Here is a 131,186-nt window from a genome sequence, read left to right as displayed (position 1 = left end):
TGCCAAGGCGGGTGGATCACTCAAGGTCAGGAGTTTGAAACCGGCCTGGCCAACATGGTGAAACTCTGTCTCTACTAAAAAATATAAAAGTTAGCCTGGTATGGTGGCATCGCAGCTACTCGGAAGGCTGAGGCAGGAGAATCACTTGAACCCAGAGACAGAGGTTGCAGTGAACCAAGATCATGCCATTGCACTCTGGCCTGGACAACAGAGTGAGACTCTGTCTCAAAAAAGAAAAGATCAAGCATAAAAAGTTCCTGGCCCAGTGCCTGACATACAGTAAGTGTACAATACGTAGTAGTAATTGTTTTTTCTGGGACCATGAAGCATAATCTTACAGTTAGTCAAATATTTTCAGCAAAGTCCTCTCTTTTGCCCAGTAAGCCAAGTTCTAAAGTGATATACGGGCGTTATGCATGGCATTGGTTTCCCTCAAGTATTTTTCTCAGCCTAGTTTTCCATATATTTTTAGGTGGTTGCAAATATATGCCTTCATGGGCCAAGCTGGTGTGTGTTTTTGACAGCAGAAATCCCAGGATATACAATATGTAGAGTGTGATGGGAACTTTGGTAGACTTAATTTCTTACTCACTGGAAAGCACTGAAATTCTAAAATTCTGGTCGGGCACTGTGGCTCATGCCTACAATCCCATCACTTGGGAGGCCGAGGTGGGCGGTTCACGAGGTGAGGAGATGGAGACCAGCCTGACCAACATGGTGACACCCCGTCTCTACTAAAAATACAACGACCTGGCCATGGTGGTGGGTGCCTGTAGTCCCAGCTACTCAGGAGGCTGAGGCAGGAGAATCGCTTGAAGCTGGGAGGCAGAGGTTTCAGTGAACCGAGAGCGTGCCACGGCACTCCAGCCTGGGTGACAGAGCAAGACTTTGTCTCAAGAAAAAAATTTTAAAAATTAATTCTGTGATTCTGCCACCCAGAAACAGCTGTCTATTGCAGTATTTCACCTGTATTTCAGGCCCTTTTTTACTATGATTTATACCTAGTCAGGTCTGTTTTGAAGCTACACATATGCACACACACAAATAACCCTCTTGTATATGTGGTATTGCAGTAGTTAATTTTTGAAGAGTTCCTGTTCATCCAGTGAAAGTGAGCTATGAATGCTCTCAACCAAATGAAGTCTTGTTATTACATGCTGCCAGTTTTCTCTGAGCTTACCTTTCTCCAATAATCTTGATAAAATCACTGCCTTAGCAGATTTCAGATAGTTGGTTGAATCCCTTTAGCCGTATGTGTTTGGTTGGCATGGCAAAGGTTATCGCGTTTATGAAATATATAAATACATTTCTGATTATTTCTTCCTGCTGCTTGACATTATATCTTCAATCTTCGATTTCCTTAAAATGTGAATTCTCTGGAATTGAATAAGGGCTGAACTTGGCTAAAATTCTTTGCTACATTCAAAAAGTTTCTCTCCGTTGCTCCCATGAGTTTGTTAAAGAAGAGCGGTCCCACCTGGGCTCGGTGGTTCACACCTATATCCCAACACTTTGGGAAGCCAAGGCGGGCGGATCACTAGGTCAGGAGTTCGACATCAGCCTGACCCAACATGGTGAAACCCCATCTCCAGTAAAAATACAAAAAAAATGAGTTGGGCATGGTGACATACACCTGTAATCCCAGCTACTCAGGAGGCTGAGGCAGGAGAATTGCTTGAACTTGGGAGGTGGAGGTTGCGGTGAGCCAAGATCGCAGCTGACAGAGTGAGACTCCATCTCAAAAAAAAAAAAAAGTCCTCACAGACCTTTTCATATTTCTCACATCTATAAGGTTTCTCTCTGGTATGAATTCTGCAATGTTGGCTAAATGTTGGGCTTCAGCTAAATCCCTGTCCACATTTGACTACATTCGGAAAGTTTCTTTCCAATATGAATCCAGTGGTGTTGAATAAGTTAATAAGTTGCTTAGCGGCCTTTTCCAACTTATTTACATTCATAGGGTTTTTCTCTAGATTCTTCCAGATTGAGCAAGATTTGAGCATTTGCTAAAGGACTTTCCACCGTGATTGCATGTGAGCCATTACAGCAATTGACTACAGGGACTGCATAATGCTTCATTGCTTATTTGGGTGCCCTTGGAGAGTCTGGATTTAATGTTTAATCTCATTGTATCAGTCTGGAAACAAACTACACACTTGTTTGGATGAGGAAAGTTTAATATAAAGACTTACTGAACTGCCGGGGAGTTCTCTTTACAGTAGTAGAGAGGACAAGGTAGACTATAAAGACATGAAGAGAACTCTACAAGGTACCCAGGACTGAAGAGCGTACTCAGGGAAGTGTGGCGGGAAATTAGAGATTTTATTTAACGTGATTACGGGCTTAGCAGAAATGCTTTTTAATTTTGAGCAAAGGACAAAGAAAATGGGGTGCCTTTTATACACCTCGGTGGTACAGAATGATGAAGCAGAAAACAAGCTTACAGAAACCAGAACAAAGATGAATTAATTTGTGACATATGATGTGATGTACTTTACATTTGAAAAGTAACATTTTGAGAAACATTTCACTGTTTTGAGTTTATTTGCTTTGTGACCTTGCAGCTGGTTAGCAAGAAAATCAGGACTTTTTAGATGCCTGGGAACTGTGCTAAGAATGTGGAGAGCATAGATAAGGTTTACTGGTTTGCAGGAAGGGAGTTATTCTGCCTTAAACAGAGCTGGGGAGGCATTGTATTAAACAGCACACAACACAGCAAAATTTGCTTTATTATATAGCAACTCCAAATTATAAGGTTTTGTTTTCCTATTATTGCTATTATTTAATTTCCTTCTTCAGAAGGGAGGCTCCTCCCTAGGTTCAGACCTGGTCGAAGTAGGTGTGGTTGCAGCCACTGGCTATTGGGGAGGGTCTCCGAGTTGGCCAGGCCAGGCCAAGGGTAGTCCATGTCCCCAGGCAGCAGTAAACAACTCTCCTGGGCACAGGCAATCCGAGGCTGGTGGGTAAAATTGCACAGGAAGGCAGGGCCCCCGTTTGTCAGGGTGGTGTGCAGCCTAGCCATTTCCAGAGGGCCCCAGGAAACCACCCTCAGCACAGGCAAACAGGCCGGCAGGCAGGTGCTCAAGAGTGCATCAGGGTGGTACTGCTGGCATGAGACCTGGAATAAGCCAGTGTCCATATTGGGAAGACTATAGTGACATGGTTATTGGGCTAGGACTGTGAAGTCATAAAGCAGTTGTGCATACTGGGCAGAGCACATGTTTGGGCAGAGCAGGACTAGATGTCCCCATGCCGCTGGTGGCCCATGAAGCAAGAGCAAGAATAAGCAAAGCAGCACATTGGAGCAAGGAAGAGGCCTCTTTCACCTGCAGTGTCCTTCCAGCACCCCCTATTGACAGCTCTGCATCCTGCTTGTAAGGAGAAATGAATGCCTGGAGAGCCCAGCCCATTGCCGCAGAGCTGACAGATGATGGATAACGGCCACACTGAAAGTGGCTCTACAGTTTACTTGGTTGGTTGACAGGATGGGGGCTCATGCTGGCCTCTATTTAATGAGACAGATGCCAGAATTTCCCTGGCATAATGTGTATGCAGATATCCAAAGGCTCAGGGAGATAGGAATGTGTGGGTGGATTGATCACATCCGGCCTCCTCACTCACCTCCCAATGCCATGCTCTGGGCCCAAAAGCCACTTCTTCCCTTATGAAGGCTCTAAGCAAGGGAGCATCTGCAAATCTGAAAAGCTCCGTGGTGGCTCATGTAACAAGACGTGATGGTGAGAGATCCCACCACCACAGACGTGGTCCCTGGTTTCAGTGGGAATAATGGAATTCTGGGGCAGCAGAGGGCAGGTAGCAGCATTTAATTACCAGACAGCTATTTACAATAAAAGGCAGTAGGGCAGTAGTAGTATTAAGGGATTTTTGACTACACTGTCCCTAAGAATGAAATAGATAGGCAGCCTACTAAAATGTTCCTTGAAGTATGTAACCGGAAAAACTCCAGACCTGGTAGCCAAAAAATGGACTCGACTCATCACCATGGAGAGTCATGCCTGTCACCCAGCTTCCAGTACGAAGATGACTCCCAGATCCAAAGACTCTTGGATTGAAGGAGAGGCCAGGTCCCCCTGAGGAAGGACCCTGAAGCAGTACCGCATATGCATGCTTATGAGTATTCTTTGAGCCTTCCCCAAAGGAACCTCTTGCCATATACTTGAAGGATTGTGTACTAGGAAAAAGAAAACACCCATTTCTCACAGGGATTACTAAACATGGGTTCTGAATTGACACTAATTACTATGACCTACCAGTGAAAGTCAGGGCTAATGGTGGTCAGTTGATCAAAGCTGTCTTGAGCAAAGTTTAAATTACAGTGGGTGAACAGGGCCATGAAACCAACCTGCGATTATTTTCTGAGTACCTGATATATCATTGAAATAAACATACATGAAAAATGGCAGAATCTCTCAACTGGCACTATGACCCGTTGAGTAAGAGCTGTGATCCTAGAAGGATTCAAGTGAAAGCCCCTGGAATCTCCTTACCAGGATAGTAAACCTGGCTAGTAAAAAGTTAACACACTTATCCCCAGGGGCTGGGCGTGGTAGCTCACACCTATAAGCTAAACAGTTTGGGAGGCCGAGGTGGGCAGATCACCTGAGGTCCGGAGTTTGAGAACAGCCTGGCCAATATACTGAAACTCAATCTCTACTAAAAATACAAAATTTAGCAGAGTCTGTAGTCCCAGCTGCTTAGGAGGCTGAGGCGGGAGAATTGCTTGAACCTGGGAGGTGGAGGTTGCAGTGAGCCAAGACAGTGCCACTGCAGTCCAGCCTGGGCAATAGAGCAAGATTCTGCCTTAAAAAAAAAAAAAAGTTACCCCAGGGAAACTGAAGAGATTCGTGCCACCAGCAAAGAGTTGAAAGATGAAGGGCTGGTTATAGCTATTCCGTTGCAATTTAATTCGCTACTTGACCTGGGAAGAAGGGAGATGGATCTTTGAGAATGGCTGGGTTATCAGGAACTTAGTAGGTGAGGACTGCAGTTGCAGCATCTGTTTCAGATGCAGTCTTGACACAGCTCCCGGCGTAAGGTATACCCCAGCTGCCTGTATGACCTCCCTGAGACGCCTCTCCCCAGATCCTATCATGACCTGCCATTTCCAGATGGGTTCAGTGCCCACCGCTGGCCTCTCATCAACGCTGCCTACCCATCCCGCAGACCCCTCGCTGCCCCCACCGTATTCCCAGCCACTCCTCTATTGCCTCCATTATACCGCCTTGAACTCGGCCGCGCTCATAGCCCCGTCCTGGACTGTGATCACCCGGACTCCTGGTCCAACCTAGAGCCAGTGCCCAAGCGCAATGGCGAGGGCAGGTTGTGGAGTAAGGAGCTGCTCCAGACCCTTACACTTGCCCTTTCCTGGACACTCAGGCCGCGGCGCCAGGGTGGTCCTGGTGGGAGTTCTTAAGAGGTTCACGTGCTCCCAGGACACTTGTCGCAGGTAAGTCCTTTCCCCTTATCTTCAGCTCCGGACTTTGACATGCAACCACAACCTCTCTTTCCGGAGGAATCTTAAAGCGAACAAAAGTATTGTGCCCCGTGTGAGGATCGAACTCACGACCTTCAGATTATGAGACTGACGCGCTACCTACTGCGCTAACGAGGCACCTAGTAAACGCTTCCGGACGGGACCTAATGAGGCTATGCGACAGGCCTGCTGCGCATGATCAGTTTTACTGCTATTGCTGCTGTAAATCCTGCCCAGAACCTTCGGAATTCTAGTTCCGCTACGCCTTCCGCCTGTCGCGTTTGTCAGTTAACAAACACCGTTCACTGGATAGCGGCGACACGAAGAGGGGGATTATTTTTCCTGCTATTGTTGTGAACCCTTATTTTTATATAGTTCATACAAACCGTTTGCACACTCGTGATCTCATGAAACATTTATTAGGCACCTAATATGGTCTCGGCCCTGTGCGGGATGCTGCGTTCACAGGAACAAACCCAGGTTCGAGGAGTTGGGCGAAAATACATAAAGATTGAAAAACACACACACACACACACGCTGTTCCGGCCCCCACCGCACACCCCAGATCCCGCCAGTCCCCGCCTCCTCCCGGCGCCCGGGGTTCCACCGCCGCCCTCCAGCTCCTCGGCTGAGGCTGCGCTTCGCAGAAACCGCCGGGCTCCGGGACGCAGTCCGCAGTCTTTTTCTTGCTTATACCTCCGACAGACCACCAGTGCCCTGTTGCACACTTGAGCTGGTTCTGATGTTTTTTTTCTTTTTTCCTTTTTGCTGTTCAAATCCGGCTTCAGGGAATAACGGTGGAAGCGATAACATGTTAACTGGAAAGCCCCCTCCTCCTTTCCATTTGGCTCCCCTGCCTTTCCTCCCAGCTCTTTATATAAGCTCGTTTACCTACATTATTGCTGAAGGAAACTTCGTGCCCCTATCATAAATGGAAAACGGGTAGGGGTTTTTTTAAACTTTATTTTTTAAACAGTTTTAGAGTCACATGTTCCCTAACACATGTTCAGGTAAATACGTAACTGCTATAATTAAAAAGACTCCTCCACTTACTGTCTCAAATCAGCCAGACTGTGGCACACTGAGGATTTGTATGTTTCTCCGAATGTAAATTTCACCTTATAAAAAGGAAATTAGGACAGAACTCTGGGCGAGGCGGGGCGCGGGGACGCCTGGGGGCGCTGTGCGGACGCCCGCGGATCTGGGTAGGTCCCGGGGAAGGGACGAGTGATGGACAGGCGGACGGAAGGACCGAGAGCGGGGAGAGGTTCGTGTGGACCTAGGTGGGTGTGCGGATATTCGCCGCACAACTCTCAACTTTTCCGTTTGTCTGAAGTTTTTCCTTAGAAAATATTGCGGGAGGAATTTTTTTAATCACCTAGAATTTGAGAGATACTGTGGGATATTACGGGGGCAAAGGGCAGTGTGAGTACAAGCAGGTGAGGAAATATCATCTTGACAGCAGGCACCACGATTGCTGGGGTGCTGGGGGTTGGGAAAGGGAATCTTGGAGTGGATGGGGGTGGGGCCTGCTCGACCTCCCAGCAGGAGAAGGACTGGGAGCTGCGGAGCCGGTGGCCGAGGGGCGAGGAAGGAGGATTTGGAGGTGGGCAGACTCCCGGGACCCCAGACCCGGACACTGACACCTGTCCTCAGGAAGCTCCTGCATCCCATGGTCTAGGGCGGGAAGCCCAGGACCTCCGCCGGCCTCGGGGAAGAGCGCCTCCACACGCCCCGGCGGGAATGCGACCCCGAGAGCTGGCTCCCGGGTAAGGTTGCTGGGCCATCCCCTGTGGACTGCGGACTGGGAGTATCACCTAGATCCAGCTGTTTCTTCCAGATCTGCAGGCCCGAGGAGGTGCTGATTGACGTGCGGATTACATCCCAATGCTCTTGTCTACCACAATTACAAACAGCCCTAGTTGCGGGCGTAGCAGTCCCACGACTGGCAAGCTACCCAACATATTAACTCACCACTCCCACGGTTATTCCCTGAAGTCCTATTTGAACAGCAAAAAAAAGAAAAAGGAAACAGCCCAAGTGTGCCAGAGGGAACTAACTGGCCACAGTCATGACGGTCTGTCCAGACTGTAAACAAGAAAAAGGGACGCTTGATGTGATATGAAATGAGCGAAGAACACAAGTGCAGAACAGAGTATGCGACTATTTCTGAAGAACGGGGTAGATGTTTAGATTTGCCAGTATTTGCACACAAAAAGCAGATGAGTGATTAATACGCCGAGGGGTGGAAACTGTATGGTTGAAGGTGTGAGATGACTCTTTTTAAAAAATAAACTTTATTTTTTAAAGTTTAGAATCACAGAATAATTGCAAAGATAATAAGAGTCTCCATAAAGCCTGCACCCAGGTTCCCATATTGTGAACTGCGGTCGTTGGTATGGGTCGTTCATTTCGAACCAGTGTTGATGCATTAGCTAAAGTCCATCTTGACTCGGATTTCCTTAGTTTTCACCAGATGTCCGTTTTTCTGCTCCAGGACCTCATCCAAGACACTATATTACGTTTAATAGTCCTGTCTCTTTAGGTTCTTACTGGCTGCGACAATTTCTCAGACTTTTCCTGGGGTTTGATGACCTTGACGGTTCTGAGGAGTACTAGTCGGACATGTCGTAGAATGTTCCTCCATTTTGACACATTTGGCCGACAGTTTTTCTGGGATGAAGACTTTTCACTGTACATCTTTGAACAGTTTTCTAAAAACATACCTGGACTATGTTAATCTATAACCTATTTAAATGTTGACGTTCTAGAACTAGAACTAGAAAGAAGAAAAAGGAGGAGAGGGGGAGAGGGAGGGGGGAGAGGAAGAAAGGAAGGAGGGGAGGAGGAGGAGGAGAAGGAGGGACAGGAGCGGGGCTGGGGAGGAGGAGGAGGAGGAGGAGGAGGAGGAGGAGGAGGAGGAGGAGGAGGAGGAGGAGGAGGAGGAGGAGGAGGAGGAGGAGGAGGAGGAGGAGGAGGAGGAGGAGGAGGAGGAGGAGGAGGAGGAGGAGGAGGAGGAGGAGGAGGAGGAGGAGGAGGAGGAGGAGGAGGAGGAGGAGGAGGAGGAGGAGGAGGAGGAGGAGGAGGAGGAGGAGGAGGAGGAGGAGGAGGAGGAGGAGGAGGAGGAGGAGGAGGAGGAGGAGGAGGAGGAGGAGGAGGAGGAGGAGGAGGAGGAGGAGGAGGAGGAGGAGGAGGAGGAGGAGGAGGAGGAGGAGGAGGAGGAGGAGGAGGAGGAGGAGGAGGAGGGAGGGGCTAGGCTGATCCTGCCCTGGGCCTGACTCGCGCAGAGACCTCCGGGCTCCCAGAATTGGCTGAGCCCGGCGGCCGCCAGGGGACGCTGTGCCGAGGAGCCGCCGCCGCAGTAGCGGCCCCGCAGGTTTCGGCTTTTTCCAAATTCGCCTCCGGACACACCGCGCCAGTACCCGAAACAGGGTTTCAGGCCGGATCCCTACGCCGAGGTGGCCCCATCACCCAGACCTGCTCAGGGAAGGAAGAACAGGAGTTGCGGGCGGGGGCGATGCAGATATTCCTCCCCATAAGGTGCCTTCAGCCTTTAAAGACGCATGCCCCCAATTTTCCAAGACCTTCTGAGCCTTTGAGTGGAATGAAGCTCGCACGGCTTCCCAGCCGCGGCGATGAAGCCCAGCCCCGCAGAATCCTGGCAGGAGCGGAGGCTCGGGAGGGGACCGCTGGCTGCTGCGAGGGTCCTGCTGGAGTCCGGAACGAGGGCGGTCAGGGTCGCCTCCCCACGGGGTCGCTGGCGAGGGAGCGGGGCAGCGCGCGGAGGCCCCTGCAGGCGGTGACTCCCAGCCTGGCCAGTAGAGGATGACTGATGCCGAGAACCGGCAGGGGACATGAGGGCCTCAGCCTGCGCCTGCGCCGGGGCTCACCGACCAAGACCCTCCGGCTGCCAGCCTCTTGCACTGGCTGTTCTCGGCCCGATGTGTCCTTTGCACCCTCACGCATCTCTGTAGAGATGGGGATCTCTGCCTTGCCCTTCATCAGCCAGGTCGGAGGTCACCACCCCAGCGAAAACCTGATCCCCATTGCCTTCATCTGCCTCCTTCTCTCACCCTCCTCCCCAGGCTGAACGTGCTCCTTCCTCCCAGCTAAGCGCCTTTCTTGCGGTGGCTCATTTATTTCCACTTCCAACATGAAGGGCTCAGTGCTTCAATAGCCCTTCACTTACAAGAACGAAACACAAACTCAAGGGCAGGCCACCTGACCAAGTTCAAAGGATCACCGCCCTCCTTCCCAGCAGTTTCCAAATCCTTTTCTTCAAGGGCACTCCCTCAAATAATGTTGAAAAACTTATGTGCATCTCTTCTCATAATGTTAAGTGGATATCAGTACGGTTTCATTATAAACAATTGCAAAAGACCTAATTACCAGTGTATGTAAAAGGTGATTTTTAAAAAACATAAAACTGAGTATATGACATTTAAAAATATACCCCATGGGCTGGCTGCAGTGGCTCATGCCTGTACTCCCAGCACTTAGGGAGGCCTGGGTGGACAGATCACTTGAGGTCAGAAGTTCGAGACCAGCTTGGCCAACATGGTGAAACCCCCGTCTCTACTACAGATACAAACAATTAGCCGGGCGTGGTGGCAGGTGCCTGTAATCTCAGCTACTCGGGAGGCTAAGGCAGGAGAATGGCTTGAACTGGGGAGGCAGAGGTTGTGGTGTGCCAAGATGGTGTCACTGCACTCCAACCTGTATGACAGAGCAAGACTCCGACTCGAAAAAAAAAAAAAGTACCCAATAATATCCATGTATCCTATGGATTCCACACAAACCATAATCTATTTTGAATATATACAAATACATCCTCCAACATTTAACTGCCTCCTTGGAGTGGGCACAGTGGCTCACGCCTGTAATCCCAGCACTTTGGGAGGTCGAGGCAGGCAGATCACAAAGTCAGGAGTTTGAGACATGGTGAAACCCTGTCTCTACTAAAAATACAAAAATCAGCCAGGCGTGGCCGTGCCTGCCTGTAATCCCAGCTACTTGGGAGGCTGAGGCAGGAGAATTGCTTGAACCTTGGAGGCAGAGGAGGCAATGAGCCGAGATCTCACCACTGCACTCCAGCCTGAGCGACAGAGCGAGACTCTGGATCAAAAAAAAAAAAATTGCCTCCTTGAACTCATTTCCATTCTATGTGGAAATGAGAATACTTTCCCCGCACGGATGCTAACCCCGCATGGAATGCTATTCCCCCAAAGTACATATTTTATGTTTGAATGCTTGTGGTGATCACCTAGCATGCCTCTAAGCAACAAAAACTTTTATATAAATTGAAATTCTTTTGTTTTCTTGACCATAAGGCTCTGAGTGTCAAAATTTCTTCTAAGCTGAGATATTATTAATTACTTTCATTAGCACACATTCAAAAATAATAAATATATTTATAAATTTGAATAATTATCAAATAGAAAAATGGAAAGTTATCCAAAGTGAGTATCTGTGAAAGGGATATGACTATTTTATCCCTCTTCATTCTTGTCTGGTTGGCCGACTGTTACTTTTTGCTAGAATGAGATGGGGTTCAGCATTAATTCTATTCCTATTATTCATATTTATAAATGTTAATGCTGAGAACCCTTGTTCACATGAAGAAGTAAAAAAAAAAAAAAAAAAAAATGGGCCGGGCGCGGTGGCTCAAGCCTATAATCCCAGCACTTTGGGAGGCCAAGACTGGCAGATCACTTGAGGTCGGGAGTTCAAGACCAGCCTGACCAACATGGAAAAACCCTGTTACTACTAAAAATACAAAATTTTCCAGGCATATTGGTGCATGTCTGTAATCCCAGCTGCTCAGGAGACTGAGGCAGGAGAATCACTTGAACCCGGGAGGTGGAGGAGGTGGCTGTGAGCCAAGATCGCGCTATTGCACTCCATCCTGGGCAACAAGAGCTAAACTCTGTCTCAAAAAAAAGAAGATGGAAAGAGTTTTGTTATGGCACTGAAACTCAATCCCTTAAACACATTTCAAGGTATATACTAAGAATCACTTATCAAAACTTATGTTCGCCAATCTGTATTAGCTTAGTTAGGTTGTCTTTCAGTTTTGAATTGGAAGTCACAATCATTAATCATTAGAGTGTTCCACTTTCTCAACTTCTGAGTCAATGTTTTGAATGGAACATTCCTTTTATTTGTAGTGAGGAGGTTTTCACAGCCAAATAGCAAGATCCTGCTGGTGGAAGATGAGTGGTGGGTGGGGAGAGGGGGAAAGAGCCAGGGTCCGGCCCCCAACAGCAGCTCTAACTGATTAATTTTCGGAAAGTTCTTTCCGGGACATCTTCATATACATCTAGGGTACACATCCAGGTGGCATTGGATGGGGTTTAGATTTGCTCTGACAGGCAACAGAGCTTATTGGAAGCCGGTTTTACAGAGTGGAAAGTGTGTCTCTGTGTGTGTATGTGTGTGTGTTCTGGGAGGCGGGCTCCGGGCTGGCTAAGTAGGGTAACTTAATGGAAACCTGTTGAGAGTGATTCCTCTTTTCTGGTGCCAGATGGACCCAGGTAGGGAGACCCCCTGGGACACCCAAGCAACCATCCAGGCCCGGGTGATGAAAACACATCCTGGCACATGATTGCAGAGACCTAAAGGAGGGAGCCACGTGGAGGCACATTTCACAGGGGCAGCCAGGACATGGACCTGGCTGCCAAGAGAAGCCAAGTCACTCCAAATTAGGATAAGCAATGTCCAGAAATATTCCAGTGCCACCTCTGGGGAGGAAAGCAGGCAAAAGGGGCCTGTTTGGGGGAATGCAATAAATTCTGGCTTTGCTTATTTTCAATTGCACAAATAATATATACTAATTATAAAATATATTGTTACAGACACACTGTATTAGTCAGCTATCGTGCCAGTGCCGCTTAACAAACCACCCAAAACGTAATGGTTTAAACAGCAAGCATGTGTTTTCCTTTCTCTTTTTCCTTTCTTTTTTTTTTTGAGGTGGAGTCTTGCTCTGTTACCCAGATATCAGGTCACTGCAACCTCCACCTCCCAGGTTCAGGCAGTTCTCAGCCTCTTGAGTAGCTGGGATTACAGGCATGCACCACCACACCCAGCTAATTTTTGTACTTTTAGTAGAAAAGGGGTTTCACCATGTTGGTCAGGCTGGTCTCTAACTCCTGACCTTGTGATCTGCCACCCATCTCGGCCTCCCAAAGTGCTGTGATTACAGGCATAAGCCACCACATCCAGCCTTTTTTTTAATACAGCTTAACTGACATACAATTCACATACCATATCATATAATTCATCCATTATAAGTGTACAAGTAAATGAGTTTGGTATATTATACATCTTTTAAATTGTGGTAAATACATGTAACATAAAATTTATCATTTTAACCTTTTTTTTTTTTTTTTTTTTTTTTTTGAGACAGGCTCTTGCTCTGTCACCCAGGCTGGAATGCAGTGGTGTGATCATAGCTCACTGCAACTTCCACCTCCCCAGCTCTGGTGATCTTCTCACCTCAACCTCCCAAGTAGCTAGAACCACGTGAGGGATAAAAGACTACACAGTGGGTACACTCCTTGGGTGACGGGTGCACCAAAATCTCAGAAATCAGCACTAAAGAACTTATCCATGTAACCAAATACCACCTGTACCCCCCCAAAGGTATTGAAATAAATTTTTTTTTTAATGGTTAAAATGGGCTGGGCACAGTAGCTCACATCTGTAATCCCAGCACTTTGGGAGGCTGAGGCGGGCAAAATGGCTTGAGCTTAGGAATTCAAAAATCTGTCTCTGCAAAAAATACAAAAATTAACCAGATGTGGTGGCAGGCACCACATCTCAGGTTACTGCAACCTCCAGCTCCCAGGTTCAAGCGATTCTCCTGCCTCAGCTACCCGGTAGCTGGGATTACAGGCACGATGGCATGTGGCTAGGTGGAGGTTGCAGTGACCTGAGATTTTGCCATTGCACTCCACCCTGAGCAACAAGAGCGAAACTCCGTCTAAAAAAAAAAAAAAAAAAAAAAACCCAGTAAGCTGGACCTCTTTTGTTGCCGATACATAGAAATCTTCCCTGTTCTTAGTAACTTCAGTAGTGTCTCTGAGGAGACTCCTCTCTGGACACAGATACACACAGAGAGAAGATAAGGAGACCCGGGAGGAAGATGGCCATCTACAAGCCACGGAGAGAGAACGCAGAAGAAACCAACCTGTCAACACCTTTACCCTGGTCCAGCATCCCGCGGGAATACATTTCTGTTGTTGAAGCCACCTGGGCTGTAGCATTTCTGTTATGTTCGCCCTAGCAGCCCTAGGTCTTCTCATTCTAGAACATCTCATTCTTCCCAATGAGTAGCAGACACTACAGTGAACATCTTACCCCTGTATTTGATAACAAATGTCTGAGGAGCTTGTGGACAGCCAAAATACCTGTGCTGTCCTGGAGTCAGCAGGTTTGCTGTTTCACCCCAGGGAGCCCAGAGGAATTTTCCATCTCCCCGAAGGTGAGGACCAGAAGCCCCAAGAATGAGCCAGGGCAATCGCCGCAGTCAGCAGACAGGGCTTTTCTTTTCTTTTTTTCCTTTTTCTAGATGAGCCTTATTATGTTGCCAGGCTGGAGTGCAGTGGCATGATCTCAGCTCACTGCAACCTCTGCCTCCTGAGTCCCAGTGATTCTCCTCTCTCAGCTTCCTGAGTAGCTGGGATTACAGGCACCCACCATCATACTCAGCTAATTTTTTGTATTTTTAATAGAGATGGGTTTCACCATATTGGCCAGGCTAGTCTCGAACTCCTGACCTCGTGTTCCACCCGCCTCAGCCTCCCAAAGTGCTGGGAGTACAGGCGAGAGCCACTGCGACTGGCCGGCTTTTCTTTTCATTCCTGGCCTCTTCCTGCACGTCCATCCCACCCACCCATAGATCACTGCCTCCATTTGCTTGTTAGGGGTCACAGCCAGACAGTGGAATGCCTCTGGCCTGGCCACAGCCGCAGCCCAGCTTTCCTGAAACAGTTCTCTGCAGGAGCTGCTCCAGCTGGAGGGACGTCAGGGTGAGTTGGCTCCAGAATCCATGCACACCATGACTCCCTAGTACTTTCCAGTTCTCTCTGCTTAATATAAAAATAATAAAGATAGGGTGGGAGTCGAGGGGGCTGGGTGAGGGGAAGGTTGTCTGGGCAGGAGGAAGGGCTGATGGTGGGCTTCAGGTCTCCGGTGGTGCTTTGGGAAGCAGGGAAGATTTATTGGCTCTGGCCTTTTCCCCCACAGGCCTTGGTGACGTGGCAGGACTTGGTGGTAAGCCCAAGTGTCTCAGCTCATCGTTCTGGCTTTGACAAGCCAGCTGGGTGAGCCAAGGGAGGCCCAGGGAGCCTGGATGTAGGAGTGGCGAGCAGGGTTTTCTCCAGATGTGCCCTGGGGGAAGCAACCAGCAGTTATTTGTCATCTGTGCAGGGGAGCGGAAGGCCATGGTCCTCCCAGCTCAATTTCCTACTCAACAAGTGGCCATTGAGGTGTGAGTCAGCCTGTTGCTGTTGGACGCCCATTGCTCTGCGCCGTGCTGACAGAGCACCCAGAAGGAAGGCCTCACCCCTACAGGCCCAGATGCTCCCAGAGAGGCTCCATTGTCCCCACACTGTGGCCAGAGGGAGCCGTCACAGATGTTAACAGGTCCTGCTGAACAGCTCGAAAGCTCCCACTGCCCATGACATAGAAGCCAGGGTGCCCTGTGCCCCTGCGGGCTGACCTCCCAGCCCATCTCTTCCCACTCCTCCCCACCCCAGCTCCACGGACATCCCATTCCTCTACCCTGCCCACTGGGCTGATGACCATCCTGCAGCTCTTCCCTGTGGCCACAGAGAGGCCTCCTGAGCTGGCTCCCTGCTGCTCACCCTCCCAGCCCTGGACTCCCTGGACCTTTGGTTTGTCACCCTGCGGTGCCGTGATTTCTCAGTTGCTGTCGCTCCCACTGGATCGCAGGCACTGGGCACGTAGCAGGGGCTGTACATGACCCTCTGTGCGGAGCCCACGGGGCCCTCGAGCATTCACATGTTTGGTGACTGCCAACGACATTTCCCACCCTGCACTGTCATTGCTTGCCTTTTCTTGAGGGCAGGGACTGTTGTCGATTCATTTCTGCATCTCCACGTTTTAGTCTGATCAAAGACTTATTTTCTAGTTTCAAAGGCATGCAGGCTCTGATTTCTGTAACTGAGTAAACCTTTCCATGGACTGGCCCAGAACCGGCTCTAAGTCCTTCACCCTCTCCCCATATACTTCGTGGGGAGACAGTGAGGCCCCTAGGCAGAGGAGAGGAAAGGGTTACAGGACTCACCTCTCAGGGCCCTCCCACTCTGCTCCTACTGACCAATGAGACAAGTGGTGGGTGTGGTCCCAGCAGCCCAGGGACCCCAAGGAACCTTGAGCCTGCTCCTTCCAAGTTCAGGCCTGGAATAACAGTGTTTCTGCTCACAGTTCCAACAGGTGTAACAGCAACGGGGTCACAGTGTGTGTCCCCGTCACCTCAGGCTGTGTTAGGACACAGAGCCATGAAGCCCCTTCCTTCACAGGGCTACTGGGTCTCATGGTTCTCATCTGCAGGAGCCAGGTACCCAGGGACTGGGCCGTGTGAGCACCAAGCCTTTCAAATCATATCACAAAAATCCACCCCCAGCTTGTATCTCAAACATAGTGTTTGTGCCTGAAATTGCACAATTGTATTGTGGCAGTTGCATCATCTGGCTCATAGCTTAAGGCTGAGAGCCTTCACTACTTTAGATGACAGTTCCATGGCCCAACAGAGAAAGTCTGATTACAAAGTGGCATTTACCGGGAGGGCCAGGCCCCCAAAAGGGATTGATCTCGGGGTCCCAGAACTGAGACTCCAGCAATCCCCATATACATGCACAGTAGGCACTCACCGAGTGTGAAATAAATGCGTGATATAAGGTTGTAAGTGAATGCATGATGTAAGTCTTGGCGTGGTAGCTCGCACCTGTAATCCCAGCACTTTGGGAGGCTGAGGCGGGCAAATGGCTTGAGCTTAGGAGTTCAAGATCAGCCTAGGCAACATGGCAAAAAACTGCCTCTGCAAAAAACACAAAAATTAACTGAGTGTGGTGGCAAGTATATGTGGTCCCAGCTTCTTGGGAGGCTGAGGTGGGAGGATCACTAGATCTGGGGAGGTGGAAGTTGCAGTGAGCTGTGATCACACCACTGCACTCCAGCCTGGGTGACAGAACAAGACCCTGTCTCAAAAAAAAAAAAAAAAAAAAAAAAGTTAAAGTGATAAATTTTATGTTACATAGATTTACCACAATTTAAAAAATATATAATATACCCAGACTCATTTAATTGTACACTTGAAATTATATGGTATGTGAATTATATGTCAGTAAAGCTGTTTAAAAAAAGAAGGCTGGGTGTGGTGGCTCACGCCTATAATCCCAGCACTTTGGGAGGTAGAGGTGGGCGGATCATGAGGTCAATGTCTTGAAATTCTCAATGATTTGATCATTGAACTTGGATTTCATAAGCGAGGTGTGATGCTGGTGTGAGAAGGATAAGTGAACTCGGGCATCTAGAGCCCCTTGCTGACCCATCCCCGTATAGCATTCACATTGTCCTGTGAGCACTTAATTTCAGAGGACCCACGAGGCGTGGAAGGTCAGGGAGACTTGAAGTGAGTGCAAGGTAAGTGTCCTACCTCTTGGTGATGGAGCTGAGAAGCCACACTCTATTCAAACCACAATTGCCTAAATGCAGCAAAAAGGCAATGGTGTTCTAAGAAACGTGAATGACCAAGGAATTCGGCCATATGCTTGCTTACTAGTGTTGTTTCCACACACTGACCAACTGTAATCCCAGAACTTTGGGAGGCCACGTGTAACCAGATTACACTCAAAATGATGACACAGAAGGACCAAGAAAGATAAGGCAGCCAAGCGCAGTGGCTCACACCTGTAATCCCAGCATGAGGTGGATGGATCACCTGAGGTTAGGAGTTCGAGACCAGCCTGGCCAACACAGTGAAACCCCATCTCTACTAAAAATACAAAAATTAGCCAGACATAGTGGTCTGTGCCTGTAATCCCAACTACTTGGGAGGCTGAGGAAGGAGAATCACTTGAATCCAGGAGGTGGATGTTGCAGTGAGCTGGGGTCACGACACTGCACTCCAGCCTGGGCGACAGAACAAGACTCTATCTCAAAAAAAAAAAAAAAAAGGAAGATGAGGCAACTCACAGTTTCTTTTCTGTTCTGCCTTTCTTACTCATCAGTAAGCCAAAGGTAGAGCGCGTTGGTAGAATGTGTTCGTAACAAGAAATAAAATAAAAACAGTTTAGTTCGTTTTGTGCAGCATTTCTACTTTCTGGTGAGAATGAAATACATATGCATGTACAAACAAAATATGGGTTGTGTAATCTCAATAATTTCACGTACAAGTTAAATACTCTCATATTTGCATTTAAAATGGTATTGCACAATGTAAGCACGAATGCTAACAATCTCTCTTTTTTTTTTTTCATTTTCTGAGACAGAATCTTGCTCTGTTGCCAGGCTGGAGTGCAATGGCATGATCTCGGCTCACTGCAACCTCCAGCTCCTGGGTTCAAGCAATTCTCCTGCCTCAGCCCCCTGAGTAGCTGGGATTACAGGCATGCGCCACCATGCTCAGCTAATTTTTTGTATTTTTAGTAGAGACAGAGTTTCACCAGGTCAGGCTGGTCCCGAACTTTTGACCTCAAGTGATATGCCAGCCTCAGCCTCCCAAAGTGTTGGGATAACATAAGCCACTGAACCTGGCCTGCTAATAATCTGAAATTTTAAGTTTTCTTTACTTAAAACATCAAAAGCAAATAAGAAAAACACTGTAAGAAGTCAAGAGAAAGATTGCAGAAGGGAAAACCTAGAGAAAGATTGCAGAAGAAAGGGAAAACCTATCTGTTTTAGTACCTTTCATAGCATTTTTTTTCTGTTGTTTTGAGCAAAGGACCCCACATTTTCATTTTGCATTGGGTCTTGAAAATTATGCAGCCAGCCCTGCTATGACCAGCAATGCATGTTATTAATTTTTTTTATTAATTTTTTTTCAAGACAGAGTCTTGCTCTGTCACCTAGGCTAGAGTGCAGTAGTGCACTGTTTACTGCAACCTCCACCTCCCAGTTCAAGCAATTCTTCTGCCTCAGCCTCCCAAGTAGCTGAGATTACAGGTGCCCGCCACCACACCCAGTTAAATTTTTTGTATTTTTAGTAGAGATGGGGTTTCACCATGTTGGTCAGGCTCGTCTCAAACGCCTGACCTTGTGATCCACGCACCTCGGCCTTTCAAAGTGCTGAGATTACAGGCATGAACCACTACGCCCAGCCTCTATCATTTCTTTTCTTTTCTTTTCTTTTCTTTTCTTTTTTTTTTTTGAGACAGAGTTTGCTCTTGTTACCCAGGCTGGAGTGCAATGGCCTGATCTCGGCTCACCGCAACCTCCGCCTCCTGGGTTCAGGCAATTCTCCTGCCTCAGCCTCCTGAGTATCTGGGATTACAGGCACGTGCCACCATGCCCAGCTAATTTTTTGTATTTTTAGTAGAGACGGGGTTTCACCATGTTGACCAGGATGGTCTTGATCTCTTGACCTCCTGATCCACCCGCCTTGGCCTCCCAAAGTGCTGGGATTACAGGCTTCAGCCACCGTGCCTGGCCTATCATTTCTTAAAGTTATGTGTGAGCAAAGACGTGGAGCGACTGAAATTGCTGCTGGGGATACGCAATGGTCCAGGCACCTCAGCAAGTACTTTGGCAGTTTCTCACCAGGTTATACAGACATCTGTCGTAAGACCCGGCAATCTCATGTCCAGATATTGACCTAAGTGAAATAAAACGTATTTGTACAAAAACCTGTATATAAATATTTATAGTGGCTTTAGTCATAAACTCCCCAAATTAGAAACAGCACAACATCCTTCATCTGGGAAGTAGATAAACAAAGTGTGGTAAATCCATGCAATAAAATGCTACGTAGCAATAAAAAGCAGCTAGCTACCAACACATGCCACGGTGTGAATGAATCCCAAGTGACTTATGCTAAAAGGAAGAAGTGGAACTCAAAAGGCTTATACTATATGATTCCATTTATAGGTCTTTCTGGGACTGGCAGAATTTTAGGGATGGAAACACATCAGTTCTTGCCAGGGGTTGGGGCAGGGGAAATAGTGACTACAAAAGAGCAGGGGAAATTTTTTGCAGTGATGGGAAATATTCTTTATCTTTTTTTTTTTTTAAATGAGATGAGTCTTGCTGTGTTGCCCAGGCTGGAGTTAAGTGGCATGATCTTGGCTTACTGCAAGCTCCGCCTCCCAGGTTCAAGAGATTCTCCTGCCTCAGCCTCCCCAATAGCTGGAATTACAGGCACTCACCACCATGCCCAGCTAATTTCTGTATTTTTAGTAGAGACAGGGTTTGCCATCTCGGCCAGACTAGTCTCGAACACCTGACCTCAGGTGATCCCGCCTGCCTCAGCCTCCCAAAGTGCTGGGATTACAGGCATGAGCTACCATGCCCTGCCATATTCTATATCTTGATCTTGATGGTGGTTACATGACTGTGTTTCTCAAAACTTAGAGAGCTGTACACTAATGAGGGGACATTTTATTGCATGTAAGTTATACTTTGACTTTTTAAGTTTCTGTGATGTCCTAACCAAACCATCAGAGGCCCCATGGTTTTTATGCATGTTGGAAATCCTGAGCAATGGAATGGGGGCTCTGAAGTAGGAAACCTGAGAGGGCAAAGGCGTTGGCAGCTGTGGCTCCCTGGGAATGAAGCCGTGTTTCTGCCAGATGCTGAAGCTGGAATCACTGAGGATGACCCTGTAGAGATGCTGCCCATGAAAAGCAACTGTAAGGCCGGGCTCAGTGGCTCATGCCTGTAATACCAGCACTTTGGGAGGCGAAGGAGGGAGGATCACTTGAGGTCACAGCAGTTCGAGACCAGCCTGGCCAACATGGTGAAACCCTGTCTCTACTGAAAATACAAAAATTAGCTGGGTGTGGTGGCAGGTGCCTGTAATCCCAGTTACTCAAGAGGCTGAGGCAGGAGAATCGCTTGAACTTGGGAGGCGGAGGCTTCAGTGAGCTGAGATCGTGGGTACTCCAGCCTGGGCAACAGTGCAAGACTCTGTCTCAAAAATAAATAAATAAAAAGCAACTGTAAAGAACCTGTGGATGGGGGAGTGGGGTCTAGGGTGCCTGCTGGACACCCTGGCCTGTTTCAGCTGCCACCCACTGCCCTTGCCCGCCAGCAGAGGCCAGTGCTGCAGGGGATCCTTGGCCTAGCTTTGCTGAGCTGATTTTAGGCAGAAAGGATTGATTGGTGTTGACAGGGAGCTATTTACCCGTCTAATTAATTATGCCAACTAATTTTCAACTTGATTGCACTTCTCGGGTCATTGGGTAAAGAGACTGTATGATTTTCATGCGGCTGTAAGCCTTGATGGGGAAGTGGCAGGGAGAGGGTGGTAGCTGCCCCTGGAGGTCAAACAGCCACCCTGTTCCTCCAGGTCCCTGTGTCCCTGACCTGACTCCTGCCCCGTGGACAAGCTCTGAAATCCTATTTGTGTGCATTCTATCCGAGTGAGCTGGCCTGTGACTCAGGAGCTGTTTGCCGTCTATTCACCAAACGAGCACTGATTCGGTGCCTTCGACATGCCAGCCCCAAACTGGGATAGGCACTCGGAGTTCCAAGAAGTGAAGTCATACCTGACCCCATCCCCACCCCAAATTGCTCACAGCGTAAAGGAGATTCCCGCTTCAACCAGCAATCACAGACAAACAGAATCCAGGCTCTGCCATGGGGCTCTTAAGAACTTTACTTAACCGCCCTGTGCCTCAGTTTCCTTATCTAGGGAAACATTCCCGGGCTGCGCCAGGATGACGACTGTATGTGACAGGACTATCCGTACCTGCTGCTGCCCTCTCCCCACCCAAGCTGTTGTCTTGTAGATCGTCCCATGTTCCGGATTTTTCTGATTGTTTCCTTCTCATGGGATGACCTAAAAAACATTTTTTAAATCAAAAGCTTATTGAAACAGTGCAAAACCACTGCAAAGTATTTCCTTTCTCCTCCTCCTCTTACTTCTGTTTCTTCTTCTTCTTGAAACAGGGTCTTCTCTTTTTTTTTTTGAGACAGGATCTCATTCTGCCATCCAGGCTGGAAGGCGGTGGTGCCATCATGGCTCTCAACAGCCTCACCCTCCATGACTCAAGCAATCCTGCCACTTCAGCCTCCCAAGTTGCTAAGACTACAGGCCCATGCACCACTACACCTGGTTAATTTTTTTAAAAAAATTTGTAGAGTCAGGAGTCTCACTATATTACCAGGCTGGTCTTGAACTCCTGGCTCAAGCAGTCCTTTCACCTCAGCCTCTCAAAGTGTTGGGATTACACATATGAGCCACTGCGTCCAGCCATTTCCTTTCTTTTGAACCATTGAGAGAAAGCTGCTGACAGAATGTGCCATCATCCCTATTGTTTTTTGTGTGTTTCCCATAAGCTAGGATCCTCTCCTAGCTTAAATTGCTGCCATTTAATCCTCAGGTCCCACGCAAGTTCTGCCAACTGTTCCAATATGTCTTTCATAGCAAAAGAATCCAGTGCAGAATCGCGTGTTGCCTTTAGTTATCAGAGTGCTTTAGTCTCCTTCAGTATGGAGTTCCCCAGACCTCCCTAAGACAATGGCTTTGAGAGTTCCGAGATGAGAGGGCAGTTACTTTGTAGGATGTCCTCCCATGCGACTCTGTCTGATATTTCCTTGTAATTCGATTCTGGTCATGTATCTTTCTCAGGAACATCACAGAAGTGCTGCTGTCATCCTGTTGCATCCTCTCGGGTGGCTCAAGATTTCAATTTGTCCCTTTTTTGATGAGGGTCACTTTGATCACTAGATTAGGGTGGTGTCTGATAAGTGTCTGTGTTGTAAAGTTTCTTGTTCCCCTTTGTAATTATTATTTTACGGAGAGTTTGTTTTTGTTTTATTTTATTTTTATTATTATTATTATTTTGAGATGGAGTCTAGCTTGTCGCCAGGCTGGAGAGCAGTGGCTTGATCTCGGCTCACTGCAATCTCCACCTCTCGGGTTCAGGAGATTCTCCTGCCTCAGCCTCCTGAGTAGGTGGGACTACAGGTGCATGCCCAGTTAATTTTTTGTATTTTTAGTAGACATGGGGTTTCACCATGTTGGCCAGGATGGTCTCAATCTCCTGACCTCATGATCTGCCCACACCAGCCTCCCGAAGTGCTAGGAATACTGACATGAGCCACCACACCCAGCCTATTTTATTTTTTTTAGACAGGGTCTCATTCTGTCACCCAGGCCAGAGTGTCTTGTATGAACATGGCTCACTGCAACCTGGACCTCCTGGGCTCGAGCAATCCTCCCACCCCAGCCTCCCAAGTAGCTGAGGATACAGGCATGCACTACACACTGATTTTTTTTTTTTTTAAGAGTCGGGGTCTTGCCATATTGCTCAGGCTGGTCTGGAACTCCTGAGCTCAAGCAATCCACCCACCTTGGCCTCCCAAAATTCAGAGATTACAGCCAGCAGGCCCTGTTGGGAATTTATCTGAAACTATTTAACTATCCCATTCCTTCTGAAACTTTCAAAATATGTATTTATTATAATAGTCTGGTTTGGTGGTTTCCTACTTTATTTCATGCATTATAATCCTTTATGACCATGATTTTCATGCTCAGATTGTCCCAGGTAAGCGAGTGGGAGCCCATTCAAGTTGGCTTCTGTGTCTTTTGACATGTCCTCATCACTCGTTGGGTTCTTTCCTGCTTTCTGGCATGAGTGCTCTGTGATCGCTTTGTACTTTGTCTGCCCTAGACTTGAAAGTGGCTATTTCTCCAAGAAGCCCTGGCACTAGGCACACACATTGCAGTCTGAGCATCATTCATATGTATTTTTGTAAATATATATGAACATACCAATTCTCCTGTTTATATATATATATTTTTTTAATAAATATATATATTTACAGAATTTGTTTTCTATATTTATAAATATCCTATTCATTTATAATATATATTATATATTAAGATTTTTTAAATCTAAGTTTATCTATCTCTATCGAAAGCTGTGAGTTTAAATCAGTACCTCCAATTCATATCTAATAAGTTCATTTCAGTTCTCCCTTTCTCTGACAGTAAGAAACCTGGTTTCCCTTACCATTAACCTGTTTATTTGATCGAGGCTCCTGCATGTAACCAATCTCCCATCTTCCCCCACCTCCTCCAACTAGAGCTCTGACACCCCTTACTGGCAGCCCCCTGCCCACATGGACGCCCTCCCTGCCCTGTCGGGGCTTCCACTGGCCCTTGTGAGGACACACCCTCATGCCCGGTGCAGACATTCCTCACCCCTCAGCCCTCTGCACCTCGTCACCTGCTCTGGGCTCCCACACATGCTCTGAGCCACCAAGCCCATCCCCACCTCTGACACCCACCTTGCTCTGATCCACCCAACGGCTTTAGGACTGAATTGTTCAGGAAGACAAGAGAGGGGAGGAGATTGTCGCCGTAGCAGACATAGAAAAAGGGGAGGAAAAGGGGACATCAAGAGCAAAACCACAAGCAGGGAAAGACCGCAACTCGGACAGCCCAGCGACTTCCAAGTCCTCTCACAGAAGAACCACATGACTGGGTATCACTCACAGTTTGCCTTTTTTTCTGGGTAATGTCTTTTGGATTTTAGCCAAAATTCTTTGCTTGTATAACACTCTGCTGTGTGGCACGGCAGGAGCAGGCCAGCACGCAGCCCCTCCTGCTCCATGTGGAAAGAGAAGGATCCCAGCACATCTGTGGTAACTATGGACGTCATCCTCGTGGTCACATCCACACCCAGCTTGGGTGTGGATGGAGGGCAGCCCCCCGAGCAGCTGGCTCCCGTCGATGAGTGTGTGGATTCGCTGCTTCCTCTATCTAGAACAGATGGGTGACAAGTACGGGTGGGAGGTGTGGGGCAGGGTGGCCCACCGCTGTGGGCAGTAGCCTGGCCTTTCTCTGATCTGTGCTGCACCACGAGGGGGCGGAGGGACCGGCTGCCTCCTCCCTGAGACACGGATGCAGGCCCTTCCCTCTTCTCGGCACTGACCCCGGCCTTCCATGAGAAGCCGACTCCCCACACCGAGTTTTAAAGCAAAGCCCTTTTCTTCTGCTGCCCATTCGCTGTGGGCCCCATTCGGCCATTCCCCCACCAGACCCCAGGGAAGCCAGGCCCACTGCAATACCGGAAGCCAAGGGGCTGTGCCCTGGAGTCGGCCTCATGCCAGGGCTCTGGCTGTGTGCACTTGGCGTGCAGGGTGGACGCATGGGCTTCCGTGTCCCCAGCAGTGAGGGCCCTCCAGGACGCCTTCTCCCTCGGTTACTGACCTCCACGGGTTTTCACATCTTTGTACTGTGCCTGCCTCAACTTCCCCAACAGATATGCATATTCCTTCCAGATGCCTCAGTGCTACACCAGAGCGGGCCTGGTCCCAGGACAGGAATGTGGTTCCACCCAGTGGCTTGAGACTTCCTGAGAAACTGTAGCATATCCAACACCTCCCCAAAAATGTACAATATAACTTGTTTCGGTCCAAAGCAGGTTCCTTATGTTTCTGCCTTCCCCGCCAGGGTCACTCCATCACCCACACAAAGGAACAAGGTTTGCCAGGATGTCCGAGTGCCCCATGGCCTTGGCGCTCATGTGCATGGATGTGCCTGAGGGGTCCGGGCACGGCCACACATGGGGCCCTATGCCTGGGGAGGCGCTGCAGGGGCACCCCGTCCGGCCGTCTTGGGGCCACAGCCCGCCTTCTGGACTCTGCCTTGCTTTGCTTCTGTTGAGTTGTTTCTCTGCCGCCTTTCGAGCAGACCTCTTTACTACACTGCACTGGATTGCTATATTTTTAACCAGAAATAAACTAAAGATGAGAGCATGAAAAAAAAAAAAAGAGCGAGGAAACATGTACACTTTTAATGACGTGGAAAATACACTCCTGAGTAATGCTAAGCAAAAAAGAAGGCGAGATATATAAAATTGCATGGAGAGTATAATATGAATGATGTAGAAAGCTTAGAAAAAAACCCCGGCACTCTCTAGGCTGCAGAGCCAAGCAGAAACTGGACAAGTTTTGTCCACTGATCGCCCAGCGCAGCGCCCTTAGATCTCACACCCTTTGAGATTAGCGTTGTGCCTTATTTCCTTCACCCATGAAAAGGAATGGTAATAGCACTTACTCAGGGTTGTCCTGAGGGTGAAGTGAAAAGCACATGAAAAGCACGTAGGATAGCACCGCGCACTCAAAGGGCATGCTCCATAAATGTTAGCTGTTACTACCCGGGTAAAGTTCAGTGTAGTCCTCTATGTTACCCTCCTGAGGTCACCTATCATAGCCACAGTCTGGGCACAGTTGTGCCCAACTCCAAAGTTCATGTAAGCCTTTTTTCATTGCACTGATCAAAGAATTCGAAGCAGTGGGAGTTGGGGCAATACACCCGTGATCAGGACAAGACTGCCTGAGACATGTTCTACAAGCGCCTTGCAGACCAGAGGAGGAGCAGTTATGGCCGCTTGGTAATTCACTTGGGGAGCTCCCTCACATAGGTCGGATTCAGGACAGACCTTGAACACCGGGAAAGATTTGAATAAGCTGACCGGGGGTGGTGGCTCATGCCTGTAATCCCAGCACTTTGGGAGGCCAAGGTGGGTGGATCACAAGGTGGAGACCATCCTGGCCAACATGGTGAAACTTTCTCTACTAAAATGCAAACAATTAGCCGGGTGTGGTGGCAGGCGCCTATAGTCCCAACTGCTGTTGCGGAGGAAGCTGAGGCAGGGGAATTACTTGAACCCGGGAGCCAGAGGTTGCAGTGAACCAAGATCGAGCCACTGCACTCCAGCCTGGTGACAGAGCAAGACTCCGTCTCAAAAAAAAAAAAAAAAATACGATTTGAATAAATTATGATGGTAGAGGGAAGGACGGGGGAACAGACTGAACGATGGCAGGGGACTGGGAGCCCCACATCGTCACCTGAGAGGGTGTTCCTCAGCCTCAGTGCTGCGGGTGTTCTGGGCCAGGCAGCTCTGTTCTGTGGGGGGCTTTCCAGTGCACTGTCAGAGGCAGCAGCACCCCTGGCTTATCCTCACTAATGCCAGTTAGCAACCCACCCCCTGCCCCAGAATGACAACCAAAAACTGCTACAGACATTGCCCGCTGTCCCCTGAATGGGGGTCCAAAATCACCTCCAGCTGAGTGCCACTGTCCTAGGTAAATGGAATGTTCAGGAAGCCCTGGAGCCACTCATTTATCAACAAGAGCCTGGCTTCTCGTCCTTTCTCTTATTGTTGGATGACCTCGTGCAGAGAAGACAACCCCACTTGAGATTGCCACAGGAAGGAAGAAGGGAAGCGAAGTCCTCCATAATCCACAGTGCCTGTGGATTCTTACCAAGGGCTCCTTGATAAGAATTTCTCAAGGTAGAAATGTGCAGCTCAACAGCTGGCCAGACTTCCTAGTTCAGAAGTGCAATCTCAGGTGGGGAAGTTTATTATTACAGCCAGCAAGAATGAGGACATTTCACAGGGCTGGGCTGCAGAGGAGAGATGAGAGACTAAGATGATGACAATCACCAACCAGTTTGATGACTCTGCAAACAGTCACTTCCTCTCTCTGGGCTACGGTCTTCCCATTGGTAACTGAAGGGCCTGCAATACCTTCAGCATTCCTTCAGGTGAGGACTCCTCTTCGATCCCTGCTATGGTTTCAATGTGTCTTCCAAAGTTCATGTGTTGGAAACTTAAAACCAGTGCAAAAGCGTTGGGAAGGGATTCCTAATGAGAAGGGATTAGGCCATGAGTATTCTGACCTCATGGTCAGATTGATGTCATTATCATGGGAGTGGTTTGTCAAAATGAGTTCAGCCCCTTCTTTCTCTTTTTTCTGCCCTGGACTATGGGATGCACAGTCCAGGTCTCACCAGATGCTGGCACCACGCTTTTGGACTTCCCAGACTCCAGAACCATAAGTCAAATAAATTTCTGTTTATTATAAATTACCCAGTCTGTGGCATCCTGTTAGAGCAGCATAAAATGGACTAAGATAATCCCTATAAAGAGTGGGCACGGTGGCTCACTCCTGTAATCCCAGCACTTTGGGAGGCTGAGGTGGGTGGATCACAAGGTCCAGAGTTTGAGACCAGCCTGGCCAATATGGTGAAACTCCGTCTCTACAGAAAAAAAAAAAAAAAAAATAGCCAGGAGTGGTGGCACGTGCCTGTAGTCCCAGCTACTCAGGAGGCTGAGGCAGGAGAATCGCTTGAACCCGGGAGGCAGAGGTTGCAGTGAGCCGAGATTGCGCCACTACACTCCAGCCTGGGTGAAAAAGCAAAACTCCATCTAAAAAAAAAAAGGGTGGCAAAAGAATAGTTGCCAGCTCACTGGCAGAATCCTATGATAAACTAGTAATGTCTGCCAGAGATGGAGGATGAGTGGCACCAATATGTATGGTGTGTTTGCTGACTGTCTACAGGAGTCAACCAGAATCTCCGGATCTGTGTAAGGACCAAGAGCTGGGGACAGAAGCAGCACTCTAGAGGGGAAAGCTCCAATCAGATTCCTTGTTTTGTTTTGTTTTAAAGAGTGGCTCTGTGAGAGGACAGGGAGAAAATGGACCCTACAGGTCAGGGATACTCAGCTCACCTCAGTCTCAGAGAGGCACTCCAGCATTTATTCATCCAAAAAAGAGAATTACATCCAGGTGAAAGGAGAACCCCAGAATATCTGCCTACTTTTAAAATTCTCCCCTATGCATATTCGGCAACCAATAAGAGGACTTGTAATGCTCTGAGAGTAGAAAGGGAAGGGGAATAGGAAAGAAAACAGTGCACCTTAGAATGGTGGAAAGTACATGGGCTCTGCCATTCGCCAGCTGTGTGATCTTGGGCAAGTGACTCAACCTCTCCGAGCCTTGGTTTCCTCTTTGGTGAAATGAGGACTAAGAATCCATTTCTTCCTCAGTATAGACAGCTAGAATGCAGTGAGCACTCAGCGATGGCCAAGGATGGGAGAAGCCAGGTAGAAGGAACACACAGGACCATTTTGTGCAGGGTCACAGGTAGGCTCAAGACTTGGTACTTAGTTTAACAGGCAATGAGCAGCCACTGACAACTTTTCAAAAAATTAACATAAATGGGAACCACTCAGACTGTGTCCTCTTCTTCTTCCCCTTCCAGAGGAAGAGAAGAACCATCTTCAATGGCATATGGCATTTGCGGAATTGCCATGAAGCAATACCTAAAGCCACCTCACGCTCAGGAGAGAACACTCACCTCCTCCTCATGGTTCCCAGTGCTCTACACATTCAGAGAAACTTCTCTAGTAATGAACTCGGGAACCGGTCACTGAGAGTATAGTCTCTATGGACAGCTTTGGAGCCATGGAGTGAAGCCCAGCAAATCCATGGACCACTGCCCCACCCCAGGTCTATCTCGATAGACTGGGGACAGGACTTGGTGATGCAGAATCAGAGAATGGCCTGAGGAGGACACAGACCAGATGGGAGAGGAGGGAAGATGGGAGGAGGATGTGGGAAAAGGGCTACATCAATCTCCAGAAGCAGGAGTTGGCGAAAGGCAGAAGGGAGAGGCCATAGAGCCAAAGAGGCAGTGGGAGAGAGGGTTCATTGGATTTGCCCTCTTCGACCCTTCAGGGATTGTAGGGAGGAGAAAAAATGGAATAACAAGAGGATTTCCCAGGATTGTGAATTGGATTCCTTCGATATTCCTCAAAAAAAAAAAAAAAAAGAGAGAGAGCGAGAAAGAAGAGATTCCTTTCATTTTATTTCATTTTTGAGACAGAGTTCACTCTGTTGCCCAGGCTGGAGTACAGTGGTACCACCTTGGCTCACTGTAGCCTCTGCCTCCCAGATTCAGCCGCTGTCTCCCCAGTTCAAGCAATTCTCCTGCCTGAGCCTCTCAAGTAGCTGGGACTACAGGCACGTACCACCAAGCTCAGCTACTTTTTGTATTTTTAGTAGAGACAGTTTTTCACCATGTTGGCCAGGCTGGTCTCGAACTCCTGACCTCAAGTGATCCACCTGCCTCAGCCTCCCAAATGCTGGGATTACAGGCGTGAACCACAGCACTCGGCCATGCCACACTTTAAAAAATACTGTGGTACTGCTGAGCTGAGCCACAAGTGCCACAGCTTCAGTAGGGTTACAGGTGCTCATAGCTGTTTTTCTCCAAAGAATGGCTATGCGAAACAACGGGTTCTTATCATATCCTGGCTCTTTGAAGACCACACAATCCTGATTTCTTGGTGTCATCCCTGAGCAGATAGCATCAGGGCCTTGCTTTCATTTCTTCACTCCTCACCACTCCTCACCACTCCCCAGCACTCTCTGCCATAGCACCTGACACTGCCTGAAGGCTTTCTCTGGCTTCAGGGCTGTGCTAGGTGAACTGGCCCTGGGAGCAGCCCTCAGCCAACAATAACTAGGGCTCTTTAGATAAACTCGGCAGTTTTCTCGCCCTTTGGGCAGAAAAACCTTGAGATGCATTTGGCACCGTCACCCAGAGGATCCCACAGTCTGGAACCCCCTGATGTCCCCACAGATGTCCATGAACCCAGATGTCCACAACAGTGACCTGCTCATCAACTTCGCCTGGCCTGGCTTTTTTGCCTTCCCGTCTCTCTTCCCCACTCCTCTCTCTGTGCTTCTAGGAATGACCTTGTACTCCTAGTACAAGGGGATGTTGGGATTAACCACTTGTACTGAAATCCCAATCTCAGAGCCTGTTTCCAGCAGAGCCCAACAAAAGAGAGTCAGGGTTCTAGGCATTCCATCCGTTGTCAGGCCACAATCTAATCTGGAAAGAACACGTGGCCACGCCCCTTGGAGGTCATAGATTTCAAACCCATGTGCTGCTCCTCCCGCTCCAGCGCCAAGACCCACTGGTGCCCTGGGCTTGTGGGCCGAACACAGACTCGGCTCCTTCTCCAGACAGTGTTCCAAGCAGCCACTTCCAGGGAAGCAGCATTGGCCTGAGAACTAGAACCTCTTTGTGGTCTCCGCAAACAAAACAATGACAAATATATGAGAGGAGATGAGAAAGAGGAGCTCCTTTATAGGGCAGGGAGGGGTGGGCACTTGGGTGTGACCAAGGAAAGGAGGCGTGCCTGGTTCACAGCTCTCCCGGGCCCCTGTCCAGCTCCCCTCCTCTCACAGGGGGAGTGGGGCATCTCAGGGATGGCCTCTTTCCCCCACAGGGGAAACAGCGTTTGTTGTCTTTGAAGCAGCGTGGGAACTGAGGCGCACAGTAGGGGAGCGAGGCAGGCAGGCTTCCTTTGCGCCCATCCTACAGCTGGCAGGGAGGCTCCCTGACTGGTAACAAAGGCCCGAGGGTGAGTTGTGAAACCCAGCAGGAAAGCCGGCTCACCTTCGCCTCCCCTTGCGGCTGGGAGGAGAGGAAATATCCCATGGCTGACTGTGCCAAGGCCGTGTCTGAGCCAGCCCTCCCGGCCTGAGGGCAGGGCAGGTAGCCCTGAGAGATAAGCCAATCCCAAGGCTGCAGATGAGGAGCTCTGAGAGGCGCTGCTCAGGACAGCGGGAAGTCACTTCTCAGAGGTGCCCGGCACGCTGGGCCTGGGAGCAGGCAGCCTTCTGGGGGTGCAGGAGCCTCTGTCCTTCAGGGTGCGGTCCACTGGCTTTCCATATCTGCAGGAGCTGACGTGCCAGCTTCCCCCAGTACCACCCAGGGACGGGCAGCATGAGCCGGTTGAGGCATCTGGGCAAAATCCGGAAGCGTCTGGAAGATGTCAAGAGCCAGTGGGTCCGGCCAGCCAGGGCTGACTTCAGTGACAATGAGAGCGCCCGGCTGGCCACAGACGCCCTCTTGGATGGGGGTCCTGAAGCCTACTGTCGAGCACTCAGCCAGGAAGGTGAGGTGGACTTCCTGTCCTCAGTGGAGGCCCAGTACATCCAGGCCCAGGCCAGGGAGCCCCCCTGCCCACCAGAACTCCTGGGAGGGGCCGAGCCAGACCCTAAGGCACTGGACTCCAACTCCCTGCAGTCAGGCACCTACTTCCCTGTGGCCTCGGAGGGCAGCGAGCCGGCCCTACTGCACAGCTGGGCCTCGGCCGAGAAGCCCTACCTGAAGGAAAGATCCAGCGCCACTGTGTACTTCCAGACCGACAAGCACAACAACATCAGAGACCTCGTCCGCCGCTGCATCACCCGGACCAGCCAGGTACCGATGCCAGAGCCCCTGTCTCCCTGGCCAAGTAGCGGGAAGATGGGTGACGGATAGAGCAGGGAGGGGTGCATGTTGCTCCCAGGGACAGAGTCCAGATGACTGGGGCTTCGGATATAGGGGCATTGCTGCGGGCCCTGATGTCAATCTTGCCCTGGACCACTGACCTCCTGATCCCACCTGTCACAACCAGGGTCCAGGCAACCACCACCTATCACCACTTATCACCACCTATCACCACCTGACACCACCTATCACCACCTGTCACCACCTATCACGACTTATCACCACCTATCATTGCCTATCATCCCCACCTATCACCACCTATACCACCTATCACCACCTATACCACCTATCACCACCTATACCACCTATCACCACCTGTCACCACCTATCATCACCTATACCACCTATCATCACCACCTATCATCCCTTATTACCCCCTATCACCACCTATCATCACCACCTATCACCACCTATCACCACCTATCATCACCACCTATCACCACCTATCATCACCACCTATCATCCCTTATTACCCCCTATCACCACCACCTATCACCACCTATCACCACCTATCATCACCACCTATCATCACCACCTATCACCACCTATACCACCTATCATCACCACCTATCACCACCTATCATCGCCACCTATCACCACCTATACCACCTATACCACCTATCATCACCACCTATCACCACCTATACCACCTATCATCACCACCTATCACCACTTATACCACCTATCACCACCTATCATCACCACCTATCACCACTTATACCACCTATCACCACCTATCATCGCCACCTATCACCACCTATACCACCTATCACCACCTATCATCACCACCTATCACCACCTATACCACCTATCATCACCACCTATCACTACTTATACCACCTATCACCACCTATCATCACCACCTATCATCGCCTATCATCACCACCTATCACCACTTATACCACCTATCACCACCTATACCACCTATCATCACCACCTATCACCCTTTATTACCCCCTATCACCACCTATCATCACCACCTATCACCAGAACTTCCACAATTGCTTCATGCCTGGCCCCCCGCTTCCATTTTAATCCCCAGCTTCACAGGCTCTATACTGCAGTAGAGCAGCTTTTTCTTTCTTGTGTGTGTGTGTGTGTGTGTGTGTGTGTGTGTGTGTGTGTGTGAGAGAGAGAGAGAGAGAGAGAGTCTTACTCTCTGGCCCCAGTTGTAGTGCAGTGGCGTAATCTCGGCTCATCACAACATCTGCCTCCCGGGTTCAAGCGATTCTCCTGTCTCAGCCTCCCGAGTAACTGGGACTACAGGTGTGCGCCACCACACCCGGGTGATTTTTGTATTTTTAGTAGAGATGAGGTTTCACCATGTTGGCCAGGCTGGTCTTGAACTCCTGACCTCAGGTGATCTGCCCATCTCAGCTTCCCAAAGTGCTGGGATTACAGGCGTGAGCCACAGTGCCCTGCTAGAGCGACTTTTTCTATACTACAAATCTAATTTGCTCCCTTCCCTGCTTAGAGCCTTCAGTAGTTCCCAGTTGCCCATAATGGGAAGTGCAAACTCCTTAGCGTGGCTTTCACCTCCTCCCGCTCTACTCCACATGCCCTGCAGAGCTTGTCTTTGGGTCTTTGGATGTCCTGTTCTCTCTGCCTGGCCCTGCTTGCCTTTCCTGCTTTTCATTTGCCACACCTGCTCCTGCTCCAGGACCAGCATGAAAGCCTCTTCCCCAGGAAACCTTTCCTGAATTCCCCAGGCTGTGTTTGCACTTCCAAATGTAAGAGCGCCCCTCCGCTGGGCTCACCCTTGCCCCTTTTCCTCTCAGATTCTGCTAAGACCTGTCTGCCCATAAATGACCTTGTGGCTCTTGAATCTAGCCAGTGACCAGGCAGAAGATAGGGTAGGCAGTAGAGGGGGTGTCTCTCTCCCCAGAACATTCGCACTTTGATAAGTGTCTTCAGAAGAGAAAAAGCTTTCTCAATATGCTTAAAAAGAAAGAAAGGAAAATAGAAGAGAAAAAACCCTGCAAGCCCAGAGCTTGGCTGGTAGGATTTCAGGCACCATAAGAGCTGGATCACTTCTCCCCATGCCCCGGGACCTCCAGCCTCAAGTGATGTCCTGAGCCGTGGGTGCCCACCCCTCGCTCCTGATGCTGCAGACGAGCAGGGGAAAAGGGACCACAAAGAAGGTTTTCATCATCTGTAAAACCCTCTCTGTCTCACTCTCTCCCTCTCTCGTATTCAAATTATTTATTTTGTTACATTTAGAACTCATAAAAGACCATGCTGATATTTGGATTGGTTTTTTGCTAAGGGCGAAATCTCATAAATGAATTCCCTCCCAAATTCAATGCTGTGTGAAATCTTAAAGTTCCAGGAAAAGCCATCAAGGGTGAAGAGGACATGCATGGAGCGGGAGGGAGGGAGAGAGTTCTGGAAAATTAAGTGAAAGGTAGTGATAGGTGGAGCATCGGCTTTGAGAATGACTGGGCTGCTTCGGAGCAGTGTTTTGTGTTTCTGTGGCAGGGCGGAATTGGAGGGTGCGTCCAGGCAGGCGGCCAGGAGTGCCTACGCTGCCTCGGGCCGGTGCTGGGTGCAGCCCCTCAGGCAAGTCCCTGGACTTCTTACGGCTCAGCTCCTATGGCAGACTAAGGTCCCTCCAGGTTCCAAGGCCTGTTCCTGAGTGTGCCAGTTCTGGTCTTTCCACATGAAGTTCAGTGTTCTCCCGAGGGGTGGGGACCAAAGCTGTTGAGGAAATTGTCAATCGCAGCTGCTCGAAGGATGACAGGGGTTCCCTGAAGAAAGTCAGGTTAGGGCTTGTAAAACACAGTCCCCTGGCTGAGGCCCTCTCCTCCCCACTCCACACCCGCTGAGGCTCCCGCATCCACCTCTACGACCCTGAGGCCCACTGATGTCCTTTTGATCAACACAGCACATTATGAACTTAGAACAACACTTAAAAAATCTGAGGCCGGGCGCGGTGGCTCAAGGCTGTAATCCCAGCACTTTGGGAGGCTGAGGCGGGTGGATCACAAGGTCAACAGATCGAGACCATCCTGGTCAACATGGTGAAAGCCCATCTCTACTAAAAATACAAAAAATTAGCTGGGCATGGTGGCGGTGCCTGTAATCCCAGCTACTCAGGAGGCTGAGGCAGGAGAATTGCCTGAACCCAGGAGGCAGAGGTTGCCGTGAGCCGAGATCGCACCATTGCATTCCAGCCTGGGTAACAAGAGTGAAACTCCGTCTCAAAAAAAAAAAAATCTGAAGAGTTGGCTGGGTGCAGTGGCTCATGCCTGTAATCCCAGCACTTTGGGAGGTTGAGGTGGTTAGATCACCTGAGGTCAAGAGTTCGAGACCAGCCTGGCCAACATGGTAAAAACCCATCTCTACTACAAATACAAAAAAATTAGCCAGGCATGGTGGTGGGTGCCTGTAATCCCAGCTACTCAGAAGGCTGGGGTAGGAGAATTGCTAGAACCCTGGGGGCAGAGGTTGCAGTGAGCCCAGATCGCACCACTGCACTCCAACCTGGGCAACAGCATGACTCCATCTAAAAAAAAAAGAAATCTGAAGATTTCACCTGAAAGTAAGAACTTCCAGCTCCTCTTAGCAGGTGGGGTCTGCTAGCGGGGAGCTGTAGCTACTTCGCTGGGTGGATCCCCTCTGCTACAGTCCCCACCATTCCTTGTTGTCCTGGGACCCTCAGGGCTTCACCCATTTGGGTGTCTGCCAGGCACCCAACAGTAATGAATTGGTTATTAATTATTGGTTATACAGGCATTCTATTATTAGTAAAGAACGATTTCAAAAAATTCTGTTTTAGTTTCTAATATGGCAAACATCAATAGCTATAATCCACATGAATAAAAGCTCTTTGAGATCACCAATAATTTTCAAGAGTGGAAGGCAGGGTTTGTGATGTCCTTGCCACACACACACATGCACATAAACAAATGCACATACACACATCCCCATATGTGAGGGCCCAGGGACAGCCAGCTCCCACAGACAGCCAGGGAGCTGGAGCCTCAGCCCAGGTTGTCTGTGGACATAGGTGGCGAGAAGAGGAGGAGAGAGTGAGGAAATAGATTTGAATTCTCCCTGTCCTAAGCCTCAGCATCCTGAGATGAGCCAGAAGGGAACAAACTGAGAGCCCCAGCTGAGAGGTGCTTCCTGGAGCAGTTTCCACTCTAGAAGAAGCAGGAATTCTCCTTCCTTCCCTTCAGGCTCAAATTCCTTTATTCCAGGCCGGGCGCGGTGGCTCTCATCTATAATCTCAGCACTTTGGGAGGCCGAGGCAGGTGGATCACCTGAGGTCAATAGTTCGAGACCAGCCTGGCCAACATGGTGAAACTCTGACTCTACTAAAAATACAAAAAGTAGCCAGGTGTGCTGGCAGGTGTCTGTAATCCCGGCTACTTGGGGGACTGAGTCAGGAGAATTGCTTGAACCTGGGAGGTGGAGGTTGCAGTGAGCTGAGATGGCTCCACTGCACTCCAGCCTGGGCAACAGAGCAAGACTACTCTGTCTCAAAAAAAAAAAAAAAAAAAAACAAACCCTTTTCTTATTCCACAAAGCCTAATGTTCCAGCCAGACCCACACCCAGGACAGCAGAGTGGACCTCTCGGGAGCTTCCTGCCAACTGCCTGCTCCTTAAGGGAGAGGAGAAAGAATCAGACAGTGCAGTCCCAGGCTTGGGCAACCCTTGGTGCCTGGAAGTGAAGGGAGGGCCTAGGCTTCACAGGAGAGGTGTTCTCAGAGTTGAGTCTCAAAGGCTGCGTAAGCGTTTGCAGAGAAGGAAGGGACCGGAATTCATATTTTCGGTAGAGATGGGGGTTTCACCATGTTGCCCAGGCTGGTTTTGAACTCCTTAAGCAATACCTCAGCCCTGGCCTCCCAATGTACTAGGATTACAGGTGTGAACCACCATGCCCAGCCTTCAACCCACTATACCTTCTAAGGAAGAATAGTGCTCCAAACCAGTAACTGTCTTCGGATTAATCCAGCTGGAGGACAATCGCAACAGGAGGCAAACAAGATAACCCTAGACAGGTGAGCCTGTATTTCCAAGCATCCTTTAATTCAGGATGCTGGGTTATTTCCAAACCTGCCCCTGTCTCTGTTCAATCACCAGCTCACCGGCGTATCTCAGGAAAATGATGATACATTGGCACAGAACTGAAGTACTTACTGACCAACTGGGAAGGGAGGGAGGGAATTGTTTCTTTTGTCAATACCTTGGAAGAGGAGGCATATATCTTTCAGCAGACAGAAAGCCTAAGCTGCTTTCAGTGCTGTAAGGTTAAATGTGTGCAAGACAATTAACTGTGTGATTACAGGGCCATGGTTCTAATGATCACAGCCTCATTATTAGAACATCTTTTCCGGTTTCCTGCTCAAGGTGAGCAATTTCTGAGAATTCCTCCCCCTGTCCAGCTATCCATCCACATCACAGAAAGTTGGTTCCAAGTGGATACCAGTCATCAGTTTGGCCTGTCGGCGAGACATCTGTCTTTCCTTGCTACTTCCCAGATGGTGGTGGTTTAAAAAAATGTATTGTATTGTGCCGGGTGTGGTGGCTCACACCTGTAATCCCAGCACTTTGGGAGGCCAAGGAGGGCGTTACCTAAGGTCAGGAGTTCGAGACCAGCCTGACCAACATGGGGAAACCCTGTTCCTACTAAAAATACAAAATTAGCCGGGCATGGTGGCACATGCCTGTAATCCCACCTACTTAGGAGGCTGAGGCAGGAGAATCGCCTGAATCCAGGAGGCAGAGGTTACAGTGAGCCAAGATCGCACCATTGCACTCCAGCCTGGGAAACAAGAGCAAAACTCCGTCTCCATATATATACATGTATCATATATATCGTATATATATCATATATATACATCATATATATCTTACATATATGTATCATATATATATAACTTATATATGTATCATATATATATCTTATATATATGTATCATATATATATATCTTATATATATGTATCATATATATATCTTATATATGTATCATATATATATCATATATATGTATCATATATATGATATATATGATGTATATATATGATATATGATATATATACATCAGATATATATGATATATATAGCAATTATTAGAAAGATAGTGGGACATTATTATTACAGGTAATCTTGAAGAAAGAGAATGGCCATATTCCCTGTGAAAGAAAAATATCTTGGGCTCCCAAAATCACTAAGGAAACTGAAGCTGGAAACTCTCATTCTATTCAGTCACGCCTCTGCTCACCGATATAGATGTATATCAGAAGGAGGGAAGGAGGGAAGGAAGGAAGGAGGGAAGAAGGAAAGAAGGAAGGAAGGAAGGAAGGAAGGAAGGAAGGAAGGAAGGAAGGAAGAAGGAAGGAGGGAGGGAAGGAAGGAAGGAAGGAGGGAGGGAGGGAGGGAGGGAGGGAGGGAAGGAAGGAAGGAAGGAAGGAAGGAAGGAAAGGAAGGAAGGAGGGAAGGAAGGAAGGAGGGAGGGAGGGAGGGAGGGAGGGAAGGAAGGAAGGAAGGAAAGAAGGAAGGAAGGAAGGAAGGAAGGAAGGAAGGAAAGAAAGGAGGGAGGGAGGGAGGGAGGAGGAGGGAGGGAGGGAAGGAAGGAAGGAAGGGAGGAAGGAAGGGAGGGATAATTATGGAGGTTATACAGAAACCTGATATGCACTTGACATTGACATTGCAGATGAAATAGAATAAATGATTAGTATTCAGTAATGGTGCTGGGACATTTGGTTTTCCATGTGAAAAAAATATATAAATAAAAATATATATATTATCTAGGTTTGTGTGAATATACTCTACAATGTTCACAAACTGAAGAAGTCACCTAATGACGGATTTCTCTGCATCCCCACCATTGCCACTGATGGTATCTGCATTCACTCACTGGCGATCATAGTGGACACATTATCACTTGGTGGTGTTTTCTTTCTTCACTTAATTCATTGTTACACATTTGTTGAGATTATACAGCAGGTTTAACTTCAGGCTATAACCATTTCACCTTATCTTACAGCTTCTGCATAATCATTGTAATCAACATTTTTTATTTTTATTTATTTACTTATTTGTTTATTTTGAGATAGAGTCTCAGTCTGTTGCCGAGGCTGGAGTGCAGTGGCACAATCTCGGCTCACTGCAACCTCCACCTCCTGGGTTCAAGCGATTCTTCTACCTCAGCCTCCTCAGTAGCTGCACTACAGGTGTGTGCTACCAGCCTGGCTCATTTATTTTTTATTTTTTATTTTTAATAGAGACAGGGTTTCACCAGGTTGGTCAGGCTGATCTCGAACTCCAGACCTCAAATGATCTGCCTGCCTCGGCCTCCCAAAGTGCTGGGACTACAGGTGTGAGCCACCGAGCCCAACAGTAATTAATGTTTTTAATGACTTAATAAGCCTAATGAGCTGCTTGTCAACATATCACAATTAAGGTATTAGAAAGGACTCATGATTAGGTGACAGAGAGTAAACCCAAACAAGGTGAAAAAGAAGAGAAACATTAATTGACATCCACAGTGGAAAAGGCAAGGGTAGCACTGGCCTCAGGCAGGAATCAGATGTCCAAATGACACTGCTGGGACTCTGTCTCTACCTCCTGGCTGCTTTCTCCAGGGCTGGCTTCATTGTCAGGTAGGCTCTCCCCAGGAGGTAGCAAAATGGCTGCCAGCAGCCATGGCTTATAAACTACCAGCTAAGCAACCGTGTAGAAAGAGTACCTCCTTTTCCCTTGAGTCCCAGCTAAAGCCCTGGGCTAACTCTCATTAGAATAACTTAGATCACGTGACCACCTCTGGACCAACCTCTGTGGCCAGCAGGGGATGCAATGCTCCCATTGGTCTAGCCCTGGTCATGTGCTCTCCCCATGTCCAATCAGGAGATGGCAGTAGACCCACCCAAACCACATTAATTGTGGAGGACAGGCAATTCCTTAAAGTTAGTTGGGATGCTCTTGGCAGAGGAAGGGGGAAAGAATGCTTGGCAGGAGGAACACAGATGTCTCTCCTGCTTGCTGGATGTCTAAGACTCCCCTCCCTAGTTTCTACTACGACAGATGATGCAGTAGCTGTGGGTAGAGCATGACTCCCTTCTCCATCCCACAGGGGGAAGCTTGTTCTAATCGTTTATATATGGGGCCTCCACATGGGATTTTGTGTGAGGCGAGGATTCCACAGTTTAATGACGTTTGAAAATTAGTGGCCATAGTGTGCCCTCTAGCTCCAAGTGGCAGAGAATCCATAACCTTAACTTTATGCCCCTCTGGAACTTGCTGAGGTGCTTCCTGTTCTCTGCTCTCCACTTTCTAGCCTTTTCCCTTCCTCCCCTGCCCTCCCCGGTCCCACAATGGGCATAGGGGCCAACTGATACATGGTGGGGCTGGAGGGGTGGGATCGGGACGGGGGCAGGGGCCTCCACTTTGGCCCTTCGTTTTCCTTCCTTTAATCCTGCCCAGTCAGACCCACTCTCCCCCATCCTCCCCCATCTGGTCCAATGGGAACAGGTCTCCCAGGCCCACTGGGACTCAGGCAGTTTGGCTAAAACTAGTTAGCACCCGGCCCTGACTTTTCTGGTAACTGAGCCCTCTGCCCTGGCCCAGGTACTGGTCATCCTGATGGATGTGTTCACGGATGTGGAGATCTTCTGTGACATTCTAGAGGCAGCCAACAAGCGTGGGGTGTTCGTTTGTGTGCTCCTGGACCAGGGAGGTGTGAAGCTCTTCCAGGAAATGTGTGACAAAGTCCAGATCTCTGACAGTCACCTCAAGGTAGGGACCCTGATGGTATATTAGTCCAAATAGGACAGTCTATGCAATAGTCACAAATGTCCCCCATCTTGTGTTAATAGCTTAACACAATAAAGGTTCATTTCTTGCTCAAACTCCTATGTAGGTCGGATGGGCCTCCTCCATCTTGTAGCTATATCATGAGAAATACATGGCCTCCAAGATAGCCATGACAGGGAAAGAGAAGGCTGGAGGACTCTGCAGGATGTTTCCAGGATCTGACCTGGAAGAGATTTTCATCGCTTTCTCTTTTACCTCATTACCTCACCCAGATGCATGGGTGTCGGGAGATGAAAAGGGTCATGGGTATCTGGTGAGCAGCATCTCTGCCATGTACTCCTGTTCTCTCAGCTGGGGAAGCCCAAGGGATGCATCTCACAGGGCAGGCAACCTCCAGGGCCTGTGGGTACATGTTCACAACTCGCTGGCCCCAACAAGACATTGATCCTCTTGAACTTAACTGAACCCCCTACTTCCCTCTCCTGGCAAAGAGAAGAGAAACCCAGAGATAAAGGTTTGATTCATCACGCAAATTTGAGGACAACTAATTCAATGTCAAATGTGAAAACCACCTGTAGCTTTCATGAGTAGGTCCGGCTGAAGAGCTGAGGGGTGGCTCTCAGAGTTCTTTTGATCAGTTTCCTCTAGTTCAGGCAAGAGAGGTTCTTTCCTCTGGAAGAACCTCCCAGATAAGAATGAAGCCTCCTCCCTCCCTCTTTTCTCTGCACGGATGCAGCTGAGTTCAGGGCTGCCTCCTGCTGCCTCAGGCCTTGGGACCTCTGACTGCTGGGTCTGCTTGGCATGACATGGATCACACCTCCTTGGCCACTGAAACCAGATCAGGAGTGTCAGAGCTAGCCTTGCTTTCATGGCCTGTGCTGGCCACACCTGACAGTCCTCTGCTCATCATAGGGTGATGGGATATGTCCCTCCTCTCAAGATCTCACAGAGGTATGGAGAAGCCTCGGGGAAGCGGCTGGAGCCAGTACTGCCCTTCCCAGAGACTGCCGAGCTACCAGCAGTCCCTCGTGGGATCCAGACAGTACTCCACCTCCCTCAGCCTTAACCTTGAGACTCCCACACTTTACCTCCCCTTCCATTTCTCCACCCTTCCAGCCCTAGAGCAGGGGCAGCAGGTGCTACAGGGAAGTCAAGGGGCAAATACAGCCATGGTAGGGATGTGGACCTACCTTTGCTTAAGACAATACAGGGTCTATTTCCACCTCCACAAAGCCACCTCCTCTGGCTGCACCAGGCCTTCCCTCTGATCAGCTTGGGGTCAGGGACTCAGATCACTAAAGCCACTTACAAGGCAGGACTGGGCTTGCCTCCAACTGACTGCCAGGCCTCTTGTGGCTCACGGAGGCCCAGCCTAAGGGCTCCATGGGCATCAGGCCCTTGCCTTGCTTTTATTTGCTGCCTTATTTGAATCCTACCCCCTTCCCTTTTTCTTTTTGTTGCCAGCTAATGCGAAGACAATGAAGACAATTTAAACAATTCAGCCCAAGGAAAAAATTAATATGGCCCAGAATCCCACCAACCAGAGATAATACATCTCCATCTTAGTGAGCCTTCTGCCAGCCATTTTCCTACACAAATTGTCTTAGTCCATCACAGCTTCTATAACAGAATTCCATAGACCGGTGGCTTTAACAACAGAAATGTATTCCCCATGATTCTAGAGGCTGGGAACTCCAAGATCAAGGTGCTGGCAGATTAGGCGTCTGGTGAAGGTCACTTCCTGGCTTATAAATGGCTGTCTTCTTGCTGTGTCCTCACGTGGCAGAAGGGGTGAGGCAGCTCTCTAGGCCTCCTTTATAAGGCCCTCATCTGCTGAGTGCAGTGGCTCACACCTGTAATCCCAGCACTTTGGGAGGCTGAGGCAGGCAGATCACAAGGTCAGGAGATCGAGACCATACTGGCTAACATGGTGAAATCCCGCCTCTACTAAAAATACAAAAAATTAGCTGGACGTGGTGGCATGCACCTGTAGTCCCAGCTACTCAGGAGGCTAAGGCAGAAGACTCACTTAAACCTGGGAGGCAGAGGATGCAGTAAGCCGAAATTGGGCCACTGCACTCCAGCTTAGGTGACAGAACGAGACTCTGTCTCAAAAATAAATAAATAAATAATAAAGCACTCATCCCATTCAGGAGAACTCCACTTTCATGACCTAATCTCCCAAAGGCCCCACCTTCTAATACCATCACCCTGGGGATTACGTTTCAACACAGAATGGGGGTAAGGGGAACACACACATCCAGCCTCACGCCCAAATGTATCTCTATAAACAGAATTAGGGAATGACACCTCGACTTTCCCTCCAACAGAACATTTCCATCCGAAGTGTGGAAGGAGAGGTGTACTGTGCCAAGTCAGGCAGGAAATTCGCTGGCCAAATCCGGGAGAAGTTCATCATCTCAGACTGGAGGTTCGCCCTGTCTGGATCTTACAGGTGAGCCCTGGATTCATCTTGGGTCAAGGATTCATGGAGGACAAGGGCAGAGTGAGGTGCAGACCAGCTTCTGCTGCTCACACACACACCACTAGCAGCTCCCAGGACGTCTCCCTCTGCCGGGAGCTGGAGCTGCTTCACATAAATGGGGTGAGAGGCAGGAAATCTGGGCCTGGTGAGAATTCCAGGTAGAGAGGCATTTCCTCAGTTTCCCTTAATATTGCAATAGGACATAGAATCCTTTTTTCCCTCCTCAGTTATCTTAGATGTGATTATAAAGTGATAAAAAATTTGTTTACTTGTGTGTGTGCACACCCCCTTACACTTTTTTCCTTTTTTTTTTTTTTTTGAAATGAAGTCTCACCCTGTCACCCAGACTGGAGTGCAATGGTGCAATCACAGCCCACTGCAACCTCTACCTCCAGGGTTCAAGCTATTCTCCTCCCTCAGGCCCACAAGCAGCTGGGATTACAGGTACCACCATCACACCTGGCTAATTTTTGTTTTTTCAGTAGAGACTAAGGATTTAGTAGAGACTTTAGGATTTCACCATGTTGGCCAGGCTGGTCTCAAGCTCCTGACCTCAGGTGATCCAAGGTCAGGATCCTGCCGTGGCCTCCCGAAGTGCTGGGATTTCAGGTGTGAGCCACTGTGCCCAGACCCATTTCATTTATTTAATTTTTCTTATTTTAAAATAAATGTATTGAGATGTATTAATTCACATGCCATATGAGTCATTGAAGTGTGCAATTCATTGATTTTTGGTATAATTCCAGAGTTGTGCAACAATGACCACAGTCAGTTCTAGAACATTATTATCATCCCGATTAAAAAAATCCCATAACCATTAGCAGTCACCCCCCACCTCCTTCAGATCTCCCCAGTCCTACACCACCACTAATCAACCTTCTGCCACTGTAGATTTGGCAATTCTAGATCTTTCATATGAATAGAATCATATATGGGGTCTTCTGCAACTGGCTTCTTTCACTTAGCAAAGTGTGTTCAAGATTCCCACCGTTGTATGGACGTACCACATGTTATTTATTCATCAGTTGATGGGCTTTTGGAGTGTTTCCACTTTTTGGTCCTAATGAATAATGCTGCTGTGAACACTCACGTACAACTTCTTGTGTGGACACAGATTTTCAGTTCTCTTGAGCATCTGCTAGCAGTGACATTGTGGGTGACAGAGCAATGCTATGTTTAACCCTTTAAGGAACTGCCAGATTTTTATTCCACATAATGGAATGTAAAATGGCCATACCATTTTACATTGCTGCCAGCAATGTATGAGGGTTCTAATGTCTGCATCCTAGGCAGCACCTATCATTGTTCCCCTCTTTGATGATCCTGGGGGTGTGAAGTGATGTCTTGTGTTTTGTTGGTTTGCATTTTTCCCTGATGGCCAACCATGTCAAGGTCTTGTGCTTCTTGGTCCTCTGCATGTCTATCTGGAGAAAATGTCTCTTCAATTCTTTTTATTGATTGAGACAAAGTCTAGATGTGTCACCCAGGCTGGAGTGCAGTGGCGTGATCACAACTCACTGCAGCCTCGATCTCCTGAGCTCTTCCCACCTCTGCTTCCCAAGTAGCTAGGACTTTAGGTGTGCACCACCATACCTAGCTAACTTCTAATTTTTTATAGCACTAGGGTCTCTCTATGTTGCCCAGGCCAGTCTCAAACTCCTAGGCTCAGGCAATCCACCAGGCTCAGCCTCCCAAAGTGTTGGGATTATAGGCAGGAGCCCAGCGCCTGGCCTCGATTTGTGTTTAGACCCTCACACATAGACTCCTACATCCAAATGACTGACCATTCACTTATTCTAGCAATGCTGCCTTGCCTGGGTCTGTCTTTGAAACTCGACTACAGAGCTTAAAAGATATTCTTTGAAATGTTCTCAGTGGCGGCACTAGGGAAGTGGATTTGATGGCGGGTTTTGTGAGAGGGATGAAATGAGAGAGCAATTGAGGAAGAGAGGAACAGCCGAAGGTCATTTGGGAACATTTTATTTAGGAAGGTGATGAATGTGACAGAGTGCAGAAGGGGCAACTGGTTGTGTCTTATCTTACTTCCTCTGCTGCAAACACAGCAGTGACCAATGAAATACGAGCACAAACACTGGAATACGCTGGGAGTGAAAGGCAGGCCTCCAGCGGGTGGTTTGGGTGCGCTGTTTCCCAGGGAGCAGGAGCTGGAGAGGCTGTTCCAAAGGCAGGTGAAGCCAACTGCAGAATCTCTAGCCAGAGACAAATGAGCATAAAGGGAAAGAGAGAAAGAAAGAAAAAAAAACCCTTACATTTAAACTGTGCTATCTTTCTTTAGCCTTATTAGTGCCATTTAGCTGAAATTCCACTTTCGGCGATATTAATATTATGACCTCCAGTCTTCCTTGGGCTTATCTTTGTACAATGTCTTAGTCCACTGGGGCTGCTATAACAAAATACCATAGACTGGGTAGCTTATAAACTATGGAAACTCATTATTCACAGTCCTGAAGTCTGGGAAGTCCAAGGTCAAGGTGTTGGCAGATTCAGTGTCTGGGGAAGGCCCGCTTTCTGTCTCGTAGACTGCTGTCTTTTCACTGTCTTCACACAGTAAAAGTGTATCATTATCCGTCATGGTAAAAAAAGGGTGAGAGAGCTCACGGGGGCCTCTTTTGCAAGGACACTAACCCCATTCACGAAGGTTCTACCCTCATGACCCAGTCATGCCCCAAAGGTCCTACACACTAATACCATCACATTGGGGATTAGGATTTCAAATACGAATCTGGGAGAGACACAGACATTTAGTCTACAGCACAGAGTATAACTTTCTCTCCATCCCATTATTTTCAACTTGTGGTTAGATTTTAAGTGTGTCTTTTATGAACAACATAGCATTAATTTTTTTTTTTTTTTTTTTTTTTGAGACGGAGTCTTGCTCTGTCGCCATGCTGGAGTGCAGTGGCGCCATCTCGGCTTGCTGTAACCTCTGCCTCCCGAGTTCAAGCGATTCTTCTGCCTCAGCCTCCCGAGTAGCTGGGACTACAGGTGCATGCCACCATGTCTAGCTAGTTTTTTTTTTAGTAGAGATGAGGTTTCACCATGTTGGCCAGGATGGTCTCAATCTCTGGACCTCGTGATCCACCTGCTTCAGCCTCCCAAAGTGCTGGGATTATAGGTGTGCGCCATCTGCCCGGCCTAATTTTTCTTTTTTTTTTTTGAGACAGAGTCTCACTCTGTTGCCTGGGCTGGAGTACAGTGGCTCAATCACCACTCACCACAGCCTCCGCCTCCTGGGTTCAAGTAATTCTCGTGCCTCAGCCTCCCAAGTAGCTGGGATTGCAGGCTTGCACCACCATGCCCAGTTAGTTTTTGTACTTTTAGTACAGATGGGGTTTCGCAATGATAGTCAGGCTGGTCTCAAACTCCTGATTTTGGATGACCCACCCACCTCAGCCTCCCAAAGTACTGGGATTACAGGCATGAACCCCATCGCTCCCAGCCTTATTCAAGTATTTAAAAGTATAATTTTATCATCTCTGTCTTTTAATAGGTATAATCTCCTTAGTCACTGTGATTGCTGATCTATTTAAGTTTATTTCTAATATTTATATTTTAACTTTGCTTTGCTTTTCCCCTTTTGTGTTTGGAGTTGAATGGACAGGTTTTCTTTCTTTCTTTTTTTTTTTTTTTTTTTTTGAGATGGAATGTTGCTCTGTTTCCCCAAGGCTGGAGTGCAAGGATGCCATCTCAGCTCACTGCAACCTCTGCCTCCCGTATTCAAGTGATTTTCCTGCCTTCTCCTGCCTCAGCCTCCTCAGTAACTGGTACTACAGGCATGCCCACCACCACACCCAGCTAACTGGTTTTTAAATTTTTAGTAGAGACGGTGTTTCACTGTGTTAGCCAGTATGGTCTCGATCTCCTGACCTCGTGATCCACCCGCCTCAGCCTCCCAAAGTGCTGGGATTACAGGCGTGAGCCAGCATGCCCGGCCCAGGTTTTCATATTACTCTCCCTTTTTTTTTTCTGCTTGCTACGAAGCTCAATAAACTATATTTTTACTATTTTCCTTTAATGGGACTCCTTCAGTTTTTAAAATACTTTACACATTTTCCAAACAAAGTCTAAAATTGTGTCATAATTCTCTCTTCCCAACACAAGGACCTTCGTGTACTGTTTTTTGACATTTTGGTTCCTATTAAGTTCGTCAAGGCTGTTTCACTGTAAGGCACAGAAAATCTACTTAAACTGCCTAAGTCAAGGCAGAATGGAGGGGATGCTGTGAGGCTGGCAGTTAATCTCAGGCACAGCCAGAGGCAGGAGCAGGGGCTGCCAGGCCTCCCCAAGTCTGGGAAGAGCTAGGGTCAAAGCCGCTCACTCTGGCTTTCGTGGGCCCACAGGCCTGTTGTTTAGCTTATTTTTCTGGTTCTCTCTCCTGCCTCATGGATCGTATGAGTTAAATCTGACCTCCTCATCCCTGAGCGTTGGGGCCTCCCAGCCCAGCCCCCACCACTGTCACCCCAGGTCCAGCCATTCTGTCAGCCCAGATCACCAACCAATGGATGAGCTGCCTCTGAGTCTGGTGTCCACCCCGAGCCAGTAACCTGTGGCTGGGGCAGGGCTGGCAGAAGGGAACTTGGCATGTGGCAAAAACACAGCTGCCCTTCCAGGCCTAAGGTGGGGCCAGTTTTCAGCGAAGAATCTCCAGAATATGTCTTGTACAGACAATTTCTCCTCAAATGTTTTAGAATTTGAAGGTAGGAGAACAAGGCTATGGGAAAAAAAGAATGAGGTTTAGGAGGCATCTCAAGTGCAGTTCACACCTTCCTGCCCAGCTTGCCCTGGGGTCTGCAATGCCCTTCGTAGCATGGAGGGTCCAACATAAGAGCCTGTCCTAGGTGCTTCATGTAAATGGTATCCTAATTCAATATGCGGCATTTTGTGGCTGACTTCTTTCACTTAACGATTTCGAGGCTCCCCCAAGCTGTAGAGTGTCAGCACTTCATCCCTTTTTGTGGCTGAGCAATATTCCATGGACGGGATGGACCATGATTGGTTTATCTGTTCACCAGTCAATAGACATTGGGGTGTTTCCCCCTTCTGTCCATTGTGAATATTAGCTGAGGAATTTTTGCAGCGTTCTTGACACTCCCTTTCTAGACAGACATTCTGCCCTGGGGAACATCAGTAAAGGGAAGAAGGAGGCTGAGCCACGGGCTGGAAGAGCTGAGGATTCCCTGAATATAAGGAAGAAATCGAAGAACAGGCACAGTTTGAACTCTCCTCATGATCCACTTTAAAGTGACCTGGCTGGGCGTGGTGGCTCATGCCTGTAATCCCAGCACTTTCAGAGGTCAAGGCCGGTGGATCGCCTGAGGTCAGGAGTTTGAGACCAGGCTGGCAAACATGGCAAAACCCCATCTCTACTAAAAATATAAAAATAGCTAGGTGTGATGGCGCACGCCTGTAATCCCAGCTACATGGGAGGCTGAGGCAGGAGAATTGCTTGAATCCAAGAGGTGGAGGTTGCAGTGAGCCAAGATCATGCCATTGCACTCCAGTCTGGCAACAAAGCAAGACTCCATTTCAAAAAAAAAAAAAAAAAACTTCTTACCCAGATGCTCTTATCTATAAAGTCCTGCCCCTGGCCGGGCGCAGTGGCTCAAGCCTGTAATCCCAGCACTTTGGGAGGCTGAGGCGGGTGGATCACAAGGTCAAGAGATCAAGACCATCCTGGTCAACATGGTGAAACCCCATCTCTACTAAAAATACAAAAAATTAGCTGGGCATGGTGGCGCGTGCCTGTAATCCCAGCTACTCAGGAGGCTGAGGCAGGAGAATTGCCTGAACCCAGGAGGTGGAGGTTGTGGTGAGCCGAGATCGCGCCATTGCACTCCAGCCTGGGTAACAAGAGTGAAACTCCGTCTCAAAAAAAAAAAAAAAAAAAAAGTCCTGCCCCAAAGTTAAAGATCAGGCAATTATTTTTGGGAAATGTTGCACCCTCCCAGGACGCACTAGCTGCTTTGCACACGACCATGGGGCGGGTATATCTGTAGAAAAAGGAGAAGGCCTGGGAACACAATCATTTGGAAACAGAGATGTAAAGATAAAAGGCTGAGAAACAAGTTCTTATTATCTGTGCATATGATGAGAACTCATGAAGAAGCTTAAGCAACTGGGAGGGATTTTGAACACGTCAGGGAGGTCAGAACTGCACTAGGAGTGGGGGCTTTTTCCTCTCCCAGATGGGTCTCAAATGCTGGGCAGATTAAGCTGAAACACATTCCCAAGATAAACTTCCCTTTAACACTGTCAGGAAAACAGATTATCTATCTTCAGCTTCTCAAAATATGAATTGTTCCACCCTCAAATCCTCAAACCCACATCATTTCACTTTTAAACCAAACATAATATCTCATACATTATGCCTTCTCCAGAAGAACAAGAATTTAAACATGTTAGGTCATACCTGACTTTTTTTTTTTTTTTTTTTTTGAGATGCTCTATTGCCTAGTGAGATGGTGGCATGATCTCAGCTCACAGCAACGTCAGCCTCCTGGCTCAAGCGATCCTCCCACCTCAGCCTCCTGTGTAGCTGGAATTAGAGGCTCTCGCCACCAAATATATAAATAAACAAAACCCGGCTAATTGTTTTGTATATTTAGTAGAGACGGGGGTTTTACCATGTTGGCCAGGCTGGTCTTGAACTCCTGACCTCAAGTAATCTGCCAGTCTCAGCCTCCCAAAGTGCTGGGATTACAGGGGTGAGCCACCACTCCCAGCCTCTATACCCAACTCTTTTGGTTTTTTTCTGAGACGGAGACTCACTCTGTCGCCAGGCTGGAGTGCAGTGATGAGATCTCAGCTCACTGCAACCTCTGCCTTCCAGGTTCAAGTGATTCTCCTGCCTCAGCCTCCCGAGTAGCTGGGATTACAGGCTTGCACCACCACACCCAGCCAATATTTGTATTTTTAGTAGAGACGGGGTTTCACCATGTTGGTCCAGATGGTCTCCATCCCTTGACCTCATGATCTGCCCATCTCAGCCTCCCAAAGTGCTGGGATTACAGGCTTGAGCCACCGAGCCAGCCTCGATACCCAACTCTTAATAGCTGTGTACCTGTAATCTCCCTGGGCCTGTTTCCTCATCAGAACAAAGTGGAAAATAATAAGACATCTATTTGTATTAGAACTGTTGTTGTAGAATTAAGTAAAACAGCAAGTGTAGCCGGGCGTGGTGGCTCACGCCTGTAATCCCAGCACTTTGGGAGGCTGAGGTGGGCAGATCACGAGGTCAAGAGATCCAGAGCATCCTGGTCAACATGGTGAAACCCTGTCTCTACTAAAAATACAAAAAATTAGCTGGGCACAGAGGCACGTGCCTGTAATCCCAGCTACTCAGGAGGCTGAGGCAGGAGAATTGCCTGAACCCAGGAGGCGGAGGTTGTGGTGAGCTGAGATCTCGCCATTGCACTCTAGCCTGGGTAACAAGAGCGAAACTCCGTCTCAAAAAAAAAAAAAAAAGAAAAGAAAAGAAAACAGCAAGTGTAAATACTTAGCTGCTGGGCACCTGAGATGCACTAAAAAACAGTCACTTAAGAGTGTATTGCTAAGACATCAGTATTACTTATACTTTCAAATTTATTTTGATTTTAATAATTACAATTCCAAGCAGGGTCTGTCTGAAGAGGAGTAGTGAGTTTGACCAGGCAGGCCATGATTACTACTGTTACCAGCATTTTTATGCTTAACTGATATTGTATATTTTTTTGGTCTGTTGTGTAAAATGATTTGACCTCACTTTCCAATAGGTTTCTGTGAATTAGAAAAGAGCTATTATTATTAAAGAACACTAATGTATGTTATTTGTGAAGCATTATTCTAGGAGGGAAGGGCATGGGTGTCGTCCTTCTGCAGGGTTTGTTAGAGGGAAAGTGCTGGAGAAACATGCCTTCTCCCACCCCCTCAACCCCTAAGCCCTCTCAACCCCACTGCCCAACCCACTCCCCAAGTAAAGAAGCCAGCAGCCGGCTCACACCTGCAATCCCAGCACTTTGGGAGGCCGAGGCAGGCAGATCACGAGGTCAAGAGATTGGGACCATTCTGGCCAACATGGTGAAACCCCGTCTCTACTAAAAGTACAAAAAATTAGCCGGGCACGGTGGTGTGTGCCTGTAGTCCCAGCTACTTGGGAGGTTGAGGCAGGAGAATCGCTTGAACCCCGGAGGTGGAGGTTGTAGTGAGCCAAGATTGCACCATTGCACTCCAGCCTGGGGACAGAGCGAGCCTCCATCTCAAAAAATAAAAAAGGACTATAATAAGGATTTAATCCTTATGACGATGCTTTGAAGAAGGTGTTATCCTCCTAATTGACAGGGTGGGGGATTAAGGTATAGAAAGGGGAGGCAACTGGTCCACAGTCACCAGTTCCTTGACAAGAGTCACTGGCTCTCCAGTGCCTGTGAAGCTGGCGGCTGGGCTGCCACACATTGTTAGCCTGATGTGTGGCTCAGGATGAGGGTGGTCGTGGCCTGGATCCATGCGGGGCCATTTGTGTTTACTGTCATTCCTCCTGTGGAGGAGCCAGCTCCTGGAGGGAGCACAGGAAACCCACAATGATTTTGTACTTGACATTCAAAGGTGATCTGTTTACCAGCCTTTCAGGGATCATCTTCCCTGGGACCAGTCTCTCCTTAGAGTTGTTTCCAGCAAAAACAAGAAAACAAACCAGAAGAGGTCCTTCATCTCTTTCTTTTAGCCCAGGTACCTGGGGGCTTCAGATATTTTGGCCCCTCCTTCTGGTTGTATACGGTTCTCCCAATCTGACGAGCCCTGCTTCCTCCTCCGAGGCTAGAGGGCTGAGGTGGTGCATTTCAACCCTGAAGGGCTGGTCGAGGGTCTGACCCAGCACAGGTGCCCAGCCAGTGCCATCAAGAAACACTGCTGAGTGGGCAGGTGGAGTGGTGTGTGTGCTCTAAGATCAGCAGGAGCTACGGAAGTGCTCTGGGGTCAGCCGAGAGGGAGCCCCCACTTCTGCCTCGTGGGTCCAGGAGGTCGGTGCCATTGGCTGGAGTCGGGAGTTGAAGGCTGAGAAGGATTTCAGGGGGTGGGGAGTAGGCAGGCAAAATCAGCACCCAGAACAGCAGGGGAACAACAGCAAGACACCTCCTCGCTTCTGACTGGCTTCCTGCCCTGCCCTCACTGACACCCATGGGTTTTCTCTCCCAGGAACAGAAACACAAAGGAGATCAAACCACTTTCATCTTTAAAATCCTTCAATATTCGCCACTGCTCCTAAAAAAAAAAAAAAAACTCCATCCTTACCAGGATCTCTGTCTCAGTGGGATCCCCCCTCCTCCACTGTGTTGGAGCCGCACGCGACTCCTCCTGGGTGTCTCATGCTCTTTCCAGCCTCAGGGCCTTTGCACTTGCTATCCGTGCCCTCCGTGGGAGAGCTCATTCCTGCTGTCTCTATCTTGCTAACACCGCATGTTGCAGGTGGCAGCTTCCAGATCATTGCCTCAGAGACCTCTGATTCACCCCGTCCCAACTCCTCTTAACCTCCATGGCTTCACACCCATCATGATTTGGAACTACTTGTGAACTTGATTAACCAAGATTGCAAACAGCATGAGGTCAGGGACTGGACTGGGTATGTTTTCTTCTCCGTTGCCTTCCTGGCATGAAGTACAGTAAATACAGCACCTGATGTGTTATACATGACCACAAATATTTGTTGAATGAATGAACGAGTAAAAGCACTTTGGGTTCTGGCCATCCAGTGTGCTGAAAGAATACAGTTTTTCAAACTGTGCCTCACCAACTGTTAGTGGGGTGTGAAATCAATTTAGTAGATGATGTCTAGCATTTTTTTAATGACACAGAATAGAATAAAAATAATCAGAGCAGACTGAGGTCAGGGATGTTCTGGAAATTATTGTGTAGTTATGTACTTGTAGGTCATGAAGTAAAATGTGCTTTTCCAAGAATAGCCAAGATAAATCTGAAGAAGAAAAACAAGCAGGGAGGACTCGCCCTAGCAGAGTTCAGAACTTGTCACGAAACTGCAGTAATCAAGACAATGTGGCATTGGAGGAGGGACATGTTGACACACACAAGAGAAAGCTCAGGCTCAGACTCACACACGACAGGGCATGCCAGAGCAGTGGGGAAAGGAGGAACCGGAAAAAATAACTCCCCGTCTGTTAAATGGGATTACTACCCACCTCGCATGCATTTGCTTACAAATAGACTTGGAATAGATGAAAATAATTTAAATGTTGAAAATAAACTTTAAAACTCTTAGTAGATTTCTTTGGAAAACAAATAAACAAACACATAGTAAAAAAAAAAAAAAAAGCATTGACCATAAACGTTTGCTTAATCTGACTATGATACAATTAAGAATGTTGGTTCAGGGTCCGGCGCGGTGGCTCACGCCTGTAATCCCAGCATTTTGGGAGGCCGAGGTGGGTGGATCACCTGAGGTCAAGAGTTCAAGACGAGCCTGGGCAACATGGTGAAACCCCATCTCTACTATAAATACAAAAATTATCCGGGTGTGGTGGTTCGTACCTGTGGTCCCAGCTACTTGGGAGGCCAAGGCAGGTGAATCGCTTGAACCCAGGAGGTGGAGGTTGCAGTGAGCCAATATCGTGCCACTGCACTCCAGCCTGGGTGACAGAGTGACACTCCATCTCAAAAAAAAAGAAAAGAAAGAAAGACATCTTAAAGCAGGTGAAAAGTCAGTTACGAACTGGAAGCAGCTATTCAGGATGCACGCCCATGACAGAGATTAATGCTGAGATTCACAAGGGCACAAGAACACAACAGAGAAGCAGGTGGGGGACATAAGCAAGTGTTTCACCAAAGAGAAAACACGTGGTTAAAAAACAAATACGTGGCAAGATGTGCAGCATCATGGGATCCGGAAAATGTGAGCTGAGGCTAGAATGAGTCTCCATTTCACACCTCTCCAATCAGCACGGAAATAAAGACTGACCACAGCAAACGGTGGATTTCAGGGATCTCTTACACACTGTTGATGGGATTGCAAATTGGGACAATGACTGTGGAAAGATTTTGGAGTTTTCTCCAAAAGCTAAATACCCACCTAGTTTGTAACCCAGCAACTGTCCTCCTAGGTATATTTCCACAAGAAGCTGGTCCACATGTACGGTAGAAGACATATATGAGAACGTTCATAGCAGCACGGTTCCCAACAGAACCCAAATGCCTACCAGAGGGAGCTGATGAACGCACCACGACACAGCCATCAGTGCCATATTACACAGCAGTCAAAAATGAAGTACTGCAGGCCAGGCCAGAAAGCTCACACCTGTAATCCCAGCACTTTGGGCGGTCAAGGCAGGTGGATCACGCAGTCAGGAGTTCGAGACCAGCCTGACCAACATGGTGAAACCCTGTCTCTCCTAAAAAAAAAAAAAAAAAAAAAAAAAAAATTACCCAGGTGTGGTAGCATGGGCCTGGAATCCCAGCTACTCAGGAGGCTGAGGCAAGAGAATCGTTTCAACCTGGGAGGCAGAGGTTGCAGTGAGCTGAGATAGCACCACTACACTCCAGCCTGGGCAATAGAGCCAGATGCTATCTCAAAACAAAAAATATATATATATATATGTATAATGAAGTATTGCAACAAATGAAATCATGATAAATCTTAGCAACGTAATATTAAGTGAAAAAAACTCACAAGATTACACATAAACACAATGAAAACAAAGATATTTACTTCCAATAATATATAAAATATTTATTCAATTATGGAAAAAGGAAAGTGAGGGTGTTATGATCACAGGATTCATGATGTGCCAAGTTCTAGTTCAGGAGTCCCGGGAAAAAGATACAAGGAGAGACCCTGTGGCTAGATGTGGACCATCCTCAAGATGCTACTTTGGCCAAGTGCAGTGGCTCATGCCTGTAATTTCAGCACTTTGGGAGGCCAAGCAGGGAGTTCAAGACCAGTCTGGGCAACATAGCAAGACCCCCATCTCTGCCAAGAGAAAAGAAGTTTAAAAAAAAAGTTACCTTTTCTTTTAGGTGGTGGGATCATAAGGGCTTACTGTGTTATTTAAAATCACCCATTAAATAGCTAAATAAATGAAAATGGGCGATGACTAGACCAATGAGTAAGTAGAGTTTGGTCTTGAGCTAAAGACGATGACGAAGTGATGCCTCAGACTTATGGGCCAACAACAATAGAAATAAAATGTATTTCTGCTCATGGGCTGTGATCAGAAGTATAAAGGCTAAAGCCTGCGCTGTGTGGGTGGGTGGCAGGTGTGTGGTGGCTCTAGGGGCCGGGGCACAGTGCATTCGGGGACATAGGTGCTGGGGGCCTGAGGAGCTGCCAGGACATCTTTGGACTTGTTCTGCTGAGCAAAGCAGCAGCTATGTTGCCTGATACAGCCTGGTTCAGACAACAAAGGGTGTCTGGCTTCTGAGCGCAGCGTGGCCGTTGGTCCCTGGGCTTACCTCCTATACAGTGGCAGGGCTGGCTCACCTTTACTGGAGAGTGGGTGGTTCCTGGCGGGAGGTGAAATTTAAACAAAGCCTCATTGCTGTTCCCAGGATTATTGGAGCCCTGTACAGCCCCATCCTGCCTCGCAGAGCAGGGAACCCCCAACCCCGGGCTGAGGCCAAGCCTTTGGGTGGCAAGACAGGTGGGCTGGGGGCGGGGACCTGCGACCCCATCCTTAGTGGGCTCGTTTCTACTTAGCTCTGGCCCTGTCCTGGCTTGGCAACCATTCCCCCGACCATCCTCCTCTCCTTGCTTCAAGTTCACCTGAGCAGGAGCCCAGGAACCTCTAGCCTGGTGCTCTTGGGAGGTCTATGCTGTCACCAGAGTCTCAAGCATTGCGGGTGGGGGATGAAAGGAGTTTCCATCCGAAATAGAAAAGAGTTTGGTTAAATCTGAGAATCACACAAAGTAGTAAGTGCCTTAGGCATTTGGTTTTTCCCGCTAACCTGTAAGTGGTGAGCCCAGGCCTGTCCTTGAGGGTTTCTTTCCCCCACGGACCCCCCCCCCCCACCCCCGTGTCTGGGTGCTTCCTCCATAAACCCGGCCAGTCAGCGTCTCCGGGTGGCGCACGGTGCTCCTCCCCCGCTCATCCCTGCGGGGTCCCTGTACCTAAAAATGGAGCCGAATCCTCTTTCAGGAACGCTTTAGATGTTCATGAAAACGCAGCCTTTTGCAGCGACTTTCCTGACCCCTGACCGCGGTGTGGTTAGGGGAGCTGGCGCCGCGTTCCATAGATGGAGACCAGAAAGCCCGGCTGCTGGGTGACTCCCCTGAGCGCGGAGTCCGGACGCCGGGGACTCAGCCCCCTTCTGCCTCCTCAGGGAGCCGCTAAGGAGCTGCAATCTGAGCACCAGGAGGGAGACCTGAGGCCCAAGATTCGCTCTGGCGTCTTAATTATTCTCCTGCAAACACGCTCTGGCCGCTGAGCCTCAGTTTTGTGGTCTGTAAGAGAGGCGCTGCGCCGTCTCCCTCTCAGGGCTTCTGCCAGGGTGAAATTAGCCCGCGAGGAGGGGCAGTGGGCATGGGTTGGTTCCCTGTCGTCCCTTCCCTGAGGGGACCCACAACTCCCAGGGTACCCCAGAAGGGTCTTGGGGTGGGGGCCGGCCAAGCCTCCTATTCGTCCTTCTCGTCTCCCCTCCTCCTCTTCCCCCTTCTCTCCCTACCTTTTCCCTTCCCCCTCCCCTCCTCTTCCCCTCCTCTCCCTCTTCCCCCTCCCCCACCTCTTCCCTCCTTCCCCTCTCCCCTCCCTTCCCTCTCCCTCCCCCTCCTCCTCTTCTTCTCCCTCCTCCCCTCCTCCTCTTCTTCTCCCTCCTCCCCACTCCTCTTCTTCTCCCTCCTCCCCCCTCCTCTTCTTCTCCCTCCTCCTCCTCCTCTTCTTCTCCCTCCTCCCCCCTCCTCTTCTTCTCCCTCCTCCTCCTCCTCTTCTTCTCCCTCCTCCCCACTCCTCTTCTTCTCCCTCCTCCTACTCCTCTTCTTCTCTCTCCTCCCCCTCACCTCCTCCTCCTCCCTCCCTTCCCCTCCTCCTCCTTTCACTTACCCTCCCCTCCTTCCCCCTCCTGCTCTCCCCCTCCTCCCCCCTCACTGTCTATCCTCTTCCCCTCCAGCTTCACCTGGCTCTGCGGACACGTGCACCGGAACATCCTCTCCAAGTTCACGGGCCAGGCGGTGGAGCTGTTTGACGAGGAGTTCCGCCACCTCTACGCCTCCTCCAAGCCCGTGATGGGCCTGAGGTCCCCGCGGCTGGTCGCCCCCGCCCCTCCCCGAGCAGTCCCCGCCAATGGCCGCCTCAGCAGCAGCAGCAGCAGCGGCTCCGCTAGTGACCGCACGTCCTCCAACCCCTTCAGCGGCCGCTCGGCGTCCAGCCACCCCCGCGCCCGAAGTGTGTCCGCGTCTCTAGGGCCCGGCAGCCCCGCGGTCCTGCACCAGCCTCCACCGCCCCGGTTCAAGCCCCACCACAGCCCCTGGGGGGCCCCGAGTCCCCAGGCCCACTTGTCCCCGCGGCCCCACGACGGCCTGCCCGCCGCCGTCTACAGCAACCTGGGCGCCTACAGGCCCACGCGGCTGCAGCTGGAGCAGCTGGGCCTGGTGCCGAGGCTGACCCCCGCCTGGAGGCCCTTCCTGCAGGCCTCCCCTCACTTCTGAAGGTCCCTTCCCCCGCTGCCCTCCACAGGCCCAGGCTGGGCACTCCCGGAGGCCCGAGGACCCACCTCCACAGCAACCGGTGTTGAGCGCGCTTCCCTTTGAAAAGGCACTCAAGGCCGGGCGCTTTGGGAGGCCGAGGTGGGCGGATCACGAGGTCAGGAGTTGGAGACCAGCCTGGCCAACATAGTGAAACCCAGTCTCTACTAAAAATACAAAAATTTTGACTGAACTTCTGATTAAAGAAAATGAAACAAACAAAATACAAAAATTAGCCAAGCATGGTGGAGTGTGCCTGTAATCTCAGCTACTCGGGAGGCTGAGGCAGGAGAATCGCCTGAACCCGGGAGGTGGAGGTTGCAGTGAGTCGACATCGTGCCATTGCACTCCAGCCTGGGCAATAGGGAGACTCCCTCTCAAAAAAAAAAAAAAAAAGAAGAAGAAGAAAAGGTAAAGGAAAAGGCACTCAAAATCATTGCCATGGTCAGTGTTCCCAGGCCCAGGCCATCCACTCGCTGACCCCCACCAGTCCTTGGGTTCCCCTCTCTAGTTTGACCTGTGCAGCACATTCCAGAAGGTTCCAGGGAGGTTGTGGGGCAGCTAGAGAACAAAATCATGAAAACTGAGTCCCTGTCTTCCATCTAGGGCTTTCATAGTAATGGTCCCCAAAAGTCTGTAATAGGAAGCGGCAAACGAGCCCGTTTTACAATGGGTAAACTGAGGGACCAAGTGGTAGATGGTAAGTTGGTACTTCTGGTTCCCAGTGCCCAGGAATGGTTCACTCCCAAGAGATTCAGCAAAGAAAGCCTGAAGAGAAGGTGTGGGAATGTTCTGGATGTTTCAGGAGAGTAGTGGAAACCTCTCCTCCTTGGAAAGGCTAATACGAGGGTATCCCTGAGCCGGATGAGTTAGGGATAAGGCCCCAGAACCCATATCTGTGAGTTGTACGGGGCTGTCTGAAGCTGTAGCCTCCAGGGATAGAGCCAGCTGAGGAGTCTGGGGGTTGGGTTGTACAAGGCAGTTTAATAGACTCAGATTCTTGCTTCAGAGAGCCTTGGCCTGGCCTGGAGGTCCCTGGAGTCTAGGCTGGACCTGGGAGCTTGAGTTGTCAGTGGCCAGGACCCCACCACAGTGCCCATGCCAGTCTTGAGCAGCAGGGAGGACTCAGCTGTCCCCAGATCTAGGTGCCTCTGTCCATCCTGGTCATCTAAAGAAAAATGCTGAGCCTCACAAGCCCCATCATTCAGTCTTTCTCAATTCACAGTGCCCCTCTTTGTTCCTGGGATAGTGCTAGGTCCTGAGGGCACAGCCTAGATGAGTGCAAAGAAATCCAGTATGCTTAGAAAGCCTACAGGAGGGGCCACTCGCAGTGGCTCATGCCTGTAACCCCAACACTTTGGGAGGCCGAGGTGGATGGATTACCTGAGGTCAGGAGTTTGAGACCAGCCTGACCAATATGGTGAAACCTCGTCTCTAATAAAAATACAAAAATTAGCTGAATGTGGTGGCATGCATCTGTAGTCCCAGCTACTAAAGAGGTTGAGACAGGAGAATAGCTTGAACCCAGGAAGCAGAGGTTGCAATGAGCTGAGATTGCGCCAGTGCACTCCAGCACTGGACGACCAAGCGAGACTCCATCACACACACACAAAAAAAGAGTGAGAGAGAACATAGAGCAGGGGTGGCTGGCGCTGTGGTGGGTGGGACATAGAGGAAACTTCCCAGAGAAAGTGACAGTTAACCCTGCACCTCAGGTGTGACAGCGGGGTCAGTGGGAAGTGAGGGAGTCAGAGGGGAGCAGGTGGCGACTCCCATTTCCAGGCCCTCTCCTGCCACCCACAGCTCACCTCAGCAATGTCTTCTCCTTCCTTGATTTTCAGCTGGGAAGCTCAGCCTGCTCTATGGAGGGCCGAGAGCACCGTGCTCTTCCTCCTGGTGGCCTCTGACGACAGCCTGTGGCATCCTCCCCGGTCCCCTCTGCCCATCCATCCTCCTTGCGGATTCTCCCCTGCTCCCAGCATGGCCAGGGGCATCTTGGCTTCTGATTTCTTTTATTATTATTATTATTAATTATTGTATTTCTGTCCTTCACTTTTTTCCTCCTTCGTTCCTGAAAGTAAACAAAATAAACAACGCCTTGGTCCTGGTAGCTTTCTCAACCCCAGCTCTGACCCTGCTGTTTCGCAGCTGACGGCTGAGATGAGGTTAGAACAACCCGCCCAGGCTGAGCATTCCAAATTGGATTTCACCATCTGCTGAGAAAATTTAAGGAAGGCAAAGCTTGCCAGGTGACAGAAGTTCTCAGGCTCAGCTTTCCAAAGGCCTCAGCCTGTGCCTGTGTCCAGCTCAGTCCTGGCGGACAGGGGAGAACTGGCAGGTGGGAACAAGCCCCCACTCCTGACCACTCTCCATCAGCGGTCTCTCCTCCATGGCGGCCTTTGTTGACAAGGGTGCAATTTCTCCTCTCCTGGGCACCTGTGATGTGTGACGTGCTACCTGCTGGGAGGTTAGGTGGGGGTTGCCCTGGTGAGTGGAGCGTGAGCTGAGGGTTGCTTCTGGCAGAAGCTTTGAGAGCCTGGGTACAGGTTGCCACATAGAAGCGGCTCTCCAGTGGAAGCCCTCTTCTGCCAGCCCAGGGTCCTAAGCAATAAGCAGAATCCACCCCACCCCGCACCCCATGGATATGTAGTATGCAAGAATTAAACCTTTGTTGTTTAAGTAGCTGCGATTTGGGGGTTGTTTCTTCCTACACCATGATCTAGCTTTACCCAAGCGATACAGCCTCTGAGACTCCCCAACTCCAGGCTGGGCCACTGCTCTGGAGTCTCAAGGCCCCCCGACAACCATTTCCACCAGAGGATTAGGGGTGGTTTTACACACCTGGCAATTGTGAGTCTGAAAGCCAGAACAAGTCCTTAGCCCACTTTCAACTCCTATAAAACCTGGTAACGTTCTGTCTTTAATTCGGCTCCGGATTATAATCACAGCTGTACCTCCCTCGCCAGGGCCTACTTACTAGAGTGTCACTCCATGTCTTTAAACATATGGAGTCTCAGCTGGGCGCAGTGGCTCAGGCCTGTAATTCCAGCACTTTGGGAGACCATATATATATATATGGAGTCTCTACTACAGTGTGAATTTCAACGGCCACAGCTTAGCATCAATGGCCAGGCATGGTGTCACCTCCGGGACTTGCATCTGTCAGCCACAAATAACTCCCAGGACGAGATCAGGCTGGGAGGGACCTGCATGTGAACAACCACCATGAAGAACATGAGAGAATGAAAGAAATACTGTGATCATCACATCCTGGGTCAAGCGCATCTGTGAGCCAGGGACTTGGGATCACAGGACCTATCTACAGGACTGTCAGCCAACATGGGCGGAGGTGTGGGTCGCTGATGATCGACCCTGCTCCTCAGAGCTCCTCTCTTCTAGGAATGACCTGCAACTACCCTTGGTCCTCATCAGATCCTGCTCTCCTGTCTCTCCATCTACGTCATAAGAGCCTAGAGGCTACAGGTATCTCTGTGGATCCACAGGATGCTACAGCGGTGCCACAGACAGTCCCAGCGCACAGTCAATGCTCCCTGATTGAACACTGGTGAGGAGCTTTGCTCCCACAGGGGAGGCGAACACTCAGATACCCCAAGACCACCTTCACTCTCTGTCCCTCCAGAATGCAGGGGAGGAAGGGCTGCCCCGCCTTCACTTAGTCTCCTTGCTGGCCTGTCATGAAAATGCCAAACCAGCTTCTTCAAATATTTCAGGTTTATTGTTGTTGTTTTGCCCAGGCTGGAGTGCAGTGGTACAATCTTGGCTCACTGCAACCACTGCCTCCTTGGTTCAAGTGATTCTTCTGCCTCGGCTTCCCGAATAGCTGAGATTACAGGTGCTCACCGCCACATGTACTGATTTTTGTATTTTTTGTAGAGACAGGGTTTTGCCATGTTGGCCAGGCTGGTCTCAAACTTCTGACCTCAGGTGATCCACCAGTCTCAGTCTCTCAAAGTGCTGGGGTTACATGCGTGAGCCACCATGCCCGGCCAGAAGTAGAACTTAAGAGTGGGCAGGAGGAAGGGAGGCCTGTATAGTGCAGCGTGGTAACAAGGGCTGAGGCTCTTGAAGAAGATTCAGGAAGGAGGTAACGTCTGAGTTGGACTTTAGGAGAGGTGAGGGTTTGCAGCAGGCTGGGTGGAGAATGAAAGGTGCCATGTCAGGGTCCTCAGCGGAAGGATAAGGAGAGCAATGGCAGAGAGGACGTGGAGGCTGTGGGCCAGGTGAGTGGCAGGAAGAGAGGTGGCAGGGAATGGAGCTGGCAGGTGAGCTGGGAAAGTGGGTGACGTCATGAGGTGACATTATGAGGCCCCATCTATGCCCTGGGGAGGGTAGCAGCTTGGCTGTAGTCAGAGGGAAAGCTTGTGAACAGGGAAGTGGCTGGTGTTGGGCTGTACTTTAAATGGCAAATCTGATTTACTTTCTACACGTTAAACTATCTTTGAGCTTCAAGCAATATGTGTTTTCTGAGCCTAGGAGAGCCCCAGGTACCAGTGCTTACCTGGAGGGTGGAGGAGAACTCAAGACACCCAAGAAGAAGTGCCTTGGGGATCCACACCGGTGGAGAGGGCATCACCCTTAGCAGCTCCCTTCCATGCTGAACACAGCCAAGCTCTTCCCCAAGGCTCTGCCCTCTGGCTGGCCTGCCCTGCCCACCTTTTGTGTGGCTGGCTCCTTCTCCTTTCTAGGGCTCAGCACTGATGTCTCCCTTCACAAAGACCTTCCCTGGCCCCTGTCACTGCTCCATGTCATTCTCTCTCAGTCCGACAAACCACAGATCAGGGCAGTGCCAACCCCAGACGCGGCGAGGCTCTGGACACCTTCGTGTGAGCTGAGTGCCACCACCTTTTTCTTTCCCCTGGCAGGCCACATTTGTGATGAAATATATGAATGCAAGCCCCTTTGAAGCTGAACCCGAGGTTGACCTCCCCACACCCAGACCTCCAGGGCTCCACACCCCTTTTTAATTGCAAATCCAGGATTTGGAATAGGATATTCAGCGGAGAAACCACTGCCTGAGGCCCATCCCAATTAAGAAGGATAATCTGCTTTACTCAATCTACAAAGTCAGGTGTTGGTATCATCCAGATACACCCTCGCAGAAACATCTAGAAGAATGTTTGTCCAAGTATCTGGGCGCTCCATAGCCCAGTCAAGTTGAAACATGAAATTAACCATCACAAGTCTACCTGGCGTGTGTGCAGCTCCTTAAACTTTTAATGCAATTGACTGGTGTCCTTTCAAGAAGAGGAAATTGGACATGCAGGGAGATCCCCGGGGCACAGGCACACAGAGGGATGACCACGTGAAGGGGCAGCAAGAGAAAGGAGAACAGCCGTCAGTGAGCCAAGGGGAGCGGCCAAGGAAGAACCTCGCCCTGCAGACACCTTGGTCTTGGACTTCCAGCCTCCAGAACTGTGAGAGAATAGATTTCTGTTGTGGAAGGTGCCCATTCTGTGGGGCTTATGTTCCAGCAGCCCTAGGAACACACTGCCCTTCCAAACACAAACAGGCAGAGCCCCCACTGAGGATTTCCTCACTCGTCCCTTTCCTCTGGGCTGCTTTGTGTATGTAGTCGGTGGCCTCTCCCTCACCTCCAGAGTTCGCATTCCTTATTCCTCCACATTCCTGAAAATCAGTAGATCGGCCTGCTTATATTTTTCCTGGGAGACTGGGAAGATAGGGCTCCACGAGCCTGGGGAGTCTTCACTAACCACCATGTCAGTGGGAGAATCTAGAAATCTCTGTTCTCAAGTCAAGGCCACCAGCCTAGAAAGTGTCTGTGTGAATTTGTGAATGGTGCCCTCGCCTGACTCAGGGAGTGGACCGCAGGGGAAGGCGGCCTTGGCAAGCATAGCCATGGTGGGCTTCAGCCTTCCTGGCCCGCGGCCCTGTGCACACGTGCCATCACCATCACGCTGCACATCTGCGCCCGGCCCCTTCATCTGCCCTGTGTGGCCCATCATGGTTTCATGTTCTCCTTCACCACGTGCTACAGAGGAAAGAAGGATGGAGTGTCCTGAGAAGCAATGCCTGGCTCAGGCGAAATACTGTGAGAAGGCAAGAGCAGCTGTGTTTATGTGTGCACGTGTGTCTGTAAATTAGATATTTACATCATCTAATCACAATTGTTCCATCACACAGACATTCTTCAGGAGGAAGCTGGGAAAGCTAGTGACTGTTTCTGTGTGTCCACTGGCTTCTTGGATCAAGTTCAGAAAGTGAACAGCCACACAAAAGACGGGCAGGGCATGCCAGCCAGAGGGCAGAGGCTTGGGGAAGAGCCTGGTTCTATTCAACATGGAAGGGGAGCCCTCTCCAGCAGTGTGGGAGAGCTTTGGGAAAGGCACTGTGAAGCTGCCATGTATTCCTTTGTCCGTTTTTTGTGTTTTTTTTTTCTATTTTTCTCTAGACTGCTCAGCAGGATGAAGCTGCCATTTAAAACCACCTTTTAATCAATGGTGGCCTTGGATTTGTTTTGTAGAGATTTTTTACCCAAGGTTTTCCTAAAAGGAGGCACGTTCTTTTGAAACACGGTACTGTGCAGGGGCAGGACCACCTCTGGTGCCGGTCGTGGGGCTCGGTGGGGACGGGCCATGCTCTTGTGGCTTGCCATGCCTCAGGCTGCCTCTGCGAGGGCCTGACCTCCAGGAAGGCACAATGGCAGAAGCCACTGCATGTCCACAGAGCTGAGCTCTACCACAGAAAGCAAACCAGAGACACCACCCTAGAGCTTATGATCTGGCCAGGAGGAATCAGACAATTAATTAATTACAATTACAATAAGCACTTTGTTAAAAAAAAAAAAAAAAAAAGGCAGGCAGATCACAAGGTCAGGAGTTCAAGACCAGCCTGGCTAATATGGTGAAATCGCATCTCTACTAAAAACACAAAAATTAGCTGGGCATGGTGGCGGGTGCCTGTAGTCCCAGCTACTGAGGAGGCTGAGGGAGAAGAAACGCTTGAACCTGGGAGGCAGAGGTTGCAGTGAGCCAAGATCGCATCACTGCACTCCAGCCTGGGTGACAGAGTGAGACTCTATCTCAAAAAAAAAAAAAGAAAAGGCTGGGTGCAGTGGCTTAGGCCTATAATCCCAACACACTGGGAGGTTTAGGCGGGCAGATCACCTGAGGTGAGGAGTTGGAGACCAGCCTGGCTAACATGGTGAAACCCTGTTTCTACTGAAAATACAAAAAATTAGCTGGGTATGGTGTGCCTGTAATCCCAGCTACTCAGGAGGCTGAGGCAGGAGAATTGCTTTAACCCAGGAAGTGGGGGTTGCAGTGAGTGGAGATCATGCCTTTGCCCTCCAGCTTGGGCAACAAGAGCAAAACTCCATCTAAAAAAGAAAAACAAACCAGGGCATATGACGACATTTGAAGGGGAACCTGTCTGGGGATCGGGAACATCCTGTCTGAGAGTGACCTTTGAGCGGAGAGCCATAGGAAGAGGATGTTTAAGGCTGGGGAGAATGGGAGCACGGGAGACTCTTCCAAGTGGAGGTGACTGGATGGTCAAAGACTTGAGCAAGGGCAAGCTTGAGGAGTCCAAGAACAAGAGAGGAAGCTAGGGTGGGTACAGTCCCAAGGGATGAGAGCGAGTTGCGCTGGAGCGGGTCAGGGCCAGGCCACACGGGGCCTCGCAAACTTCATGAAGGACTGTGAGAATGATCTTTCCTTTTTCTTCTTTTTTTCTTTTTTGAGACGGAGTCTCACTCTGTTGCCCAGGCTGGAGTGCCATGGCATGATCTTGGCTCACTGCAACCTCCACCTCCAGGGTTCAAGCAATTCTCTGCCTCAGCTTCCTCAGTAGCTGGCATTACAGGCACCTGAGACTATGCCCAGCTAATTTTTGTATTTTTAGTAGAGACAGGGTTTCACTATCTTGACCAGGCTGGTCTTGAACTCCCGACTTTGTGATCTACCTGCCTCAGCCTCCCAAAGTTCTGGGATTACAGGTGTAAGCCACCGTGCCCAGCCGGGACTGTGAGAATGATCTTTCTAAGATCCCTCTGGCTCCAGTGTGAAGATGATAGGGGCGTGAGAATATAAAGGACAAAAGATGGCTAGGTATGGTGACTGATACCTGTAATCCCACCGCATTGGGAGACCGAGGCCAGTGGATCACCTGAGTTCAGGAGTTCGAGACCATCCTGGCCAACATGGTGAAACTCCATCTCTACTACAAATATAAAAATTAGCAGGGCGTGGTGGTGCATGCCTGTAATCCTAGCTACTTGGGAGGCTGAGGCACGAGAATCACTTGAACCCAGGAGGTGGAGGTTGTAGTAAGCCAAGATTGCACCACACCACTGCACTCTAGCCTAGATGACAATTTTTAGGAATGAAAAATTGTGAAAATCCTTCACAATTTTGAGGTAGAGCTATACTCTACCTCAAAAAGAAAAGAAAAAGAAAGACTCTTTCCAGCTCACACACCCAGCATAGATTCCCCTTTAGGAGCAAATGTTGAAGACAGGCCTTTTGAGAGTGGAAAAGGCAAGAAATTGCCCTTAGCTCCCACCCACCCCATGCACCTGGAGTGCAGTCACATCTGTGGCACACATTTGCTCACCTTCTGAGTGACTCACTCACTGCCAAGGGTAGTGATGTCTGAATTGGCAGGCCTCAAGATTTTTCTTAAGCATAATCATTGCTCAATTACCTTCACCATCTGTGCTGGATATGATCGTGATGACTTTTTCGTGATGAAACCCAGAGGTGCCCAGTGTTCATGGGTGTCCTTTCCCACCCTTTATTACAGCAGAGGCCTCGGAGTTCAGGAGGCCAGGTTCTTACTCGCATCAGCACAGTGCTGCCAGGAAGGCAAGGTGGGGCGGAAGTGAGGTGTGAGCAGGATCTGAGCATTCGGGATGGTGCAGACAGCAGGTCTGGGAGGAAAACCAGAAGATGAAATGCTCAGAGCACGGGCTAAGTTGGCAAGTGGGCTAGGATAGAGACCGGAAGCCAAAGGGGGTTAGGGGAAAAAATGAGGCATTTCTAGGGAGATCAGATGGACGGAAGGAAGAGGCTTAGCTACAGACAGAAACAGGCAGGGTGCTAGGACTGCCTCAGCACAGTATCAGAGCTGCAGGCTGTGAACTTTTTGCACAAATTAAGATGGTGGCCAATTCATTCAGCAATTCTTCCAACAAATATTTAGTGAGACGCCAGGTAATTCTGCCTTGGGGATACAAATATACACAAAACAGTCATAGTCCCTGACTTTCCAAAATTTAGTCTATTGTGGCAAACCATCAGGCAGACATGGAATATCAAACACAAGAATAAGGGGCAGTATAGGAGTGAACGGGCAGTAAGGGGGCACAAAAAGTGGGAAACCTCCCACCACTTACAGGGCAGGAAGACTTCTGGGATGCTACATCAAAACCAGACCTGAAAAATGCATGTGAATTAGCTATTGGATGAGGGTGCAGGGGGGATTCAGGTGAAGGTCATGGTCCATTTAAAGGCGAGGACTAGTGAAGGATGGGGCTCTAGGTAGCCAGAGCTGTACCATGAAGGGCTTGGCAAGCCATGCTAGAGTCTTTGCCCCATCCCAAGGGCAATCCACAACTAGACCACAAACTCCACGATAACCAGTGTCTCCTCACCAACCGCACAATGCTTGACACGTCATAGCTCAATTCGTGATATGTAATGGCTGAATTAATGGCAGGACAGCAATTCAGAGCTGAAGCGTTTCACAATTTTTCATTCCTGAAATTGAAATGTCTACTAATTATACAAGGTCTTTGGTTTTACATTAAAGACTAAATGTGTAATTGCTGGTCATGCTATTGAAGTCACTAAAAGAGTTGTTTGGCCTGGCTCAGTGGCTCACGCCTGTAATCCCAGCACTTTGGGAGGTCAAGGTAAGCAGATCGCAGGGTCAGGAGTTCAAGACCAGCCTGACTAACATGGTGAAACCCCATCTCTGCTAAGAATACAAAAATTGGCCTCCATCGCTACTAAAAATATTAAAATTGGCCGGGCACGGTGGCTCAAGCCTGTAATCCCAGCACTTTGGGAGGCCGAGGCGGGTGGATCACGAGGTCAACAGATCAAGACCATCCTGGTCAACATGGTGAAACCCCGTCTCTACTAAAAATACAAAAAATTAGCTGGGCATGGTGGCACATGCCTGTAATCCCAGCTACTCAGGAGGCTGAGGCAGGAGAATTGCCTGAACCCAGGAGGCGGAGGTTGCGGTGAGCCGAGATCACACAGTTGCACTCCAACCTAGGCAACAGAGCAAGACTCCATCTAAACAAAAAAAAAAAGATTGTTCAAAATATAAGAATAGTTCCTTGCCTGTTTTGGGGAGGGTACTAGAAAGAGTGAATGAGACAGAAGAGAGTGGAGGGAAACCCTGGTGACTGCACCTTTTAGCCCAGGGCTGGAATTCTCTTCCTCTGCTAAGAAAGATCAAATAAAAGCTGTGCAGTATAAAAATACAAAAATGAGCTGGGCACATGTAGTGATGTACACCTAATTCCAGCTTCTTGGGAGGCTGAGGCAGGAGGATTGCTTAAACCCTGGAGGTGGAGGTTGCAGTGAGCTGAGATCATGCCACGGCGCTCCAGCCTGGACAAGAGTGAGACTTTGTCTCAAAAAGAAAAGAAAAGTTGTGTAGGACATTTGCTGAAATTTGTGGCTTATTGTTAAATTCCTCATCAGGGAGCTCTTCCATCCCAGGTAATACACTGAGTAAGGTGGTGGCCCTTTGTATTTGAAGATGATGTTACAGGTTACAGGCTGTGATTAAAATTCATGTGGCTGAAAGGACAGGATGATCGCCCTTGCAGACAAAGCTCCATGACGCTCTCGTGTTTCTGTGCATCTTGTGAGAGAGGCACTCAGTGCTCTTCGTTCCCGTCTTTCTTCCCTGGGATGTTTGCACAGCAAACACCCTTAAAAAGGAGATAGTGGCCAGGCGCAGTGGCTCACGCCTGTAATCTCAGCATTTTGGGAGGCGGAGGCGAGTAGATCACCTGAGGTCATGAGTTCCAGACTAGCGTAAGCAACATGGAGAAACCCCGGCTCTACTAAAAATATAAAATTAGCCAAGCATGGTGGCATGTGCCTGTAATCCCAGCTATTCAGATGGCTGATGCAGAAGAATAGCTTGAACCTGGGAGGCAGAGGCTGCAGTGAGCTGAGATCACACCACTGTACTCCAGCCTGGGCAACAGGAGCAAAACTCTGTCTTAAAAAAAAAAAAAGTAGACAGCGTCTACCTCTGGAGCAAAGGGCAAGCATGCTGCCTGCCTATTATAAAAGATTTGAGTTTCCTAAACTCAGCACTCCTCTCCGGCAAGGCAACTAGTCTTGTGTGTATCACAAGATATGGTAATGCACAATCACTGTATGCGAATGTAGGCATTCCTTATGTGCCCATTATGTGCCCTTGGCACTTGGAGGCAAGAGAAAGATGCAAATACACTGAAGTTTATACTGCTTGCTGGGCCATGGGTCATAACATCCTTTGTCTCTGAGCCAGCTGTCTTCTGCCAGCATCCATTGAGTGGCTGACCTGTTAGCTTACAAGCAGGGTAAGAGCTCAGACCCTTCACAGGGCTTGGCACACCCTTCTTAGAAATAGCTTAGTCTCACATCTCAACTTTCTTGCTCATTCCCAATGCATTTACCTAAACAATGTGGATTCTTAGGCTGCTGGCTATAATACAGTAACTGTTTTTAAAAGACCACAAATCTAAATGCCTCCTTGATACACTTCCCCAGCAGGTATCTTCTGAAGGGGCAGCAGGCCTAAGCTACAGTACTTATAATGGGACAGAAAACCTCCAAAAAGAAACAAAACATAAACTGAATGCAGTAGAAATCATTTGAGACAGAAGCCACTTTTATAAAACATAAATAATCATTTTTAATTCGTTATACTCCATGATTTGCAATGGACCCTGTGTGAGGTAAACAAGGACAATTAACACAGTACAAGATGTTCGCGGCTTTTTCATCACCCATTAAGCCAAGATGTGTATCTCTGTATGGAACTGATTTTCAAATGGACAGAAATGGTCTTTGATCTTTCTGAACCATTTGTCCTCAAATTCCTCCGAGGATGCGGTCACCAGGGCACTCAGGGCTACGGAGCCAACGCACCTCACCTCTGGGTGAACGTCCTCTTTTATTTTTTCTGGGATATCTTCTCCCATAACCTGTAGCAGGACAAAAAAACAACTGTCCAATAAAAGAGGCAGCAGACATGGAATGCTAGTCATCAGCTGTAAAGGCTTTTATACTAAGGCCGAAAATACTTTAGCAGCCAGGGGAGATTTCCAACAAATTGAAAAGGTATTTGTTCAGAAGTAGTTATCCAAGGACAAGTAAAATATTCCCTATTTCCACTGTCATTCTCCCGGAATGAGTCGCGTAGGTGCTGTTGTGGCAGCAGTACTATTTGGTTTACCAGGAGTACTGAGTCACCCTTTTTGTATTAAAGAACATATTCTGTTGGTGAGAATGCAACTGTAGCAAGTAGCTGGGCCCACCCTCTCCTGACCCCAAAGGACTCTAATCCCTGTATAACCAAAGCAATCTTGGGGATTTAAGGAGCTGGTTACCGATGAAGGTCCAATACTGCCCCCTCCTGGTAAGAATTAGGCCCAGATGAACACCGGGTCTCGTCGCCAGACTGTGGGTTAGTTTCTTTGAGAAGACATCACAAAGCCAGGTTGTAGAAAGCTTGTACCTGAACCCATTAAATAAGCAGACTGACCTTGGGTAATGACAATGAACTAAAATTAAGTTCCAAAACATTTCCTACCATCTGGCATGAAAGGTTATGTAGGCATGGAGCAGGGATGTCACAGAAGGAATTTAATCTACACAGACTTGCATTAGATAATCTCTAAAGTTCCTGAAACCCGGATATGGAATGTGTTCATGAAAACTCAACCTATAATGAATTAGAGGCAAGCTCAAAGAATGGTTCTGAGGACTGGGTTTAAGTCTTCAAAGATTATACGTTGTTTGAGGAAATTGCCAATGAGAACCAAGCTTCACTAGGCAACAGTCAGCATTTCCTAAAGCCTGGTATTTTGTCAGTTCTAAGATATTTTTTGTTTTTGTATTTTAATATCTCTGAAATCATAATGTATCTGAGCCAGGTGTGGTGGCTCACACCTGTAATCTCAACACTTTGGAAGGTCGAGGCAGGATGATTGCTTAAGGCCAGGAGTTAGACAGGAGCCAGGGCAACAGAGCAAGATCTGTGTCCCTATAAACAATTGGGTTTTTTTTGAGTCAGAGTCTCGCTCTGTCACCCAGGCTTGAGTACAGTGGCACATTCTTGGCTCACTGTGACCTCTGTCTCCTGGGTTCAAGCAATTATCCTACCTCAGCCTCCAGAGTAGCTGGGGCTATAGGCAAGTGCTACCACGCCTGGCTAATTTTTATATTTTTAGTAGAGACGGGGTTTCACCATGTTGGCTGGGCTGGTCTCAAACTCCTGACCTCCAGTGATCCGCCCACCTTGGTCTCCCAAAGTGCTGGGATTATAGGTGTGAAGCACTGCTCCTGGCCAAAAAGTTTTTTAAAATGGGCATGGCAGCACTCAACTACAGTCCCAGCTACTTGGGAGGCTGAGGTGGGAAGATGCCTTGAGCTCAGGAGTTGGAGGCTGCAGTGAGCTATGATTGTGCCACTGTACTTCAGCCTGGGAAGACAGAGTGAGACCCTGTCTTAAAAAAAAAAAAAAAAGATGTATCTGGTAATCTTTTGAGTGACGTTCTATGTGACAGTGTAAATGCTATCTTATTTTTCTTTTGGTGATATATCAAATAATATGCTTACAATTGATGATTTCCTGAATTCAATGAAATGTAGTATTTTAAAATCTGGAATAAAATACCAAAAACACCTTTCTTAAAAATAAGATAAGTAAATAATAGTAATATCCAAACACACTATTCCCAAAAGAGGAAGAAGCAGGCACAATATAAAAAGTGTCAAAAAATCTGCCAAATATTCAGCCACATAAACATTTTAAACTTCCACATGCCAAAAAAAAAAAACCCATAAACTTCAGAAAGTATGGTAACATAGAAGGATACTTAAGTGGGAACGGTCCAAGATGGCCGATCGCTAACATCTCGGGATTGCAGCTCTCAGTGAAAGTGCAGAGAACTAAAGGACGCCACACTTTCAGACAGTCTGGTCGCTCACGGAGCAGAAGATCCCCAGTGGAGGAGTCACACGGGTCGCCAGCGCGACTCTTGTGGCGGGCACAGCGGTTTCGCCGGCACCTCGGCGCGGCAGCTCTTGGAGCAGAGTAAACAGGGCCGGCTCCCCTTTTGACCGAGGTTTGGAGGACGAACACGGGTCCCCAGCACGACTCCTGAGGCCTGTGCAGCAGCTGTGATGGCACCTCCGCGCGGCAGCTTTCAGCGCAGAGTAAACGAGACTGGTTTCCCTTCTGACTGAGGTTTGGAGCCCCGGGAAGGCAGAGTTGCCTATTACGGACACAAGAAGGAAGCCAGACAGGAGAATCCTGGGCAGAAAAGCACCATCAGTCTTAACGCTGCTGTTCTGGCCCTGGGAACTAACAACTTGGACGTCCACTCAAGAGACCTAATCTGAAAGTTGGTATTCAAAGACGACAGGAGGATAAATTTACAATGATGGGAAGAAACCAGCGTAAAAAGGCTGAGAATACTCAAAATCAGAACGCCTCTCCCTCTAAAGATGATCACAGTTCCACATCAACAATGGAATAAGGCTTGATGGAGAACGAGCGCATCCCAATAACAGAATCACGCTTCAGGGAATGGGTAATAAGAAACTTCTGTGAGTTAAAAGAACATGTTGTAGCGCGATGTAAAGAAACTAAGAACTTTGAAAAAAGGTTTGACAAAATCCTATTGAGAATATACAACTTAGAGAGGAATATAAGTGAATTAATGGAACTGAAGAATACAATACAGGAACCCCGAGAAGTATGCACAGGTTTAAACACTCGAATTGTTCAAGCAGAAGAAAGGATATCAGAGGTCAAAGTCCAACTTAATGAAAGAAAACAAGAAGACAAGATTAGAGAAAAAAGAATAAAAAGGAATGAGCAAAGTCTCCAAGAAATGTGGGACTATGTGAAAAGACCAAATTTACGTTTGATAGGTGTACCTGAATGTGACGGAGAGAATGAATCCAAGCTGGAAAATACCCTTCAGGATATTATTCAGGAAAATTTTCCTAAACTAGCAAAGCAGGTCAACATTCAACCCCAGGTAATACAGAGAACACCACAAAGATATTCCTCAAGAAGAGCAACCCCAAGGCACATAATCGTTAGATTCACCAGGGTTGAAATGAAGGAGAAAATACTAAGGGCAGCCAGAGAGAAAGGTCAGGTTACCCACAAAGGCAAGCCTATCAGACTTACAGCAGATCTCTCAGCAGAAACTCTACAAGCCAGAAGAGAATGGGGGCCAATATTCAACATCCTCAAAGAACAGAACCTTCAGCCCAAAATTTCATATCCAGCCAAACTAAGCTTCACAACTGAAGGAAAAATAAAATCTTTTATGAACAAGCAAGTACTCAGAGATTTTATTACCACCAGGCCTGCTTTACAAGAGCTTCTGAAAGAAGCATTACACACAGAAAGAAACAACCAGTATTAGCCTTTCTAAAAATATGCCAAAAAGTAAAGAGCACCAACATAAAGAAGAATTTACATCAACAAATGGATCAAACAGCCAGTTAACATCAAATGGCAGTAACCCTAAATTTAAATCGACTAAATCCCCCAATCAAAAGACACAGCCAAAACCCAACGGCATGTTACATCCAGACCTGTTTCACATGCAAGGATACACAAAGACTCAAAACAAAGGGATGGAGAAAGATTTACCAACCAAATGGAGAGCAAAAATAAATAAATAAATAAATAAATAAATAAAAAGCAGGAGTTGCAATTCTCGTATTGGATAAAATAGATTTTAAAGCAACAAAGATATAGTGGTAAAAGGATCAATGCAACAACAAGAGCTAACAATCCTAACACCCAGATACATAGAGACTTAGACTCAATGAGACAGAAAATTAATAAGGATATCAAGGACTCGAACTCAGATCCGGAACAAGTAAACTTAATAAATATTTATAGAGCTCTCCACTTCAAATACACAAAATATACATTCTTGTCAATACCATATCACACTTACTCATAGGTTTAAATGAAACATTGATTGGCCATTATTAATACCCATTTTTTTTTTCAGAAGAAAGCGATATTTCCGTTCACCCTCCCTCTTTCTCTTCCTCTTTCTTCCTCTCCTTTACTCATTTTTTTTTTCTTTCCTTCTCTCAAAAAAAAAAAAAAAAAAAAAAAAAGAAATCAACTTGTAAACCTCTAGATCCAGGTTGGCAATGTCTCTCTCATTGCTTGATTTCCTTCCTTCCCTTCCCTCCCTCCCTCCCTCCCTCCCCACTTCCTGCCTTCCTTCCTTCCTTCATCCCTTCCTTTCTCCCTCCTGCCTTCCTCCCTTCCTCCAAAAAAAAAAAAAAAAGAAGGATACTTAAGTGTTGGCCGGGTGCAGTGGCTCATGCCTGTAATCCCAGCACTTTGGGAGGCCAAGGTGGGCAGATCATGAATGAGGCCAAGAGATAGAGACCATTCTGCTCAACATAGTGAAACCCCATTTCTAGGAAAAATACAAAAATTAGCTGGGCATGGTAGTGCATGCCTGTGGTCCCAGCTACTCGGGAGGCTGAGCGAGGAGTATCACTTGAACTCGGGAGGCGAAGGTTGCAGTGAGCCAAAATCGTGCCACTGCTCTCTAGCCTGGCTACAGAGTAAGATTCCATCTCAAAAAAAAAAAAAAAGGGATACGTAAGTCTAATATAGAGAGACCTCTTAAAATTGGTAAGAAAAACAGAAAGAATAATGAAGCAAAATCTTGACTAGGCATTTAACATGATACCAATGGCCAATAAACACATGAAAAAATTGTTCATCTTAATAGGTAATCAAATAAACATTAATGCTAAAAATATGACATTTTTACCTACCAGGCTACCAATTTTTAAAGTAATACTAAGTTAAATTATATAAAATTGCTGGTTTAACAGGTCAAAATGACTGATTACACATGGTTCAATCCAATATTCAGGAGCAGGGTAGGAAAAACGATGCTTTCACAGCTTGCTGGAGGATATACACACTGAACCAACCTTTCTAAATGACAATTTGGAAATGTGCTTTAAGTCTTTAAAATGCTTATATATTTAAATCCAGAGATTCTATTTCTAATAATCTATTCCAAAAGATACAAACACATACATTAATTTTCTTGCCAGGATTTATTAAAATAGGTACTGAGTATTTGTTAAATGTTCAACACAGGGAACTACATAAATTACAGTTCGTCCAAAAATTGACTACTATCCAGTCATTAAAAAGTATGTATTCAAATAATATGTAAGCTATAGAGTCATGCCCATATCATAATGTTAGGTAAATATCACAAAATAGAAAATAAAATGTACAGTTTGGCAGCTCCTAAAAAAATTAAACAGGGTTAATAATATATGACCCAGCAATTCCACTCCTAGGTGTAGACACAAAAGAATTAAAAGCAGAGACTTAGCCAGGTGCAGTGGCTCATGCCTGTAATCCTAGCACCTTGGGAGGCCCAAGCAGACAGACCACTTGAGGCCAGGAGCTTGAGACCAGCATGGCCAGTATGGTGAAACCTTGTCTCTACTAAAAATATAAAAATTAGCTGGGCATGGTAGCACATGCCTGTGGTCCCAGCTACTTGGGAGGCTGAGACAGGAGAATTGCTTGAACCCGAGAGGCGGAGGCTGCAGTGAGCCGAGATCACACCACTGCACTCCAGCCTGGGTGACAGAGCAAGACTCTGTCTCAAAAAAACAAAACAAAACAGAGACTTGAACACACTTATATGCTAATGTTCACAGCACCATTATTCACAATATCCAAAACATCCAAAAGGTAGAAACAACTCAAGTCTCCATCAACAGATGAGTGGATAAACAAAATGAGATTGTACACATATATGAATATTATCTAGCTGTAAGAAGGTATGAAGTTCCGATAAATGCGAAAATATGGATAAACCTTCAAAACATTACGCTAAGTGAAATAAGACAGACACAAAAGGGCACATATTGTATGATTCCACTTTCTAGAATAGACAAATTCACACAGAAAAATAGTAGATTAGAAGTTACTAGTGGGTAGAGGGCAAAGGGAATAGGGAGCTATTGCTTAATGGGTAGAGTTTCTGTTTGGGGTGATGAAAAACTTTGGAAATAGTGGTCACAGTGGCACAACACTGTATAAGTACTTAATGCCACTGAATTGCACATTTAACAATGATTAAGATGGCAAATTTAAGTGATGTATTTTATCAAAGTAAAAGAGAAAGAGGGAGAAGAGCCGTTTTTACAAAATAAAAAAGACATGCGACAAAAGGACCACATATAGTATCTACGCCTTATTTGGATCCTATTCAAATAATCATAAACAGGAGAAAAAAAGCAGGTGATCAAAGAATATTTAAAAATATGGGGTTATGTTATCACGAGTTAACTAAAATTAAGAGCACAAAATAAAGGCCGGGCATGGTGGCTCACATCTATAATCCTAGCACTTAGGGAGGTCAAGGTGGGATGATCATTTGAGGCCAGGAGTTTGAGACCAGCCTGGGCAACACAGTGAGACCCTGCGTCTACAAAAATGTTAAAAATTAGCTGGACACAGTGGTGGGTGCCTGTAATCCTAACTTGGGAGGCTGAGGTGAAAGGACCACTTGAGCCTAAGAATTTCAGACTGAAGTGAGCTAAGATGATGCCACTGCACCCCAGCCTGGGTGACAGAGAGAGACCTTATCTTTCAAAAAATAAAAGTACAAAATGAAATGTACATTATAATTACAACCCTAACAAGGAAGGACCCAGACATTTTCCATGTTTTTAGAAAGCTCCACAGGTATACCACATGCATTGTCCAGACAGAAAACTACTCTTCACTTGAACCCGGGAGGTGGTTGTAATGAGCTGAGATAGCGCCACTGCACTCCAGCCTGGGCGACAGAGCGAGACCCGTCTCAAAAAAACTAAGAAAACTACTCTTCCACCTAACCATCAGATTTATCAAGCATGGTGAAGAATACAAAGATGCTCAAAACATACTATCACTTACCAGAAACCTAAAATCTGGTTGAAAAGATAAGACACATTCTTATGTCTTTTTAGGGCCCAAAGAGCTATCTATTCAAGCAATCACTATCTGAGCTCAGACAAAAGAGAAATTACCACAGAGCAGGACATTCTGGGAAAGCTTCCTAGAGGATTTGGAACTTGGGGGAACTAAAAGACTGACTGGAAGTGTTTTTTAGTTTTTTGGTTTTGTTTTTGAGACAGAGTCTCCCTCTGTTGCCCAGGCTGGAGTACAGTGACATGATCTTGGCTCACTGCAATCTCTGCCTCCCGGGTTCAAGCAATTCTCCTGCATCAGCCTCCTGGGTAGCTGGGATTACAGGTATGTGCCATCACACCCAGCTAACTTCTTGTATTTTTAGTAGAGATGGGGTTTCAGTATGTTGGCCAGGCTGGTCTCGAACTCCTGACCTCAGGTGATCCGCCCACCTCAGCCTCACAAAATGCTGGTATTACAGGAAGTGTTTTGATGAGTATTTCCATTTTAGACATTTTGTATTTGAAGTGACAGAAGAGTAATCAATAATTATCCCAGGTTAACCACCCAGTAGGCAATTCATCTGATGTGAGACATGTTCCAGAGATGAGACTAGAGATAAAGATTGGAGAGTAATCAACCCAGAGGTGACAATGGCCCCTAGGGGTGTAGTGATGCTTTCTGAGGGAGAAAAGTAGAACACAGAGAGCCCAAGGGAATCCTTAGAAAGTGCCATCACTTATGCTACACGCGAAGCCAGCTGAGTCCCAAGAGGCAGAGGAACGTTAAGAAACACAGGAGAAAAACAGACTAGTGTAGCCTCTCAGAAGTAAAGGGAAGAAGCCGGGCATGGTGGCCCATGCCTGTAATCCCAGCACTTTGGGAGGCCGAGGTGGGTAGATTGCTTGAGGCCAGGAGTTCAAGACCAGGCTGGCCAACATGGCAAACCCTGTCTCTACCAAAAATACAAAAATTAGCTGGGCATGGTGGCACACACCTGTGATCCCAGGTACTTGGGAGGCTGAGACACAAGAATCACTTGATCCCAGGAGGTAGAGGTTGCAGTGAGTCCAGATTGTGCCACTGAACTCCAACCTGGGTGACAGAGCAAGACTCTGTCTCAAAAAAAAAAAAAAAAAAAGCCAATGAAGGTTTAAATGTTAGTTTTCAAAAAATTGACCTCTGAATTTCTATACAACCATCAAAGTAGTAATAGGGTAGAACATAAAGAAAATGAACTTGCAGCTGGCAAACATGAGCTCCAGACCAGCTCTGCCACTGAAAATCTGACCGCAGGCAAGTCACAAGCTCTCTGAGCCTCAATTCTAGCTCTACTCATCTTCACAAGCTGTTACGATGAATGGAGGGGGAAAAAATGGAAATGCACAAATGTGAGCATTCATTCATTCGTTTCTTCAGCCCTGAAACAAACAATTACTGGGCATTGATGATGTTCAGGCGGGCAGGTGCTAACAAGCGCTGAAAGTACATGAAACACAGCCCTGCGTCCCACGCTGCGGGCGAATGCCGATCAAGAGGCCGCCTTGGTGACTGCTGAGTGATCAAAAGGCACACAAAGGAGGGAGACAAGTCCTTCAGTAGATGAGATTTGGCCCTGCTTTCTCAAAAACGCTATCAGAGCCAGGGAAAATAGCTATGATGTCTTGTTTCACATAAACCCAAGGGAGACACTCACCTTGGCTATCAACAGCAAAGTGTCTTCTGTGAAGCTGAACCCTTTCATTTTATCTTCAATTTCCTGCTGAGTCCTTAAGTTCCTCTCCAAAGCAAACGATGTTTGCTGAGGTTGGGTAAACTGAAGCAGAAGCCTGAAAAACCGAAAAGTCCCAATGTGTGGGGAAAAGTCTCAACGCTTCCAGATAAAGGAAAGCAGCAAGGAAATGTTCAAAGAGCCCAAGTATTCAGTCGGCTTCGAGTCCCACTAGGTTACAAAGCAGGTACCCACCCTCACTAGAACTATCATTTGAATCCCTAAAGCTTCCGACTCCGAATAAATTGCCCACCGTTACACTGGAGATTCATCTTTTCTAAAATATAAAGATGAAAAACTGCTCAAAGAAATCTTTAGAGAGCAACACCTGAAAAGAGCTTCCAGCCTCAAAAGAGCTTCCCGTGGAAGTCAAGGGATTGAAAGGGTAAGTAATTTGGAGTGAAATGAATGAGCCTCCCAATCAGACTCCTCTCGCACAGGCACGCTGGATTTGCTCCTTTGAAGTCAGCGTCCCGTGACCCTTCCATCTCGCTGACCCCACAGCAACTTGACCGCAAGGACTAATTAGATTCGCTAGCACACTTCAATTACCCCAAGCAGGGCCAAAGCTTTGATGACCCTCTGACAACTACTTTGCGATACCTTACCACTGACATCCCTGTCATGATCATAGCTGGTCTCCTCTCTCACTTAAATTCCTCCAGTCCTCCTCCTTTTGCTCCTTCTGTTTTTTAATAAACACTGAATATGCAGATTTTCGCTGTTTTTCTCACTGGTACCTACCGCAATGCCCAGAAGCACTCAGCTCTCCATACTGTGGAATGTGCCCGATGCCACGCTAGGCATTGAGAGATATTGGAGAGCAAAACACATTGGCAGCCCTGTGGAATGGGAGGAGGGAGACCACACCTAAGTATATCAGGAAGTGACAAGTGCTATGAAAAAAATCCAAGACAGGGTGGACACAGTGTCCTCTTCAGATGGGGCAGTGTAGGCAGGAAGGCTTCCCGGAGATACCAGGCAAGCTACAAGCTACCTGACAAGCAGCCAGTGGGAGAACATCTGGGGGCAAGGGCTTGGCCAGGGAGAAGAAGGGGGCTCTGACACAGGAACAAGCTGGATATGCTTGAAAATCATCAAGATCATTGTGGCTGGAACACAGCCAGAGGGAAAAATGTGTAGTAAATGAGGTGGGGGAGAAAAGGCAGAGCCAATTGCACTTACATCAATACCACCTTTCTTTCCATGGAAAGTTGTAAGTGCAATGGGAAGCCAGTGGGGAGTTTCAGAAAGGAGCCTGACCCGACTCACGGGTACAACGACCATGTATCTGCTTCAGTCTGACCTGCTGACATCACCTACCCAGCCTCGGGAAGCATTCGCCTTTGTGACCCCTTTGATGTAACTTGCTTTCCACCCTCTGGATATCCCACAGGCACCTGAGTCTTGGTATTTCGATCTTAAAATCGTTGCCTTTTACTCAAATCAGTTCTGCTCATCCTCCCATGTGTCCTATCTCAGCAAAAAGGCACCGCTATCCACCTGTGTGCCCCCGAGGGACTGCAGAAACTCTTCCATTCTCCCCTCCCTCGTCCTCCCACACACTCCGCTGGTCACCATGTCCTGTCTATTCTATCCTGCAGTGACATCCATTTTTTTTTAATTATCACTGCACCAGCCTAGGTCAGGCCCTCATCCCCTGCCACTAATTAGTCCACAACCTCTTCACTGGTGTCCCTGGCTCCTCCTTCTAATCCAGCATCGCAGCCACCAGAGCTCGCTCTCTCAATCACAGGTCTTATCACATGCTCCTGTATTTAAAACCTGTAAATACTCCAAATACTCTTCAGGCCTTCAGTACAAGGACCAAACCCTTGTGACATTAAACATCTTGTGCTAACAATAAAAACAACACAAATGGGTGGGCACGGTGGTTCACGCCTGTAATCCTAGCGCTTTGGGAGGCCAAGGTGGGTGGATCATCGGAGGTCAGCAGTTCGAGACCAGCCTGGCCAACATGGCAAAACCCCATCTCTACTAAAAATACAAAAATTGGCTGGGTGTGATGGTGGATGCCTGTAAATCCCAGCTACTTGGGAGGCTGAGGTGGGAGAACTGAATTGCTTGAACCGAGGAGGCAGAGGTTGCAATGAGACGAGATCACGCCACTGCATTCCAGCCTGGCAGTCGAGCGAAACTTCGTCTCAAAAAAAACTGCAGAAAAAACAACAAAAAGAAAAGTACTAATAGCTAACATTTATCAAGTGCCTGCTACATACCATGTAGGACAGTAAGTACTTTAAATACAACCCCAGGAAGCAGGCATTTTCCCCATTTGTCCATCTGTCAAGAAACCAGAGTTCAAGGAATGTGTGAAGGTCAGACAGCTGGCAAGTGGAAGAGTCCAGGCTCATTCACTTAGTATCAGCAATTTACTAAACTCTTCAAAACCACTTCTGATGCTTCCTACTTCCTCCGCCTGCTGGAGGAAGTCCTGCTTCCTGCTTCCTCCGCCACCCTGGCACTGTGGCCACAGCCTACCTCCAGCCCTTACCACCAGTGCTGCTCTTACCACCAGACAATGTGACAGCACTGTTGTAGAATGGATCCTCTGCCTCTCTGGGCAGTGCTTTCTTTCTCTTTAACTAGCATGCCTCTTCCCACATGGGGAATAGCAACATGGTGTGAGCAAGCTAACCTGGAAGAATACAGGGTCTGGAATCAGACACCAGCTCCAAATCCTGGCCCTGCACTTCACAGCTGCACAACTCTGGAAATGATTTTAATAGCTTCCTGGTCCATAAAGTGGGATTCCAACAGGTATTCCAGAGTCGTGAGGATAAAAATGAAATAAGGTATACAAAACATCCAGCACTTAGCAGTCAACGGACAAGGGTTCCTACTGGGACCATTCAGCAGAGGCATCATCCCTTCTGTAAAGGCTTCCTGCTCTTGGTCACGCCAACAGCTCCCTGACGTCAGTCCACCTAGAATTCTGTTCATAGCACTGATAGACTATTCAGCACCTGTGCTGCCAGTTACTGGCTAGGCACACCATTTCCCTAAGTCAGTGAATGGCGTAAGGAAAGGGGCTGCTTTTTAAACGATCATTGTGATCCTAGCACCAAGCACATGTCTGGCACACAGTCGTCATTCAATGTGCCTCTGAATTACAGTGACACGGTCAGTGCTAAATAAACATCCACTGAATACATTTTACAATTTGCCAAATAGGGCTGGGAATGATGGCTCACTCCTATAATCCCAGCACATTGGGAGGCTGATGGGGGTGGATCACCTGAGGTCAGGAGTTTGAGACCAGCCTGGCCAACACGGTAAAACCCCATCTCTACTAAAAACACAAAAATTAGCTGAGTATGGTGGTGTATACCTGTAATCCCAGCTACTCGGGAGGCTGAGGCAGGAGAATCACTTGAACCTGGAGACAGAAGCTGCAGTGAGCTGAGATCATGCCAGTGCATTCCAGCCTGGGCAACAAGAGCAAAACTTCATCTCAAAAAAAAAAAATTATAAAATAAAATTTGTCAGATAGATACCACTTCTGAGTAAGCCTCACTGTTAATATTCCTTGAATTCTCCTGAGTTAAAAAAAAAAAAACATCTGTACATTCTTTGGTACCATTTGAAATCTGAGAGAGTCTGCTGCTTCTCTCATTTATAGAACTGGTCAAGTGTATTCTCCCTACCCTTCCCTCAAAGTCTTATACTTTAAGGATAAAAAGTACTTGTTATCATCTGGATATGGTGGCTCACGCCTGTAACCCCAGCACTTTGGGAGCCTGAGGTGGGTGGGTCACGTGAGGTCGGGAGCTCGAGACCAGCCTGACCAACATAGAGAAACCCCATCTCTACTAAAAATACAAAATTATCTGGGCATGGTGGCACATGCCTATAATCCCAGCTACTCAGGAAGCTGAGGCAGGAGAATTGCTTGAACTGGGAGGCAGAGGGTGTAGTGAGCTGAGATCGCACCATTGCACTCCGGCCTGGGTAACAAGAGTGAAACTCCATCTCAGAAAAAATAATTGTAGAAATGGGATTTCACTGTATTGCGCAGGCTGGTCTTGAATTCCTGAGTTCAAGCGATCCACCTGCCTCAACCTCCCAAAGTTTGGGATTACAGGCATATGCTACCACCCCCAGCCAACATGGGTGATATACTTAAACAAATGTAGTTCTGTTTCCGAGTATTACATACTAGAATGACAAACGTTCAACAGAACCATAGGAAAAATTCAAAACTATATACCAAATGTCTAGCCTAGAACTTTTAGAAGCTTAAAATTAGAAAATAAAGCCTTTCCTGTGCTTGCTTCAGCAGCACATATACTAAAATTGGAATGATACAGAGATTAGCATGGCCCCCGCGCAAGGATGACACGCAAATTCGTGAAACGATCCGTATTAAAAAAAAATAAAAAAAGAAAAGAAAAGAAAGCCTTTCCTCTGAGCTGATCACCACATGTTGCTTCAGTGTCCCTTCGGTTACCTGGTTCGCACGAAAGAGGCACACGCTTTCAGCTGAGTCTCTAGCGGCACTGCTTCTCTCTTTTCTGCCGTGCAGTTCTGGATATTTGTAAGAGCATTCTCATTTTTCTGGCTATTACTGCTACTTGCGTCCATAGAAAATAAAGAGCTCCCAGGCAAGGTTTCAGGAAAACACAAAAGACAGTCTTTTCCTGAGTGTGGAATGGAGGATTTGATCGTTTTGTCACTTGAGGTGAAACTGTGCTGTTTCTGAGATGACGCAGGTGCTGCTGAAAGAGCTCGCCCCAGATTCAGGTAAGCTTCGGCCAATTTGCCCCAGTTCCAGGGATTAAAAGGATGCAGAGAAATCAGTTTCTGCAGGCAGAAAATTGTTTTCTCCAAGTTCTGCAAACTTGAACAAATAGCGAACTGGAGGTAGAGTACCGTGGTTAAATGGTCTGTGTTGGCTGCTTTATTTTCCTAAGGAGAACAAAAGAGGTTAAAAAGTTTAAACTTCGAAGCATTTTCCACGTAAAATGAGAATGCCTAAAAACCCCAAGTTGTATATGTTATGAATTAGAAGTATCTTTCAGTAGGTATATGAGTGACCTAAATATATTTCAACAGATCTCATGTTTGAAACCATAAAGCTAGAGAAATATATACTATTTAGGGAAAGTTACCAGCCGTTCCCAAACATCCTAGTGTCATAACTTAACAATTCACATGATGGTGGCCTGCATCAAAAACATAAATATCTCTTTATTTCCAATTTTTATTATACTCTTTACCATCTTCAGCCAGATATCTGAAAGACCCAGGCCAATTTTCTTAGATCCTGGCCTAATGATTCCATTGTAATATTCAAGGCTTTCTAAAAATCCAAATGGTAATTTCCTTGAGGATTTGAAGAAACTCCACTTCCAAATTTTATTTGGCTTCGACATTTTAAACAGGATAGCCCTGAAGCTCTCATGCTTCATGATGCATTCTAATGGAATCCAAATGCCTTCCCTGGTAACCATTACCAACGTCAATTATTTCTGGCCAAAAGGGGTTGCTTAGTTTCCTTCTGATCAGAAAATCCTTTTCGAGTCTCCTTAACCAGAGTCACCATCTCTTGCCTAACCTGCCATATGGCAAATGTCCTCTGGGTTAGTAAAAACAGGCCCGCTTTTTCTAAGTTAAAGGTTGGGGAGAGCAGATAACAGACTCAAATTACCTTCAAGCTGATGTAAGGTCTAAGGAAAGCCTGGCCTGTGAGAGTCCATATCAGGCTCCCTCACAGAACCACACTGAGCATGAAACAGGAGCAAAACCCGGTGTACGACCTGGGAAACTGCAGACCAGCAAAGTGAAGGCCCGTGGGCAGCTCTAAATATTCCCATACTGAGTAAAAAGATAGGAGATAAAGTCCCATGCAACTGACTTGGTGACACTGTACCTTCCCAAAGACAGAACACATCTCGTTTTATTGCTACGACTGTTTACCATGTCTTTCCCAACAGACCATTAAGCTCCAGAAGAGCTTTTGTTCAATGCAAATTCCTAGTGCAGAGCACAGCTCCTCCATCATCACAGATGTGAAACCATGGCCGAGTACTGACTTTTCTAAAGTCAAATCATGTCTTTAATTTATGAGGAAAACAACAATGTTGTACATGTTGCTGTTAACATCTGTAACAAATGCTATACTTCTTCTGTAATCTGTCTATAGGGCTTTATACTGTTCAAAAACATTTTCTTTCTTTTTTTGAGATGGAGTTTCACTCTCCTCGCCCAGGCTGGCAGGCTGGAGGGACATGGCTCGAACTCAGCTCACTGCAACCTCTGCCTCCCAGGTTCAAGCGGTCCTCTTACCTCAGCCTCCAGAGTAGCTGGGATGACAGGCGCCTGCCACCACACTTGGCTAATTTTTGCATCTTTAGTAGAGATGGGGTTTTGTCATTGTTGGCCAGGCTGGTCTCAAACTCCTGACCTCAGGTGATCCACCCACCTTAGCCTCCCAAAGTGCTGGGATTACAGGCATGAACCTGAGGCACTAGCCTCAAAAATGTTTTCACATTGAGAAAGCAAGAGTGTGTTAGGGTGGAGGCTGTTACCCACAAACTATGATTCTGATGGTAGGGCTTTTTGTTGTTGTTTTGAGGTCTCACTCTGTCACCCAGGCTGGAGTGCAGTGGCATGATCTCAACTCACTGCAACCTCCATCTCCCAGGTTCAAGCAATCCTCCCGCCTCAGCCTCCCAAGTAGCTGGGACTATAGGCGCCCACCACCACACCCAGCGAATTTAAAAAATTTTTAGTATGGATGGGGTTTTACCATGTTGGCCAGATTGGTCTCGAACTCCTGATCTCCGCCCACCTCAGCCTCCCAAAGTGCTGGGAATACAGGCGTGAGCTACCGCCCCTGGCTGATGGTAGGGTTTTGAGAGCTGGATTAGTACACTCCTTTCTGGAAATTAAGTTCTATTTAAATGAGTTTGAGTGACTTTTCCAGAATACTCTAACTCCTTCTGTGACAATAACATGATGACGACAGTTAACATTTGCTGAGTGCTTACCCAGTGCCAGGCACTATTCTAAGTATTTTTCTCATTTAATCCTCCTGACAATTCTTTAAAATAGATTCAGTAATTTTCCCCATGTTATAGATAAGGTAACTGGGTTAAGACAGGTTAGACAACTTGCCAGGCATCATATAGCTGGTAAGAAGGAGAGCTATAGTCGGTTCTGCTAAAACTCAAGGAATAAAAGGTACTTAAGAAGAGCTGATATGGCTGAGCAAGGTGGCTCATGCCTGTAATCCCAGCATTTTGGGAGGCCAAGGTGGGTGGATCACTTGAGGTCGGGAGTTCAAGACCAGTCTGACCAACATGGTGAAACCCCATCTCTATTAAAAATACAAAAAAGGCCAGGTACAGTGGCTCACGCCTGTAATCCCAGTACTTTGGGAAGCTGAGGTGGGTGGATTGCCTGAGCTCAGGAGGTCGAGACCAGCCTGGGCAATATGGTAAAACCCCGTCTCCACTAAAATACAAAACATTAGCTGGGCGTGGTGGCAGGCGCTTGTAGTCCCAGCTACTCAGGAGGCTGAGACAGAAGAATTGCTTGAACCCAGGAGGCAGAGGTTGCAGTGAGCCGAAATGGCATCACTGCACTCCAGCCTAGGCGACAGCACAAGGTTCCCTCAAAAAAAAAAAAAAAAAAAAAAAAAAAATTAGCTAGGTATGGTGGTAGGTGCCTGTAATCCAAAATCACACAACTGCATTCCAGTCTGGGCAACAGAGTGAGACTCCATCTCAAAAAAAAAGAGCTGATATATGTATGTGCGCTGGCGAAACCCACCGGACACTAGATGAGCATTGCATACTCAATATATTCTTTATTTGTCTCCCTAGCAGTGAACCCAGAACCAGGAAAATAGGACTGAAGTGTCTGTTGAGTGCCGCGTGGATAAACGAAAGCGTCATTTACTACCAGAAAGCCATTTTCCTACCACAGTTATCACATAAGCATACCAACCACTATAAGAAAACATTCTAATTATTTAAGAAATAATTGGTTTAATTCATTTAAAAAAAAGAAAAAGAAAAAAAAGATGAAATAAATACTACTATAAGTTTTATCCAAAAATCATGAAGAAAAGAGATGAATGAATTTCAGCAGAAGTTGTGAATAGAAAATGTTTGTATCTTGATGGGACTTGCCATCTATTTTGTTCAGTGTGCAGAATGTAAAAAGACAGTAACCACTGTCACTAAAAAACCAGATATGGGCCAGTGCTGTTAACAAAGACGAGGGTCCTCAAGTACAGAAGAAATTTAAAAAACAAAACAAAACACAGCTTACCAGGAGATGAGAATGCCCGGCTGACAGGCAGGGTCCGCTGAGACCATGTGCAAGGCCCACAGAAAGGGGCGAGCCCATGAGCACACTTTCCACCTGACAGTCCTGCCCACCGGCTTGCCGGGACGCCTGAGTTCTGAAAGTGCAGGGTTTTCTGACTGGTGTTTCTCCTGCCTAGTAACTATCCCCAGCCCCAGAGACCTGGCATCGGCTGACTGGCAATAGATCCTTCTCGGAGCCACAGAAATAGATTCCCTAAGCTAGAAGGAACCAGAGATGACCCAGCCCCTGCCAGGAATCCAGCTGCCACTCCCTTCAACGATCGAGGCAAAGAAGACAAAGAACAAGACAAGTGAGGTGCAAGAGACACTGCGGAGAGAGCAGAGAGAGAGTCCTGAAGGCTGGAGAAAGGCACTGGAAGGGCCAAGAGCACTGTTAATTTGCAGACTGGGGAGACTAGAAATGAACACAATTAAATCTGGTCGAGTTAACTGCTCTTGCAAACCTGTAACAAGTCAATATATCTTTCAGCTTAAGCATTAACCCCTAATTAGTAGAGAACAGAAAAGAAAGAACAAAACACAGCTGTTTTCCATGTCCTTAGGACAATTACTGCCAAAGTCTCCTCAAATGGCAAGAGGCTGAGGTGCCATGCAGCGAAGCCCTGGGCAGGCAAAGGTTAGGGATTTCTGTTAGTTAATGAGATGGCGGACGTACTCAATTGCGTGCGTACTTGAGGCTGACCGCTGGGCTGTACATCCAGAGCTCAAAATCAGTGCCACAGTGTCTCATGCATTCCCTCCGAGGAAAAAATCTAGTCCATTTAGACTCATTCCCATATAAAATTTACACAAAAATCAATACAAAAAAAATAATGCCTTAACCTAGAAACAAAAGCAAATAGAAACTAGAATTGGAAAGAACTGCCTTCCTTTATCCCTTAAAAAAAAATATGCTTCAGGATGTGCGGAAAAAGGCAATAAATTTTTCAAAGAAAAAAAAACTTCCCTCTTTTTCTCCAGCAAGGTGGCCAAGCTGCAGACATAGAGATGCAGATCTTTGTGACGACCTCACAGGCAAGACCATCACCACTGAGGTTGAGCCCAGGGACCCCACTGAGAATGTCAATGCCAAAATTCAAGACAAGGAGGGCACCCCACCTGACCAGCAGTGTCTGTTATTTGCAGGCAAACAGCTGGAGGATGGCTGTACTTTCTCAGACAACATCCAGAAAGAGTCCATCCTGCACCCAGTGCTGCGCCTGCAAGGTGGCATTACTGAGCCTTCCCTCTGCCAGCTTGCCCAGAAATACAACTGCAACAAGATGATCGCCAGCAACCCCGTGCTGTCAGCTACCACAAGATGAAGCATGGCCACACCAACAACCTGCGCTCCAAGTCAAAGAAGGCTCTTCCTTCCCTGAAGGGCAGCCTCCTTTCCAGGCGCCATGGCTCTGGGGCCTCAATAAAGTGTCTCTTTCATTGACTGGGGAAAAGAAAAAAGAAAAAGGAAAAAAAAAATTCTGCAAATTCCACTTAAAAAGGACTATTAAGTGTGGCTTGGTATGAGTATTTAGTCATTTGGAGGGGGGACCTTTTTTGTGCTTTCTAAAGTAATATATGTTTGTTGTAGAAATTTTGGAGAATAAAGTCTGAAAACAATCTAACAGAGAAAACAGATCACTCACAATCCTTCTACACTGAATGTTACTCCTAATAAGAGAAAAACCTCTGCAAAGGAGATTTTCAGGCAATAAATAATTTTGAGCATGATGTTAAGAAAAATATTACAAGAGGCTGGGCGCAGTGGCTCACGCCTGTAATCCCAGCACTTTGGGAGGCTGAGGCAGGTGGATCATAGGGTCAGGAGTTCGAGACCAGCCTGGCCAACATGGCGAAACCCCATCTCTACTAAAAATACAAAAATTAGCTGGGTGTGGTGGCACGTGCCTGTAGTCTCGGCTACTTGGGAGGCTGAGGCAGGAGAATTGCTTGAATCTGGAAGGTGGAGGTTGCAGTGAGCCAAGATCACACCACTGCATTTCCAGCCTGGGCAATAGAGCAAGCCTCCATCTCAAAAACAAAAAAAGAAAGAAAGAAAGAAAAATATTACAAGAAAATGATTATGTGTATACTCGAAGTTGTTCATCATAATAAAAGCTCTCACACCCCTGACAATTTTCTTCTGCTTATCCAAACCCAAGATTTTGCTACTAGCAAGAAGTTTGTTTGGTTTTCAGAAAATAAACCATTTGACCATTCTTGGTATAGGGATGTGTGTGAAAATCAGCAATAAAACCACTCACCAAATTTGCAGCAATCTCCAGCGCTTCCATATGCCTACCCAAGTGAGCCAGACATCGAGCCTGGCCTTCCTGGACATCCCTTTTCATGGCAAAATTGGTTGATGACAATTTTTCAGAGATACTGGAATACTCGCGCAGTGCTTTCTGGAAATTATTTGTTAAATAAAGAAAAGAAAAGGTGGAAAATATAACAGAAAAAAGGATTCAGAATAGGGATGATTTTTTTCCTAGGTGGAAAGTAATGTTATAACTGACTAATGAATTAAATGAATATTTAAATGAATTAAAGAAGATTTCAGTATTCTAGTGATATGGTTCGGCTGTGTCCCCACCCAAATCTCATCTTGAATTGCAGCTCCCATAACCCATATGTGTCATGGGAGGAACCTGGTGGGAGGTAACTGAATCATGGAGGCGGGTTCTTCCCATGCTGTTCTCATGGCAATGAGTAAGTCTCAAGAGATCTCATGGTTTTACAGAAGGCAGTTTCCCTGGACATGCTTGATTTGCCTGCCACCATGTGATTTTGCTCCTCCTTCACCTTCTACCATGATTGTGAGGCTTCCATAGCCATGTGGAACTGTGAGTCCATTAAACCTCTTTTTTTAAAAAAAATAAATTATCTAGTCTTGGGCATTTCTTCATAGCAGTATGAAAATGGACTAATATATCCAGTCAATCCTATTTCCCTAAAAGGTAGACAAGGAATGGCTAGAGAATGTAACCACTACTACTATGGAAAGCATCATGGTAGAGTAGAAAGAACATTCCAGGACCAAATACACCTTGAATTCAGGTTTTGCCACTAACTTGCTTTATAACCTTTTCATTGGCAAAATAAAAACAGGATTCTCGTGAAGACGAAAGAAGTTACACATGTAACGCAACCTAGCATCTAGTTGTTAGTTCTTCCTTTTTCTTACGCATCTTAGGGTGATTTGCTCCTGTGTCACTGTGAGATATCTGTGCTGGAGGATCCTAAGTAATGAGGAGATACAGAACCTTGGGGAATAAACCTACGAGGACCCCAAAGAGATCCTTCTGTTGGAGTTACAGGAAACAAAACAAATCATACAGAGCCAAGCAGAAAAGAACAGAGACTTGGGAGCTGCAGATCATAAATACACATCACAAAAGATTAAACTCCCCTTCATAAACACCACTCACTTGGCACACTGCTATTTACATGTGCTGTCATTGATAAAACAAGAGCCCCCTTCAAGCCCCACTACCTGTACGTTGACTTCTACCTGATACTCTTGCCGTCTGTAGGCCAGGTCTCCTCTGAATTTCCTGAGAGTCAGCACTTCAGCATCATCACTGCTTTCCGTTTCTTCATAAAACCACTTGAAACCATGAAAACAGTCTATTACAGAGTGAAGCTATGCTTTCTACCTCACATTCAGAAGCAATTTCCAAGATAACTGATTAAACCTCAAAAAAGGTGCTCGCTTCAGCAGCACACACACTCAAATTGGAACTGATATAGAGAAGATTAGCATGGCCCCTGCGCAAGGATGACATGCAAATTAAAACAAAATCTCAAAAAAAAGACTTCTTCGAAATGAGACGCGGGAGAAACACACTGACAAAGAATGAACATTTTAATTATGGCTCCATTTTTATTAAAATGATCACAGGCTGGTCAGGTGCACGGGCTTACACCTGTAATCCTAGCACTTTGGGAGGCCCAGGTGGGAAGACTGCTTGATGCCAGGAGTCTGAGACCAGTCTAGGCAACATAGTGAGAGACCCTAGTTCCACACAATATTAAAAAATTCAGTGTCTCAAGCCTGTAATCCCATCACTTTAGGAGGCCCAGGCCAGTGGATAGCTTAACCCCAGGAGTTTAAGACCAGCCTGGGCAACATGGCAAAACCCTGTCTCTACTCAAAATACAAAAATAGCCAGGTATCATGGTACGTGCCTGTATGCCAGCTACTTGGGAGGCTGAGGCAAGAAAATTGCTTGAACCCAGGAGATGGAGGTAGCAGTGAGCAGAGATCACCCCACTGCAACCCAGCATGGGTGACAGAGCAAGACTGTCTCAAAAAAAAAAATTAGCTGGGCGTAGTGACATGCCCTGTAGTCCCAGCTGTTCAGGCAGCTGAGCTGGGAGGATTGCCTGAGCCCAGGAGACTGAGGGTGCAGTGAGCCACCTTCATGCCACTGCACTCCAGCCTGGGACACAGAGCAAGAACCTGTGCTTAAAAAAAAAAAAAAAAAGCCAGGCCTGTAAGCTCAGCACTTTGGGAGGCAGAGGCAAGAGGATTGCTTGAGTCCAGGAGTTTGAGACCAGCAAGAGCAACAGAAGGAGACCTCATTTCTACCCAAAAAAAAAAAAAAAAAAAGAAAGAAAGAAAAGGAGCCGGATGTGGGATGTGGTGTAATTGGTACTTGGGAGGCTGAGGTGGGAGAACTGCTTGAGTCTGCGAGATGGAGACTACAGTGAGCCGTGTTCAGGTCACAGCACTCCAGCCAGAACAGCAGAGTGAGAACCTGTCTCAATTAAAACTACATTTAATAATAATTCAAAGAAAACATTATCACAGGTAATAAGCACACCAATAACATGATACCTCTCTAGAAAAGCAGCCCACAAGCATATGGTTTTATCTACAGCATTTTCAATATACAGGGCTGTAGTGCCTAGATAAATGTAAAACCTACATTAATCCAGCATATTTCATACTAGTTCTTTATTTTGGTATTTATTTTTTTGAGACAGAGTCTCACCCTGTTGCCCAGGCTGGAGGACAGTGGTGTGATCTCGGCTCACTCAACCTCCACCTCCTAGGTTCAAGCAATTCTCGTGCCTCAGCCTCCCAGGTAGCTGGTATTACAGGTGCATGTCATCACGCCCGGCTAATTTTTGTAATTTTTATAAAGACAAGGTTTCACCATGTTGGCGAGGCTGGTCTCAAACTCCTGTGCTCAAGAGATCCTCCGGCCTCAGCCCACTTTGGACCCACAAAGTGCTAGGATTACAGGTGTGAGCCACTGCACCCAGCCCACATTGGTTCTTTAAAATGCTTAAAATGCTTTCTTTTTTTTTTTTTTTTTTTTTGAGATACTCTTGCTCTTGTCACCCAGGCTACAGTCCAATGACACAATCTCAGCTCACTCCAACCTCTGCCTCCCAGGTTGAAGTGATTTTCCTGCCTCAGCCCCCCAACTAGCTGGGATTATAGCATGTGCCACCACACCCAGCTAATTTGCATTTCTAGTAGAGGCAGGTTTCTTCATGTTGGCCTGGCTGGTCTTGAACTCCTGACCTCGTGATCCACCCACCTCAGCCTCCCAAAGTGCTGGGATTACAGGTGTGAACCACCACACCCAGCCCACACTGGTTCTTTAAAATGAGATATGCTTTCCTGTAGAAAAAGGACAAAGGAAAGAAGAATTACAGATATGGTGCTATTATGAAAATGTCATAATGGCAAAAACTTAGAATTTCAGCAAAGGAGACAGAATTAAGGCTAAAAGGAGGCTCCAAAGCAACCAAATAGGAAAAACCTGCAGGAGAGAAGTCTGAGGAATTGCCCATCTGGGATACTTTGCGTTTCTACTGATTTAAATGCTATGAATAAAAAGGAAAGTGAGACTGAGACTGCTTGACTATTGAATAAATAATGTACAATAAGGCCAGGCACGGTGGCTCACACCTATAATCCCAGAACTTTGGGAGGCTGAGACAGGCAGATCACTTGAGGTCCAGAGTTCGAGACCAGCCTGGCCAAGAACAACAGTACAGAAACCCTGTCTCTACTAAAAATACAAAATTAGCCAGGCATGGTGGCACACACCTACAATCCCAGCTAGTTTGGAGGCAGAGACAGGAGAATCAGAAGAACCCGGGAGGCAGAGGTTGCAGTGAGCAGATATCATGCCATTGCACTCCAGCTTGGGCAACAAGAGCCAAACTCCAACTCTCTCTCTTCCCCCTCCCCTTCCCCCCTCCCTCCCTCCCTCCCTCCCCTCTCACACACACACACACACACACTCACTTGACTTTAGAATTCTATGCACCTGTACAGCACATCAGATCTGACAAAGGATTTTCTCATTTCACTCACAATAACTCTGTGAGCCAGTATGTATTATTTTTCTGAATGGACAAATAAGGAGCTGACACCTTCTAAAGCCAATGCTGGAATTCAAGAGTCCTATCACATAATCAGAGTTTTAATGCTCTGCCCCGTGATTTCCAAGCCCACCCCCTGTTTTGAGTCTACGTGATCAAGGGCTGAGGTAACTTTGAAAAATCACGTGATAAGGAGAAAATGTAACTGAAATAAACAAAAACACAATTCAGTAATTACTGAGTGCCTGGCATCTTGTCAGTACAATTGTGAGGAACTAATGAGACAACACATGCAAAGGAACACACCGCAGTGCCCGGAACACTTCTGTTTTCCATCAATATCCCTTTTGACTGATGAGCTATTTACACTCACAAAATAGGAAGCAATACTCTACTAATTCAAGAATATTCTCGGAGTCCCTATCATGAATAAAAACTGTTAGGTTTAGCACTCCGGGTCTCAAGACTTTATGCGAATACTGACAAGTGCTTTAAATAGAAGCTAAATGAAGGGAAGGGAGCTAAACATGAAAAATTTGGCTGGAAGAGGAAATCAGAAAAGACTTCCTGGAGGAGGTGACATTTAAGATGTGCCTTGAAAAATGGATATAACTGAAGGTCTTTGACCATCAGCATGCGGTTGGTACGGGCAGGAGGAGCCAGCTGAACACGGAGGGGCAAGCAGGTTTGCCGGATGTCACTGTTTTAGGGGGCCTAACCGCCAGGCTGCAGGAGTAGTGAAGAAAAACAGGAGGTACCGGGAGATTTCAGGGCAGGAGCGTGAGACCAGCCGGCCGTGGCCAGGCCTGCCAAAGGCCAGGTGGAAGTCGAGCCGCTGACAACGCGGGGATTCTAGCGCGTGGACCCGGGATGGGGCCTGGGTTCCTCCGTGAAGGGGGAGAGACCACCGGCGAGGCGGCGGGCGTTGGAACTCGCCGGGGTTTGCGTTCGCGCAGGCGGAGGGGCCGAGGCTGGGGCCCCGCGGAGAGCTAGGCCTGTGCTACGGGAATGAGGAGAAGAGGCCCCAGCTTCTCACCTGCGGCTCGCAGCGCTTGGCGCAGTAGAACGCCGGCGGTCCTGACCGCCGCTCCGGCTTCTCCTCGAACACCGAGTCCTCGAACTCGCCGCCGAACAACCAGCAACCGGGATCCATCGCGCGCCCGCGGCGGGGGCAAAGAGGAGGCGGGGCCCGCCGCAAGGAGCGGGTATTTATGGGCCAGAGCGCGGTATGCTGGGACTTGTAGTCTTTGAGGGCGACGCGGAACGTGGCCGCTCATGTCTGGGAGTAGCGGTTGAGCTTAGGGGGATGATTATCTGACCCACTAACTGACCGAACCCCAGGACTGAAGGTTTGACTTCTCCGTGTCGGGAGATGGACAGAATGGTCCTTACCGGGACGCATCAAAAAGCACCCTGGCCCCAGAGTAGCTGTTTAAAACTCGCAGGTACCTTTTTAAAAATTAAAAGGCCGGGAGCGGTGGCTCACGCCTGTAATCCTAGCACCTTGCGAGGCCGAGGCGGGCGGATCACCTGAGGTCGGAAGTTCGAGACCAGCCTGACCAACATGGTGAAACCCCGACTCTACTAAAAATACAAAATTAGCCGGGCATGGTGGTGCAAGCCTCTAATAACAGCTCCTCAGTAGGCTGAGGCAGGAGAATCGCTTGAACCTGGGAGGCAGAGGTTGCGGTGAGCCGAGATCACACCATTGCACTCCAGCCTGGAAAACAAGAGTGAAACTCCGTCTCAAAAAATAAAATAAAATAAAATTTTTTTGAGACAGAGTCTCACTCTGTCGCCGAGGCTGGAGCACAGTGGCGCGATCATGGCTTACTGCAGCTTCGAACTCCCGGGCTCAAGCCATCTTCCCACCTCAGCCCCCTGAGCAGCTGTGTCTACAGGCGCGTGCCACCACGCCTAGCTAACTTTTGTATTTTTGGTAGAGACGGGGTTTCACTATGTTGCCCAGGCTGGTCTCAAACTCCTGGTCTCAAGCGATCTGCCCACCTCGTTCTCCCAAAGTGCTGAAATTACAGGCATGAGCCACTGCGCCCAGTGCACGTACCAAGTTCTAACCACTGTGCATTCCTGGCACTGTGTTAAGCACATTTTCTCCTTTCAGCTAACAACCACCTTATGAAAATGATTCCCATTTTGCAAATCCCATTTTGAAGATACTGGAGCTTGGAGAGGTTAAGTAACTTGTTCAGTTTCAGTCATTACGTGGCTGAAAGTTGGGAAATTCAGAAATGAGTTCGTACTCTCCGTGCTTCTGGAAAGGAGACACTACCACCAATAAACAAAGGCCAGAGTCATTCACTCATTTATGAAAGAGAAGACACGGAAATATACCAGGGGAACCTTGATCAGGGTGCATTCATTGGATCTGGAGAACAGCAAATCTCAAAATTCTAAGACTAACATTTACTACAATTCTTATACTTTTAAGATGCTTCTTGATTCTAGAAAGTAGAGATTGTTGACAAAATACTGGCCAATATTGTATAGCACAATATTGTGCCATATTACTCAGTAGGTGATAAACATAAAGGTTTTCCCCTATTTTTTTTTCCTATTCCTCTTCACTCTCACCAATTCCTCTTCCACCATTTATTTGTCTGCCAGGGTTCTTTCTTTATTCCCGGGCAGTGCTGAAGAAAGGTTCTTTCTTTTTTAAAAGAAATTATTTTATTTGTTTATTTATTTCTGACACAGGGTCTTGCTCTGTCTCCCAGGCTGGAGTGCAGAGGCCTGACGTCAGCTCACTGCATCCTCAACCTCCTGGGCTCAAGTGATCCTCCCACTTCAGCCTCCCACGGGCCACCATGCCCAAGCTAATTTTTTGTATTTTCTGTAGAGAGGAATTCTCTCATGTTGACCAGGTTCAGTGTTCTTTCTCCAACCCAACAGTTTCCTCCATAAACTCACCCTAGGGGAATCTAATCAATTCCCCCAGATTTCAGAATCCACCGCTCTGCTAATTATTGTCAAAATCTAGAACCAGCTCTTTTATCCAGCAGCCTGGGGTGGGAGATTCCACCTGAACAGCCTCCAGGCATTAGTTACTGATGAATTAATTCATCAAGATCCATTTAAAGACATTTTTCTGCTGAAAGGGTCAGGAAGTGTATGGATAAAAGGTAGTTCTTTGCCCTTTAGACTCAGGATTCCTGGGCTCCAGTGTTTCCAGCCTTTTTACTACTAATGACCCTTTCAGTTTCTCCCTGAAAGTTGTGGAGGATTTGTGTATAAAGTAAAACTGCATTTATTAACTAATAATTGTTTCATTTTCCTTTAAAAAATAGAATCCAGGCCAGGCGCAGTGGCTCACACCTGGAATCCCAGCACTTTGGGAGGCCGAGGCAGGCGGATCACCTGTGGTCGGGAGTTCGAGACCAGCCTGAACAACATGGAAAAACACCATCTCTGCTAAAAATCCAAAAAGAAAAAAAATTAGCCGGGCTTGGTTGCGCATGCCTGTAGAGGTGGATGTTGCAGTAAGCCGAGATCGCACCATTGCACTGCAGCCTGGGCAAGAAGAGTGAAACCTCGTCTCAAAAAAAAAAAAAAAAAAAAAAAGAATCCAGATCCTATATAACAGCCAATCCAAATTTCTACCCAACCTAAGTCTACCAGCATTGCCTCATTGTACATTAGAATTCCACTTGAAAGCAAAGCAGCAGCTGTTACGACCTTGGGAAGCCTGAGGAAAGGTAAAACATGAATAGCATTGGACCTCTGGCAATAATGAAAACAGTTGAAAGACTCCTATCACTACTGAGGACCAGCGGTGTGGAACCCAGAGTTATATACCACTGCCTCATTTGATAGAGAGGCACTAGGGTAATGTCATTTTTAAAAAGCAAACCAATGCAATAGAAGGGCATTATATGTTCTGTAACTGTTAAATCCACCTTATACACTAAGGAAATGCCAAGTGTTAGGCAGTGTTAGGAAACTGGAATTCTGCAAGTACCTTAAATTGTGTGGTTGTGATTAAAACCTGTTTCTGTAGAATTTTATCTATAAAAATCTGATTTTTGATTGAGGTGCCTGATAGAGTTCCTCGTCACAAGGTAACCACCACCTCCTCCAGGCAGCCCTCCTTCTTTCCTGTAATTATTCCATGCTTCTGTCTATCCACAGTGGCATTTAGCACTCTGTGGACTGTTGGAGGTTAGAGGTGGTGTCTTTTTCACTCTTGTCAACTCAGCCCCCAGACAGGGACTGGCCCAGAACACGATGATAAATATATTTTTTTGACTTATGGAAATCCAAATCCTGTTGAATGATGGGTGAATGGGTAAATGAAAGAAAGGGGAACCAGGAAATGGCAGGAGGGGCAGAGGAGCACTTCTCAGTTCTAAGTCAGATGTTCATGTCCTATCTGCAAGTTGGGGAGGGAAAGAGCCAACATTTATTGAGCATCTGTAATGAGGTCACGCTATGGGCACCCGATTATTTTTTATTTATTCTCATAATCTCTCTGAATTTAGACATGATTATTCCCATTTTTACCCAAAAGGAAACATTAATAGGATCTGAGAGGTAACTTGTCCAAAGTCCCAGGTAGTGAATAGATGAGTTCTAAGCCAACTTCATTTGACATGTTGTTAACTATTGCCCAAAAACAAAATGGCAGAGTTTCATGAAGACTTGGAGAACCATGTCTGTCACTGGCTTGTTTTGCCTGCCCCATATTCTAGCACCTTAGGTACTCTAATTTCTGCTCCGTGTCTATGCAGGATGGCTTTCTCTGCCTTGTTTGTACACATCCCACACACAGCTTCTCCAGCCTGGGCTTACCACAGAGCTACAGTAATTAAAACTGTGTGGTACTGGTATAAAGACAGAAATATCGACCCATGGAATAGAACTAAGAGTCCAGAGATAAACCTTGACATATATATAGCCAACTGGTTCTTGAAAAGGATGCCAAGTCCATTCAATGGGGGAAAGAATAATTGCTTCAACAGATGGTGCTGGGACCACAGGATTACCACATGCAAAAGAATAAAGTTGGAGCCTCACACCATATAAAAAAATTAACTCAAAATGGATTAATGACCTAAATATTAGTGCTAAAATTGTAAAACTCTTAGAAAAAAATTATTCATGACCTTGAATTTGGTAATAGATTTTTTCTTTTTCTTTTCTTTTATTTATTTATTTATTTATTTATTTTTTGAGACAGAGTCTTAGTTTATCACCCAGGCTGGAGGAGTGCAGTGATGAGATCTCAGCTCACCGCAACCTCCAACGCCTGGGTTCAAATTATTCTCTTGCCTTAGCCTACTGAATAGCTGGGATTACAGGAACATGCCACTACACCCAGCTAATTTTTTAATTTTTGTAGAGACGGGGTTTTGCCATGTTGACCAGGCTGGTCTTTAACTCCTGAGTGCAGGTGATCCACCTGCCTTGGCCTCCCAACTGTTGGGATTACAGGTGTGAGCCACCACGCCTGGCCTAGTAATAGAGTCTTAGATATGACAACAAAAGCACAAGCAACAACAATAAAAATAGATAAACTGGGCTTCAGAAAACTTAAAACTTTTTGTGCATTAGAGGACATTACCAAGAAATGAAAATACAGCCTACACAATGGGAAAATACAGTCAATTCTCATTATTCACAGTTACTACATTCTATAAAGTCACACTGAATTAGAAAATCTTGAACACATGCTCCTAGGATTAGGGTCGTGGGAGACTCTGGTCACAATGTATATATCAATCAATCAAAACACCATCACATTTTGTGTTTTTCTGTTTAAAGACACCTTATTTAATAATGTTGATTCATTGACACTGAACTCATGACTGTAGCTCTGTAGCTACATGACTGAATGAAGCTTATCTAACACCTATTTTCTCCATAGGGAACGTGACAGCCTTCTAATATTTAGAAACACTGATAGTGCTTCAGCACTACACTTGGGACCATTTTAAACTGCAGAAAGCAGAAAAATATGAAAAACAAAGCACTACATAGACTACAAAAAGGATGCTTTTTCATTCCTATGGACAGAGAGAGAGAGGAGAGAGAGAGAGAGGGAGAAAAGAGGATGCTTTTCTACAGCATGAGACCTGAAACAAGGCAAAGCATCTCTTTGGTTGACCTCTGCTGGGAACACGTGCACTGAACAACTCAATTTTTTTTTGCCGTTCTGTACATGTGCAGGAATGACCAAGAAAGTACTATGAGTATTGATTTTAGGGTTACAAATACATTTTAATATATAAGCAAATTTGCATATACAGAATCAATACTGAGGATCAGTTTATTTGCAAATCATAATACACAATACCCAATTTATGATGGACTTAAGATGGAATTACTAACACATAATCCATGGTAACCTAACCCCATGGTAAACTGAGGAACATGTGGATTTGTAATTTATGATTGTGGCCAGGTACAGTGGCTCATGCCTGTGATCCCAGCACTTTGGGAGGCTGAGGTGGGCAGATCAGGAGTTTGAAATCAGCCTGGCCAACATGTGAAACCCTGTCTCTACTAAAAATACAAAAATTAGCTGGGCGTGGTGGTGGGCACCTGTAATCCCAGCTACTTGGGAGAGTGAAGCAGTAAAATCGCTTGAACCCAGGAGGCAGAGGTTGCAGTGAGTTGAGATGGTGCCACTGCACTCCAGCCTGGATGACAGTGAGACTCCATCTCAAAAAATAATAATAATAGTTTATGATTGTTCAAGTTTATGATGAGTTTATCAGGGTATTAAATGCATTTTCAACTTACAAAAATTTTAACTTACAATGGGTTTATCAGGACAAACCCCATTGTAAGTCAAGAAGCATCTGTATCTGATACAGCTGTAACATCCAGAATAAAGAACTAAAACGCAACAAGAAAAAGGCAAGCCAATATTCCTAATGGCAATATCACTCATCATTAGCGAAATGCAAATCAAACCACAATGAGACACCACTTCATACTTACTAGGATGGCTAACTTTTTTTTATTTTTAGAGATGGGGATCTCACTATATTGATACTCTTGCTGGCCTCAAACACCTAGGCTCAAATGATCCTCCCACCTCAGCCTCCCTGGTAGCCAGGATAACAGACACAGACCATTGCGCTGGGTTTGTAATGACTTTTTAAAGCTGAAAATGAAAGGTGTTGGCAAAAATGTGGAGAAACTGGAATGCCCGTATATTGCTAGTGGAATATAAAATGGTATAGACACTTCAGAAAACATTTTGGCACTGTGGAAGGGTTTGGTGGTTCCTCAACAAATTAAACACAGAACACCACATGATTCAGGAATACTACTCCTAGATATACTCAAAAGAACTGAAAATGGGTACTCAGATACTTGTATGCCAATGTTCACTGCAGCATTATTTACAATTGCCAAAAGGTGGGGAAAAAAGCAAGTTTCCATCAACAGATAAATGGATAAACAAAATGTGGGGGGGAAGTGCATGTGTATACACATACACATACAATAAAACATAATTCACCCATGAAAAGAAACAAAGTCTTGATATATGCGACAACACAGATGAACCTTGAAAACACTGGAAGTGAAATAAGCCAGATCCAAAAAATATTGTAGGATTCTACCTCTTTGAAATATCAAGAATAGGCTGGGCATGGTGGCTCACGCCAGCAATTTGGGAGGCCAAGGTGGGTGGATCGCCTGAGGTCAGGAGTTCAAGACAGCCTGGCAAACAAGGTGAAACCTCATCTGTATTAAATATAAAAAACCAGCTGAGTATGGTGGTGTATGCTTGTAATGCCAGCTACTCGGGAGGCTGAGGTTGCAGTGAGCTGAGATGGCACCACTGTACTACAGCCTGAGCAAGAGAGCGAGAGAAAAGAAAGAATGAAAGAAAGAAAGATCAAGAATACACAAATTCATAGAGACAAAAAGTAGACTAGAGGTTACCAGGGGCTGGGGCAATGGGGAGTTATTGCTTAATGGTTGCAAGTTTCTGTTTGGGTTGATGAAAAACTTTTGGAAACAGCAGTGAAGGTTGTGCAGCATTATGAACATAATTAATGCCATTGAATTTACACTTAAAAGCTGATATAATGGTAAATAGTATGTGACATATATTTTACAATTTTCAAAAAATTGACTTTGTTAATAAAATGAAAAAAGTCACTGTAAACTAATAATCACTACTAACTTTTATTTTGTATTCAAGGACACAATCAACCAGAAGAAGAGGGTTCTTTTGCTCTGTCAAATAAATATATTTAAAAGCTAGCAAATGTCAGAGAAGAGTTTTATCAAGCCTATAAAAGAGATGAGGGAAATGTATTAATAGTTATTTACAGCTACACAGAGTTAACATATTCCAAGGGAAACATGAATATATTCAAAGGCTTCATTTCTAATACGTGACATTTCAAATTTTGAGAACATTAAAATTATTGTCAAACAAAACTCAGACCACATTAGCAATGGTTTAAAAAAGGGAGCAATTTAATCATTATATTACAGAGTGCTTTAAGAAGTTTTTAAACGTGTAAAAGAAAAAAAAGCTTAGTGCATTACAGTCTTTACATTGCTTCGTTTTTTAAAAAGTTAACAGTAGTATGAAAAAGCCACCCACAAAGCCAGCTGTCTGAGTGAGGAAATCAGCTACATTGCAGCATTTTGGAATTCCTAATAAAGCTATAGTTAAAAAATAAAAAGTTTATAAAAATGAAAGCAGCATGCATATTCAAGGCTTTTTCATAACATTTTCAATGGCTGAAAAACATTTAACCAAAAGCTTAATATTTATTATTCATTAAATTAGAGAAAATAAACTGGCCAAGCCTACTACATCCGGTCATTCAGAAAAACGTTAAAATCCAAAGCTAATTAAACTGAACATTTCTTCTATGAAGAAAGCGCATTTTGAAAAATGGTCCTATGGTCACAAAAGAAAGGGTTCTTCCCAACATGAATGAACAGCACCAGTCTTCACAAAGTTTGTAAGTCCGTATGAACTTTCAGTCTCCTGATACAGCAAGAGTTAACACTCCCATGACTCATTAGTGAAAAGCTAACCTTTAACTCATTATGATCAGGTCAGAATTTTTTCTCTATTCACTGAAATTGTTATAAAAGTAGAATTTCACTGAAAGGTAACCCTTAAAAATTCTGATCTGACACCTGTGGAAAACATTCTGATTTCCACGTGATTGTAAGAAAACACTAAGTATATATTTACTATATGATTCTTTTCCACATTTTTGGTGCAGTATTTATTTCAAAGTTTCACCCTATCCAAATTATCATGGCAGTTTATTTTCCTTCTTCAGAATTAATTACCTTCAGTTTAATAAAAAGCAAATCAGCTTGTAATGGAATAAGTAACAGTAGAAACAGTGGTATCCATGAATGTGTTTTTAAGAAACATCCAATTATTAAGGGCCAGTGATACCACAAATCTTACTGTTTCAACATATACAAATAGGCTGTTTTTACATTTGCAACTTTATAAACCCATGCACAACTTTTAACCTTAGTGCCAGGTCTGATAAATAAGACATCATAATAAATCAGGGTTGATTTTTTTTAACCCATTCCTAACAATTTTTGCTCTGTAAAATGTTTGGTCACTCAAAGTTCTAAGCTTAATCACATCTCAAAGAACAGAGGCAATATAGCCCATCTTACTAGACACACAGTATTAAGCTGGACGAAATATGAGGACAAGCTCTAGTGGTCATTAAACCCCCTCTGAAAGTCTAAGATTAAGAATGTCTCCATCATATTAGAATAAAAATGTACTGTATTAAAATTTAAATTGAAATTTTACAAGTTGTTTTTAATTAGTGTTCTATTTACATTGCAGAACTTCCACCAACTGCAGTAGTTTAACTTTGGCACAGCGTTAAGTTCCATTTCTTTTGGGTATTGGATCCTGTTTTTTGAGTTTGTATGCCCCAAAACGTTTTCAATGTCATCAAAGATTAGGCCAATTCACAGTAAATCAGACATCTTGAGTTGAAGAATTGATTCTCCTTCAACGTTTTAGGCAGCTATAAAGGAAAAACATCATAAAAAACTGAAAATTTAAAGGAAACCATATTTTAATTTTTACTACTTTTAGAAACAAAAATATCAATTATTCATAAAAAAATCTTAATATTGAGATCACCTGCCATACATCTTCTATAATACACTAGACTTTGTGTGCAACTCATCTATCTATATACATATTTCTTCATATGCTAGGTTTGCTTATAAACATTTATCACATTTATGTAATAATTTATTTAAAATTTTATTAGCAGGGAGTATCTATTTCATTGTCAGTATCTGTAATAAGCAGACTATGAAATCTAAAGACTTGCATGTTTTTCTATTTCTCTACAGGGTACAAAAGATATATATGTGTCTCACTTTCTATAATAACTACTTTGGGAAAGTTTTGGTAACTTTTTTGGTAAATTGAACAATATTTAAATGACTTTTCCTATTTCTATACAAGGTTTAAAAGATATACATGTATACCTTACTTTCTGCAATAACTATTTTGGGAAAGTTTTGGTAACTTTTTTGGTAAATTGAACAATATTTAAATAAAGAAATAACTATTTAGAGAAGGCTATGGTGAATCCTCTTATAAGTGAAAAATTATTTTACTAAGTCAATAACTTGATGTTTTATAAATTTAGACTTTTGTATATTTATAAAGCAAGGCATGCTTCTATACTACCACAAAAGTATATGATATGGTTTGGCTGTGTCCCCACCCAAATCTTATCTTGAATAATAATTATTAAGGGACAGTGATACCACAAAATCTTATTGTTTCAACATATGTAAATAGGCTGTTTTTACATTTGAAATTGTATAAGCCCATACATAACATTTTTTTCTTTTTGAGACAGAGTCTCACTCTGACGCCAGGCTGGAGTGTGGTGGCATGATCTCGGCTCACTGCAACCTCTACTTCCCAGGTTCAAGCAATTCCTCTGCCTCAGCCTCCTGAGTAGCTGGGACTAGAGGTGCTAGTTTTTTATATTTTAGTAGAGACAGGGTTTCACCATGTTGGCCACAGAACGGTCTCAATCTCCTGACCATGTGATCCACCTGCCTTGGCCTCCCAAAGTGCTGGGATTACGTGTGTGAGCCATTACGCCTGGCGGCTTAATCAGGGAGTGTCAGGGGAGGAAGCCTGGTGGGAGGTGACTGAATTATGGGGGTGGACTTTCCCTTGACTGCTCTCATGATATTGAGTGGGTTCTCACAGGATCTGGTTGTTTGAAAGTTGTGTGGAACACCCCCTTTTGCTTTCTCTCTCCTGTTCCGTCATGGTGAGATGTGCTTGCTTCTTCCCCATCTTCCCCTTGGCTTTCTGCCATTAACTGTAAGTTTCCTGAGGCCTCCCAGTCAAGCTTCCTGTTAAGCTGGCAGAAGAGTCAACTAAACCTCTTTTCTTCATAAATTATCCAGTCTCAGGAAGTTCTTTATAGCAGTGTGAAAATGGACTAATACAGTGCATGTATAGCATACATCATACAATTTTTTTAAAAACTGTAGCTTTAGATGAATTTTCTGACCAGAACTAGTACCCATTTCAGTTAATATATAACATAAGAATTACCTACACAAACGTAAAGGTCAAACTAAGCTGTACCAAAAAATTCACATTATTTTTAGAAGACTGCAAATCCCAAAAAAATCATTGCAGAGAGGTTACAACAACATTCACTGCAACAACAAATTTGTTGATTTAATCTTGGCTGAGTGCACATTCTTGTGTTTAGCAATAAAAAAATGCCTGTTAAAAATATTTTATGTATCTGGGTCAGAAGAAAGCCTGCTCTGAAGATTTCTGACATTAAGCAACGGAGGGCTGCACTTCAGGATAAAGCTGTACAAAACTTGTTTCGATTCCTATAACTTAAAATGATTACATTAAACCATATAACCTGGAATGATATTTATACTGCTTATTAAAATAGGTAAAATTTTAGTTTCATCTGTTATCCCTTTAAAATATTAACAAGGAGAAAACCTGAAAAAGGATTGCCAAGCAGTAAGAATAGTGCTTGGTACATATTAAGCTCTCTATAAATAATTGTTAAAATAAATAAAACCAGAGAGAAGACATGAGGGAATTAAGGAAAAACTGCACAGAATCAGAGAGCACAGAAGTAAGGGATGGGATACTGATGCAAAAAGCCAAGGAAATAAGTAAGCATGTTCACATGTCACATAATAATGAGGGTTTCCATCTCATTTCCTTCCTTACTGTTTGAGAACACTGCAGTCATTTCTGATAGCAAGATGTTATTTGGACTACTGACAGACATACATAAACATTTCATGACAACTGCATTGTTTTCAAAACAATGTACTTTTACCCTGGAATACTCCAAAATGGAGACTAGAGAAGAATAAAACTATGTTACTAAATTCCAGAAGGATTAAGAATTCAACTCCTAACTCCAAAGCAGGTATCCAATTTGTAATTAATCCAATTTATAAAATAACTAAGATTTAAGGAGCATGCCAAAACCTTTCAAATTTAAGCCATATTTATTTGCATTTTTAAGACTACAGAGATATACTTAAAAACAAATACAATGTTAGTGCTGGTAGGTTTGTTTTATACCAAAGAATTAAAAGGTATTTTAAGCAACTAGGTTCATATCAAATCTGTTATTTACCTTCTGATCTCTAAGACAGAAATAATTTATATCACAATTTTCAAAGACAGATGCCACCTAACCAAACATTAATTTATATATGGCCTAGAACAGATCTTTGACTTTTAACGGAAAAAGATACTGAGTAATTTTATAAATTACTAAAAGGATACTGAGTAATTTCATAAAAACATAAAGCATTTTAAACTCTAGTTAAAAATCTAAAGTTTTGGGAGCAACACAATGAAGAAATGAAGTTACCCATTTTCACCTAGTTTCCTAAAACTGCGCAGTCCTCAACCCTGTGGTAAGTCTTTCCTTTGGTGTAGTTTTCCCCTTCTTTTCAGTTTTCATTTTTTAATTCTTTCCTTAAATAGGCAACAAATGACTTTATTGAAGGGGGCGTTGCAATAAATATGTTTCAGTTATCTTTAGTATTTGTTTGGGAATTCCCCCCTGCCCACTAGTCTCCCTTCATAGAGATTGGGTAACTTTCCTTCAAAACAAGTAAAAAAAAAAAAAAGTCCAATTCATATGAAAAACAACAGTTAAGACAACATTAAACTTTACACAATATACTACTAATAAAACTGCACATGATAATCATTTATGTCCTGGCTATACTAGTGGTACCGAGTCTTCTTATTAGGGAAAAGAAAAACTACTTCAGAAAAAACTATCAAAAGTGAAGATGATTGTTACAAGGTGACTGTTCAAAATGCATGTGGTTGATGAACGTATATGCAGATTAAAAATTTGCATGACTTACATTTCAGTCATCTGATTTAGAAAGCTTCCGTTTCACATGTCGAGGGGGTTCCCAAGTGTCACTATCATCTGTCTCTTCTTCATCCTCTTCCTGGTCATCAATAACTTCATCTTCCTCCTCATTTTCCTCAAATAATTCTATACCTAATTCTGATCTTCTCTGTCTTTCAGCAAACCACTCTCTGACCTGCTCATATCCCATATGTGATTTGTTAACAAGTTCATCGAGATCTTGCTCATTAAGAAACTTGTGCTTCAGGTAATAATCCTTAAGTATTGCAGTTCCAGTTTTAAATTTTATGAGTGATGGTCCCCTGTCCCAGTTGTTAATTCTTTTGCTTCCTCTAGGCCGCCCACGCGGTCTTCCTCTTCCCCGTCCTTTGGGTCTCCCTCTCCCTCTTTTCCGAAGGGAAGATAGACCATTCATACCACTTGAATTGGCGCTCTGATAGTAGTAATACCATTTCAAGTTTCCATTCTTCCAAGCATAACGTGTGTCCCCAAACCAACTAACTATGTCTGTTCTAGCAAGCCCGCTTTCTTTGGCCAACTTGTCATATTCTTCTGGTGATGGCCACTGTGTCCGGACAAATGCACTCTTAAGCATGTGCAGCTGCTCAGGTGTTTTTTTACATATCTTGCCTGTACTCCCTGACTTAGGTGCACTAGATTCATCTCCAGGAGAAGTTTCTCCAGCTTCTTCTTTGGAACTACCTGCATTACTTTCATCTATTTCCATTTTATCTTCCTTTAAAGCTTTTGATTTCTTCTTCTCTGTAAACCAAGCATCGATTTCTCTTCTGGTAAGTTTGGTTTGTGCCCTTAACCTATTTAATTCTTCATCTGTAAGTACAGAGCTGTTGAGAAAACTTGCCTGAAGGACACGAAGCTGCTCTGCAGTTTTCTCTTTAAACTTTTGGGGAGTAAAGTCGGGAAAAGGATTCCAGGATTGCTTAGGCTGTGCAGTAACAACAGTAGGGGATTCGGTGGTTTCATCACTGGAGTCTATAATAATGGTGGCAGAGGAATCATTGTTGAGATGTAAGCACTGATTACTCTTTGAATTTCTCTGGTTGTACCTTGTGTCACTAAACCATTTTTTAATCTCTCCTTTCGTGAGGCCTGTTATTTTCATAAGTCTGATAATTTCTGAATCATGGGGAAACTGATTTTTAAGGTAGCTAACTTTTAATTCCGCCAGTTGCTCTTTTGTCTTTTTTGCCCGAATGCCAAAAGAATCAGGGTTTATCAATGCAGTTTCGTGTTTGATACTTTGAGAAGTTGGAACTGCTGCTGTTGCAGGCTTTGTTTCTGCAGTAGGCTGAGAAGCAGGTGCCTGACTTTTCTGTACATTAGTTTGATTTGGAACCCCTGCCACTGTCAAGGCTATAGGTGCTGTAACTGGTAAGGTGTTTGTTCCAGCCACTTGAGTAAGGACCAGACCAGGCTGACCAACTATTTGGCATGTCTGTAAAATAGATGGTAAACCATTACTCCCTGTAGAAATTTGTGTAGGAATAACAGTTATGGTCTGAGGTACAGTATGCACCGTTCCATTGAATTGTTTCCTTCTTGCCTCCTCTACTTCCTCGGGAGTCCAACTAACACCATGTTTTAAACGTTGGGCTGAAAACCATATCTTGATCTGTTCCTCTGTATATTTTGCTTGAGCAGAAAGAACCGTAATTTCTGACATTGTTGGATAAGGGAATTTGTTGTAGGTGTTAAGTAAAAGGGGGTTGTTGTCCAATGCAGCATTGTAGGTGGGAATGCTATTAACAGGGATTAAGACTTTGGGAATCAAATTAGAATTCTGCTGGGCAGATACAGCAGTTATCACCTGAGCTAATCCAGGAAGAACTGCTGCTGGTGTCACTACTGTGCTGGCAGTATTTGGATGTATTCTGTTTACAGTGGAAGTACTTGTATTAGATTCAGAAGCTGAAGAACTTGGATTTTCTACAATTTCTTCACGGTCTGGTTTGATTTCATTTTCTTTCTCTTCAGGAACATCCTCAACTGAGTTATGATGAACTGCAATCCGTTTGTTTTCCACTTTATTTTTCATCATTTTCATGATAGGAGTTTTACTGATAGATATTCCCGAAGAAACTTCTGTAGATTCCACTTGCTCTGCATTCTCCTCTTTAACAAAACTACCATCAAAAGTCAGATCATTTATTGTTTGTTCAAAGATTGTCTGGTTATTACGTTTGACCATAGTCAACTTAAAATTCTCTTCTCCTGGGTGGTATTTCAGATTATGCTCAGAAAGTGCATCATACCTTTTGGTAAGAAAATTGCATTCGACACAAACATAGGATGAATTTAGCACTACATTGGGATGTTCTGAATCCACATGAAAAGTAAACATATTTAGATCTGGAGTTTGAAAAGTACAATATTTACATTCATATCCGCCTTCAACTTTTTTATTTTGCTGATTGTCAGAATCCACAGATTCATGAACTTCTTCATCACTTGAAATACTCTCTGCTCTGGTGTTTTCTACAGGTGTAAGTACAGGAGGACCTTCATCCAAATCTGATATCAACTCAAGGTCTGGATCTTGTTCACTGGCAAGGACCATGCAAGGTGTTGTTGATTTTCGTCTGCTTGCCATTCTGATGTTATGAGGAGAAGCTCAGTGGTGATTAAAAAGCATCGAGGCTTGAAACTGTTCAGTGTTCTTCATTTGAAAACAATGGCTTTTGGTTCTTCAAGTCCATTTTTGTGCTCAAGAAGTCTCGTTAGCAGCTTTCTCATGGTGCAATCAAGTAAAGAGCTTATTGTTGGCAGATAAAATACTGCTGAATTGCTGAAATTTTTGAAGCACAACTCCAATCACCTACATTAAAATAAATTTAAAAATGTTTTAAAATGAGTAACTATGATCTTTTAAACAAATTATAGTTACAGTTCACTTATATGAAGTTGCTGGATAGCTCAGTTATAAAGATCTAGAATAAGGTAAGAATCAGGAAAAATATCCTCTAAGGATCAAAATAGCTGTTTTCAAGCCAACTCATTGAAGGTTAAGTGTTTTACCTTGAGTCAGACACAAGATTATTTATTTGAATTTTTTTGCCAGCTATATATTAAAAGACAAGGGAGAAACGACCGGCTTTGGCAAGCACCCTATTATTAATGTGAAGTGGCAACATTAACAAGGGAGGAGCTTTAACACTATAAAAAACATTCACAGATACTATCATGGCCAATAAGCATATAAGAAATTTAGCCTGGCCAACATGGTGAAACTCCATCTCTACTAAAAATACAAAAATTAGCCAGGCGTGGTGACAGATGCCTGTAGTCCCAGCTTCTTGGGAGGCTGAGGTAGGAGAATCTCTTGAACCTGGGAGGCAGAGATTGCAATGAGCCAAGCTTGTGCCAGTACATTCCAGCTTGGGCAACAGAGTGAGACTCCATCTCAAAAAAGAAAGAAAGAAAGAAATTTAATCCATTAGTTACATCCTCTTCTTCCTACTGATCTATCTCATCAGCCAAAAGCATGCTTCAAGTATAGCAAAAATAGCAAAGATGGAGAATTAATGACCAAAGTTTCAGAAATACTTTTTTTTTTGAGACAGAGTCTCGCTCTACAACCCAGGTTGGAGAGCAGTGGCACGATCACTGCAACCTCTACCTCCCGGGTTCAAGCGATTCTCTTACCTCAGGCTCCCAAGTAGCTGGGATTACAGGCACACACCACCATACCCAACTACTTTTTGAATTTTTAGTAGAGACGAGGTTTCACCACATTAGCCACACTGGTCTCAAACTCCTGACCTCAGGTGATCTGCCCGCTTCAGCCTCTAAAAAGGCTGGGATTACAGGCATGAGTCACCAAGCCCAGCCTATCAGAAACATTATTCTTAGCACTTGCCACAATACTACCAGAAGTTATAAAGCATATCTAATCACATCAATCTCCTGATATAGGTCCCCAGTGCTGAAAGAACAAAGTTCAAACTCCTTGCAGGACATGTAATTCCTTTCACAACCTGGTCTAACCTCACTTTCCTGCCTCCTTTCTTGCCAGCCTTCTCCTTCCTCCTATTTCCTTATGCTTTCAGTACACCAGAAATGACTGCCATTCCACAGACATTCAATGCACTTTCAGACCCTTGCTCAGGCCTTTCCTTAGGTTAGGACATTTGATGTGTTGATCTATCTACCCTCAAGGTCAGCAGTCCCCAACCTTTTTGGCACCAGGGACCAGTTTCATGGAAGACAAATTTTCCATGAACTGAGGTACAGGGGGATAAGATGGTTTTGGGCTGAAACTGTTCCACCTGAGATCAACAGGCATTAGAGTCTCAGAGAGTGTGCAACCTAGAGCCCTCATAAGTGCAGTCACAATAGGGTTGTGCTCCTATGAGAATCTAATACCGTTGCTGATCTGACAGAAGGCAGAGCTCAGGCGGTAATGCTTGCTTGCCCACCTCTCACCTCCCGCTGTGTCACCCAGTTCCTAACAGGTCATGGATTGGTACTGGTCCATGGTGCCGGGGTTGGAGACCCCTTACTAGACATCACCTTCTCCCTTTCATTTGGTTCCATTTCCTCCCCTGTTTATTTTCTTTTATTTTCTAGTCTAGTACTTACCACAGTGTCACATTTCTGTCCCTGCACCATCATCCATACCTATGGTCTCCTTACTATAGATACTGTGTGTGTGTCTCTCTCTCTCTTTTTTTTTTAAATAACAGCTTGCTATAATTTGGATGTTTGATCCCTCTAAATCTCATGTTGAAATCTGATCCCCAATGTTGGAGGTAGAGCCTAATAGGAGGTATCTGGGTCATGGGGTTGGATCCCTTGCAACACTTTGGTGGTGTCCATGTAGAAATGAGTGCGTTCTCGCTCTATCAGCTCCTGCAAAAGCTGCTTGTTAGGAAGAGTCTGGCGCCTCCTTGCTTCTCTCGCTTCCTCTCTTGCCATGTAATCTCTGCACACATGCATTCCCCATCATCTTCTATCACGAGTGGAAGCAGCCTGAGGCCATCTCCAGAAGCAGAGGCTGGTGCCATGCTTCTTGTACAGTCTACAGAACTGTGAACCAAATAAACCCTTTATCTTTCTAAATTACCTAGCTCTAGGTATTCCTTTATAGGAACACAAAGAGACTGAGACACAGCTTTTTTTGAGATAAAGTCAAGTCCCCTTTGTATCTTCAGGCTAATACTCTCCCAGCTGAGCTATTTTGGCTGACGTCTCATTAATGTCTGCATTCCCAACTGCATACAAGAGGCCCGAATTCAGGAAGGTAATCACTAAATGTTTATTGAGTTGATCAGAATGAACAGGAAAATAGTCCTACAAAACTCAGTAGGGCCTGCAGGCATCACCATAGACAAAAGTAGCTGAAATTCACAATAATAACTTTGAATCATCAAGAAAACATGAATTCGGATCATATAAATATATTTAAATAAATTTATACCTAAAATTTATAAAATAAAGGCTTTTTTTAGATGGAGTCTTGCTCTGTCACCCAGGTTAGAGTGCAGTGACATTATCTTGGCTCACTGGAACCTCCGCCTCCTGGGTTCCAGTGATTCCCATCTCAGCCTCCTAAGTAGCTAGGATTACAGGCACCTGCCACCACGCCTGGCTAATATTTGTATTTTTAGTAGAGACAGGGTTTCACCATGTTGGCCAGGCTGGTCTCTAACTCCTGACCTCGTGATCCACCCACCTCAGCCTCCCAAAGTGCTGGGATTACAGGTGTAAGCCACTGAGCCCAGTCTAAAGTTTTATGCTAAAGTTTGTGTTTCTGAAGTCTAATCCAAATGAAAATGAATAAAATGGGTAAGTGATTTAATGTATTCTCCACCACAAATTAGAGGTATTTTAAATTTACTACCATCCTAGCTGAATGGAGAAGAGAGTTTGCTTCAAAAGTTATAAAGTAAAACCAGGTCCCTATGAGACAATACATCCAGTCAGTAAATGCAGAGACATTTTTAGGAAAGGGAGCAGAGCCAAGAGAGAATACCTTGACTCTGAAGGATGGTGAGATAGATCCTCCTCACTGGACTTATTCAAATACACATCCAAGCATTAGATGGAAAGTTGGACTTAATGTCCTTTGTTCCCTAATTTCTCATATTACCAAATAAAGAGCATCAGTTTAAGAATAATAGTGACAGTCGGGCATTATGGCTCACATCTGTAATCCCAGCACTTTGGGAGGCCGAGGCGAGCGGATCACTTGAGATCAGTAGTTCGAAACCAGCTTGGCCACCATTGTGAAATCCTGTCTCTACTAAAAATACAAAAAATTAGCTGGGCATGATGGCCAAGCCTGTAATCCCAGCTTCTCGGCTGAGGCAGAAGAATCGCTTGAACCCGGGAGGCAGAGATTGCAGTAAGCAGAGATCATGCCACCACACTCCAGCCTGGATGACAGAGTGAGACTCTATCTCAACACAAGACAATTCTTTATTATTCAAAAAAGAATAATAGTGGTATTAATAATCCAAATCCTACTCTCAAAGGTATTATTTTTTCTTTTCTTTTCTTTTTTTTTTTTTTTGAGACGTTGTTTCGCTCGTTACCCAGGCTGGAGTGCAATGGTGCAATCTCGGCTCAGCACAAACTCCGCCTCCTGGGTTCAAGCAATTCTCCTGCCTTCAGCCACCCGAGTAGCTGGGACTACAGGTGTGCACCACCATGCCCAGATAATTTTTGTATTTTTAGTAGAGACGGGGTTTCACCTTATTGACCAGGATGGTCTCGATCTCTTGACCTTGTGATCCACCTGCCTCGGCCTCCCAAAGTGCTGGGATTATAGGCGTGAGCCACTGTGCCCGGCCTATTTTTTTTCTTTAAAACACCATTGATTTCTATTATCAAAGAAATCACTGAAATTTAAAACTTTTCTTAACTAAATGTTATAAACTAAGCTAATATCTTTTAATCAAGTAGGGGTTACCATTATTTTTTTCAAGTATCAACACAGATGTTTGATCATTTTTTGTCATTAGAAACAGGGAATTCCCTAAATAGCTCTAAATAAGTGGTCCAGACATGGTGGTACACATCTGTAATTCAGCTATTCAGGAAACTAAGGCAGGAAGATTCCTTGAGTCTACGAGTTCAAGACTGGGCAACATGGTAAGATACTATTTCTAAAAACATAGTATTAAGTGGAAAAGTAATAAATGAGCAGTACTTGTATATTTGGACAGTAAAGGGAATTGTTGAAAGGCAGAGGAGTAAGCTATTTTGTGACTGTTATTTTCCTGGAATCTGAGAGAGACTATATTTAATTGGGGTACACTAATAGTTGGAAGGCAAGAGGGTTTTCTTCTGAAACTTTTTTCCTTCAAGTGTTGGTTTTCAAACTTTTCGTTTTAAGCAAGGGAACCCTTTCTTCAAACAAAATGCTGTGAGAGATCCCAGTGCAAAACAGATAAAAGAAGAGCTATCTGGTTGGAGGAGGCAGAGGCTAAACTACTCTCTGACCAAATTCCATTGTACTGGAATTCCAAATTCTATGTTTATAATCCCCACTTCCACTTTTGAAGAGTTCTCAGATGTGTGTAAAAGCCTTTGCCTTAAAACTTTAACATACTGGCTTGGTGCAGTGGCTCATGCCTGTAATCTCAGCACTGTGGGAGGCTGAGAAGGGCAGATCACTTGAGGTCAAGAGTTCAAGACCAGCCTGGCCAACATAGGTGAAACCCCACCTCTACTAAAAATATAAAAAGTAGCCAGGCATGGTGGCAAGAGTCTGCAATCCCAGCTACTCAGGAGGCTAAGGCAGGAGAATCACTTGAACTCAGGAGGTGGAGGTTGCAGTGAGCCAAGATTGAGCCACTGCACTCATCCTGGGCGACAGAGAGACTACACCTCAAAAAAAAAAGAAAAGAAAGAAAAGAAAAGATGATTTGCTCTCTATAATCTACCACCAGGTCCTCCATGGTTTTGCTATCAAAGTAAGGTCAGTGTATTATTTAATATATTTCTAAAAAGAGACTGACAAGTCCCAAAAGAGTTTCAAGATTTGGTCCAAAAGCTCAATTCTGCATAATGTGTATAGTCTAAAAATAGACCAAAGAGCAAACAAAGGTATCCTTGGAGTTCTTATTATAAAGTCATAAGTTGGAAGGAAACAAGGATCTGCCCCATTTAGTACAACTGCCCCATTTTTATGGAAGAAGAATCCCAGGCCCAGAGTAATTAATTCATAAAGGCATTGTGGATAGGGTAAAACCACAGGTTTTGCAGTCACCTTTGTCAATTAATAGCTTCCTGGGAAAGCTACTCGATTTAACGTCAATTTTCACACCTATAAAATCAAGATTCTTCAATTCAACAAATTCATTCAACAACTATTTGCTGAATGTCAACCAAGTGAAAGGCACTATTTACCTATAAAAAGAGGTTAGAGGTCAGTTGCACAACTCAGTAGCTAGATGCAATGGTGACCAAGACAGTCTCTAGTATTAGCAGTGAAGCAAGGAAAACAAACAGTAAACAATTACTCAGAATAACTATGATCAGTGCAGTAAGAGAGGAAGTATCAGGAAGCATATGAGTATACTGCAGGAGGCTTCTAGAAAAGAAACAGAGAAGGCTTCCCTGGGGGAAATAGAAATAGTAGTATCCATATTAGAGGAAGTAAAAATGCCTCCTTCACTTACTTTGATACAAAGTAGGTGCCTAATTATGCTATTTTCAGTCCCTGAAAATTTCTTTCTGGAAAAAAAGAAATAGCATTTAATATTAAAAGCTCACCTTTTTTTTTAAAGCAATTAATCAGCTGAAAAGGCATGAAAATTGGATGAAAAGGTAGTTGTAAAAATACAGAGTAAGAATTTCTAGGATGTTCTTTCTATTCATCTCCCTTTGTCATTAAAGTGCAATGGCACTGCGACAGGAAAATTGCTGTATAGAAATCACTATTAGCTGAAGGCATCACATCCTCTATTTGAAGGTCAACTAAAAACACGGCTCAAAATCAATTTGGGGAAGCTTGAACTATTTACCTATAAAAAGAGGTTAAAGGTCAGTTGCACAACTCAGTAGCTAGGTGACTCTGCAATTAAAACAATTAAAATTAAGTCTGCCAATAAAAGAAAAAAAATTCTGTAAATGCATCCAGCACTGTAAATACAATACCTTTCATAACTGCTTTCAGTTAACTTTTCAGTAGAGAAGTGTTTTTAGAAAACTGATTAATTAATTTATTGCCATTAAAAGTGATCATCTTAAGAGTAATTAAGGCATATGGAAAAACTACCCATTTACTATTAAATTTTTTAAGACTCAGAAAATTTGCGTATTAATTATAATAACTGAGGAAATATGCATACATGTGAACAAAAACTAAATATGTAAAAAGTGAAAATTTCACGAGATTATGAGTGACATTTTTATGTGTGATTGTCACAAGTTTTTTTTTTTTTAATTTTGCTTTTATTTTTTCCTTTTTGTGGAGAACAGAGTCCCATTACATTGCCCAGGCTGGTCTTAAATTTGTGGGCTCAAGTAATCCTCCCACCTCTGTCTCTCTCCTTAAGTGGTTTTACAGGGATGAGCTACCCCACCCAGCCTATAAATTTTCTTTAATATTGTTATTATATTGTTTTATTATAAGGTACAACAAACAATAGTTTCAAGACCTTAAAACTGCAAATAGACTGAAATATTTCTATGGTCAATTTATGACCAGTATTTCTATGGTCAAGCTGGAAACAAAGTTTCTTTTCTATTATTAAGGCAAAAAACATGGCTACATAAAGGACTTTAATCCTGGCTTCCAGAGCACATATACTAAAACTGGAACTATAGAGAAGATTAGCTTGGCCCCTGGACAAGGATTACATGCAAATTTGTTTAAAAAAAAAAAGAAAAGGAAGGAAGGGAGGGAGGAAGAGAGGAAAATAGGGAAGAAGAAAGGAAGGAAGAAAGAGAAGACAAGAAGGGAAGCAAGGAGGGAGAAAGGGATAGAGGAAAGAAATAACAAAGTAAAAAAAAAAGGATTTTCCAGGGCATCAGGAATCCCTTAGTACGTAGCATTCAGGTACAGTTTTTGGAGCTCTGAGAAGTCAGGCTGGCTCTAAGCCCTCAAGACCACCCACAACACAATCTCCAGGGTGTAGATCTAGACTAGCCAGTTTCCTTGGATCTATATGTATACTGGATCTTCTGAGGGTAGGATACTATTCAATCAACTTATGATTCTGAACTCATCAAAACAATTACAATTTTTATAATTCAAATTTCTCTACAGAAAAGCATTTAATGAAAGCAAAGTATGTTTTATCATAATCTAAAAAGTTTGAGAGTTCTTATGCAAGTTCTTTTATGACCAGAAAAAACATTTATTTAGTATCCACTGTATTCCCGGGGTACAACAAAATACTTATTAGGACCCCAATAATGTTTGCTAAAAATATATCTTTAGGCTGGACGTGGTGACTCACACCTGTAATCCCAACATTTTGGGAGGCTGAGGTGGGCAGATCAATTGAGGTCAGGAGACAGAGACCATCCTGGCCAACATGATGAAACCCCATCTCTACTAAAAATACAAAAAATAGCTGGGCATGGTGGGACGCACTATAGTCCCAGCTAGGAGGCTGAGGCAGGAGAATCTCTTGAACCCAGGAGGCAGAGGCTGCAGTGAGCCAAGATGGCACCACTGCACTCCAGCCTGGGCAACACAGCAAGACTCTGTCTTAAAAAAAAAAAAAAAAAAAAAGTCAAACAAGGGAGATAAAGCATTCAAAGAATGATTTGGGCAGTGAGATTCAGGAGAAAAGGATATAGTTATTATAAATAGAGTAAATGCAAATTTGCACTTAGAATCATTACTTCTCTGTTTTATAAGAAAACTAGGCCAGGCACGGTGGCTCTAGCCAGTAATCCCAGCACTTTGGGAGGCTGAGACGGGTGGATCACGAGGTCAAGAAATCGAGACCATCCTGGTCAACATGGTGAAACCCCATCTCTACTAAAAATACAAAAAGTTGGGCATGGTGGCGCGTGCCTGTAATCCCAGCTACTCAGGAGGCTGAGGCGGAAGAATTGCTTGAACCAGGAGGCGGAGGTTGTGGTGAGCAGAGATCGAGCCATTGCACTCCAGCCTGGGTAACAAGAGTGAAACTCCGTCTCAAAAAAAAAAAAAAGGAAGAAAACTATACTTTAATGTTCTACTACATTTTTAAAAAGACTAAAAATAAGCCCTCAATGTAATACACTATAAGAAGTAAATGGATTGTTTCAAATTCTATGCTTATTACTACTTAAGAAAAAGTCTAAAATATTTTATAATTTAGCAGAGCCATAACTGCAAGGAATTTGCAAGCTTCTGGTTTTTTTTTTTTTTTTTTGGCTGTCTCGGACTTCAAATTAAATGATTAACAGATAACAATGTGTTGGCCTAGTTAGCCACAAAAGCATGTTATTTGGTAAGACTTTATGTGAAGAAAAACAAACCTTGTGTTTTTTTTTTTTTTTTAAGATGGAGTCTCACTCTGTCATCCAGGCTGGAGTGCAGTGGCACAATCTTGGCTCACTGCAACCTCCGCCTCCCAGGTTCAAGCAATTCTCTAACTCTGCCTCCTGGGTTCAAGCAATTCTCTGCCTTAGGCTTCTGAGTAGTTGGGATTACAGGTGCGCGCCACCATGTCCAGCTAATTTTTGTATTTTTTTAGTAGAGACAGGGTTTCACCATCTTGGTCAGGCTGGTCTTGAATTTCTGACCTCATCATCCACCTGCCTCAGCCTCCCAAAGTGTTTGTGCCCAGCCACAAACTTTGTTTTTTACACCAATTCTGGATCAAATAAAAGCATTCAGGGCCAAGTGTGTTGGCTCACACCTGTAATCCCAGCACTTAGGGAGGCTGAGGAGGGTGGATCACCTGAGGTCAGGAGTTCCAGATCAGCCTGGCCAACATGGTGAAACCCTGTCTCTACTAAAAATACAAAAACTAGCTAGGTGTGGTGGCGGGCGCCTGTAATCCCAGCTAATCAGGAGGTTGAGGCAGGAGAATCACTTAAACCCTGGAGGAGGCTGCAGTGAGCCAAGATGGTGCCATTGCATTCCAGTCAGGGCGACAAGAGCAAAACTCCGTCTCAATAAAAGAAAAAAACATTTAGAAGATACTATAGTTTTTAGGGATCATGTTAATTTTGATGTAGCATCAACTATTCTTAGGTAGCAAAAATAAAACTATTCTTAGGTAGCAAAAATATACACACTGAGAATCCCTTAGAATCTGCATATATATATATATATTGAGAATGTTTAGGACTCTGTATTCTATTTAGTTTCATTTCTCTCTCTCCGAGTCAAGAGTCTTGTTTAGCCAGCTGAAAACCCTTACATTTACATGTCTGTATTAAACTAAAAGTCACAAATCCACAAAAATCACCAAATGCCTAAGCAGTACAAACAAAGAATGAGGTCAGATTAAAACAAAAGGTATCTACCAGCCAGGTGCAGTGGCTCATGCCTGTAATTCTAGCACTTTGGGAGGCTGAGGCGGGTGGATCACGAGGTCAGGAGTTCAAGACCAGCCTGACCAACATGGTAAAACCCTATCGCTACTAAAAATACAAAAATTAGCCAGGTGTGGTGGTGCACACCTGTAATCCCAGCTACGTGAGAGGCTGAGGCAGGAAAATTGCCTGAACCTGGGAGGTGGAGGTTGCGGAGAACCGAGAGTGCCCCACTGTACTCCAGCCTGGGCAACAGAGCGAGACTCCAACCCACAAAAAAAAAAAAAAAAAAAAAGAAAAGAAAAAGAAAGGTGACTTACACAATTAAGATATTTTCAAAGTTAAAATGTAAAAATAAAAATTAAATGTTAAAATATTTAGAAACATCAAGTTCTTAAAAAATTAAATTAGGAATTGGACAATACAAACTTTTATCCACAGCAAATGTTATTAAAGATTGCTAGTAACTTAGAATCATTCCCTGTGAGAGAAATCTCAAGCAAACTGTCTGAAAAATAGTTTCAAGACAATTGAAAATCAGATATTAAAGTGAGTATACAGACATGAATGAAAAGAATAAAAGTGAAAGCATCTAAGACATTGTGGTCAAAGATAATCAAATTTCAGAGGATACCTTTGCTAATGCTAATTAAGGCTGAAAGGTAAGAAACCCTATCCTCTCTACCTGTTTTTTTTCCATCTGAGAAAGCAGACCTTAATGACACTAAAGATTAAAAGAAGAATCCAAGCTAGACAGATTTCTTCTGGCAAGCTCTGACCGCAGATTTGAGGAGTGAAGTGTCTTTTAGAAAGGTCTCTCCCTAAGAAACTAACATCCTAGATTTCTCCCCGCAGCTGGCAGCTAGGTAGGTAGGTACATAATACTTTGAAACTGATATATAAACTAGCACTACGAGCCGGGTGCAGTGGCTCACACCTGTAATTCCAACACTTTGGGAGTCGGAGGGAGGTGGATCACGAGGTCAGGAGTTCAAGAACAGCCTGGCCAACATGGTGAAACCCCCTCTCTACTCAAAATACAAATATTAGCCGGGTGTAGTTGTATGTGCGTATAGTCCCAGCTACTCAGGAAGCTGAGGCAGAAGAATTGCTTGAACCCTGGAGGCAAAGGTTGCAGTGAGCTGAGATCGTGCCACTGTACTCCAGCTTGGGTGACAAAGTGAGACTCTGTCTCAAAAAATAAATAAATAAAATAAACTAGCACTATCATGAAATCTCTTGTGAATAGTTTGTAAATGTATTTTCTTTTTTTTTTTTGAGATGGAGTTTCGCTCTTGTTACCCAGGCTAGAGTGCAATGGCGTGATCTCAGCTCACTGCAACTTCCACCTCCTGGGTTCAGGCAATTCTCCTGCCTCAGCCTCCTGAGTAGCTGGGATTACAGGCATGTGCCACCATGCCCAACTAATTTTTTGTATTTTTAGTAGAGTCAGGGTTTCACCTTGTTGACCAGGATGGTCTTGATCTCTTGACCTCGTGATCCACCCGCCTCGGCCTCCCAAAGTGCTGGGATTACAGGGGTGAGCCACCATGCCCGGCCTGTAAATATATTTTCTACTGAAAATAGTTTTTTCTACTGAAAAGTAATTTTCTACTGAAAATAGTTTTTCCCTACTTTTCTCAAGAAGGTGTGTTCTTTTACAGCCAGTCTAACACAAGAATGTGATTCTCAGTTCCAAGTGAGATTGTCTTTGAAGACTGAAAAACCATTCATCTGGTCATTATCTTCCCTATTTATAAAGGTAAGGTAACTGTTACCTACTTCACTGAGGATATAATGATTTGATTTTCCAAAATACTTTGAAAGATAATAGCAATCAGTATTGGTAATATCAACTTACAAGAACTCTTATCAATTTTTAAAAAATGAAAGTGAACCAGTACATTAATGTTTATTAAATCTTTCCTAGTATTTTCTGCAATCATCTAAAGTAACAATTGGATAAATGCTTCTTACAAAAGCCAATTAATTAATCAGATAAAATATAAAAGCAATTACATACAAATATATTCAATTATTTATTTCATTTTTTTACATCAAATAGGTAGTGTCATAACAAGGTTTGAGAAAGGCACATTTCACACATAAGCATGAAAATCCTTTTGTAGTTCATGATGATCTACACTTATGAACTACAAAAGGATCTATATTCAAATATTTAAGCTTTGGTATGGTTAATATAAGTAAGAGTATTTAATTAGTAATTAATATCCTACTCTTATAATTAACTTATTAGTAGCCTACATACTGAAAACATAGTTTCAGGATTTGTTCTTGTATGTTTTGAAGCATTTTTCTGGATATAGGCAAAAACGTAGCAAAATTTCTAAATCAATTTTCCCATAGGAAAGGTGCATTTGTCCTGTTTACCTCTGTTATCATAGCACCCAGTATAGTGCCTGACACACAGCAGATTTCATCAAATACTAATTTTAAAATCAATGATAAATATATAAGATTTATTATGAAGTGTGATACTGTCTCCTTTGAAATTAAAGCAGTCCTATAGTTATAGCTCTTAAAATTTGAAAGTACATTAAAAAAAAGTGTTAAGCATATGTCTGCTGCTTTTTAAGGAAAGCTTTTAAAAACTTAAGTCAAATATAGTATCATGGGATCTAAAGTGAGTACATTCAGTATCTGAGTTTTACCATACCAAAACAATGAAACACATACTTGCCACAGCTTCCTTAGCATTCTGTTCTTTGAAATGGAAGGGTATCCCTTCTAGTTAGATGTTTAGCTCAGGCCATCATTACCAATAGGTCCAAAGCAGCTGTCTGACTTCTCCTGCAAAAAAGTAAAATTTTATTATTCTAGATATAAGTTAGCTTTAGTCAAGAAATGTTTTTAATTTATGCCTTATTATTTTAATAAATAAATGTAATTGTGAAAAAAAAGTTTATTCCTTTATCAAAACTTTAAAAGAACCATCTAAATGCCAATCCTAATATTGGTAGGAAACACAAAAACTATACATTAAAAAATTATATTTGGCTGGGCACGGTGGCTCACGCCTGTCATCCCAGGACTTTGGGAGGCCAGTGGAGATGACCTGAGGTCAGGAGTTCAAGACCAGTCTGGCCATCATGGTGAAACACCGTCTCTAAAATTAATAAATAAATAAATATTTATATTATACAGAACAACCAAATAACTGTTAGACCATTTTCAATAAGATTTCAAAATGTGAATATATGCAGTCTGTAATGTGAAAATTGAGATGTAGAAATTGGGAGTTCTTTTAAATGAGTACACAAAGGTTATGAAGACAATTGAATTAAACTACACAATAGGAATAATTGTATATGTTTACATATTTGTACATAAACCTAGTGATATTTGTATCCTAATTTATTATGTTAATTAATTGGAATGGAGAGGATTATTCATGCTGACAACACAAGCCAATAACAAATTAAAAATAAACTAGTAGTACTCAATCCCTAAACATGGGGTTATCTAACAGAATGACTGGTGTTTACCTATGTTGTTTTGCCTGAACTACCAAATGGCTTTACAGTCAGTGCACTGTGAAGCACTGATACTGTGCAATCAAATAAATAGAAAATAATTACCTGAAAATTCAATTATTATCCAAGTAGGTTGTAGTATAAAACCTAGAGCAATTAAACGAATCAGAAAACTTTAATAAAGCTACAATTGCTTCTCTTACCAGCATATACATAAATAATACTTTTGAAGGGTTGACGCATTTTTATTGTATTATTATTATTATTATTGAGATGGAATCTTGCTCTGTCACCAGACTGGAGTGCAGTGGTGCAATCTCAGCTCACTGCAACCTCCAACTCCCTGGTTCAAGCAATTCTCCTGCCTCAACTTCCCAAGTAGTTGGAATTACAGGCATGTGCCATCATGCCCAGCTAATTTTTGTATTTTTAGAAGAGACGAGGTTTCACCATGTTGGCCAAGATGGTCTCGATCTCCTGACCTCAGGTGATCTGCCCACCTTGACCTCCCAAGTGCTGGGATTACAGACATGAGCCACTGTGCCTGGCCTTTTGTTGTATTCTTTAAGCAATATACTCTGTAAACCATAATGAATGAATATTAAACAAGATTATTTTCCCAAATACCTTATTTTTTGATTGCTGCTACTATTACATACAAGTTTATGAAGAAACTTCTCACATCAAGAAATAAATACACCAGTCCTCTAGTAAAATACCTCTAGGTTAAGTTAAAACTTAGGCTGAATAAGTACATTATGTTCATGAAAAGCAAAAGAGCATTTTCCTGGTAGGCCCAGTGGAGCATCTTGTTATCTCTGTAGCCTGGGACTCTACAATTTCATTTCCTGGTATCTCGTTGTTCGGCCACCCATTAGTCATCAATCTACAGGATGTGGACTAGAAGAGAAGATAGGAAACAGCTGCCGAAGAGGGAAAGTTATTTTCCAAAATGAATTATTAATACCGTAAGAAACTGGTAACCTATTTCAATCCATTCTTAAAATCACACAGTAATTGCAAGATGTTTTACCGAATGAGTCTCTTGAGAAGAACTGCCAAGACATGTAAAGGCACAAGGATACCAGAGGAGCAAAAATGAGCTCATCAGTGCTTTTGAATGAAAATCCTAGTTGCCTGATGTTATTTAAGTTCTGATACTGGGATTACTTTAGAACATTTCTATCTAATTCAAAGTATTTTTCTTAATTTAGTATGAGTGAATTTCAAAAATTAAAGAGCTCATCTCAGCTATGAACATCATATAATAAAACAGAACAAGCTGTTCTGGTAGTAGATGGATTATAAAAAAAGACCAAGAGTTTGGGCTTTGGAACAGACTGGTTCAAATCCAGCATTGCCACTTACTAGCTGTGTGGCTTTAGACAAATGGCTTAGGCTATCTGTGCCTCAGCCCTGTCATCTATAAATGGTGCTAGTAATATTAATAGGATACTACTTACTTAATAGGGTTGTTGTGAGGACTGAAATAGGTAACGCATGTAAAGTTTTTGGAGTATTTCTTGGTACTTAGAACACAATGAATGTTAGCAAAGAAATCTTTGTTTAAAATTTGCTAACTGCTGGCCAGGCGCGGTGGCTCACACCTATAATCCCAGCACTTTGGGAAGCCGAGGCGGGTGGATCACGAAGTCAAGAGATCAAGACCATCCTGATCAACGAGGTGAAACCCCGTCTCTACTAAAAATACAAAAATTAGCTGGGCATGGTGGTGCGCACCTGCAGTCCCAGCTACTCGGGAGGCTGAGGCAGGAGAATTGCTTGAACCCAGAAGGCGGAGGTTGCGGTGAGCCGAGATCGTGCCATTGCACTCCAGTCTGGGTAACAACAGCCAAACTCCATCTCAAAAAAAAAATTTGCTAACTGTTGACAAATGATAAAATACTTTAAGAAGCTGGGTAACAACCAACCAATAAAATTTATTTGCCATTTCATACCTTCGAGCATATTAAATCATGCTGGAACAAGCCGGCTTCAACAGGCAGATATTAATCAATCAAATTTAACCTCTCCCCCACACACTTTTTCTGACCTTAGCTCCAAAATGAATCATTACTGTATGACATATTGAAGGGTTATTTCACAGAACTAGCAAACATGTGATATAAATAATTTTATCATAGTAACGAGGAGAAATTGTTCTCTTCGCATGATCTCCCTTCCCCTCTTCCCTAGTATAGCCAGGTCTAGCAAAATTTTAATAAACTTCTTTTTAACAATATTGGATGGTAAAAGAGAATAAACGTAGAAGAAAAACACAATTATGAGTTAAGTGCTTAGAAATATCAGAACCTCCTATCTTCTTTAATTTCTCACTAAAAAACAAAAAAGGAAAAGAAAGACTTTTAGGAAGGGGAAAAATGAAATTAGAAATCTTGAGAAATAGGAAATCACCAAAATATGATCAGAGTTATTTTATTTATAATTAATGATATGGCTATGACTTTAATATTTTAATTTTATTAAGATAAATTCTGATAATATGTTTTTAATCTAAAACTAAGAACTGAAAATTAAAATCCTGCATTAAAAATGATTTTGCAGTGGCTTACGCCTGTAATCCCAGCATTTTGGGAGGCCAAGGTAGGAGGACTGCTTGAGGCCAGGAGTTTGGAACCAGGTAGGCCAACATAGCAAGACCCCATTTCTACAAAAAAATTTAAAAATTAGCCAGGCGTGGGTGACATATGACCGTAGTCCTAGTTACTCAAGAGGCTGAGGAGAGAGGATCACTTGAGCCCCGGAGTGTAAGGGTACAGTGAGCCATGATCATGCCACTGCACTCCAGCCCTGGCAACAGAATGAGACCTTGTCTTAAAAAAAAAAAAAAAAAAGGATTTATTCAATTGAATAAACATCATTCTTTTTTTTTTTTAAACTAGAAATATAACCATGGAATATACATCTTTTTTTTTTTTTTTTTTTTTTTTGAGACGGAGTTTCGCTGTTGTTACCCAGACTGGAGTGCAATGGCACGATCTCGGCTCACGGCAACCTCTGCCTCCTGGGTTCCAGCAATTCTCCTGCCTCAGCCTACCGAGTAGCTGGGACAACAGGCGCGCACCACCATGCCCAGCTAATTTTTGTATTTTTAGTAGAGACGGGGTTTCACCTTATTGACCAGGTTGGTCTCGATCTCTTGACTTCGTGATCCACCTGCCTCGGCCTCCCAAAGTGCTGGGATTATAGGCGTGAGCCGCCGCGCCTGACCCAATAAACATCATTCTTTTTTTTTTTTTGAAACGGAGTTTTGCTGTTGTTACCCAGGCTGGGGTGCAATGGCCGGATCTTGGTTCACCGCAACCTCCTCCTCCTGGGTTCAGGCAATTCTCGTGCCTCAGCCTCCCGAGTAGCTGGGACTACAGGCACGCACCACCACGCCCAGCTAATTTTTTATATTTTTAGTAGAGACGGGGTTTCACCATGTTGACCAGGATGGTCTCGATCTCTTGACCTCGTGATCCACCTGTCTCGGCCTCCCAAAATGCTGAGATTAGAAGCTTGAGCCACGGCGCCCAGCCTAACATCATTCTTAAACTGCTCATATATACTTATTTTCCAAAGTATGTTATCACATTTGTTTAGACCAAAGGTATACACTTTTACCTTTTAAATTGGAAACCGATAGCATAACATGCCAAGATTAAGTATCTTTTAAGATCGAAACCTGGCAACTACATAAAAATTTAAATATTAATATTTAAGAAGATCCTGTATAAAATGCGGATCTCCAAAATGTAAACTCAAATGTATATTCTGATTAATAATCTAAGTCAGCAAATTCAGTCATGCAAATCTAGTTATTCATGACTACAAATGTATCAAAGCAGCAAGGATACAATAACATTTATCAGTAGTAGTATAGAAACATTGGCTCTTATTCTAAAGATAGTATCATAGTTTTAAAAACAAATATAATTTACTTTTGAAATTAGGTAGGATTATTTAAAAGGATTTTTAATTCAAAAAATTCAGCCTTAACAGTAAATGTCTTATCACAACATAAATAAATATTTACAATGGTTTAAAAATGTGTATTACTGGCCAGTACAATAGATCATTCGAAAAATCTCCCTGAAAAATTTGCATTGACTATGATATTAGATTAAAAACTAGGTACTGAACTTTCAACATTTAAGTAGAGTCTTTTGAGCCCAAATCCACAATGCTGCAAAACAAATAAAAGGGTTATTTCCTCAGCTACATTTGTGATCATTTGAATAATTTTAAAAGCATTTTCATTTAAGTATTGTCATAATTTAACAGCAAACTACGTCTTAAATATCACATTTTATGCTTAATTAGCATGAGAAAGAAATGTAATACATCATAATATAACCTTTCCATCTTAATGTAAAATATAATAATACAAAAGGGAGAAAAATCTTCAAAATGAACTACCTCTCCTATACTACTAATTTCATTAATAAAATAACTGCAAAACTTTGTCCCCAATTATTGAAAAGAAAAAGAACTTACAATACAATTATCATTAAAGGTGAAATAATTGCTACATCATGCATGAACTACCCCCCAAATCCAGTGAAATAATAAGCTTAGCTATAAAGGAAAGAAATCTACTAATGAGTGTTCACTAGCACAGGCACATTTATGTTTTCGGCTTTAGCATATTTTCAAACCATCTGGCATTAATGCCTCCCTGGTTCGCCCAGACTAATCTGTTCAGAATTGAATATAAAACTAGAGCTACATGCACACTGAGGAAACCAAAGAACAGCATACATGCATAAAATGTTCCAAATGTGAAGTTCTAAACTAGTTTATACTTGAAGTGTGTCTTTAAAACATTTCCATTGAAGACGTTAAAGCGCTTTTGAAAATACAAGAATGGTTCAAGAAATCTCTATGAATCATCACTGTCATCAGTTACCCAAGTATTACTCTTTAATTCTCATTTTAATCCTGATAATTAAATAAGGCATCTGAAGAGGTATTTCAACAAACAAGATTCATTGATAACTAAAATGCTATCTTTTTATATCGAAAAGGGCCACGATTATACATTTTACTTTGTATAAAATTAGTCTGCTTAGCCCTAAACTACTTTGGGAAAGGAGAGAAAAACTAAAAGCAAAAAAAAAAAAAAAAAAAAAATTCATGAAAGCCTTTTTTCTTTTTATGTCCTGTTACTGCATTATTTTCATTGTCAGTACTCACATTTCTTTAGCTTACAATCAGGGGTCAGAATTGCTACTTTAGAAATTAAAATAATCGATGGGTATCCTAGGGCCAATTTCCCTGTTAAAAACAACTCCTGCTCGTCTTCACTCCCGACAGAAAAACAAATGACTTTTTCAGAATAATTTTTCAGCAACAAAGATAATTAATGTAGCACCATATAACACAAATCAAAGCTTTCAGACGAAGATTGAGACACAATGACCAATACTAACAAATCTAAAGAGCTCTTATATATGAACACACACACACAGCCCAAATCAAATATTCACTGTTCCCTGGGGGGAAACTGCTGCTTCTTCCCTAACCGTGAACCGCTGTATATTTTCCAATTTTGTGATTTTTCCTTTCTCTGCTATCACATTAACCTCCAAGAGAATTGTTTCTTTTAAGTTACATGGACTCCCAACCTAAACACATCACAACTCTCTCAGCCTTTTCTTACATTTTCTCTCAAAAATTAGCTCTTCACATTTTTTTTAATAGCTGGGCTGAGTTGACAGAAAAGAGCTGTGGAATTCCTGCTGTCGGATATCGTCCCTGTATCCTCTTTTCTGATCCCTAGTCCCTGTACTAATTTCCCTACCTGCTGTCTCTCATTGACGACTTCTCAGCTGCTGAATCCTTCACTAACCTAAGTTGAGGATATCAAATGGAATATTTTCCTTCTCAGGGGCTATGCTCTTTCCTTAGTTACTCACAGAGGGGAAAGAAGGACAGGAAAGGTACTAAAACAAAGAATTGCCAAGTCCCTTTACTTCCAACTTTGGTGTAAAAATATAAGGAAAAGACATCTGCCAGGGCTCTTCTTTCCTGCCCTTAGACCTCGTTCCTCTCACACCTCCTTCCCAGCCCTTTATTTCCCTTGAGGAATTAGTAGATCGTTCACTGTGAGCCCTGAGGCTTGGAGGATTCCCCTGGGTCAGCCTCCCCACACTTCCGCGCCCCTACCATCCTCTTTAATTAACTTCTGCCTAAATCCCAGGGCTTCCTCACAATCGTAATTGGGTTAAGGGCTCAACTCCCAGCCTTTCCCAAAGTTGGGGCACGGCCTGGCCCCGAAACGGGTGCGTACAGTCTTCCTTGAACTGGAGGTATAGACTTCTCCCGAAGGGTTTGCTGGGGCTCCAACCTCAGTCAGTGCGCTCAGCTCCAGTAAGAGAATTTCTCCTTACTCTCAGGGAGACTGAGTCCCCACGAGGCCGCCACACTCCCCCGGAGGACAGCGCTCCAGACCTCCCCTAGGACTCCCAACATCACTGGGGTGCTCCCTCCCGCGGCGCCCTCCGCAGTCTTCACTCCCCTCAACAATCCTAAGTTACTCAGTCCTCACCAAGGCAGAGGGCTAAAATTTTCCCTCAAGAGAAACCCCCGCCCCCAAGCTCTTTCGGCGGCGGAGACATTCAGAAAGAGTGAGGGAGGCTGTGGGTCAGTTCCTCTGCGGCGACTGCCCAACCGCGAGGCAGGCCCCGTCCCTCCCCCTCAGATGCCCCGCGCCGGGTCCGCCCCGCCACCCGCCGCAGCGAGCGGGCTCAGCCCCGGGGGTCTCTGCTTTGAGGCCGCCCTCCCCACGCCGGGCCCCCCGCCACTCGCCTTTCCCGTGCCGGCCGCGGACTCTGAACTCCGGTTCCCACCCGCAGCCCGGAGTCTCCGGGCCCGCTGGTCGCGGAGCCGGCTCGCGCCACTACCTGCAGGGGCCGCCGCGCCTCTCAGCGCCACGCCGCCGCCATCTTGCATTTCAAACCGGCTGCACTTTTCAGGGAGTCAACTCTGACCTGTGAACCCTAAACCCGGAACCGCTCGGCGGGCCCGAAAAGGGGCCTCAGCAGGTCCGTGGCCCGCGGAGCGTGGGGACCCAGGGTGGGGGTGCGAGGAGAGGCGCGCGCCCCAACGGCCGTCCGGGGGCGGAGGGGGAGAGAAGAGAGCCGGCCGAGGCAGGGCCCTCCACCGTGCGCGTCCTCCACGCGCCCCCACCCCGTACGGCGCCGGCCTCCCCAATCCCAGACCCTGCTGTTCCACTGGGGTCTGACCCCGACCCCTACCCCGGGGATTGGCGCACCGCGGGAGGTAGGAACCGCCCCGCCCCCCTGTCAACGAAGCCCCGCCCTGGGCTGAGGAGGCTCCGCCCCCTGTCAGGAGAAGCTCCGCCTTCCCAGGGCTCTAAATGGCCCCGCCCCTTGCCGGCTACCGCTCCGCCCGCTGTCGACAGAAGCCTGGTCTTCTCTCTGGTCTACACAGAAGGCAGCTTGCCTTCTTTGCGCTCCGCCTTCCTAATGTTACTGCTGGATTGTGAGAGGTAAGCATGCTGCCTTCCACTGAAACGCCCCTTATCATCACACGCCCATCCCCCGGGGCTACACGACCCAGGCCCCGCCCCTTTGGGCGGAAGCCCCGCCCTTAGGAGGCAGCTGCGAGTCCAGCCCCGAGCCGCGCGCCTTGTCAGAAGTCGCCGCGCCCCGTGTCAGCGGCAGCTCCACCTCTTTTCGCTACGTACCTCTCTCCTCTGCGGGCAGCAGCTCCACCCGCAGACACCAAAAGTTCAGTTCAACTGCACTCGCAACCGCCGGCTCAGGCGGAGCCACTCTCTGCCCCTCAGACGCCCTCCTCTCCGCTAACAGCTACTCTCTCTTCCGGAGGCTTCTTTCCGAGTCGAGGGCTTCACATACCGACGGCTTCCAGGGAACCAGCCCCGCAGCCGGGCCAGCGAGGTCCCGGGCTTTCGGAAACACCGCTTGGCGTCGCCGCCCCTCGCCACCTCCTTTTCCTTTCAGCCCACACTGCCGTCACAACGCAGAGGGACATAACCAAAGCCGAGAGCAGCGACCCACCCTCCAGCGGCTCCACACGCCGGTCCCTAGACTCTCGAGAGCTCCTGGGCGCCTTGACTTTCACTCCCCGCCCCCATCCCAGTCGGGGACCCTTTGTGCTTTGACAGCAGAGCTCCGCTGAGCCACATTAATCCTAAAAGATGGAGTTGCTTCAAGTGGAAGTCTGATTTTTTTTTTTTTTTTTGAAACGGAGTCTCACGATGTCGCCCAGGCTGGAGTGCAATGGAGGCGCGATCTCAGCTCACTGCAACCTCCGCCTCCTGGGTTCAAGCCATTCTCCTGCCTCAGCCTCCCAAGTAGCTGGGATTATAGGCGCCCGCCACCACGCGGGGCTATTTTTTTGTATTTTTAATAGAGAGAGTGTTTCACCATG

General features: G+C 45.5%; 3 protein-coding genes, 1 long non-coding RNA gene, 4 other non-coding genes and 2 pseudogenes across 38 annotated transcripts; 5 read left to right on the top strand and 5 right to left on the bottom strand.

Moving 5' to 3' along the window:
* Positions 1-5,559: 5,559 nt before the first annotated feature.
* Positions 5,560-5,632, bottom strand: TRNAM-CAU (transfer RNA methionine (anticodon CAU)). Its single transcript has one exon. It is a non-coding gene; the product is annotated as a tRNA-Met (tRNA).
* A 23,072-nt stretch (positions 5,633-28,704) lies between these two features.
* Positions 28,705-28,926, bottom strand: LOC118148742 (small nucleolar RNA U3). Its single transcript, XR_004735648.3, has one exon. It is a non-coding gene; the product is annotated as a small nucleolar RNA U3 (small nucleolar RNA).
* A 2,201-nt stretch (positions 28,927-31,127) lies between these two features.
* FAM83A (family with sequence similarity 83 member A) lies at positions 31,128-59,850 on the top strand. Of its 2 annotated transcripts, XM_054246773.2 has the most exons (4): positions 31,128-31,760; positions 40,407-40,574; positions 42,923-43,047; positions 57,181-59,850. In XM_054246773.2, the coding sequence occupies exons 1-4, from the start codon at positions 31,281-31,283 to the stop codon at positions 57,716-57,718; spliced, it is 1,311 nt and encodes a 436-aa protein (XP_054102748.2). In that variant the 5' UTR covers positions 31,128-31,280; the 3' UTR covers positions 57,719-59,850. The 2 variants fall into 2 exon arrangements, with proteins under 2 accessions (XP_054102748.2, XP_054102749.2); XM_054246774.2 differs by lacking the exon at positions 40,407-40,574 and having other exon boundaries at positions 57,181-57,986.
* Positions 45,041-94,599, bottom strand: C16H8orf76 (chromosome 16 C8orf76 homolog). 9 transcript variants are annotated; one of them, XR_013528127.1, is made up of 7 exons: positions 94,452-94,599; positions 90,582-90,677; positions 89,332-89,475; positions 83,200-83,657; positions 78,654-78,786; positions 57,187-59,825; positions 45,041-45,287 (listed from the first exon to the last, which is right to left on the bottom strand). XR_013528127.1 is itself a non-coding variant. In XM_035277146.3 (7 exons), the coding sequence occupies exons 1-6, from the start codon at positions 94,566-94,568 to the stop codon at positions 59,592-59,594; spliced, it is 1,182 nt and encodes a 393-aa protein (XP_035133037.1). In that variant the 5' UTR covers positions 94,569-94,599; the 3' UTR covers positions 45,041-45,287; positions 59,563-59,591. The 9 variants fall into 9 exon arrangements, 5 of the variants coding, with proteins under 5 accessions (XP_035133037.1, XP_054102747.1, XP_002759301.1 ...); XM_035277146.3 differs by having other exon boundaries at positions 59,563-59,825; XR_013528129.1 differs by lacking the exon at positions 89,332-89,475 and having other exon boundaries at positions 90,564-90,677.
* LOC118148654 (U6 spliceosomal RNA) lies at positions 83,016-83,119 on the top strand. The gene has a single exon (XR_004735575.2). It is a non-coding gene; the product is annotated as a U6 spliceosomal RNA (small nuclear RNA).
* Positions 90,776-90,884, top strand: LOC118148663 (U6 spliceosomal RNA). Its single transcript, XR_004735583.2, has one exon. It is a non-coding gene; the product is annotated as a U6 spliceosomal RNA (small nuclear RNA).
* LOC144579766 (uncharacterized) lies at positions 94,001-96,997 on the top strand. The gene is made up of 2 exons (XR_013528132.1): positions 94,001-94,860; positions 96,721-96,997. It is a non-coding gene; the product is annotated as an uncharacterized LOC144579766 (long non-coding RNA).
* Positions 96,998-101,556: 4,559 nt separating this feature from the next.
* ZHX1 (zinc fingers and homeoboxes 1) lies at positions 101,557-130,841 on the bottom strand. Of its 22 annotated transcripts, none has more exons than XR_013528124.1 (6): positions 129,579-129,734; positions 121,969-122,082; positions 115,467-115,521; positions 106,811-109,657; positions 106,313-106,409; positions 101,557-103,422 (listed from the first exon to the last, which is right to left on the bottom strand). XR_013528124.1 is itself a non-coding variant. In XM_078353238.1 (6 exons), the coding sequence occupies exon 5, from the start codon at positions 109,430-109,432 to the stop codon at positions 106,814-106,816; it is 2,619 nt and encodes an 872-aa protein (XP_078209364.1). In that variant the 5' UTR covers positions 109,433-109,657; positions 115,561-115,811; positions 121,969-122,082; positions 122,871-122,912; positions 129,319-129,444; the 3' UTR covers positions 101,557-103,422; positions 106,811-106,813. The 22 variants fall into 22 exon arrangements, 18 of the variants coding, with proteins under 18 accessions (XP_078209364.1, XP_035133035.3, XP_078209362.1 ...); XR_013528125.1 differs by having other exon boundaries at positions 129,674-129,734; XM_078353238.1 differs by lacking the exons at positions 106,313-106,409; positions 115,467-115,521; positions 129,579-129,734 and adding exons at positions 115,561-115,811; positions 122,871-122,912; positions 129,319-129,444.
* LOC118148683 (U6 spliceosomal RNA) lies at positions 116,579-116,679 on the top strand (annotated as a pseudogene).
* Positions 121,327-121,436, bottom strand: LOC118148722 (small nucleolar RNA U13; annotated as a pseudogene).
* Positions 130,842-131,186: the final 345 nt, after the last annotated feature.

Source organism: Callithrix jacchus, chromosome 16 (assembly GCF_049354715.1).
Source record: "Callithrix jacchus isolate 240 chromosome 16, calJac240_pri, whole genome shotgun sequence".
NCBI classification, from domain to species: domain Eukaryota; kingdom Metazoa; phylum Chordata; class Mammalia; order Primates; family Cebidae; genus Callithrix; species Callithrix jacchus.
The sequence above is the reverse complement of the archived record's forward strand: the minus strand, read 5'-3'. Positions and strand labels throughout refer to the sequence as shown.

Bases quoted from the DNA above. Each gene is read 5' to 3' on its own strand.
- C16H8orf76 (XM_035277146.3), bottom strand. From the start codon at position 94,568: ATGGATCCCGGTTGCTGGTTGTTCGGCGGCGAGTTCGAGGACTCGGTG. The intron at 83,658-89,331 runs GTGAGTGGTTTT...TGTTCTCCTTAG, and splicing joins TGGAGATTGCTGCAAATTTG to GAAAATAAAGCAGCCAACAC. The intron at 78,787-83,199 runs GTAACCGAAGGG...TCGGTTTTTCAG, and splicing joins GCCTCTTTCGTGCGAACCAG to GCTTCTGCTTCAGTTTACCC.
- ZHX1 (XM_078353236.1), bottom strand. From the start codon at position 109,432: ATGGCAAGCAGACGAAAATCAACAACACCTTGCATGGTCCTTGCCAGT.
- FAM83A (XM_054246773.2), top strand. From the start codon at position 31,281: ATGAGCCGGTTGAGGCATCTGGGCAAAATCCGGAAGCGTCTGGAAGAT. The intron at 31,761-40,406 runs GTACCGATGCCA...GCCCTGGCCCAG, and splicing joins GCATCACCCGGACCAGCCAG to GTACTGGTCATCCTGATGGA. The intron at 43,048-57,180 runs GTGAGCCCTGGA...CTTCCCCTCCAG, and splicing joins GCCCTGTCTGGATCTTACAG to CTTCACCTGGCTCTGCGGAC.